Source organism: Amia ocellicauda, chromosome 20, assembly GCF_036373705.1.
Source record: "Amia ocellicauda isolate fAmiCal2 chromosome 20, fAmiCal2.hap1, whole genome shotgun sequence".
NCBI classification, from domain to species: Eukaryota; Metazoa; Chordata; class Actinopteri; order Amiiformes; family Amiidae; genus Amia; species Amia ocellicauda.
Window position 1 is genome coordinate 13,983,931 of NC_089869.1, and position 103,530 is coordinate 14,087,460.

At 39.4% G+C, this 103,530-nt stretch overlaps 4 protein-coding genes across 6 annotated transcripts in view; 1 reads left to right on the top strand and 3 right to left on the bottom strand.

The window, feature by feature from the left end:
- The window catches only part of ankrd2 (ankyrin repeat domain 2 (stretch responsive muscle)), a 6,749-nt gene extending 5,481 nt beyond the window's left edge, over positions 1–1,268 (bottom strand). The window contains exon 1 of the mRNA XM_066692928.1: positions 1–1,268. This exon is cut by the window's left edge and continues 844 nt beyond it. The gene's annotated coding sequence lies outside the window, so the exon portion shown is untranslated.
- A 34-nt stretch (positions 1,269–1,302) lies between these two features.
- Positions 1,303–5,696, top strand: st3gal7 (ST3 beta-galactoside alpha-2,3-sialyltransferase 7). Its single transcript, XM_066692926.1, has 6 exons — positions 1,303–1,532; positions 1,865–1,991; positions 2,628–2,956; positions 3,289–3,475; positions 3,755–3,910; positions 3,986–5,696. The coding sequence occupies exons 1-6, from the start codon at positions 1,465–1,467 to the stop codon at positions 4,220–4,222; spliced, it is 1,104 nt and encodes a 367-aa protein (XP_066549023.1). The 5' UTR covers positions 1,303–1,464; the 3' UTR covers positions 4,223–5,696.
- Positions 5,697–6,006: 310 nt separating this feature from the next.
- hps1 (HPS1 biogenesis of lysosomal organelles complex 3 subunit 1) lies at positions 6,007–12,867 on the bottom strand. 2 transcript variants are annotated; one of them, XM_066692924.1, is made up of 19 exons: positions 12,739–12,867; positions 12,365–12,546; positions 11,737–11,853; positions 11,387–11,521; positions 11,121–11,263; positions 10,789–10,897; positions 10,374–10,534; positions 10,142–10,244; positions 9,975–10,044; positions 9,704–9,765; positions 9,378–9,545; positions 8,983–9,162; positions 8,799–8,875; positions 8,510–8,641; positions 8,192–8,260; positions 7,630–7,771; positions 7,401–7,514; positions 7,202–7,284; positions 6,007–7,041 (listed from the first exon to the last, which is right to left on the bottom strand). In XM_066692924.1, the coding sequence occupies exons 3-19, from the start codon at positions 11,851–11,853 to the stop codon at positions 6,879–6,881; spliced, it is 2,028 nt and encodes a 675-aa protein (XP_066549021.1). In that variant the 5' UTR covers positions 12,365–12,546; positions 12,739–12,867; the 3' UTR covers positions 6,007–6,878. The 2 variants fall into 2 exon arrangements, with proteins under 2 accessions (XP_066549021.1, XP_066549022.1); XM_066692925.1 differs by lacking the exon at positions 12,365–12,546.
- Positions 12,868–16,290: 3,423 nt separating this feature from the next.
- hpse2 (heparanase 2) lies at positions 16,291–93,068 on the bottom strand. Of its 2 annotated transcripts, none has more exons than XM_066693238.1 (12): positions 92,677–93,068; positions 88,324–88,481; positions 86,897–87,058; positions 51,839–52,012; positions 50,596–50,767; positions 45,343–45,390; positions 41,729–41,813; positions 40,193–40,299; positions 39,629–39,743; positions 30,850–30,995; positions 28,746–28,892; positions 16,291–19,041 (listed from the first exon to the last, which is right to left on the bottom strand). In XM_066693238.1, exons 1-12 carry the CDS (start codon positions 92,943–92,945, stop codon positions 18,879–18,881), a joined length of 1,746 nt encoding a protein of 581 aa, XP_066549335.1. In that variant the 5' UTR covers positions 92,946–93,068; the 3' UTR covers positions 16,291–18,878. The 2 variants fall into 2 exon arrangements, with proteins under 2 accessions (XP_066549335.1, XP_066549334.1); XM_066693237.1 differs by having other exon boundaries at positions 41,720–41,813.
- Between the last annotated feature and the right edge of the window lie 10,462 nt (positions 93,069–103,530).

Genomic DNA, 103,530 nt, shown 5'->3' on the forward strand with positions numbered 1-103,530 from the left:
GAATGAACATGGAATTTCCTATTCTAAAATTGCACCAACATGCGCAGACACATCTTCTTGGAAGCAGGATAAACAAGTGTCATAATTTACAATATTTTGGGACATTTTAGGTGTCCTCAGCACTTCACAGAATAATATTGATTTGTCACATGCTGTCGACAGAAGTAAACACTTACAGTCCATCAAAATTGAAAGATTACTTTGTATTGGCCTTCTGATGGATGTCAAAAACATTACAATCACTGCCAGGGATTTGAATTTGAAAGAACGCATGCCAGTTCTACTCACTATTCTTATTTTTGGAAGAATAAACTACCAACTTACATCGCATTCATCTGTCAGCTGGTCCTCACTCATCTTTGACTCCTTGCAAAACACTGGCTTCGATATTGTATGTAGATTGTTAAATATACGATTTAGCCATCCAAATGACAATGAAACTAACATCCAAGACTTGTCGTGTATGTGTGCCGTGTTTTGTGCGCTGTGGTTCAGCTGTTTCGGCGCAGTGTGACAATGGCTCCGAGGCGGCAGCGCTGTTTTATGCGCCCGGCCCGCACGGCTGGCATGGTGACCCTCCGGGGGACAGGTGTGGGCAGCAGCCTGTGTCATGAGCTCACTCAGCTGCCACGGCCGGCCAGCAGTAACCCTTCACCCGCTGCTTTACGACACCCCTGCGCAGAGCCGGCGGATATTTTTAAACGTTGCTTTGACATGTAATAAATTCACAATCATTTATGAATTGAAAACAAATTGGATTCTTGTCAATATCCAATTATAGCACAGACATTTTAAAATATACAAATAGTAATGGGAGTATTAAGGCAGATTAATTATTTCCAGTATTTATTATGATGATGATGATGATGCACATTACAACAAGGTCTGCAGTAAACTGAACTTGCAGTGTCACACACACTAAGCTAGCTGCCATTATATTACTGCTTCACTATCACACACTGTCAGGGATGCTTACTACCTCTAACCTACAAACTATTACTGCTTCGACCACGCCACTAACCATCACTGATATAGCCATAAACATTACAATATTTCATTTATGCCATAGGTCACATGCAGACCAGGTGTCTTCAGATACTTCAAATTCTAGTTATGATAATATTATATGACCATATATGATGATTATTTAAATTACCCACTCTGTCTACCAACACTGTAATGACCATGATCAATGACAGTCATTTGTTTTCCTTTGCAAAGGTCAAAGTCCTGTTTCAGCTTCACACAATAAATCATTAACTACCAGGCTGCCATGGTTCAAAAAGGCATTCAAAATTATCAGGACAGCTCTCACAACGGCCATTCGGAGTAAAACAATAGTAAGTATGTGAGGATGAAGACTTTATATATTTGTTTGAGATTTGTTTTCCTCAGAGTGGGTAGGAAGAAGTCAGCTTCTTTGGGAGGAGTCGGTGGAGTACAAAACTGCATGTCCTGTTAGAGATGGACGACCCGGAGAGAGTGTGTGGAAAACTCAGAACTGCAGAGCCCAAAGAATTCTTCCTGAGCAGGTGAGTGAATTGAGTGAAAGTATTTTTGAGATTTCAAACCAATGTACAGGGTTGATTACAACTCCATCATGACTAATAATACAATAACCACTATTACTATTAGTTATTAGTAATGTAATACAAATATTTCATGATTAAGTCACTTAATTTTTACAATAACCAGCAGAAAATGAATTATGGGTAGATATTGATATTGATGGGTCTCTAAAACATAAACCTGTGGATTATAGCATGAACATTATATATGTATTTATTTGTTGATTGATTGATTGATGTCTGTGAGGATCAGCCATTATAGGGTTAACAACAAGTGATTTGTGTGCATGTGTTAGGGAGAAGAACCTCTCTCTGAGTCTGCTGCTCTTGCTTGGTTGTTATGCTGCGATTCTCTATCCGGCCTATTTCCCGAAGCAACAAAACATCTGGAGAGATGACCAGCTGGAGGCGAGACGAGAAAAGGTACAAAGCAAGAGCAGGCATTACAAAAACACAATAAAACACACAGCTGGAGTTTAGTCCACTGTTTTTCACTGTGCACTGGTGCATTTAACTGAAAAAGCCTACCCAGCAAAAGAGTAACTTTAAAGACTAATTCATTAATGGCAGACAATATTTTGAATTGTGGAGACTAGCTCACTATATTATACTCAAGAGGGCACTTGAGACCAGAAGAATATTAACAGTGGGATTATTAGAATCTAAGACAGTTTTACACTGCAAAGACAATCTAAGAGACAACTATATTCATGCTCTCTTGTGTTAGCCTCAATTCATTTTAAACCTCTGATATAAATTCCTAATTTTGTTAATCTTTAGGCATATTTGCAGGTTTTTCACTTCCCCTCTTCCCTTAACATTTGCTCCTTTATCATACAATGGCAATATTACTAAACTGGAAAACATATCAGTGACCTAATCAGATGACTGAAATGTATCTTAAAATATTTACTACGTCAAAGAAAACTATATTGAACCCTTTTCTAATATGAATTGAAAAGGGAACAGATGATGCTTATAAAGTGTGCCGTCTGGATCAGGGAAGAAACTTGTGTCACAACACATTCTGATTCATGTGTTTTGCTCCTGGGTCAGTAGTTACTGAATCACTCCGCCAGTCTGCTGTCTCGGACCTGCCGCCCGGGCTGGAGCGCAGCGAGGCTGAGAGTGGTGCACCCAGAGCAGCTGCCCACGGGGGTCCCGGTCTTTCTACAGCACTGGCAGGGTGAGTGGCGGCTGCGCCCTCCTCTGGGCCTGCTGGGCAGTGAAGAGAAGGTAGCTGAAACCCTGAGGAGCCTGCCCCAGAGAGGCCTGCCCCCCGAGCTAAGGGCTGGGGGCTGCACGCGCTGTGTGGTGGTGGGGAGCGGGGGGGTCCTGCGAGGGAGCCACATCGGGACTCGTATTGATCAGCACGACGTTATCATCAGGTCAGTATAGCCCTTCCCCAGGGATCATCTTTCAAAACAAATGCATGCGAATGAAGGAGAAAAAACAATGTTGATTATTGAAATATTGATTATGGTGCTGCTGCTTTTATATTACTGTTAAAATGCTTAAAACTTTGTTAGGAATAAAAATGTTACATGTATTTCCATGGTACAGGATATGACATTACTTTATCACAGCTGCAGCTGCTACACTTATAGAGTGCATTAACTTGACTGACTATAGGAATCATTCCCTTTGTTCTTTTCGGCCTGTTGAAGCAGCCTGCAATATGTTTGGAATGACTGTTCTAGTTGTGCTTCACTGCTGGCAGGATGAACAATGCCCCAGTGTCTGGTTTCGAGAGGGATGCTGGCTCCAGAACCACCATCCGTCTGACTTACCCTGAGGGGGCCCCACACTCCCCTGGCGAGTACCGCAACACCTCGCTGGTGGCCTTGGTTGTATTCAAGAGCTACGACCTGGACTGGCTGGCTGGGGTGGTGGCCAAGGAGCCACTGGTGAGTCCAACTGCATACGTCTCAAATCTTTCCCAGGAAGGAGCAAATCTTGGCAAAACGGTGGCAGCACACTTGTATACCATGTCATGATAGAAACATGAAATCAGTCTAAGTATATTTTAAGTAAGAGAATAACTTAAACTAAAACCTGAAAAGTGCATTGAATATTTAGAATTACATTTCAAAGTGTTTCACAGAATCAACCATTTTATCCCTTTTTAAAAGATGAGAGATCATTTTCCACAGGGTGTGCTGGACTCACTTTCAGTGTCTATGTAGGGCTGGTGGACCAAGCTGTGGTTTTGGAAGGAAGTGGTGGAGTCCATCCCACTGCAGCCCACGAGCTTCAGGATCTTGAACCCCGAGATAGTACACGAGACAGGCCAGGCACTGCAGGGCTACTCCAACCAGCCAATCGGAATGAGCATCCCCAAGGTCAGCCGGTTCCATCCATCTTGTCAACTTTTCCTAGACCTATGACTTTCTATAACCCGTCTTTGCTCTTGGTAGGTACCCACTCTTGGCACGTGTGCGGTTGTCATGGCACTACGGCTATGTGACGAGGTGAACCTGGCAGGGTTTGGATATGACCTTCAGCACCCCGATGCCCCTCTGCACTACTATGAATCTATACACATGGGCACCATGAAGCTACAGATTGTGCACGATGTGAGCTCGGAGAACGTGTTCCTGAGGGAGCTGGTGAGAGCCAACATAGTGCATGACCTCACAGGAGGGCTGAGCTGAGCCCTCCGTCCTGTCAGACTTATTGCTGCCCTCAATTCCTGTCTGCTAGGAATTGGGGGAAAAAAAAAAGACATGTTACACAATTCTGGTATGCATACCTACAAACAAGTTTAGATGGATTCAATAGATCAAGATATACACAGAGTTCCTTACAACCCCTAAACCATAGCTTTGCTCTGATCCCACTATCTTGGAGTGATACATTTGCAAACCACAATTCCTAGAGCTGTGGCGTCTAATTGCTGCTACGTGTGGATTAGCTCTTGCTCTATTCTGAAGGAATATCACAAGGCCACGGTGCATGGGGTTTAGTGGTTAAAACATAAATAGAAGCTCCACAACCACAGACATGGAATGCACAGTGCCTGACCGTACGTCCCATCCATAACTTCGTCTCCGTGAAATTTATAGGTGAACTACAGGCTTTGCAGTCAGAAACCTCGAGCCGCCACTCCAGATTTAAACCAAAAATAAATATTATTATATATCATCTAATAATGACAGAAAGCCGTTGCCATTATCCGGTTGGTTTATGTAGAAGTAAAGCAATCATTCAAGTAAAGAAAACAATCTTACCACACTAACCAATCAGAAAGCAGTGTGTCAAGATTACAGGAATCTGGAAGGAAGCTGCACCAGCTGCTTGATGACCTTGAAATTCCCTTTGTCCCCGTCATGTATATAAAGGGGAAGGGAGAAGCAGTAACTCAAGGATTCCAAGGTATTAAATTAAGCCTAGTACATATTTTTTGTACATAAAGGGTTGTTAATCTTGATAATGAAATGGCACTGTGACTAGGAAACAATTGTCTCATTAAAACACGGTGAAGTCAAAGTGAGACAGCAGACTAAGGGAAATGTCCAAGTGCTCCGCTATCCCCAGCTGGACCGTGTTTCCAGTGACCTTGTACAGAGTCTGAACTTGGAACCAGAGTCTTCAAAATCATTCCAATTTAATCTCGGAAATGTATTATCTTTGTAATGTTTTTTTCTATTGTAGTTCTTTTAAATGTAAAGTTAGCACCAAAATTAGCAATATTTTAGAATGCTCTACATAAAAGAACATTGAGTTGTCCATGGCTAGTGCTAATTTGCCCATAAGGTTATTGGTACGTTAAAATAAGGGCTGTACTGAAAAGAGTTACTTTACAATGAGACTGTGAGGAATTCAATAGCTGGTCTGAAAATAGTCATCTGACTGCACTGCAATCAAGGGCAGTATTTAGATAACTGATATTGAAACAGTGACGCTCAGATACCTATCAATTTAATAAACTCGAACCATGTATCAATCACCAGCTAGAGTGTAGTACAGGACTATACAATTTTGACCATATTCTGAACCTTGCTTATAACTAAGACATTCAAAACTTAAACAGCAAAAGAAAAAGCTTTTGAAAATGTACAGCATTAACTAATTGTATACTGTCTGTTTTTTTGTATTGTTTATTATATTAAATAATTCAAATTTGCAGTCAGTGTGCCAAAGTCTCATTTTTAAGTTGCTGAAGCTTCTACTTACTGTATATTATACACAATTGTATATTTTGGCAAATGTTATTTTCCCCTAAGAGTGTATAGGATACTCATAATCAGATTAAAGATGTAAATAAGGGATTATGGAATTATGGATTATGGAAATCTGGTCTGTTAAGAAAAGTAGGCACTGAATTTAAATAATGTAACTGATCAATAACTCTATGGCAGCTGATCATGTGTTTAGCACAGTCGCACTCCTGTATTGACCCTTCTACCGAGTCCCAATTCATTAACAAAATCATTAAAACACTTAAAAATATGATTTTAATATCGCAATAATGAAAGAATAATTACAATAAAAAATATAAAACAGTTCACATTATTCAAAAATGGCAACTTCTGAAATGATAAAGTACAGCATTGTAATCCTGCAGTATAGTTATACATGGAATAACCTAATAATATATACTTCAAAATTTTCATCTGCTATAGCTACTTCATATAAAATATATATCTTTGAGTGGAAAAGTACAGTGATTTTAGTGAACAGCAAGTAGAGGGTCTCTCAGTGTACATTGTAAGAGAAGGCAGTTCTGAATTTGACAAGTAAAATCATCGGTAATAAGACATTTTCAAGAGTCGGTGCAAAAGGAGCCGTTGAACTAAAGAGAGTAAAGAATGTCCTTCATGAAAAATCAGCACACTGTAGTATCGGCTTTTAAAATTAATAAAGATGTCAGCAAAAGAAAATGATAGTTAACCTCCAAGTTAAAACCATCAATAATAAAAGAGGACGAATAGTGAATATTAAAAAAATGTTGTTTGCAGTGGATATGAGGCATCTGATGTATGGGTATGAACTCCAGTGTCAGACTAGGGAAATCTTATGATATTTGAGCACTTCTGCATGTTCAACACATTAGGCAGCACTAACTCTGCCCATTCACAGCCTTAGAGGTGTAGCAAAAATCAATATTAAAGCGTACCTGCAGGCCACTGAATTCCCATAAGGCACAAACAGTGAGACAACACTGTGGAAAGGGAGAAAGCGATGCAGGTACACTAAGCGGTGCAGTGAGCGGTGGATATGCCGTCAGGGGTTACAGCAGGCAGAGCTGACATCAACAGAGAGGCAGGGACCCGTATGGTAAGCGAGGCGTGCTGCTGCCCCCGGCGTCTAAAGCAGGGGGATGCGGGAGGGCTCCCACAGTTTCCTGGCCAGCTGGCAGCAGTGCTGTAGGATATACTCAGTAGGGATAACTCCTAGGTGGATGGTCAGTAACTCATAGCACTTCACAACCTCCGCATGGTGATTCTTGCTGTAGTACCTCAAGAGCTTCCTGTAGGGGGAGCCCACACAAATACAATCAGCTCTTTGGGGCAAAACAGACCATTTGCTTTTGTTTTAAATGCTAGATTTTAGATTTAGTCCATGTCATGTGTGTTTTGTGTTTTTTCTGCTCAGCACAACACAAATAGTGCACATAGGAGTTTCTCTACCTGTAATAGTCCCCAGCCAGCATGCCAATAGGAGCAGAGTCGTCAGGGAGGGTTGGCAGCTCTATCACTTCCAGCTTGTACCCCTGGGGAAAGGAGGAGCCAGAGACTTTATGAGAGGATATTATAGCATGAGATGACGTTTACTCAATGTGGACTAATGCATCGTTAAGGTCAAAAATAAAGATGAAAGGTATAGTACCGTCTCATTCTCAAACCATAGAAAGTAACAGAAGTAGTAGTCTCCGTCACGCAGGGTCACGGTGGTGTAGCCTTTCTGAAGGTAGCGCCTTGCTGTTCCCACCAGACTCCACACCTGCGCAGGGGAACGCAGACAGACAGTGAATCCCTGAATCTGTTTTCCTGCACGGACAGCCGGGCAAGAAGAGAAGACAGACCCTCTGAACACAGTCCTCCACAGCTGGCCTCACCTTGCTCTTGACAAAGTGTGGGAGAGGCCCCTTCCCCAGCTCCGAGGTCGAGCGGTCCGTTACATTGAGGGACGGGGCGATCATCTGGCCTGCGGTTCGATCCACGTAGATGAAGTGAACGAGCCCAGGGAAGTCCTCCAGGTATGTGATAAGAGAGTTAAGGAATGCTTCAAAGGGATACAGACATTGGTGGCACATTGCTTAGTATGTAAAAACAAAAACAAACAAAGCTAAATAATGTAAGAGTTTACAGGAATTTGTTAAATGCAAAGTCAAGCTCACAGGTGGCAAATTATTGACAAAATAGTTTGTGATGATGAGGGTAAAATTTATTTCATACTCATCGATTCTTAAATTGTACATTGTATAAAGATGAATTCGGTATTACTGCACTTTTGTAATGCTTGTGTAAACTGTAATTCTCAGTGGATAAGGGCATCTGACAATAAATAAATAATAACAATATTATAAATATTAAAGCATTGAGAAGTGAGTTACTGTTCCTCCTCCTGCCAAATCGCAGTGAACAGGCGACTCCACACAGACTGCTGCCCTGAAAGGATATGACACCATGGTGATGTTCCTCCTGCTTTTCACCAGCAGGAAGTCCTTCCAATCCATTAGCTTGTCTCTGTAACACAATTAGAAAAGGATGTTTAAACTAAATCGTAATCATTTTGAGTGAAGGGGTTATTTCTGCTCAGCGCAGGAAATAAAAAAATAACATTATCCAAAAGCAAAATCCAAAACCCCCAGCACCAAAATATTGATTTAGTTGTTTTGGTCTGTCACAGTGGCAGCACTTCATCAGTGGTTGAAAATGCAGTTTGTGTGTTAGAAAAATAGTATTAAAGGAAGACAGAAAGTAACGAGTACATACTGCACCATGGCCAGGGCCCTCTCCTGCAGACTGGGGGCCAGGCGCTGGGGGCTCCCTGCACTCTCTATCAGGAAGTACTGCCTGAAGATGGCACACAGCTGGGTCTTCATGGCACGGCACGACGGCAGGAGACTGGGTGGACAAAGGACACTGGACTTCACACACTGAGGAGCCCCGAATCAATACAGTTCAGAAAATGAAAAAAAATGTACATTTCCCTAAATGCTTTACTTTTAGGAAATTAAATGCAACAAGTTTAAGCGCACGAAACAGCTGGCATGATACTCACTCCCTACTGTTCCCCGTGCTGCCTCTTGCAAATGCTTTGTTCTTAAAGGCTGCCCAGGTGTCCTGTAGCTGGGCAAACTGTAGAAACACAGAGGAGTTCATAAAAGTTTGAAACGCAAGATTTAAAATCAAGTCCCTTTTGTTTCAAACCCACTTCTCTCCCCCCAACAGCACAGCCTCCTGACCTGGACATCGCTGTTGCTCAGAGCCCGGATGAACTTGTCCATCTTGCTGCGGAGGTCAGGGAGAGGGGATGGAGAGCGGGGGGGTGCACTTCCCTCCTGCACATCACTTAGTTTTTTCTCCAGCACCGTGAAGGCATCCAGGTACGTGTATAGAGACACAGCCACCTGGGTATGGGGGATCTGTGCAAGAAATCGAAATCAAACATATCCTATAAGCTTACAACCACACAGCTTTTATGATGTTGCGCTGGGCACTGCTGCCACCATGTGGTACTGAATCAAACTGATCATTCTCAGCAATGCTCTCCTTGCCTCATTGAGGGTTATATGTATTTCAGACATACGTGAATTGCTATACAGATATGTTTATAGAACTAGAAGGCATGTCTGCTAACCTTTGTCAGTAGCACCAGAGTGATACCAGGCCAGAGCTGTAGACAGTACATGGAGTGAGGCATCATGGGACAGTGGCCCTCCTTGACAATGGCATCTAGGAAGACCCTGAGGGGCGTTGCAGGGTCAGGGGGTGGGGCTTCTAGGGTCTTCAGGCTGTCCTCTGCCATCTGAAATAAATGTGAACAGTGAGGACACGCCCTCACACACACACCTTCCAACACGAGGTATAACACGTTTTCTTTGTGTCACTTTTTTGGTCAGCATTCCAAATTTTGAATTCCTGAAACAACACTGAAGATTGAAACATAGTATTAGTGAAAATTACCTGGATATCTGGGTCAACAAACTGGAACACGGGAGTGCTCTCCCTTTCCATCCCCACGGAGTCTGCCAGGAGAGAAATGCACAAGATGAATAGCGATGCATCCACAGGGCTCCTGCGGGACTCACAGCCCCCAGTACCGCCACAGCTCAGAGCCTCATGCAGCACTGCGGGGCCGCTCTCAAGAGGCTATACTTAGAAAGAGCTCAGATATGCCAGGATCACTTGAACTCAGATATTGGAACTGTATTCAATCCTTTCCATAAGAACAAACCTGAATCCCTGCTAGAGGGGGAGTTTTCTGGGGTGTAGAAGACATCGGGTGCTGAACTGCCATCCAACTCCTAAACAGCGACACGGCCAAATATCAGAATACAGACCATTCTTTTGATCTCAAGATTCAAAACTTTAAGTTTACACAAGACACACTGCCACGCCTACCTCTGGGGCCGAGTCCTCCTGATCACTGCTGCTGGGATACAGGTTCTGCACAATCAGGATCAAGGCCAGCAGGTCCGAAGGTCTGACTGTACTGGCATTTCGGCTGCAGAAGAAAATTCGTGAGTGAGAAACTTGTCCTCCTAATGGAGGAGTGAGTCATCTCTAATAACCCCATGAATTCTGTACCTACAGCAGGATCAAAGCCATTTTTCTCAGACAGGGATGAGTGTACCTGGAGTAGAAGGCCAGCAGCTTGCTGTGCACCAGTATGAAGGCGTGCAGCACCTCCTCCCCTCCCCGCTCCACGCTGCTGTTGATCTGCTGGACCAGCCGGCGCTCCAGGAACTCAATGCACTGCTCACACAGTGCCGGCTGGATCAACCTCTCTACGGCCTGTAGGAGTGACACAGAGAGGGCAAGAGGGATCCGGAGTGTGAGAGACGGAGAGATGAACATAGCGGAAGAAAGAGAGAGAGTGAGAAACCAGCCAGAAAGACAAGGTGATGAAGGCATGACAAATGAGAAGACTGTGAATGTATGTTATCACACAGTAGATTCATTAACTCTTTCTTGATGATATGGATATTCAGCTGGAACGCTATAGGAAGCTAAAAACTCAACAACAACAACAAAATGCTCTGGATTACCTCGACCAGAAAGCTCTGGTCCTGATCTCTCAGACGGCTATAAGTGCTAAGTAGGCTTTGCAACATCTTCCAGAGGCGGTGTCGCTGCTCCGTGTCCTGGGGGCGAAGTCTGGACAAGAAAAACAGAGAATGCTTTGGCATTTATATTGAAGTAAAGGACAGAACACAAAGAGCTCAGAACCCTCACACCGTCACGCAAGATTTCCAAAAGATCTGCTCTTGCAGGTGGCAACTCATTATCAAGCTCTTCCAATTTCTTGTCACAATTTATAGTTTCAAATATTTACACAGGAGTAATTTGTGTGTGTGTTTAAATAAGAAATAGTTCATACTCTTTCCTCAAGAGGGTGCCATTGAGAGTCACCATCCCAAAGTGCACCTCTATCAGCTTCTTCAACACGTAGATCTTCCTCCTCAAGTCATCCTCACTCTCCTCCCCATCTCCATTCACGGCAATGTATATGCACTCCCCAAACTGCAACACACACAAAGCATCCCATAAATAAATAGATATTGCAAGATAATATTCAATATTTACCATCCTCAGTACAGGACCGATCTGAGGCCACCTGTCAATAGTCTTAGGCCTGAGAATTACCTGATGGAGGATGTAGGTGTGTCCATTCTCAGTGCTGAAGCAGGTGTAGGTGTCATTGATCTTCTCAATCATGGTGCTGCAGGAGATGATGAGGGGCGCGAAGAGTGTGTTGATGCTGTCTTCAAAAGCTGGGGGCTGAGAAAGAGGAAGGGAGCCATTCAGTCACGTGTACAATCTTCTACTGAGATGGCACCTACTCATCTAGTAACCAATCTACTATCAACACTTACATTATATAAAATACACCAAAATGGACACCATTGGAAGGTGTGCTTGTAAACTTGAACACTATTAGTTGCCTATTAAGTTGAAAAACACTCTTCCCTATTGTGGTCTGGGCTCTGTCTCACCCGTTCCCCTCCCTGCTGTGCGGCTCCATACTGGTCCTGGATGTTGCTCTCGAAGGCCGGGTCGGTCCAGTAGAACAGGACCTCCGCATTATCGCTGGCTACCAATAGACACTTCATCTGAAGACACACAGACACAGCAAGGGTTAAAGGAATCGGTCGTGCAGGAGTGACCATCCAAACCAACTCTGTCCCCTGTCCACCATCCTCACACATAAACCCTGACGCTGCATCTGTCCTCAGGCCAGTATTTGGACGGCTGGGTTCAATTTAGTTTGAGGTTTATACGACTAATCTGAAGGCTGTGGCAATGTGGGGGATGGAGGTAAATGTAGGCCTTATTGTGATATTTTGGGTGCAAGTCAAATCACTATTCAACAGTCATTCAGATCACCTAAATCAGGCACATATAGGATATCTGGGGAACTGTTACATGCTTGTACACAGGCAAATTGTAATATAAATACTATATCTGCTGGTATTCATCAATCTAATCTAGATTATTTGGGAATCTTCTGCATTCATACGGGCAATTCTAGCCGATGTGTATGAACTCTTAAAGGCCAAAATGGTCCAGCAGTCCCCCCTGCCTCTCGTCAGCACTTCAGAGAGGATAAACCAAGTCACTAACCTCGATCAATCCCCCGGTTTTATTTCACAATGAGCTTTCATCAGATCCGTCCAGGGTATCTGCAGATCACTTCCCTTCCCATCGCTTCTCGGAAAACACAGGGACCCAGTGACCCTTTTGACTAGACTAGAGCAGTGCAGCCCAGTGGCGCACTTTGCAGGACTGATTCAAGTGGGTTTGAACTGCGATCATAAGATGAAACCCGTGAGAGAGAGAGAGAGAAGCACAGAAACGTCACTGCATGTCAATAATACACCTCTCCCTGTGCTAACCCTCACATCCATGAAATACATTTCGTTTCAACGCGCTTCTGGGTGTCGGATTGTCGTTAGTACATCTTTCAGGTATTTTAACTGGCGTGCAGCGGACCTCACCTCAGCCCGTAGGTTGCATGCTGCACAGAGTTGTCCTTTTTTCTGGTCCCGATAGCTCTGTGGATTTGCTTGGCAGTTTCTGTACCAGTGCCCGTCCCAGTCCTGCACTTCCGAAACAAGCGGCTGCTCCTGTCATGTGACCAGCGACGTGTGCGCGTATCTGCGGCATCTGTCTTAAAGGGACAGTCCGATCCGCCGCCTGATAGCTGACAATTGTGCTTAACAATATTGCATCACATTGTCCACTTTGTAATTTGTGCATAACGAATACTATGTCTTAGTAATTGTATTGAATGTATACTTTCTTTCTTTTTTTAATACTTCTTATATATTATTTTTTAGGTCATGCATTTTTCATCCGCTGGGTGGCATAAAAGTGTGGGGTTTGGGTGCATTTCACTATCAAGAGACGGTGGATTTATATTTTATACAATGCGTTTTTGCAAACACTTTAGCAGTAGATTATATCTTGTGGAGAGCTTAAGTAATTTACAACAATTGTGCCTCATGATATCAACCAAGTTCAGTTCACATAACTGTTTGGTCTTGGTTTTTCAATTGCATTGGACATATAATACTGGTAAATTCAGGCATATCCTCAGAGAATACAATGCGAATTAATGCTGTGTGTTTAGTGATTCTTTGGTGGAGGGAATTCACGAAATCCTTACTTGAAACTTTTTGTTTAATTCTGTGCCTTTTCCCCTGTGCTTTATGCTGTCAAAGTTAATCCCTGCACAATGTAGACTGGAATCAGCCATCACAAGTAAAACTAAAAGTTCAAAACATGTAATATTGTATTGTCTGCAATTATTTTCCTTACCAGAACTTCATCTCTGCCGGTCTTAAGATAAAAGGACACTGTAGATTCAGGCTTACAAATACACATTTTGTTTTATGTCAAACAATGTTCAGCACAACTCTCAATAAATGCTTTTTTTTTTCTGAAGTCAGAATAGCTTATATTAGATGAATATATATAATTAAAAAACATACACAGTTTTCTTTCACTGCCTCAGCTGTCTCTTAGCTCTCATGTCTATAAAAACAAACAGATAGAGTAGAAATATGTGACTAATATCTATCAGAAGACCAGTTATGCATGATGTTCGATGTTTCAAAGCTGGCAGATAATGACATTAGTGTTAGGTATGTCTAAGAGATGTACAGATTGAACATGCTTGGAGTCTGACTTCTTTGCTATCCCTTTCTCATCTCGGAGTAAATATTTATCTCGATTGAATCCTGCTTTAGTCAGGATGATGGTGCTGCCAGCAGGTTACCAGAACCGCAATGCATACAGTTATCTGTGGTTCAATCAGTTTGGAGGGGGAGATTTGGATATAAGAAACCTCATTGAAACAGACTACTGTATACACTGTATAAACATCATGAATACCTCCATCTTGGCCACGGGGTAAAGGCCTGCATGCTCTGAATGGTCTCCCAATATAAACAGCTTCACGCTAGGTTTGGTTACAGTTAGCATGTTTAAGGAGGGATTGTCACGCAAAGGTAGCTTGACTCTGTACAGAGCACTGGGCTGGAGTCCATCATGCTTAATTGTATGAAGAAAAAGAAAGCAATCATGGAAAAAAAGGGGGGGAAGAAATATAGAGCTTTATTCAGCTCCTGGATCTTGAGACAGGTTGTGGTTCTTAATGACCGGAGACAGTTAGCGAGTCTGTTTAGAGGTAGCCTGATGTATGTAAGTTCGGGACTGAATCCCTGCGTTGTGTAAACATGGGTATAGTTGGCCGCATTAAGGCCTCACTCACGCAAAGACATTACAGAAGAGATTATTACATTAGGGATTTGAAAAGGGCATAACATTTGATTGGAATTAGGCCTTGCATCCTTGCCTGTGTGGTTAATGAGTGCTCATGGGTGTTGGAAAAGGGCAAGCAGAAGGGATGGCACAGAGAAGGCAGTTTGGGAAGGATATCTCCACTGACTGCAACACATTTATGAGTCTCTTGATCTGGATTAGACGGTTCTTGCCGTGTGTTTCACAATACTCAGAGGTCACAGGATGGTAACCATAAGTAGGTGGCTATTCCTTCAGCCAAACCCCGTCATGGTTGTGGGGTTTTAAAGGAAGGTGCTTGGTGTACCAAGTGATTATGCAAATTGGTGCACAATAAGAAGTTTCTTTGACTATCTACCCCCATAATATCCATGAACGCATTTCTAAACTATGCATAGACAGACTGTACTGCCTCATTGTATCATTGTTATTCCAAATCTCTTTGTGGGATTGACAGGAACCAAGCTTATTTGGGGAAGAAATACTTAACTGTCTCATTCAGTTCAAAGTTTAACACAAATGTTAAATATTTATGTATGTGCAACCCCAAAGCAGGAGGCCTAGTAACCTGTACCCTCCAGTTGATACACTGCACATGTCACAGCACTGCTGAGTTTGGAGAATACAGAGTACTTTTAATTTGTTGAATCCCCCTCCCCGCTCTCTCTCTCCCTCTCACACACTCTTTTCCTCTTCCCCTTTACACCAGTTCCCTCCATCCAAAAGCACAGCAATGAGCCTGGTGTGGATTACCCTGCCCTTGCTAATGCCAGACCTTGAGAATGCTGTATATAGCTGCGGGCTCACTAGGCGCGAATGTTTCCCATCAAGAGCTACTACACGACATTGCCCTGACAAGACAATCCCGCTGCTGCCCACAACAAAGCCTGCGCCCAGCTGTGGGGAACATCTGCTGGGCCCCGCTCAGCCCCTGTTGGCTGGATGGGCTCTCCCCCCTGCATGATCTCCCCAGCGCTGGCCCGGCAGACATGCGGCACTTTGAAGACAAGTCAGCTGATCCACTCTCCCAACCTGGAGGGACATAAAGCCAGGGCTTGAATTTCCTGACTGTCACAATTTATTTCTCTGTTCTCCTCTTGCTGCAGTGCAAATATAAATCACACATACGCCAGGTTCTTTCATCCCTTTACCTCGTATTTTTAAGTGTACACGCCAGCGTTGTGTACAACTTCCTGCTTACGGCTTTTGCTGCCGATCGCTCCGGTGAATGTTCTATTTTTTCAAACACACGAGTCAGTGACTTCCAGTTTTTTATTCGCACCATCTGCACCCAGCTACATTCAAAGGCCCTCTTCTTCAATGCCGCAGAATCTTTTCACAAAACAAGCATTCTTCTCTATATCTGGGAATCTTTGAATATAACTTCCTGTTGTGTTGTATAAAAGAACTCAATAAGGCATCTTTATATTTTATTTCAGGGTTATGATTTCTTCAAGTACAAAAATAATTTGTTTTTGCAGGACGGCAGATGTCGGTTTTCAGAATTAAATACTCTCCAAAGACTACAAGGCCGATTAAGTCTGTAAATCTTAAGAAAAGACCAAGACTGGGTCCTGCTGAGGTTGCTTACTTACACTGTATGGATAGTTAACCTCCAGATTGTGACTGATAAAGTATCTTGATTTTTCCAGAGGGTAGATTTGTATCTTCTGTGGCTCTGCCGTGGACATTGCTGGTTGACCTAGATATCATTTAAAAATCCGTAATAAAGACAGAAGGCAAAATGTTTCATATTTATATTTTATTACTGCATAGATTTTTAACAAAAAATAGTGTTTAGTCTTATAAATTTCCCAAAATAAAATAATGTTCTTTAAAAAGAAAATATGAACAACTCCACATAAACAATCCGAACACATTCAAAAGGAAAGGACGAAATTCAGTAAAAGAGCTTAAACACCAACACAGCTCAGGTATTGGGTTAACAGCCCCTTTTCCACCAACGCAGTCCAGCTCAGAGCTCCCGTCACCGTCATCGGATCTCACACGCTTTGGAGCTTTTATTCTATTAGTAGGCCTACATATCAACCATAGAAAGACGTTTCAAGATTCTCAGGTTTAGACAGCATTTATTGTAGAATAATTGTAATTGTACCGAGAATCTAAAATTAAAAAACAGTGCTTTTACAGAAATGCTATTTTCCAGCTTTTACCGATGGGAAATCAAGATAATGTTGTCTATTAGTTGCATTAAGGGACTTTTTGATTTTCTCCCTGCTTCTCGATTGTGATCACTCTTTTGTATTGTCCAGCATGCTAGAATGTAAGAAGCAATTAGGGCGTTGGAAAATGCAAAACAAAACAAACAAACAAACAAAAAAGTAAAACAAAGTACCTATTTGCATAATTATTACCCCCTCACATAAAAAACACATACTGATGAAATATATGTAATTAAATACTTCATATACACTATAACACAAATGTTCCATATATCACACATGCTTATATACAGTACATACGTTTGACAGGTCGTACAAGTATAAACTATCTACAAATGTATTCTATTAGGGATGAAACAATTTCATATTTTGCCTACCACAAATTAGTCCTGTAGCAGCCATTGCAGAGCTGCATAAGTCTATTCCCAAGAAAAATCCAGCTATCCCAAGAAATTACAGTATGACGATCATCTGGATGAAAGCCTGAGCAACAGCCACTAAAGCTGTGATGAAGTGTCCTTATTTCAGAACCCCTGGACCACTCAGACAAATGGGTTCCCAATCACCTGAGTTCTGCTGGTAGCCACGTGCTGTTATGGTTATATATTTCGAAATCTGTAAAGCTTGTCTTGAAAATATAATTTAGCAAACAAAACGAAACACACACAAAAAACATTTACAACATTAGCAAAGAAAGAGAATAAATCCACCTAGTTTTAAAAAAACATAGATGTTAAGGGCAGAGAGAGCAGGCCATAGCAGAGAAAAGCCATCACCCAGACTCTGCAAACTCAACTGAGCTACAACTTGAGCTTAATTTCTTCCCAGTACCTCCGCATGACACACTGAGATACTCAGTACCCCAGTCTCTCGGCTCTATCAGACTCTCTCTGTACACAGCTGCATTGCTTCTTAATTCTCCTGCACTGTGAAATTTGGCTAAACTGCCCTCCAAGTGTCTCAGACTTTACCCACAACACACTGCTTCCCTGTGCATTTTCAAAGCTCTGTATTTCACTCTACATCACCCATTCCCTCAGCACGAATTAATAATGCAAGTTTCCCGTTAAGGAAACTAAAAAAATAAGACCAAAAACAAAACTTGCATAGTATGAGTTATGCTGCCTTTTCTTTATATGGACTGTAAAAAGATTATATTTATGGCAAACAGCATTGACCCATTTCCCTTTTTTCTTCCTTGGACGGTGGCCTGTTTGTTTCAGTCCTCACCAAATCTGTTCTTGCAGGCTGAGTGAGTAAGAATTACAGGGAAAACATCACTATATATCATCCTACAGTGTATGCAGAGCAATGGAGTTAATCAGATAAATTCAGATTGAAAAAAACTGGAAGGGTATTTTTAGCCAATGCCCTTGCTAGTGTAAACAGATGTTAAAATTAAATAGCCATGTAAATTAAACGAGACAGCTAGTTAGCAACGAAAAGCTGAGATTTATAACACTGAGATAAAAGCAGCACCACAGCTGAGCTTTTTTCGCTGTCTTTTTTGGCCGACTCTTCGCTGCCATTGTCTTTTCCCTCCTTTTCATCTGGAGAGGTCCTGTGAAGGACACTGTGAAGCAGAAGAGGTGGGGAATCTCACTGTGAGACACAACAGTATCCAGTTTAAACAATTCACAGTCTTTCATAGCATTGCTGTTACCATCGACACAGACATTCAACTATGTGCGTAGGCAGGGGGATGTGGGTGTGTGTTTGTGGGGTACACAGAGTAAACCAGGGTACATGGTAGTTATATTTGTTACAGTGAGAGCAAAAAACAATATACTGGGAGATATTTAATCACTTCCGCCAAAAATCAGTGGAGTAGTTTGATAGGAGACCAACTATTCACTACGATTAGGGCAGCGTTCCTTCTTCAGATCAGCAGAGCCCTGTGCAAAAACTGGCATACTGATCCAGCACATATACAACTCATGACAGTGTGAAAACTTGATAAACAAATCTAGATGGGTTACAAAAACAAATACAAATAAAAAACGTTTCAAAAGGCAATCAGTGCAACCCCTTTTCTTGGGAGACCAGCTTGTTCCTGCTGTGCTGCAGTAATATTCCCTCGATTGTGCTGGATGTGTACCGATGATCGGTGTGTCTCAGCTCAGGGCGCGGCTGGGGCTCGGGGGCGTTGGTTATCTGCGGCAGGCGTACGCATTCACGTTCTTGATGACATAGAAGCCGATGGCCGTGGGGGGCATGGCTATCGTTCGGCCAGCGCGCAGTGTCCGTGGCTTGAGCTCTGGGAACGTCTCGTCGTCCACCATAACCAGAGGCTCCCCGTTCAACAGCACGGACCTGCGGGGAGGAGAAACAGTGGGTTGGACGGCACGCTCCCCGACTGAAGAGAGTTCACTGCTGGATGTTTGACAGAGAGCTCCATCGGGACATCCTAATGAAGTCCGTAATTAATATCCAGACCCACAGCTAATCAGATACACAGTATAGGGGGCAATCTGTACATTGACTTGAAGTGTTATAAAATATTGAAACACTGAGGTATGTACTAGGGATGTTGAGTGAAACAAATATATACATATATGGTGATAAACATGATATGATCAACCTAAATGAGTCAGAAGCCAGATAATATGAAATCATTTCCACCTACACAAATGTTTAATGCATTTCGTTTGCAGTTCCAGTTTCCTTGGCTTTTGTCTCTTAAGTCTGAATTAATTCATGCTAAATAAATATATAAACACTTGGAAGAACGTCTTTCATTAAATCTATTGATTTTAACATGATTTCTTAAAAACTAGAGGAACACATATAATGTTCCTAAGGGAAAAACACCTGTTTATTCACTAGAGGGCAGCCCAGTCACATCATTAGTACAACCTATTGTCTATTCTATTTTCACCAAGTTACTGATCACTGTTTAATTTACAGCAAACCCAACAGGAAAATAACAACGTATTTTACAGTCCTGTCCCTTCTGATCTCTTCTCATGAAGACGCCTCTTGAATTGCACAGTGTTGATGGCAAGGTTTATTCTAATTAGTTCCGGCCTGCAAGATCCAAAGATGACCATCAAAAATTAAACCTGACAAACATAACATAACATGACAATCACCTAACACTTCAGCTGAAATATAATTGACTGTGGTACAGCTAAAACACCCTTCAGTGAGAAGAGACGATCTACCTAAAACACTGTGGAGCCAAGCTCTTCGGATGGCCACTTCCCCTCCTTTCTCTAAGGGTTACATTGCTGTAAATTACAGGCTGCCACAACCCACACCTCTATACTTTCCTTCCACTGACTCCTGGTTAAGAAAATTGACAGTGCTGACAAACTCACATCTGGATAATGACGGATCTGTGCCACAGCAACCTGTACAGGGTTAATAGCTCTTTGCTGGCGTGTCCGATTTGAGATTTTTGTCTTTTTATTTTTGATGTAATCTAAAGGTTTCAAAGCCTTTTGCCTGCACACCAGCACACAGAATAACTACAACCATACTGCATGTCTTTATGAGAAATAAACATGTGAAATACACACCACATGTACACGATGGAAGTTTGAGATAAGCAAAACATGTTGTATATCTTTGGTCTGAGTAAATGTTAAATGTATTTGGCTTTACATCTTGCACGTTTTCACATTATTGTAGCCCAAGGGGTTTTCTGCAAATCCTGTTATATTGGATGAATTTCAGTTTTGTAGAAATGACCTGTATCTGTCAGATACAGGTGATTCATAAATCTTTTTCCAACTGTCAAGCTGGAGGCAGCACAAAGGACAGAAAAAAAGACAAATTAATTACATATATGTATAGATATATGCACACACACACACAAATATATTTAAACCTGTGTGGCACACGACAATTTTGTACCTAGATCCTAGATACATATCTGACCTTCTGCTCTGACAGGAACTGTCTTCAGGCCATTTCCAAGTCCTGTCTCTGATCTGGACGGATGCTCTTCTCAATATCACTTGTTATTGTAACGTACCACGGGCACGGGAACAGGGGAACCCAGTTGGGGTGCTGGTGAGATTGTCAAGACAGGCGGGGGTCGGATACCGGCAGGACAGTATAATCAAGGCAAGGCAAATACGTAGTCGTGGTCACGGGTAAGGGTCGACGATCAGGCAAACAGGCAATCAGGGGAAGAGCAAAGTTGTGGTCGGGAAGTCAAGCAGGAGGTCAAAGATAAACGATAGAATCAAGGCTAAACAAGGCACGGGGAGGCAGCTCAGAAATGTAGTTCACACTAACAAAACATTGCTAGTGAAGGGTTTATATGGGGACCAGAGGGAAGCAAGGAACCAGGTTTGGGAGGTGCATGGCGAATGGGGGCAGAGGGAGACTGAACAAGTGCACATGGTGTTTAGGAATGTTGATTGATTGATTAAATGAATGAAGGGAGCCGGGAGAAGTGACTGGTAAGGAAGGTTGATGGTGACATCAAGTGGGGAAAAGTGGAAGTGCTTGGACTGGGAGAAGAGTACTGATCTGTGGCCATGACATTACTCCCCCCTCCATGATCGGCTGTAGCCGAACCGGACCAGACACGGCAGGGACAGCCACGGGCCGAGGAGCAGGTGCATAGGGATGGGCAGAATGGAAGTCCGTGATAAGAGATGGGTTGAGCAGGAGCTCTCCTCTGGACCGTAACCCTCCCAGTCCACCAAGTATTACAGACGGCCACGGAGGCGATGGGACCGGAGCAGGGAGCACACCGCACACCGCGTATGCAGGACCATCCTCCAGATCCAGGAGAGGGGGAGAAGCAGCAGTGACAGACAGAGCAGAAGTTGGAGAAGGCGAGGGATCCGACACCACAGGCTTCAACTGGGACACATGGAAAGTGGGGGCGATGCGGTAGTAAGGGGGCAACTGCAGGCGGTAGGTGTCAGGATTGACCTGTCACAGAATCCGGAATGGACCAATGTAGCAGGGACTGAGCTTTTCAGAGGGGAGCTTCATCTTTATGTCCCGGGTGGACAGCCAAACCTCCTGTCCCAGCAGATAGTGTGGCGCTGGATGGCGGTGACGGTCTGCTGTGGTCCTCTGGCGGCAGACCACACATTGCAGCTGGGTGTGTGCTGCTTGCCAGACTGCAGTACAGTGGTGAAACCAGTCATCAAGCGCAGGGACATCAGTGGATTCCTCATCCCAGGGGAACAGGGCAGGCTGGTATCCGAGGGTGCACTGGAATGGAGTGAGTTCTGTGCATACTTGGCCCAGGGCAAGAAGCGACTCTCGTCGGTCTGGGATGTGCTGCAATAGGAGCGCAGAAACCTACCGATCTCCTGGTTCAGGCGCTCTCCGGACATGAGGCTGACTGTCACATGTAGTGCCTTGAAAAAGGAGGTGAACTGGGGACCTTGGTCAGATACAATGTCCTCTGGCAGCCCGTAGACGCAGAAGATGTGATTGAAAAGCATCTCCGCAGTCTCAAGTGCAGGGCAGTAGGTGAGTGTGAAGTGGAATCATGTGAAGAGCGCCCAGCGTGCCTGACACGTGTTAAGATGTTTAGCCGACTGGATGTATTTCAGGTTCCGGTGGTCAGTCAGGAAGGGATGTGTGGTGCCCGCCAGCCAGTGTCTCCACTTCTCGAAAGCCAGCTTGACTGCGAGGAGCTCACGGTTGCCGATGTCATAGTTCCACTCTGCTTTCGGGAGAAGAAAGTGCAGGGGTACAGCTTAGGCGGCTGTCTGTGTCGCTGGGAGAGCACAGCCCCGACTCCGGATTCATGAACGATGAACGGGAGAGAGGAGTCTGGGTGTCTGAGGATGGGGCCTGTCGTGAACAGTGTCTTCAGATGGGCAAATGCGGCAGTGGCGGAGTCTGTCCAAGTGAAAATCCAGGGGCATCCCTTTAACAGAGACGTTAGCGGAGAGGAAAAAGTGCTGTAATTACGCAGAAACGCAGATAAACCGCAGAAAAAATTGGCAAAGTCCAGGAAGCGCTGCAGCTCCTTCACAGTGCGGGGCTGCGTCCAGTCAGTGACAGCGCTCACCTTCTCCAGGTGCATGTGCACACCACTGGCATCAAGGATGTAGCCCAGGAAGCCCACGCGCTGGCAGTGGAGCTCGCATTTCTCCACCTTGATGTACAGTCCCTTGTGCAGCAGATACTGGAGCACCTGGCACACCTGGGAGACGTGCTCAGAGAGGGAGGAGGAGTAGATCAAGATGTCGTCAATGTAGACACTGACAAACCGATGCAGGAATGATCTCAGAGCCTCGTTCATGAATGCCTGGAAGACAGATGGGCATTGGAGAGACTGAACGGCATGACCAGGTATTCGTAATGGCCGGTGTATCTTCGATTCATCCCCCTCTCGAATCCAGATGAGCTTGTATGCGCTGTACAGGTCCAGTTTGGTGAAGTAGCGGGCTCCTCTTAGTTGCTCCAGGGCGGCAGGCACCAAGGGCAGCGGGTACCGGTACTTCACTGTCACTGCATTGAACCCCTGTAATCAATGCAGGGCCAAAGACCGCCGTCCTTCTTGGAAACGATAAAGAAGCTGGCGGTGGCAGGTGACGTGGATGGATGGATGATTCCCAGGTCCAGAGCCTCCCTGATGTACTCCTTCATGGCCTGTGATTCTGGGAGAGAGAGAGGGTAAATGTGCCCTCTGGGAGGAGAAGTGCCGGAAAGAGGTCAATGGCACAGTCCCCAAGTCGGTGCAGTGGCAAACGGGAAGCCTGGGTCCTGCTGAACACCGCCGCCAGGTCTGCGTATTCAGGGGGGATTTGTGTCAGAGCAAGGCTCTCTATGTGTGTCACCCCGGCAGGGGTGAGACAGGCACCGGGAGAAACAGCTCTGCCCCCAGGATATTATGTCCCCATTAGTCCAGGAGATGATTGGGTTGTGATGAGCCAGCCACGGGAGGCCGAGAATGGTGTCTGCTCCAGAAGAGTCGATCACCAGAAAGGGCAGTGCTTCTGAGTGATGCATACCAATGGGCATTGTAATGGGGCTCGTCTTTTGAGCCGGAGTGACGAGCAGGCACAGTGTGACACTCACAGGGTCGGCAGGGGAAGTGACGGGGGAACAAGGACGAGTCGGACACGCAACCTGGAAATGCCCCGACTGACCACAATAAAGACAGATGCACTGCTGAACTCTCCTCGGTTTCTCATCGGGGCACAGGCGTGTTCTGCCCAGGAGCATGGGCTCTGTCTCACACACGGGGTTGGGTACATGGCTGAGGCTTGCAGGCGGACAAGACACAGCAGGAGTGGACTGGGTTCCCCTGGTGTTCATTAGGTTGTCCAGCCTGACCACCAGGTGGATGAGTTGCTCCAGGGTGAGCGCCTCGTCCCAGCACATGAGCTCGGCTTGCAGGTCCTGGTCCAGTTCCCGACCTAACACAGCGAGCAGAGCCTGATCTCCCCATCTGACGAGGAGCTGTGAGGAGCCTGGTGCAGCGTGAGGAGCTGTTCTCCGGTGTTTCTCCCTTCCGCTGGGTGGTGAAAGACCTCCAGGAAGTGAGTGAAGAAGGCAGTCAGGGACCTTGTCACCTCACCCTGTTGCTCCCAGACAGCGGAAGCCCATCTGAGCGCTTTCCTGGTCAGGAGGGTGACAATGAAGGCGATCTGAGCCGCCTCGGTGGGGAAGGATGTGGGCAGATGGGCAAAGTACAGCTGGCACTGCAGTATGAACCCTTGCAGTGGTCAGAGGAGCCGTTTCCCCAGAACAACCAGTCGGACCAGCTGGACGGGAGCTGCAGGGGCGACAGCAGGAGCCAGAGCAGCCATCAGAGAGGGAGCAGGTGGTGGTTCGTGTAGGTGCTTGAGAAGCTGGTGCAGCACAGTCTCAATCTTCCGGAGTGTCCGCTCATGCTCCCTGAGCGTGGCCCTCAGAGTGGCGAGGGTGGTTAGCACCCCCGAGTACATTAGGAAGACGAAGTTTTCTGTAACGTACCGCAGGCACGGGAACAGGGGAACCCAGTTGGGGTGCTGGTGGGATCGTCAAGACAGGCAGGGGTCGGATACCGGCAGGACAGTACAATCAAGGAAAGGCAAATACGTAGTCGTGGTCACGGGCAAGGGTCAGACGAAAAGGCAAACAGGCATAAGGGGAAGAGCAAAGTCGTGGTCGGGAAGTCAAGCGGGAGGTCAAAGATACACGGTAGAATCAAGGCTAAACTAGGCACAGGGAGACAGCTCGGAAATGTAGTTTACACGAACAAAACTTTGCGACTAGTGACAGACAGTAAGGGGTTTATATGGGGACCAGAGGGAAGCAAGGAACCAGGTTTGGGAGGTGCATGGCGAATGGGGGCAGAGGGAGACTGAACAAGTGCAAATGGTGTTAAGGAATGTTGATTGATAGATTGAATGAAGGGAGCTGGGAGAAGTGACTGGTAAGGAAGGTTGATGGTGACATCAAGTGGGGAAAAGTGGACACTTATTCTCTACACTGTCTCAAGAGATACAAGAGATGCGAACATGCTGCAGCTCAGATTAAACAGAAATATGTATTTGTGACTCTGATAGACACTTCATTCTCCATTGGCCTAGTAGTCTCTAGCTTTATCCTTTGGGGAGCACATGGTGTTGTCTTGGGATGGTATGACACCACATATTTCAGAGCACAGACCAAAGCCTTTTGTTGATCTTTCCAATCAGTTTTCTGCAAGGATTTATGATTGGAGAGTTCAAAGCTAAGGAAGAAGCATGTAAGCATACTGCGCATAGTGCCACGCATAAAGTAGAGTTCGCATTTCCTTTAAATATGATGTAAATTAAATTAAACTTTCCTAATGGTTCCATATGCTTGTATTTGAACACTCCTGGTTGCAGATGTGGGTATGTGTGTGAACATGTACGACCTGACAAGACTGGGATCTTCTGTCTGCAATGGAATGGACAAAGAGAACACTTTATATCGGAGCACTGCAACGTTGTTTTCTTCAAGCTTGCATTCAATGCTTATAATTTATTCTTGGCAAAACCATTTAATATATTTGTACAACTTACAACTCACATGTTGACAACACAAGATGGCAATGGATGTCATCGTCCAGCCCAATCCTGTGCTCACTGCACTATGAAATCACTAGATACTGTCAGTTGCCTATATTTGATATCTTCCCAATCCAAATAACACACTGAAGCTACACATGGACAGTGAGAAAATCCAGATTGAAAAAGACTTCTATAAAAGGCATATCCCCTCAGCTCTTTAGCTCTTCACTGGAGTTTGAAGATATGCATCTTAAGGACTTTAAATCACTCACTTTATATTTGCTCTTAACACAGGAGAAACCACCGAACTGAATCACAAGAAACAAGAAACAAACAGACAAAAAATGACCAAGAAGACAGGATCCTGGAAGAGGGTAGGTGGAATCAAGAATTTTATCAAAGCAAAATGGATGTGTGTGTGTGTGGGTGGGTGTGCAAACTGAATACAAGAACAGCTGGGAATGAGAAGCTGCATTGGCAGGAATCTTCAGCAAATATTTGGAAACTGCATATATTCACAAACATTTGGGTACAGATATTTACAGACATAATATTTGCAGACAGTTGATATTTAAATATTATTAAAACCTTTGCTCAGCTCAAACAAGCTTGCTGAAATACTGCTGACTTAAATTAGCCATGATGAAACTGTACTGCATTCGCCAACCTTCAGAGATTGAGCATTACCTATCGGGTACACTGGTTTATTTTTGTAGAATAATTTCATGAAAACAAAGGTGATATTAAAATGCTGCCATGCTAGACATGCTGCTTACAGAGCAGAATATTCACACACACATGCACACACGCAGACATACAAACACAGAAGAATACACGCACACGCACTCTCTATAAACACACTGAATTTAATTCATTTTGTCATGATTATATAGCCTGGGGTGCCAAGTTCATTCATATTTATTAACATCTGGTACGAGTAAATTCTTAATAAAAGTTGCCCTCACTTTCTCCTCTATGAATGAAAGCTTTTATAGACTACAACAGCAACAGCACTCCTCTCCAAAGGTTATAGTTTCATTAATTATCCTATAATCCCCCCTCAGCACCACAAAGGCCCAACACATCATTACAATGTTATTTCAGGATTAGTGTTTAAGCTCAATAACAGGCCTGGAGCTCGGGTCGGGGGAATGCTTTGAGTTCCAGAGGTTTGAAAAGGACCGATTACAAAGATACTAGTCTGGCTGTGTAGGTGTGAGAGAGGAATGTGTATGGCACCATGACACTGTTACCCGGGCACAAAGAGTATTTCTAACTGAGTAGATAAGGGCATTGCTGCATCACAATAAAAACACTGTAATATAAATGAGATTGACAGTCATTCTGTTCGAATCACCACTCAGGTACAATGGATGCATATATTTATCAATAAATATTCAATATGAATTACAGATTATATATATATATATATATATATATATATATATATATATATATATATATATACATATATATATATATATATATATATATATATATATATATATATATATATATTCTTGTAAAATGCTGGTCAAATTTACTCTAGTCTATTAAGATGAACCGCTACATTCTAGCAGATGGCTGTGATTTATACTGCAGAAGAAACTGCACATGTTTAAAAATGGTTTTTTTTGGGGTTTTTTTAAGTGCGATATCACTTGGGAGCAGAAACAAGATATATAGATTTTCAATGCTACTTCCCAAGCCTCACTTTTATAATTTTTTTAGTGGCAGCATTTCACATGCAATAGTTGTTTGTAGCTCTGCCGTCTCTACCCCAGCCTTCTGTTAAACTTAACAACTATTTTTAAAACAGTATGGTGCAAGTCTTGAGCCAACAGGACCTACTTCCATTAATCTCTTCTCTAAATCATTCCAGCTTTTCAAAAAGAAACTCTGGCCTTCCATCCATTGCAGGGAATATCTTTCTGACAGAAAGTAAAGCAAACCCACCTTCATTAGTCCCTGTATCCATCCCCACGGCCCTAGAGATTAGCCAAACAAGTACATGGCATATTCATCAGGTTTACATGACCTCTGGGAAAGTTAATTATTTAAAGGATTTTGACCTGTTTGTTTTAGCACCAATGTACCCCCTATAATCCGGCAATCCCCAAATCCCCCTCTGTTTACATTCACAGGGAAAAATTGTCCTCGCGCCTTCTCCTAACTCATTACAGAAGAAAAACAGCACATCTGCCAAGTTATGGTAACCTGGGTCCTTCTCCACTGTGCTTTTGTTTCAATATTTCGCTTGTAAGTTCAATGCTCAGGAAACATGATATTCCATTAATGGTTCACAGAGTTAAGTTTAATATTTTTCTTCCCAAAGCCAGCACAGACCTCACAGATCTAACTCTGATAGTGAAGCCTTTCCAAACTCACCTCCCACACAGAGATCATGTGTGCGATTAGGAAGAAACTCATGAGACTTCTGTCTTGTTTGGAGAAGGACTGCTTTAATGAGATCTTATCAATGAAGCCTGGTTGTAACTCCTACAACGCAAAGCTATACTTGGACACTTCTTCAGCCCCGACTAAAACCTCACCAAGGGACTCTGTGCCAGATTTTGTCGGAGAGGCCCCTATCCTCAGCTTTTCAAATCTAAACGGCAGACACATCTGTTCTCGCTGGCTTTCGCTTATTTAGTTATAAGCATTAGTGTTGTTCCCCCAACTGCTTCTGATTTCTGTACAGATTTCCCTACTTATAAGTTATCCTGAGGCTTTTTCTTAATCTCAAATCTATTTTTTATTTTTACTTGTTGGTACGTTGCTCACTATGAAACAGACATCTGTAAAATAAAAATATTAAAAGATCCCTAATTAATGAGCTGATATTCAAGACTTTAACTCACTGTTTTGTACTTTTTTTTAACTTGGTATGAAAGATAGCAGACATCTTTCGAGAGCAAATGGGTTGTCGTAAAACATTTCCAAAGAGAAACAATAAATAATAATGGAGTTATCAAGGGTTTTTAACTTGGCTTTAACAGACAATGTCGGCCCACAGTCGTTTTTTGAAGTGGACCCTCCCTCCATCCCTCGTCCCTTCATACTCACTTGGCTTGCAGACCCTCCCCCCCCGCCGGCTGTAGCAGGTACTGATGTACCGTTTTGTTCCGCAAAGTTCCGGCCAGTTTGATTTTCTTCCGTGACCGGTGCAGATTTATGATGTAGATGGTTATGGATCCTCGCACATAATTATGACTATAAAGAAAAAAAAAAAAAGTGTATATATATATATATATATACATTCTCACACATAGAAACACAGCCAAAGCCACACATTGTAACAAGGAAATATTATCAATACACCTGGAACGGACAAAAAGCATTGGAGTGTTGCAGTGTGGCTCTCCGGCTCCATCACAACCATAACAGCGAACCATGGCCAGTACAGATGGTGCAAAGAGTACTGCAACCCGAAGCACATTTTACAATAGCTGTGTGAAGCTGAAAGGTTTATTGTCAAGATTCATTTACAGTCATAAAAAGCCTACAGACTTGAAAATAAAAACCGTGTGCACACTGTCTTTAACAATTTATTGAGGAATATCTGAATATCTAATGCAAGTTTTTTGATTATTCTGCACACCAAGACCATCTTGTCTTTTAATCTTTTCCATGAGAGCAAAAAAGAAGAATGGGGTTTAAAAAAAAACAATAAAATAGTTACAACTAATACAGATCACTGGTCGCTGTGATGGCCGTGAAGGAGACCAGTAAACACATGGACAGTAAACATGGGGATAAACTCCACTTCTCCATTACTGTTTACTCTTTCACTGGGAATGCAGTCTCACTACACAAAGTCTTTGATGACTCACTTGACTTTGATAGAAGAAAAGGAATAACATCTTAACTCAGTAATTAAATTGAATCCTATACTTTAAAAATTTTCAAACTTGGCAGCCTACAAACATTTGTCCAATTATGTCCAATAACATTATATATTTTATAAGCAGACAACCTGCTTTTTGATTTGATTTTACAACAGCGCTGAATGTTTTAATGATGTGTGGGTGGCCTGCACAGACTTTAAAGCCTATTTATATTATCTACCACTGCTATGGTCTTTAAAGGAACTAAAGCACTAATGGTTTCTGTTCCTTTACATGGTATAAGCTTAGAAGACACTTTACTGGATTATGGGTGTACTACTGTGGTTTCTGATATGCAGACATGATATTAAGACATACATGTACAGAATGCATTAAGTACTCAGGGAAGTAAGTATGCAGCTTTAATCACAGGGATTTCAAATGGTTTATTATTAAGTGTTTTGTCTAAATATATGAGGGAAGTGAGGCGGGCTGCTCCCCTGAAATGGAGACAGCACTCGAGGCGAGGAGCGGACAGTAAGTCAATTCTGGTGCTGACAACCTCGGGGTCTAGTGAAAATCACCCTGGTTAAATGATAACTGCCTTCAAAGGAGATGATGGCACTTTTTATCTTGTCTCAGAACAGAGCTGCCTATTGTTTGCCCTACGGCCCAAACGTATCCGAGACGGGATGAAGGCCTCAGCCACCTTTCAGCAGCTCTTTGACATTAGAAAGGGCCCCCGCACGCTTGATAATTGATACTCATTAACTTTTATGGCTGCGCACTCTGAAAGATTGGGTGTCTGCACTCGGTTATTTATGTATCTTTATTATGAACAGATAAGAATTTATACATTAAACCCTTTCCTCGCTGGATTCTATTCTCAGATATCTGGAGAGCCTCTGGGGAGAAAAGGTTATTGTAGATGCAGGGTATAGCCTTCAAAGGAGGCCCACATTGCCTTTTAATGGCTGTATCAAAATGACTAATGTCTAGCTAGTCATTTTGATAATTGTACCAAAGGGACTTTCCTGAAGCAGTGTTACAAAAAAAATGGCTTCAACAAATGTGCAGTGAATAGAGACTGGATTTACACACGATTGTTTGAAAGGTAGTAATATCACTGAAGGAGTATGGGATGGTCAACTGAGAATACATATTTTGTAGTATTGGTTTCCTCTAGTGTCATTTACACGTTGACACCAGGCAGCATTCCATTGAACAATTCTCAGCTTTCATGTCACCTCTGCTTGTGAAACTCTTATTGAAAAAGTTTCCAAAGCTTGCCCCTGTGGGTCTAGTCTGCGAAAGGCCTTTTTCTGGTCAAGGGAAGGACTCACTTCTGGAAGCTGGTGCAGTGTGCGTAGATGCGCAGCTTGTCTCGGATCACCCTGCCCGGACGGGGTTTCCTCTGCAGTCCAGCCACATGCACTGCCAGGACTCGAGGACCCACCAACCGCTTGAAGAGCAAAGACAGCCAGTAATCCTGCAAAACATTAACAGAGATTAACCTAAAGAGCAAGCACCAGTGAAGGATTAGGAGTTAGAGGACCTCCAGTCCATGCATGTCTTACTGAAAGGTCCCTGTTCAGTCTTTAGCTCCTGGCTGTTGACAGTTTGCCCAACTGCGGGGTTGTTGTCCTCGTGGAGAAAATCTGTTGTCCTAGACTATATTATTCTGAGGATATTTTCAGCAGAATGAGGGGGAATAACATTTTCACATAATTATTTCAATTTCATAGGCTTCTTAAATTCATTTTTTATGGATAAATTGTGCATTTACTTAATGTCACGAAGGCCTTAACTCCAAGCTATCTGTGTGAGACTTCTACCAAACTTTACACGTTACGCATATCTTGAGAGAAACAAAGCATATACTTAACATATCAGATTTTTAACTTAATGAGACATTCTAAAAACATGTTAGTTTGTATGCAGGGAATACTGTCAATGCTTATTGTAAAAACTGCCAATTAAATAGTATTTGCGTTGGTGGCTTTGCACTTTGTCTGATAAATGTACTGCTTGTTTCCTTGGTAACCAGTTGGGTGCTCCGATAATTGACTCTTTGATTTCTTATTCAAATAAAGAATTATCAATGCCTAGCAACTGTGATAAAATACATCCCTCCTGGAGACAGGGGTTCAGATTGGACTCAATTTACACAAAAGGCATGAACACAGTGTTCTCAGTTTAGCATCCCTTGTGGCCAGTGAGTAAAGACTAGCTTCACAAGCACTCGATCTCCTTCCCTGTGCTACAAATTCACAATACATTAGTGTCTGCATTTTAAAAGTACAGGAAAAAAAAAGAGACCTATATTTGACCTGTCTGCTACCAATACTTTAGCACTGAAGAATGGGGGGAGGGGCTTTTTTTTCACCCCAAACAATTCAAGCTCTGCTCCAGTCTTTTATTGGAAGTGGCACTTTCTTGGCATTGGTGGGGAGGAAATGTTAGAATAGATTTTATTTGGAAGACCATCACGCATTGTATAAAAGTGCAGAGACGCAGGGAGATTATCCCCTAACAGTAAGTGATTGGTGTTAAGAAGAAACAAAAAAGCCTTCACAAGGACATCATAACTGTGAGAAGGTTAAAACAATATAACATAAAAGAGTTTAAATTAAAATATAATAAAATAAGATAAAATCCCACCAAAACAGAATTGTTGAATTTGTGAAGGCAACTTACTTGCTGACGGTAAGGAATAACATAAAAACAAAAGAAAACAAATTAATAATTTCTTGTCTGGGATGTATCACAGAAGCAGAATATTTGAGGTAATCGTTTTTGGGGGGCAGCGATCGTTGTAGTATGAAGAATGTTTCCATTAGGAGTTGGAATTCAACAGTTTGTTTGAATAGCTGGTTGCTGTTGTGTCCATTTAAGATCAAAACATCTCTGGCTCACATCATGACACTTCAGCCTGCTTGCCACATGCTTTTAAGCACAAAGTATAATGGCAATATTGACCAACATCCAGAGTTATGCATTAACAATACATATTCATCTTTCACCTTTGCATGGTCCTGGTGTATCACACAACTGCTATAATAATTTCTATACAGCAGCTAATTCAGCATCAATAGAAGATGTTTACACTGAAATAAAAGCCGACACACCGATACTGTGGTATGTAGTAGGATGTATTTTCTGTACTACAGCGATAGAAATCCTTCTGTACTCACAGACAGACCTAATTATTCATACTGTGACTGGATGAAGCAATGGAATAAACACATTATTTCAAATAATTAAATCAAACTTCTGAAACATCTTCAGACATAAATGGCACAGACAGGAACTGCAGCACATAAACTTGAAATACTTTCGCTATCAGTGAAAAATAATGTATACTGCAATAAAATAAAATCACTTACAATAAACAATAATGAACAACTATAAACGTGCAGATTTTAACTGACAGCTGGAAATAATGGAAAAAAGGCCAATACAATAAATACATAGCCAATACTACATTATTTCATAATAAAGTTACACAAATATGTCTTTCGTGTGCTGCTCTTTAATGAAATACATTTTTCCTTACAGAGAAAAATAAATGGATTTAGACTGTAATCCATCCAATAAATAAGGACGTTTCACAAAAATATATATCTTTTAGAGGAGAATAATATAAATGAAGCCACCGCAGCCGATCCTTCTCACTGGACCAGATGATTCCCAGGGGTTCAGAATGGGCTGCAGAGGGATCAGAGCCAGGGGAAATATTTTAGAATGGGTGCTCAACTGGGAGGGGCCCAGGTACTGTAAATTATGTATTTATCTTCTGACCTGTTCTTTCCAATCTAGTGTTTTGAATACTTTTCACACTGTGGCCATAAAGTGCTTTGTATCCAATGGAGTGACCATGGAGTTGACTTAATTGACTGTGAAGTAATACCTCTGCTCTACAAAAATAGATATCTATGTAACAACTGATCAATTTTTTTTTTCCGCATTAAAACAAACATTTGGCCGGGTCGTTGCTTTAACCTGGCTGTGGTTCCTGTGTGATTTCTCCACAGCCCTTCCCTCCTCTCCCCATTTATTTTGCTTTCCAGATTCAACACCTAATTGGGCAGCTCAGAATAACACGTATCCACCAGGACATTCCCATGCAATCCTGCATATGGCAGCATTTAAGGACTTCTCTGTGACAATATAATTTTAGCTTAATTTAAATCTTAATAACGTCTAAATATTCTGGAATACAATAAAGCTACAAGATGGGCAGACGATAGAGCTGGCCACTGAATGCTTTGGTTTGTTAGTAGGGCTGCTGGGCTTCCAAATAACAATCACAAACTGGAGCACTGTGGCAGCAGGCCACTGTGTTTTACTGGAAAATATCTTCTGATATATAACTCTTCTCTTAAAGAAACAAACAAACAATAAATAAATACCAATATCATGGTATACTCATGAAAAAAAGAGTCATAATTTAAGAATGTATAAGAAATATGGCAAATCCGTTTTACCAATCTCCTTCCAACCTGCGTCAACACAGCAAAGTGGACTTACATTAAGTCTGCTTCGTTCCAAGAATCTCAAGGAGCTTATGCCTCTAAAAGAGAAAAGGTTTAAATCTCCCCAGGAAAGAATGTGGCCTTGTCTTCACTCAGGCCAAATATGGCTGATTCTCTGGCCTCTTTGTCCATATAGATCACGATGCAATACACATCTCAAAACCAGGTATCACTACTGGATGCTTTCTTACATAAACTTTCTTCTAAACCACCTTGCCAGGGTTTAAGAGTAATTTTCCTAATGGACCAGCATACCATATTAGGAAAATGCTGCAACTTACACCAGGCTACACTTTAAAGCTGACAATCTGATACTGTGAAGTGTACATGCTCCCTACGTAAATAAGATGTATAACAATTATTAATGCACAAGCATGCTAATGAGTCGAGTTGTCTTCATTGCAAACCACCTTGGATTAATGGTTTAAAGTGGATCCTGCACAAGGGGGCCCCAGTTTTCCCGATAATGAAACTATACTTCTCTTGGAAAAACTTCTTAGGGACCATGTTTATAAAACACTACATAAACAGTACATAAGTGCACTCTCAGAGGTTAAATATGGAAAGTATTACAGCAACAGTCCTTCCTATTAAAAGAAAACCGATGAACACTGCTGTGAAGATATGAGAAAGGATTAAAAACCCAAAACAAAAACAAGTCAGCTTGTCTTGAGAACATGAGGAAATATTGTTCCAATTAAGGATATTGCAACATATGCTGGAAAATATTTCAATGTATATATTCATAACTTACAATAAGAATATGGATTACAACTTGCTGTTTCTAATGCAGATGAGAGAGTTTCCCCAGTAAAAAGGAAACAACAGAACGAGGGCCCGGGAAATTCAGCGTCCGTCCGTGATAGATGGTACAGATTTATGTAAATAATTGCTAGTGATTTTAAGGGAGTTGCCAGTTGTTCTTTTCACAACAGCAGTAGATGAGAGGCTGGAATACTTTTAGCAGCAATGAATGAGTAATAAATACCTATTAAAAAATAATGATAACTCGGAGGCTTGCAACATCTGTCTTTGATGGCATCTGGAGAGCACGGGGCTCCAGATGTGTCTTGTGCAGTGCCAGGCGGCAGAGGACTTCAATCAAACATAAACACTCCTGGAAGCTAGAGAGGCAGGTGCACAGGGCAGGGGGTTGGCACTGCCAGTCTCAGCCCCTGCGCTCCCCCACAATCCACATCGATTCCCTGACTCCATTAAAAGAAAATAAACAGCTGATCTTACAGCTCCATCAACATTACAGTGCACCCTATGCCAAGCCTTCAGTGCTAATGCTAGTATTTAAACCAAATTCTGCAAGTGCTTTGACCAAAAGAAACAAACTAAAAATGACTGAGTAAATAAACCCGCTGTATCCTATAATAAGGCTAAAGTACTGCATGTATTATGCTGTTCAGTTCTCAGCTCTGCCAGCGATTGCATACATTCTCTCTCAGTCTCGGTAATTATATTTTAAACAGTAAACTAGCGTCCCACTGCGTGTGCTTAGTTTATAGTGCCATGTGAAACAGGTTCAGACCTTTGTGAAAAGGCTCACAAACAGAACTGCTTGTCACCAGTAGGAGGCAGCAGTACCCACACACAGCACAGCACTTTTCCTCATCCTTCAGATATAGAAGTTTTACAAATCGTGGAGAAGCAGGTGATGACTGCACGGTAGTCAAACACTTTTGGTTTTCTACTTGGTGTCTGAGCTCTTCTGGAGACCTCTAGCACTCGCCTGGCAGAGATTAGACAGAAGAGCAGTGTTAAAGACTGGGAAGGAACCGGCCCTTTGTTCTCCGGCTCCATGGCGTGATATTCGCAGAAGGAGACCTCTAGTGATTTGCAGATCAAAATAAAAACTGAGAAGTTAGCCCTTATTAAATAGTTTTACAATGTGCAGACCTCTGTGACTGGGGGCATGTATGAAAGCAATGTGAAAATATGCTGCAAATACTTGAACAGGGGCCTATAAATGTTGCTGCTAGGAAAAGGTTAGTACTCAAGATCTTACTGCAACAGCCCCCAGGAAAAAGGCCAGTTAAATGGCAACATGCTCTCTAGACCAGCCCAATGCACTTGAAGAATTCATGTCAGCTTGGAAGTGTTCAGTTTTAAATACAGACTTGGGACACAACGTCAAGCCATTGATTTGGCTTAATTAAGGACAAAAAAAATAGTTATGACTGTAATGTCTTATTTAAATCTTGGAAGAAAGGCAACACAAAAAGCAAGATTAGGAAAATGAATGGATGCAACTCCAGAAGTTTCCACTGCAGCTGTAGAGAGAGAGAGAGAGAGAGAGAGAGAGAGAGAGAGAGAGAGAGCGAGAGAGAGAGGGAGAGGGAGAGGGAGAGGGAGAAACATTTTTGTACTCTACTGAAGGAATGAAACATATCAGAAATTGTTTACTAGATCTTGTGGTATTTGTCCTTTTTTGATTTTCAACTAAAAAAAAATTGTGTTTTTTCTAAACAAATGAAAGAAAGGAACCTTTAAAAAAGCTCTGTTTATTGCTTCAGCTAGATTTTAGAGTCCATTTTTCCTGCAAGCAGGCAAGCCTTATTTAAACAACATGGGATGGGTTGTCAAGGCTTGGACAAGGCTATTTAGTTCATTCCAATGTTTTATGTGAAGTTATATTTATATATTCACTTTGTTGAAAAGTATCCCAAAAATAAATCGCCTTCTTTATATATATATATATATATATATATATATATATATATAAAACTTTTGAAGAAAAACCTTTAATTTATTTCTAATGACCATAAGTATTTGTAATGGAACATTTGAAAAAGTGTTCAGGACACTAGTATTCCATATAAAACAGTGGTCTCTGGCAAATAAACAGTTCATTTTGACAAGTTTCGTTCTAAAACTGTGAAGCTTCAAGTTTAATCCACATGCAGAATGTTTATTTCCAGTAACTCTCATAAACCTGTGATTGTTTAACTTCAGTCAGAACAATTTCTGCTAGCACATTTGGAAAGCTAATTCCTATAGCACTGCAGACAACAGTCACCAATCACAATGCCAGAAAAACACAACAAAAAATATTAACAAATTAACAAAATAAATTAAAAAAAACAACCAGCTCCCTAAAATTTCCCTGAATGTTTCACGGAATGAAAATGCCTTTTTCAATACATATACGGACATCATGGATTCTTATGTTCTTATGGATTTTTGTTCCCAAGCTGTTACTGATTGAATGCAATTGTAACCTATTTTATGATTAATTATCAGAGAGAACCTAAGGAGCATCAACTGGCCTAAATTCAGGCTTTTTAATGTCTTTGGGATTCACAGATGTTTTATCTACAGTTTAATTGTACATAATAAATGGAGAAACAAATCAACAGAAATATAACCATGGATTTCCAGCTGACGGCCTCACTGGAAATAACTGTTGCTTGCGTTGACACTTGAGGGACACCTTGTTCTCTGGCGTGTGGAAATAAACATGTGAAACAGGAGGCAGATGCAGAGTGGGGGAGAAACGAGGAGGGGAAATTAGAAAAACAGAGAATGGAAAGTGAGAAACAGACAGTAAGAAGAGAGAAAGTGAGAGAAGGAGCGAGAGTTTGGACTAGGGGATGGCCACGTGGGGAAGTGCGGACTCGGTCCAATTACTGTCCTGCATGAAGGATTAAAGGGAAAGGGGCCGGGATATAAATTTCTCAGCGGGCTGACAGGTTGGGCCTGTTGCGAATTCTCGCAGTGGGAAGCCTGGCGGTTCACACAGATGCCCAGCCATGTTAAAAGCATTGTGATCCCAGTAGGGGGCGATTGCTCACTGAAATCCAGCGAAGGACAGGATGAAAATAAATTCTTCTGGTTTCAAAATACTTTGATTTAAGCACATTTTGTTTTTAAACACGGCAACACATAAACAAAGTCTCAAGCAGGACGCATTGGCTAAGACTTCAGGACACAAACACACTGACAGTCTGCAGTGATCCTGCCTGGATCGGGAGCCGTTACCCTCAGTGTATTTCCACTGTGTCTGGCTGCGGCTGCTATACATTAAAAGCTCATTTTAAAAGTCGTCCCCAGAAGTTATCCATGGCAAATTTGTTCTGTAATTTTTCTTTCACCGTTCCGTGGTTTTTCACCATTTGTGAAGGTATTTACGATACTGCACCACACTCTTGTAATCTTTCCCAGACCTGTCCTGGCTTCAGTGCATTTTGTCCTGCAGATAATTTTGTCTAGCAACTTAAATTCTCATGGAACTGCTCACACTAAGACTGCAAAAATAGGAAACTCGTTTTTACATTGTGATGTTGTGAAACTGAAAATCTTTTATAAATCAATTTTATGAAACTGTATGAATTATTGTAACATCACTGGACTTTTTGTGAGACGACCTGCTGGAAAATGTCTAAGCAAAATCCTTTAGCTCGCAAGTACACCTGCAGCTAGGACTGTCATCATAGCCTGAATTATGGGGGTTTAAATATGTAAGAAATATACAATTGAAAATCTGTAACTAAAGTCTGACTTATTATCTTGTTTTTTTGTTGTAGAGGTTTACAGTTTACGCTATAGGGCACTAAATCTTAACATAAACAACAGAAGGTTAAAACCTCAATGGGTGTGAATTGTACAAGACTTCTTGAGAATGTACAGCTTGATCTGAGGCAGGGGACGCCGTAGGACGCTGAAGGAGGCAGGGGAGACAGCGTGTCTGGGGAGTGAGGGCTCTGACCTGCTGCGGGGCAGCTCTGGGGCCAGACAGGGCCACTGCAGTGTGTATGGGGAGCAGGGAGAAACTGCCCGCTGGGCGCTGGGAGCTCATGTTGCACATCTCTCAGCAGTTTGCTGTTCCACACAGAGGGCACACATGCAGAGGGGGGACTGGCCTGGGCAGCCAACAAAGAGCTAATGTTTCAGTACAGCTCTCCCGAGTGCCCCTGCATTCAACACCATTTAACGGCTTTCATCTCGGTTAATAGCTCCCACGGGAAAATCGCAAGGTGCCAGAGCAGCAGACAGGCCAGGTCTGCCCGGACCAGCTTGTTTCCAGTTCTGGCTCTCTTGCACTTGCTAATTGTATGGATGCTAAGAGGTATTTTGCTACCAGTCCCTTTCTGCAGGACACCTTATACATCTAACACAAACTGACGCTTCTGAGACCATTGAGACACAGGTGCCTAGCTTAGAGACTGAAATAGGAGTGGGTAGACCAGCATGGATCTTGCATTCTTTTAGAATTTCTCACAAACAGGACAGGAGGATTGGGCAGATAATGTAACCGCATAAGCCTCATATTGCTGTTCAACCAAATGTCAAGGCCTACTATCGTGCAACCTTTACTTTGGTAAAACCATTGGATTAGGCTACCAAGCATGTAAATACAGTTTTGTTTTTGAACAATACATAAATACATTTCCACATTAACATAAATGAATGGTACTGTAGATTTATGCCTTATGCTATTTTTCCTACACAAGTGATGGCTTGCTCTGGAGGATATGCAATTAAATTCTTCAGCTCCGACCCCAGGCACTGAATTAACCAAGTGCTGCAGGGCTCAGATGTTAACATATCATTAACATATCAAATACTCAGTGATGCTCACAGGTAAGGGGTTGAAGTTTTGGTCCACAAGATGGTTGTATCCGTAGTCAAAGAATGAGTGACGTATGACAACGTCAATCCCCTGCATTGCAGACATACCAAGAGTGTTCAGCCACCTGGAGAGGGAAGAGAGGATTCTGGATGAAACAATGTTAGACTATAGATTCGCTCTCTCTGTCTCAGTCTGTCCACACACTTACACACACACACACACACACACACACACATATATATATATATATATATATATATATATATATATACATACACATAAATAAACACAGTCTGTACAGTAACTTTAGATCAAGATTTCTACATGTTTAGTTAAACAAATAAATCTGTACAGCATAGCAAAACATCAGCATCCATTTCCATCACATGACACTGCTAATTGCACATGGTAACCTATACCCTTTTCCATAATCATGGCACTTGATTGTACTTGATTAGGGACATTGTGAGCTAAGCCCTAGGAAATTGACAGAGTAAGAGGCACATGGCATAGAGACAAGACTGTCAGGGGCGATGAGAAAGAAGAAGAAGGGGGATGGTTAGCCATACTCACAAAAAGCCAGCTGCGTATGTATCTGAGAGGTTGTTGGTCCCCCCTGCCCAGGCGGGTCCCACTCCGCCAAGCCAGACCTTCTTACCAGGAGCATGCGTCTTCACAACCTGTGAGATGCACAGAGACGAGAGTCACGGAGCATCACTGAACACACATTTATAAAGTGATTATCTTCACGTGTCCTCGTGAGGAGCACTGCAGCAGGTCTTTGGCACCACATCACACAAGCGCCTGCAAGGGGAACAGACAGGGGAGAGGTACGACTCTGACCTGAGGACTGATGGGAGGGAAACAAAAAGGTATTTGAATACAGTTTGTAAATAGACCCATTGTATTTGGCATGAGAATAGCCTTCAGCAAAGTCTACAAAAATTGACGTTCTGACTTTTGTAAAGTGCGCCAAGGATGCTGTACAGCAAATTTATTTTCAAGCCTTTAATAGGATTGTAGAAAACTGTGGTCAATGTCAAAGAGTAAATCTGTTTTTTTATCCCAGGTCCCAGGGGTGTTAATTCATCTTGGAATATGTGCCAGTTAATCCCATTCCAGGCATACTCTTACCTTTTGGCATGGCTGCAAACGATTAACACTGGGAAGGAGGGCTCATGTGCCTTTCGTCCCTAGTACATGCACAGAGCAGGGAAATCGCAAAAAACAAAACAAAAAAAAGGTTTTTAATGCTAGCCAGTCAAACACTGCCGATCTCCCAAGGGACTTTTCATCTCTGGTGGTGGGGTGGGGGTGGGGCCATGTGCTAGAAAGAGGCACAAGAAGGCTGAGTGTTCAACATCCAAACCTCCTTCCATCAGACCACTCTCTAATTATAATTGTCCTGAAAAACCCTCTTGACTAAAGAGTGGTAACTGAGCACCAAACGTGCTCCCCAGCTCCTCACATCCTGTTTCATGACAGCACAGGATTTGAGTCACTGTTAATGTAACATAACAAGCACTGACCTGAATTTCATTTGTGATTGGCTTGGATTGAACTTTTTTTTTAATCATGTAAATAATAATTTATGTGCCTGTACATGTAGAACAATATATATTTACAGGAAGTTATGTTTCTTCATATATAGAGTGTTTGCACAAGTGCTGGCCAATATGTCAGGTCTTTGACTAGCAGCAGTAACCTGTGCAAAAGCTGGGTTGTAAACTGTGCCACTGTGCCCTTTAAGCGCACACTGCCCATGGCACACAGCAGGCACAGCATGTAGGAAAGCCTAGCTGGGAGCTTCCCGACAGCCCATTAAAGCATTATTTATTGGGCTAGGAGCAGTAATGAGGGCACTGGGGAGTTTATTACCTACACACCTGGGCCATACTATTGTAATTATGGGCAATGGGCACTTTTTACGTTACAGGCCAACACCAACAAAGTCTGACTGGTACTCTTCTAGCTCTGCAAGGCCAATTCAGTAACTCTGAGCTTCACTACACACAGCATGAAAGCCCTGTTCAAAGACCCTGCTGTCCTGCCCTGTGCTGCCAGTGGAGATGGCCTGTGAGGGGCCGGTCTCCAGCTCACCTTCAGCACCTTGGTGATCTGCTCCGTCAGAGTGTCCAGTAGTCGCGTCTTCATGAAGTCGGACACTTTCGCCACACGCCCGTCAATGTAATAACTGAGGGGGACAGAACACAACTACTTATAACCATTAGCAGCTACTATCTGGTTTTGTCAGAAAATACAGCATTGCCAATGAAATACCTCTCACCAAATCTGAAGGAGCAAATACAAATTAAACAAAGGCTAAAATGGATACGTCATTTAAATACATATTAGCCATTTTAGTATTCCCAAATCCCTGTATTCCTGTACTGTGCCATATATGGCGAAGGTAGAATAAGCTGCCATATGGTTTGACTTTGTGTTTCTTTTTGTGTGACACCCCCCCTTTAATTGCAGACGACCTTTGCATTAATTTGTTTAATGAGTCTGTAGCCCAGGATTTCAAAGGCAGATGCAGGGGAAAGGAAGGGCTCCTGTAGCTATCCTAGAGCTGAGAATCACGGGGGGCCTGCACAGTGTAAAGACAAATCCAGTATGATTTCTTCTAATATTTTCTTCTTGGCTCAGGTTGGACTGAAAACTCATTTTATGTGGTAAAGAACTCTACATGAAGTTCAGAAATAGCCAAAAGGTCACGAACAACCTCATTTGTCTTGACAACATCTGCATAGAAACAACAGAGCCATGCTGTCCTGAAAATCAGCCTCAATAACACACCTACGATGACCTACAAGCTCCAGCAGGACTGATGCACAGCTGATACACAGAGACATGTCCGGTCGATGAAAGAGGATTTGAAAATAGCTCAGGAGCACAGGTAAGGGCTTCAAGATAATCAGATAATAGTTACTTCTGCAGATCATTAATACTGGCTGCTTCCCAGGAATGTAATTGCAGGTAAATCTTTCACTTCACTTCACTTTTGTTCTCAAGCATAAGGTGGGGTCAACTGGATCTTAAGTACCACATACACTTTTTCCCCTCTGAAAAGCGAAATAATTGTGTTAACAGTGGTTTGTGTGACACTGCTGCATTGAATTCCACAGATAGGAAGGACTTTGAAAGAGATACACAAATTAAACAATGTTTCAGTACAAAATTGTAGGGTAAATCCAGGATGTTGGTTATAGTTCTCAATAGGCAGTGCACAGGGTTCCCTGGATAAATCTAGATAAATTATACACCAATGTCTATTTTACAAAAGTAATAATTTCTCATGAGCGATTTCAATTAGACCTGACTGGTTGCTAAATGAGGCTGCACTGGGCCATTTCTCTGAGTTAGATTATAGGGTGGGATTGTATGAAGAGAGTGGAGGTGAATTGTATAAAGTCAGACCCACCAATGTGAACCGTGTCTCTGGCATGCCTCCAAGAACCAGAGCCACGGAGTTCAAACAAGCTACAAGCCCACAATATCAGGATCCTTAGAAAAGCTCTGGAGAACCCAAAGTGTAGCATCACCGTCTCAGACTCGTATAGTCGCTCGGCTCAGTCACAGATAGTGAGAGAGTGAGAGTAAGGCAGGAGCAGGTTACTGTACAGCTTTAGCAGGGACTTGTGTGGTATTAATGGAAGTCACTCAACCTACAAGAGAGAATATAGCCCTGGCAGCTCCAGGACTGAATGGAGTGTGCGCGCAAGTGGGCCCCTCTGCCTTCTCCATAAAAATAATAAGGAGTGTAATAAATTAACCTGGATTTGGCCTTGCCTGGGGCCTACTTTCTTAGGGCTGGAGAAGTGCCTCCTCTTCCCATGCATGGCACACATGCCTTAATATTATATAACTTCTCTTTAGCTGCAGCAAGCAGCTGCTTCATAAATCCAAACCATGTATCATAAACCACAAAAGCTCACAGTTTGTGTTATTGACTGGCAAATGTTTAACAAAACAGAACTGAAAGAGGGGCATATTTAGAGGCAATCTTACACGTCTGGTAGAGAGAGTATTTAGAAGCAGACCGAAGCTATTTCCTCAAACAGCTGTTTTTTGCTATGGTTTTTAGTTCTTGGCACATTTTAATCCAGGGAAAAGGAATGCATATTTTACTGCATTTCAAATAAATTGAACTTGTATGAGATTAAAAGAAAAGCCCCCGATTAGAGGCCTTAACAAGTTTGCAGAGTGATCAGACCTGATTACAGATACCCAAGAGGATCATCTAGATGTCATCTCTGTAGACAGGTGCTACCAATTTTAAGTTTACTGAAAATAAAGAATGAATATTGTAAATTTATAGGCTGTGCATATACCATAGAGCCAAAATATGTCAAATCTGCAGGTTCAGTGATATTTTTTGGAGGTCAATCTTTTTAAGAACTCTTATCTGAATACAAACGCAGGAACAAATATGTTTATACATGGCTCATTTACAGACACATAGAGTTAAGAGGGTCAATCCATTCTAACATTTGCTCCCATCCTTCCCCCTTAAAGACAAAGGTAATCAGTTTTCTGAGGGTCATGGTGGCCATACAGATTCCGTGCCCATCAGCAGATATGTTTTGTGAAGGCTTTGCCAAACTCCTTCTGTTCAGACAAGCTTCAGAAGATGAGCCCGTTTCACAGCAGGGACTCGCCCGTGTTTAGTAGCCGTAAAGAGCTAATGATAAATCTGGAATTCACAATACATTGCTCAAAATTCTTCAGACTACAGGAGGTATTTACCATGGAAATGTGTGATGGGTGACTAATTACTGTGATCTGCCATTAAAATCAGCACAGACGATTCAGAACAGGCCGAATAGTTGGTGAGGAAGGATGTCTTTGTAGGCCGCAATCATTAACGCTGTGTACTGTAGTAAACAACAGCTCTTATATGACATCCAGTGTTAATACCATCACATGAGAACATCCTGTAGTTTGAAATAACAAGGAAGATTTTAAAATATTTTTAAAACATTCTTCAATATGGGTGCAGATCTTGTATTTTATAGGCATGTTGCTTTTTCACTTGGGTGAAGGTTGTTTTTTCTGTCAGGGAATCAAGAAGTAAAAACATTCTCCCTGTGATCACATTAAATATCAATGTAAATTACTCCTGCCAACTGTTCCCTCTAGCCCCGAAGCACTGTGTAAAAGGTGTCTATGATGCTTACACACAGGACTGGCCACCAAAAATGAACTGGAAAGCCAAAGAAAAAGAAAAACTGCAATTTTTGATACATTTCTTTTTTAATATATATTCTAATATATAATATATAATATATTCTAATAATATATATTAATTTTGAATACCAGAGCAAACTGTACCATATACCTTTAGGCTGCTTAATGAATTAATGAATGCAATGCTCAAAAGAGTAAGGTTTGCCAAAGCAGAATCAAGTACGGATACATTAAACTTACATTTTAATTCAAAGTAACTGTGGATTGTCAGGATATCTTGGAAAATTTCAATGTGCATTGTAGATCACTGAGGCCGTTGGTAAGACTAAGCTGAACTCTCCATTCCTCTGAGAGATCTACTCTCAAAGCCTGCCTTCTAAATTTCACATGTATATTGGACAGGTTAAATACATTTAAGTGGGAAGGGAAATTATATGAAATTAAAAAAAAAAAAAAGGTTTTTCATTACATACATTGGATTTTGTTTACATTTTTGTACAAAAGGAGTAAAGAAAAAAAGTCAGAATACCTACTGTTGCCACGTAACTGCATCTACAGCAGATCCTGCGTTCTTCATGAACCTGCAGATACAATACAGATAGTATTACACGCTATACATTGAACCTAAAGTGTTGCCAGAAAAACAAAAGTGAGATTTCAAAATCTGATAAAGCTTGTCAAGAGAAAGATAACAACCTGATGTATTAGTTATTTTTCAGGACATTAATATTGCATGACAGGTTTAAATATTTTTTTTGCACACGGTGTAAAATGAAGCTATGCTAATTTCAGTGTTTATTGATGTAGTTATGTAATAGTGTTAAACCGTCAAGGAATCCAAAAGGAATTCTATTTTGTCTGATAGACTAACTAGGGCAAGGATACAAACCCACAGGCTCCTGAGGTGCCTAATGTGAAGGCCAAATCAGATGTAAAACAAACCTTCTCACAGTCTGTGTGTGTTTATAATTTGCCATCAGCCGAGGAGACAGTTAACTATCCGTCCTGCTGTGTAAACTCTGGTAAGTGTGTGAGTGGGAGATGGGCAGAGATCTCCGTGCCTGGAGCACTGGAACCAAGATCAAAGCAGAAAGATCCTTATTTGGGAAGAAATTCTGTTTCCAAAAAGCTCTGTAAGGAACTGCACGTTTCTGGACGCAGGGTTTACCTAAACACCCCAGGACATCTGATTAAACACTTCTCCACTACACAGAAGATAAAGCCATATTGTAGACCACTGCTTCCCTTATTGGCACTCATGTGCTGGTGCCAGAGTTGAGAGCCCAAATCGTTAGCTATTAATCATTACCATCTGAGCAGAGACTGGTAGCAGCAAGGGGTGGCGTCAGAATGCAAAGAAGATCCATGTCTAAACATGTGTTGTCATCAGTCAAGATATGTTCCCAACAGCCAGGATCACAGCCCCCATGAACGGGGAGGGGAAAGGAGGGCGAGGGCAGGAGGTTTTATAAGTGTGCGGGGCAGTGGACAGTGAATGACCTATGGCAGATGTCTGGCATCTCCTCCAGAGACTCTGGCACTGTCTGGATCTGCGATCAGAAGTTCCCCAGGCTTGTAGTAAATAACATTCATTGTGGCATTCTAGATGATTTTGTGATCCTAGAGTGTAAAAAGATTCTGGCTGCCTTGCGTATCCATCTTTGACTGTAACTATAAGATCATTAGGTAAAGATATTCCTTTTTCTCCACTCCTGGTCCTGACCTGTCTGTCTATCCAGACATTCTGTGGTATTCTTATCAAGTGCGCAGATTTGATCCACTTGCTGTGCCCAGACACGTCTAAGTGAGGAAGTGTGGATCAGGATCTGACAAATTTGCAGAGCATCCATTCATCACTGTAGGAGCACCAGTTAATACCTGATGACTACCTTGAACCAGCCTCATAAATTGACAGTCAAGGGTCATAGGCAATTGCTAGACAAAACTAATCATCTGGAAAATACTTCCATGTCAATTTAAATCCACAGAAACAGGTGTCCCTTGGTGAACCAAGAAAAATAACCTTATCTTGTGGAAAAGAGCAGGTTGAACATTGAAGGAATATTCTAAAATAGTAAAAAAACTAAAACAAAAAAAACCTAATATTTTGCTTCAACTGGAATGTAATCGAAGACTGGTATACTATGTGATAAACTACCAGATATTTATCTCAATCTCGGTAAATGTAATTTCAGTCTTAAGGCAAATTCTGGAGGCAGCAGTAGTTGGTGATTACTAATTACAGAATGCACATGTGATTAATGAGGAGGTTAACGGGGCCTGGACTCAGGAGGCTTGTAGACGGTCTGAGCCTTAGAGAGTCAGGTCAGAGTTTCACACCTGCCTGCCGCACTGAGCCAGAGAGAAATGCAGCTGAGCTCACAGAGACGTTTCTCTTCAGCTGATGGACACACAAACAGAGGGCTCCACCATCTCTACCCGTGAGCAAAGAGAGGGGTACAGGTGCTGACACAGGATTGTAAATCGACCGGTTCAGCAAGTTCTTACAGTTACAGAAAAGGTCCCTTGTTCGATGATCATTCACTGCATACCAAGCACCGGTGGTAAGTTGCACCTGGGACACATCGCATTCAGGTTTAAAACCAATAATGTTCTGAATGTCAGTGCATTTAATATTTGTGGTTATTAGTTCACATGACCCTGTGGACAGGCTTAAATCCACCCCTGGGGTACGTGCTCAAAGCTGGGCAGCTATTCTTCTTCAAGCAGCCCCTGTAATTAAGGGAGAGACCCATTTAAGGGCTTGTCTGCATTTACTTGGCACTAATGCGGAAGTGAAAAGCTGACTTTCCCATTCTCTACGCTAATTCGCCCTACAGGAAGCCCCAGATTACATAGCTGTCTAGCACAAAGTACAGGGGAGGGAGAGGGGTGTAGGAGTAAGATATTTCAAAACTCTGTGGAAATGCAAAGTCATCTGCTTTCTCTTAGGAATGAGTGTGACTGATTAAATTGAGGCCATATCTTTGAAAATCTACTGACAGATCAGAATTTTCTATACAATTTTGGACTATGGATACCCAGAAAACAGACAGCCATATTCCCTTTTCACATTACAAGGATCCTGCGGGAATTGTCTCAGTGATCGGTAGACATATTAAGGTCTTTAGTTCAATGACACGAAATGAACAGATAAACTTTCCATAATTTTTAAGGCAAATAATACACTGATGAGAGAAGGGGTGGTAGGAGGAATGTTCATGATTTAGAGATTGGGGAACCAACCGGAATAAAATATAAAATATACATTGAAAAAGCACAAAGTGCATATTTCCCTCACTGGTATTTTGAATTTGCCTTCGAACACAATCAACCATGGTTTAGAAACACTCAGAAATGTCTTTGAATGTTTCTCAGAAAGATTATGATTCCCCATTTCAATCCATATGGGGAATCCAAGGCATTTAAATTGTGCACTCAGGAACAATGAATAAACTACACACTACAAAAAAAAAATGTGTTGTTCTTTGCATTTTTTTCACCATAATTTTAGTAATGTCACTATATATTATAGCAATGGAAATCCACAGGTGTTAGGGTGTTTTATGAAACACATTTTTGTAACAGTTTTTATTGGAGATCTTTGACATCTGTTAATCTATTCACCCTTTCCTGTAACACTGATCCGAGCTCTTTTCACCCGCCTTTGCAACCATCTATCAATGTGTCTAACTGTCCGCCCTTTTGACAATTAATACTGCAGTTCTGTTCATTGGGACACCAGGTTTTATGTGCTCGGTTGCCTGGACATGCCTCTGTGAAGAAGCAGTAATCAGGAAATGACAGGTTTATATGGCATTCCTTTGTCACTGCAGGGGCATCAGTAAGCACTTTTTTAACTGTTTTCTCTCTCATCCCACTACTCTAACCATAACCTGAGATTTTGTTGTTGGCTAGGGTTGGAGTTCAGGGTGTTGTCTAAATTAAGGTACAATGGGCAGCAATACAATTATGGACTGCGTAAAGTCTCCACAATGCAGTATCACAGTTAAAAATAAAAATGCTGATTATTATTTTGGTTAATACATTTTCAGCCCAGTATGAAGTTAAGATTTCGATGTTTAATGTAGGTACATAAGCTATTGATTGTAAAGGCACTACTTATTTATTTTGTGGTACACTAATCTGTTTAATTCCGTCATATTTCATTTAAATGAATGAGACGTGTTTCCGTATTCATTTGTTTATTAGTTTGTCATGTGTGACTTGTCAACAATTCCATTCCTAAAGTGGCTAAAATGTAAATCAAAGAATAGGAGGAAATTAGCATAAATACTAGCATAAAACAAGGTCAAATGGAAACTTGCACATATTTTATTATTTTTTGCAGGTGACCACGTCTCCTAAAGCTTACAAAGAACACCCCTCAGTTTTAGTTGTTAAAGCCAAGTCTCAATAAAAATCTGTTGTGCAAGAGTCGAGTTACATGAGTAAAAATGGTCAGTACACATAAAGCCATATTGTATAATGTGGTAAAGTTCAGTGAGCTCATTAAACCCACAAGCATGTCCCGCAGTAATTGTATAATTTTACTCACTAAAACCAAAGCCCCTACACATTCCCTGTAGCACCATTAATATATATAACATTCCAAAGTGCTTGTATAAATGGACACCAATGTACAATCTCAAATTCCCACACCTGGGAGGTAGGTCTTTACTGTTTCATTTTACCCTGGTCATGGATCGCCACTATAAAAGTGCAAGGTGGCGGGGGGGCCTCTCCTCTCGGCTTCGTCTATTTTTCCAGTCACATTCTTATCCAATGACTATCAGCGCTATACATTCCACGGACAGCACGGACCACTCGCTTATTTTATCACACAAGTACAGGACTTATCTTATCTCGCCCCCCACCGCCAGTGTCCCCTAGATTAGCTAGCAAAGTCAGACCCTAATCGGAATCATTCCCTACAGCAGTAAACTGACTTTCGGCCCTCAACCTCAAGGGTAAGAGGGATAGAGATGGGTTAGCTACAGCGTACACAGGTGGAATATTGCTCCACCACGTTATAAATCAAGTGATACTTTATTTAGCCGACAGAGAGTTTAAACGGTGCGGCGTTCCCAGGATTAACAGCCCGCTCAATGTGAGATAAACATCTCGTCTGGCGAGGAGCTGTGAGTAAGAGCTACTTCATACGGCATCCCTTGAAGGGGTCTCTCCACACACAGCTTGTGCACTGACCTTGACAGCTGCCTGATTGCCAAAGACAAGTTTAGAAAAAGATACAGGACTCATTACCATAAAAACTACAGTGTGCATTAGTGAGATTTAAATGTTGTTTTAAGCTTTTTTGTGACTGAAAGCTGAGATGGATTGAGTGGATCATGCTAAATGATCCCCAAACATGCCTCTGCCCTGAGATTGTGATGGGAAAATGCAATGGATACCAATCATAAATGCTGTATAATGTTTTACAATTGTAATTAAAAACTAAAATCCCAGTATTGGACAGGACAATACCATATTACTACATCCATTGGAATCCTTTAACTGTTTTTATTGTTATCTGATTATGTGGAGCAAATGAAGGGCCAAACACAAGACTTCAAACAAGTCAGGAAGAGACAGGTCAAGTAAAGTGTGAAGGTGAGTGAGGGGGAGGAAAAGTTTCAAAGGAATGGCTTGTAAGACATAAACAACTTGAAAATAAATACAAAATTGCTGAAAAAGTTGAAACTGCAGCTTTACCTGATAATCCCCCTGTTCCCCCCCCCACTCAAAAACACATGTACACCATATTCCTCTCACCCCAAACTCACCCATCCAACAGCAGGATGGCATTTTTGCGCGGCCGTCCGATGTTGGGCCCATAGAGGTTGGCACGGCTGTAGTAACGCACAGACTGCAGCAGAGTCCTGAGCTGGGTATAGTCCTGTGCCAGCTGGCTGCTGTTGAGAGCGCGTGACACCATGGCACGATAACTGTTGGGTTCTGTGGGGAAAGAACAACATCCTAAACTCTGTACCAGGAAGACAGAAAAAAATAAAAATAAAATCAAAGAGTCTTGCAGGGAGAGAGAAACATGCCCTACACAACACAAACATGACGACATAAAATAATTGAGCAATGTTTACATGGGATGTGAAGTGATCGAACCCCTTCCAGCTGCTAGGAATTATCTGGAGGCCCCTCTTTGACGAGTGCACTAATCTTTCAATTAGCTTTTTGGTGGGGATTTTTTTTTTCTTTACCTGACTTTTCAGAACAACCTCCAGTTCCTGAAAATGAGTCTTGAACTGGTATTAAGAGTGACAGTTAAAACTTGCCGAAGCTGTTTTGAATGTTGATAACAGATTTGTGTAACTTTGTTAGAAGGCAACTACTGTTTTTCTTTTCTTCTCAAACAATGTCCAATTTCAGTTAAATACATTTAGGTGCGTTAATTACAGCTTGTGCAGAAATGCCATTATGATAATAAGGAGAAAATGACTTAATGAGCACAAAAGTGTGTGTCACTGTAAAAGATAAAAACCCTGCAGATGAAGAAGGAACTGGACCAGTTTTGAGGTACTTTACTATCCAATACTCATTGCTCTGTTTTTGTTTCCCAGTATCAGATTGACGTCTCTATTTGTCCATTTTACTTTTAAAATACAGCTTTGGGTTAATCTTTGTGCACTCTCAGAGGGATTTGGCATGCATGAAGCATTACTGGCACATGCAGTGCATTTTAAATTTCCTCATGTACCATAAAATGATTCAAGACTTGTACTAAATCCATGCAACAAATAGTTTGTAAAGAAACTGTAGATATGTGGCTACAAATCAGTTGCAGCACAATGATTTGTAGCGGCAACAACTTCAGTGTATTGCATTACCTTACATAACTTGTGAAATAAGACTTAATTCAAGACGGCAGGTTCATTCAACAGACGTCATGGTTCACTGCTATTTTTCTGAGGGGGGATTATTAAATGAAATTGTTCATATCTGGCTAAGAAATGAGTTTGGTTTTCTTTGTACCATGCGAGACACCATAGTTTCTCAAATGCCAAGACTCACCATTGCCCAGCTCCCAGGAGAGGTTGTACTTCTTGCCGGCGCTGTACTTGAGCAGACCGAGTGCTCTGGATCCGTTCCAGGAGTTGTCAGGGTTCCGATGGAAGGCGTTGAGCCCAAAAATCAGGTGCAGCCCGGCACAGTCGGCAAAGTTGTAGAGTTTGTCTAAAGACCTGGCTGGGAGAAAGCGAGTTGCAGTTGTAACTTTATTTGAACTCTTTCAGTGTCACCATTTAAAGTCATTCAAAATGTGTGTCCAGGTGTCCTTTACCCAGCCCCTGTTATCCTCCATAGCTGCCTCTCACATCATTCAGGTCAGGTAACCCATTAGCACAATTCATTATTCCAGGCATACACCATTGTACTGTTGCTCCTCTGCGATCGAGAAATGCCTTCAATGAAATTCATATGTGCAGCCTATGAGGTAATGTCCAAAGCCACCCAATACACATTTTACCTGTTTTACATGATAGGTTACAGGTGAACAGTACAAACTTTGGCTCTTAGCTGAAAAAGCAAAGCTACAGCATTCAGAAACAATGATCCATTCTTGTAGAGACATTCAATACTGGGGGGAAATATGACTCATTTCAATAAGTTAACACATGGCACAGTTGTAGGAATGTGCTGTGTATTTGCAATTTTCAACAGGGCCTCCTGTTGCGATTTTTACTGGCCTGAGAATCCATCTAGTTGTCCGATTTCTGCATCACAGTACTCTTGTGGTATTTCCTAAGTAATGGAGTCTTCAAAGCTGGATTTTTATGACCAACGGTTGTCTTTAACAGATTCCAGAAGAAAATATGATCCGGTCAAGTCTGATTTACTGTATTCAAGAAGCATTTGTGTCTGTATTAGTGTTTCCACCTGCCCACATTTGGCTTGCATACAAATGGAATTTAAGATGAATCCCAGTGCCAGGAGGGGTGGCTGAGTGTCCCAGCACTGCGTGACAAGACCCCTGTGCCATATTACTGCTTATGGGAAATTAATGTGTGCATATGTATACAGTAAGCTACATTGTTTTACCATGAGTACAGGGTCAAGCCTTCAATTACAGGTGTAGCTACATTTCTCATGGTATAATGGAATTTTGGGAAGAGCACCATTCTATTAGAATATATTGTGTTATCCTGAACAACAGTCGACTGCCAACATTGATGGAATATCTAGCAACATGATACATACCATATCGCAAACAGCAACACCGTGCTTACAGTTGAACAGTAAAGAAAACATTTCATGGCTATGTCATGCCTGACAACTATTTCTGCATTGCATGAAAAACACCAGCATCAGAAGACAGCTTTGGAATAGTTGTATATATACATTTCACATCTAATGGTCTCTTAGAAATCTGGAAATACTTAAAGAATAATTACATTTCCATAACTCGCATAGCTCAGCTGTTTATTTAATAACTTCAATGGATGTGTGTGCTCAAGTGGAAAAAATGATACTAATTACAATTATTGAACAAAAGCGATAGAGAATGTTCCTGGATCAAGTAATGTCAAGAAATGCATTAAAACATTTAAATTACATTTCTTTAATTATTTAAAAACAAAAGTATCAATATCTGTAGTGTTTTTATGAACATATCAAAGATCTGTCTTATTAGTCTCAGGATTACTTTTGCACCACATCATACCACATGACAAACTGTCAAATAAAATGTGTCTGATACACATTTATTTAAATATCACCACATGCAAGATTCCAATAACCCTCCAACAATTGTTGCACTCCACTGGCACCATAAGGAATAGAACAAAATAGTAAGGATAAATTTGGGCCAGGGGTGTCTAAAACTGTTCCACAATAAGCACAGCTCTGGCAGTCCCAGCTCGGGAGATCTCATCATGTGTTCCCTCTTGCAGAAGTGTGGCAAGGGTACTGTGTATCCCCGCATCTCCAGCTCTGTGCTGCTCTTAGCACTTGTTTTGAAACCCTATATTTTAAGAGCAGAGCTGGGAATATAAACATTGCACTGCACTTTGACCCCATTTCCTGTTTTAAGAAAAGGAACACAGAAAGTGTCTTGGCTAGGCATCCCTCTCAGTAAAGGGGCCTGGAAACTTTATGGGATTATAAAGATGAAGAATGCCCATCAAATCCTCCCCTATAATCCTGTTTTTTATTTTATGAGCCAACATGTAAAGTGAAAACAATCATGATCTTACCACAATGTCTATAACAGGCCTGCCATTCACACTACTTGTGGCTTGAATTCAAATGTTTTGCTTTCATAGAAATACCAGTCAATTATTTTCTGACTGATTCAATTTCTTTTCTGTTGACACAGCCTAAGTTATTGTTTGTGGAAAAAATACACATTTTAAAAGTAAGAAATTATGGGATTATCCTTTTATTAATGGCAATGACATTATGCCATTATATTATGGAGTTGTTAATAAATTATTCATAGTTTATAAAACAGTTATGAACCATTAATACTTCCATTTATAAATTATTAATAAACCTTTAAAATATATGATTTATCAGAATTAAAACAAAATAGTGTTTTGGGAGCTGCCAAATGACTATTTTCTTTTACATATTTATTATAAATGATAGATAATGTCTTATAAAGGTTTATTGATAATTTATAAATGGAATGTATACAAGTAATGTATTAATGACACCATAATATAAAGTGTTACCACTATAATTAGTCTGTTTAATCAGTAAGGCGTTATCAATAATAATCTTCAATAATTTAGTGCTGAAATTTCAGTAATGTAACAAAGTTCTTAGAAGTATTAAAATAAGTTGTAATGAAAGTCTGTACTGGGTTTTCTGGTTTCACAATGATTAGGAGAATGTGTGTTGCACTAGTTCCCCGGTAGACTAGACTAGTCTAGCGGAAACCAAAGTAGTTGGTGTAAATGGGGAGTTCCATGCCTGGTGGGGTCTAGGCAAGATAAAAGTGCATGACACCTGCAGGTTCAAGGGATCACATGATGCAAGAGAGCTGTTGCATGGTTGCTGTGAGTAATGTTTGATGAAAGACCAACTGTAACATGATGGTCATTGGCTATAAAAATGCTGTGTCATAGTGATTTATTGTAATAGTTTACAGTGTGGGCAGCAATACCATTTACCTGATAGACAAATGCCTTGTATTGTTCCCAGAGTATTACAGTTCAGAATGCCAGTAAAAGCCATGTTTTAAAGATTTTAAGATTACATTTATTTATCTTGGTTTTAAAAACTGTTGGTTCAGTCCTCAAGATGATAAAATAATGCATAAAAAAGTCAAACTGTTTTATACTTCAAACTCTCAGTTGCACCTTTAATTAAAAAACATCATGGTAGGTCTGAGTTGCCCAATTCTAGTTTTGTGAACATTCTCCAAGATTCGCTTACTATTTTTAAAGCCTTGTCAGAAACTAGCCAGACTAAATTCCTTATACAATGATATACACCCAAGAGCACAAACTTTCCAAAGCTATTCCATTGGAGAACAACAGAAAATCCACTTTGTGTGTTCATGATTTAGGATCATCAGGTGTGTCATTTGGGAATTCAATTTGAATTTATAAGTGGAATAAATCTACATCTGTCTGAAGACTCAAAAAGGAAAAGAAAAAAGATGCAAGGTGGTCTTTCTAATTAGAAGGGTACAAATGATTTAAAAATGACTCTCTGCATAGTTTTCTGTACATTTTGTTCTGCTGTTCAACACTACAAGGCTTAAGCTTTCAAGACACTGTCATTCGTTTCCTCCAGATGTCATCAGCCCTTGATGTATGCCTGTGAAGGACAGAAGGCCAGCAATGTTTTCGATTAGAAAGTCCACACTACCTCTCAGCTCCCATCACAATGGGCTGTAAATACACTCAGAGACCTATGTATAGTACAGCGGTGACTGTGTGCACTTCCCCTGTATATTAAACATTCACACAAACAGAAAAGTATCAAAGGCTGCTGTGATGGAAAGCAGAGTCCCGTTGTCAAGGATATAGAGAGAACAGAACCAGGTGTGGTGGAGAGCTGAGGGATTCCAGGCCCCAAACACACCTGAGCAAGCATCCCCCGAGCCTCTGCATGCATGACCCTCTGGTCGGCACCGCCAGAGAGCACACCTGTGAGCCAGATCCTACAGCAACCCTTAAAGGGACGAGAGATCATCCGTCTTTCCGTTGACTGACACGAAAAACAAACCTCTGGAGGATACGCAGAGAGGTTTAGTTTATTTGAGATGACAGATCACATTGGAGAATGTGTTGCAGGCATGGTAATGAGCAGAAATCGGTCATGTGTAAAGTGTACCCGCAAAAAGGCATTAGACACAAAAACATTTGGGTTTGGAATTTGGTAGGTTTTTGTCAGGCAATTAAATTATTTTTAAAATACTTGAACATGTAAATTTGAATGCATTCCAGTTTAGAATATTGCAAAACTGGTTATAATTAAAAATGTGTCTACAACGATGTAACATTTATTGAATTGAACAAAGCCAACACTAAACACATATCCTCCAAGTCTATGCAAGCATTTATCAGAAAGCTTCTGAACTGTCACAAGGATGCCATTTTGTATCCTTGACTCTTTATTAAAGGTGGTGATAAAACTGCCAATGTGTGGCAGCCAGGGAGAGGTGCAGTCGGCCTCTCTGAACCAAACCAAAACTAGCAGTGTCAGATAATATTCAGCAGCTGGGGAGTGAATAAAACGCAACAGCAGACTGGCCTACTGTCACACTGCTGGCTCACACAACTGTCCCCATTACAAAACAATCCACTGTCTTGCGGTCCCACATGCTTAAACCAATAATATACAGACCACAGAAACACAGACCTTAATTAAGACTCCTAACCAGTATGAGTCATGGATTTTGCTGTTGGTCACTACTGTAAAAACATTTCGGGAGTTTAGTAATGTAGTAGTGATCAAAACCGGATCTTCTGGTGGCCAGGCAGATATGTTCTCTGCATAATGAAGCAAGTCAAACTGCCCGTACCTGCTGCTTACTGGTACATTACCAGGCAGCTGATTATACACAAATCAATTCTAACGACTTGGAAACCCACTCTTCAGCTGTGACCACTGCACATTCTGGTCTGGCTCAAGGCCTGTATGATAAACGAGATCTGCTATATAAATGTAGAAAGAAAGCTAGAGTGTGAGAAATTTCCTTCAACCTGTGTTTTACACATTCCTTCAGTCTCATGAAATGCAAGGGTCTGGAGAATGTCACAGTGGCTATCTGCTAAATACTGCCACTCGCGAACCACTGGGCCTACTCCTGAAGGCTACGGCTCATTGCTGCAACAGCGATTTTGGATTTGGCAGTCATGTTAATTGCGTCCAGCACTGAGGGTTAGCTGAAAATTCAGAATTTCCCAGTACAGTGTTTTCAATCAAAGCAACATTTAATTACTCCACTTGTCAGGCTTTTTGTGAAGTTACAGGGAACCTTTTATTAATTTACATGTTGTTTAGAGTGTTTTTTTGTTTTGTTTTTTGCCAGTATCTGCATATGCATAGATTCCCTTCAAGGCGGAGAGATTTCCGGCATGTTCTGGTTATGCGGGCAGAGTGGGAGTGAGGGAACAAACAAGGGAAAAACAAAAAACACAGGACAAACGAAGCAACCGCAGTCACGCAACAGACCAGTTGAGGAAAGGTGGGGGCAGGAGGTGAGGGGTTACCAATCTGCCTGAATTTGTTTGAAATACGTTTCATGAGACTTGTTTGGTAACCAACACAAAGGAAACCAAATGGTCATTCCAAGCATTACTTTTATTGGTGTTTTTTGTCTTACAATTAAAGTGGCTTCATAACTATGTCCTTATAATAGTTTCCTTGCCAGGGAGCTGACTTCATTCCTGATCCAAACCTGGAGTGTCCTAGTTTTTGTTTTAGTTGAGATCCAATTTACTAGCCTCAACCTTGAATTTAACTATTTACTAATTAGTCCATTATGATTATTTAAAACTATTGGTGAAACTCATGTGCTGGCATTTTCAGTGATCTAATATTTTAAAGTCAATTGGTTAGGTATAAAAATATATATATTTAAATATTGTAAAATGGTCCTCTAAATGTCTGGGCTTTGAAGCAATATATTTTACAGCTAAATGAAAAAGCTGTGAAATACTCTCATATGAAGAGGAGAGAATGGCTGAATTGCATTATTGTCACACACACCCTATCTAAAACAAACTGGCAGGGACTTCAAAAGTCTAACATCTGTTTATGATGTCACATTAACAGACTTGCTCATAATGCTGAAGATTCATATCTTATTCTGCAGATCTGGCATGCATATTTTCTGTGTGTGTTCTGTGAAGACACAAAAGATTACCCAAACTGTGTACAGATACCCAGCAAAGCAACGGAGACTCATTTGTATAGCTGATCAACTATAAATAATATTGTTTCACAACACAGAGAAGTTCAGGAGGGTTTTGAATGATATCAACAAGAAACAAAATTACATGTTGGTATACTTTTGTAAATGTAGCAAGCTGACTTTCCAGGGTTCAAATAAGTATGTGGAGAGCTCAGCTGAAACATAAACCAGTTCCCAAGGACAATGACTGGGAATCCCCACTGTACCGAGACAACAAACACCATACCTGATATTCTGTCAGAATAAACCCCCACGTCCATGTTCTATCAATACACCAGTTGAGAGGAAAACTAACACACTTAATACTGACAGCGTTAAAGGTATCATGGAATTCAGAAAGGCCTAATTAGATGAATGAAAGGGATGACATCCAGTATGAATAGGCTACACAGCAGAATGAGTTCAGTCCAATCCTTTGTTTGAAAGCTGGCATCTATAAAACCATATTACATTCTGGTTTATGTTACAGCCGAGCTCTGAATGACACGGCAAACAATGATGTGATTAATTATCACATGTTTACAAGTCTTCTGAGTCTCCACAGTTCGACCATTTACACGTCCCATAAACCCTGCAGAACTATTCTCTACGGATTTGGGCTGGAATCCCTTCCATTAGGACATGACAGCTTCACAGGCGTTGTTTCAGAATGTGTTTATTCACTTCACAGTAACCTAATGCCTTATAATTCTGCACTTTGCCTTAGATCACTTAGGAATGACATTTTTGTCAGATGTAGGAAAAGGGTTCACAGTGAACAAAGCGGATCAAGGCGGTTCTGCTAATTTCCATGTTCTGTTGTTCATCTTTTGGGCAGCACAGAACGGAAGGGGTTAAATAGACTTGGAGAGGACAGCGGGAGAAAGACATGTTAAACATTAAGAAGTTATTTCTCCACGAGAACCCTGTACTTCCTGGTACCTCTCTTAGCAACAATTACGAGCAATGGAGGGGTCTGGTTTTTCTCAAAAAGAGGGAAACAGAGAGAAAAAAAAAAAAGTCAGGGTCTGGCCTGCTCCCGAACTCCACAAAGTGAAACCGTTTACCCCCATATCCCCCCGCCTCAGACTAGAGCAGTGGGAAGTGCAAGCAGAGCCTGGCCCAGTCAGCACACAGACTGGGTACTGCTGGAGTCTGCGAGGTATTACAGAAAGAACTAAACCTTTCTCTGCAGAAAGCTTTCACTCAGGCTTGTGCGATGTGTTTCTATCTTAGGAAAATGGTTTGGTTTCAAAACGGTGATTAGTTAAATTGTTAAGGGTATTACAGGATATTTCAGATATCTTCACTTTTAATGGTTGTGCACCCCCTCTTCTCCTTATAAACACACACACACCAATACACAGAGAAAGTGTAAGTCATAAACATAGATTCATTTAAATGATCTCCACATTGCCTTGCTCAGCTTCCCCCCACAATTTAATTGCAGGGGCCGGGGGCCTCCAAAAGTGTTAGACCTTGCGATTCCCCCCCTTCACACACATTGTTCTTCCCCCTGTCTTGTCAGGGACGTATCACTTTCATGGGAGAAATAAACTTTAATGTCATGAATCCAGTTCATAGACAGGCTAAGATGATATATTTAGTGACTATCACTTTTCCCCCCATTCTTTCTTTATTCAATGTCAAACTAAACATCTAATAAATCTGTCAAAAATATATGACTTGGTAGCTTAGCGGTCCAGGATTTCTCTTTCTTTTTTCACCCTTGGGGTTTATCGTTTCCACCCTCTGAGAAAGCTTGTTCTCTCCATCTGAAAGCTCATTTAACCTGCCTTCTGATTTAGGCCCATTTATATGAAACAGATCGCAGATCTCAACACCATACTTCTCTCACATCTAGAGTATGTCTTTCTATGTTGGTGAGGCAGAAGTCTGGCAGAAACAGACAACCTAGAAGACAACTGTATCCCAAGTGAAATTATTTATTCAGAAAAACAAAACATTTACTTAAATCTTTAAATACGCTGACATTTTTGTTGGTCAAAAAAATAGGACACAGTAGCAGACAGGAGCAGGGTTGCCAAGCCACAGTCTAATGCTTTACCTCTGCTAGCAAGTTGGAGAGCATTTTAAATCAGTCCTGCTAGCTTTAATAGTCCCAGTACTAGTTGGTTATTTCACATTCTGACTCCTTTCTTCCAAGCTAAGGAGTCATAATGTGAGATATGGGGAGACTGCTCTCCAATCAACATGTGCTGAAAATGACACCACCGATCCTAATTTGCACTGAATCTGTAATCTGTCATGAACTAAGCAAACTACTGCTTTTTTGGGCAACTTCTCTCATGTAAATTGTTTTCCAAATAACACAATTTTACTTTGCATTTTATAACCTTGTAAAAACTAAATAATGTAATAGTATAATAAATTAATTATAAAGCCAATTGTTCAAACGAAATCCCTGGCCATTATGTCATCTTGTCGGAGAGAACAGCTACCTGAAACGTACGGGAGCACAGTGGCCAGCTGACAGGAGGGGCCCTGGGCCAGGGTTTAGGGCACAATGACAGTTTAACAGCCCACAATTAGAACAGGTATGCTATGAAAACAGACACTCGGCACTGACAGCCTTTTTTCTTTTTTGCTTGCCTGAACACTTGTTATTAAGGGAAACAAGGACATTGGTGAGATAGAATTGAGGTTTAAATATTTGGTCTAAACATTAATATTTATTATTTACAAGAAATTATGTTTGTCAAAGAGTTTGGTTTCATAGTGCCCTCTCTTATAACATACTTAATGAAGGTATGTATAGGGGTATTTCTAATTTATTTGGTATTATTGTCTTCATTTCAACAATTAGTCAATTATAGTTTTACATATTTTCAATGTTTAATATAAAATGTTTAAATATGTTTAAAATTAAGTTTGCACAAACGTAATCTATTGTAATTTTTGTACAATAGGCATTAGGAATACAATAGGAAATGAAAGGCAACTATGCCAAGTGTTATCCTGGAAAGGTGTTAAACCGGCTTGATCATAGAGTATAGGATAAGCTATTACTTTAACTTATTTCAACACATCTAAATTTCATCATACTTTGATTGATACCATCCACAATAGAAAGCATTACACACAAATTTGTTAAACATTTCAGTTTTTAACACTGTTCCGCTGTGGACTGAAAGACTGTTCAAAATCTTATGGCATTAATTACAAACAAGGAATCAAACGGTCATCAATGGAAAGAATGGCTACCTCTTGTTTGGAAGTCTCTCTCATGTTTCTTATTTCACTCAGGGAGGTCACGGTATTCCCCACCCAGCACCACAGAGATGGCAGGCTGCTCTGGTTCAGACCCTCCAGAGCAAAGAGCTCTTACAGTGTGTGTTCTGGTTCATTTTAAACGGAGATCAAAAACTACCCTCCGGGGACAGTGGTAGACAGGACATAGGACTGTTTAGAGAAATTAATTGAAAACTCTTTTTCGGTCGTTTTATGAAACCAAGATGAGTTTCCACAGCCCATGTTAAGTGCGTTTTTCAGCCAAATAGATTCCAAAACACTTGCCTTTGTGTTCCTTGCATATAAAGACGTTAGTTAGTTACAGCTGAGCTAGAAAATCATAGGCGCTCTACAACTCGCCTACAGTACGGTTTGTATACATGTATACACAGCTTGATACAATATCCTTGCTCATTATGACAATGGAATTTGTTCAAGTGATCTCTGAAGCTTGAAGTCTCAAACATATACAAAATATATATGCCATTACAAATCTACATTCAAAGGCACACCTCTTAGTATCAGATCTTTACCCAAAACAATGACAAACCCACTGCAACCAAAGGCCTGCTCTTGTACACTCTGAATTCGTAAACTCTTAAGAACATAGAGGGGGTACACCCAGAGGATATGCCATGTCCCATGTCCCATGGTCAGGGTCTAGCTCTTATGGTGCAATAACTTAATGCTATATATCTTGGTTCATGCTTTACGTATTTTACTTTTACTTATTCCCACAGAGATTCTTCTGACTACAGTCCTGGACGCTCCATGATTCCAAATTATAGCTCACCTGATCTCACTGGGAACTCTCAAACAACTGAGAAGAAGCCTGGGCTGCAATTATACGATTACATCATTCTAGAAGCCAACAAGAGTTCCAAATCCAGTCAGACTACTTCATCCAAAGTGTCTGACTTTTAAATGTTGTGAAAAAAAGAGCACACTTTTGCCAACTTTACTTGCCAACATGCTTTCCAACAATTTGAGTAATTGTTTCATCATATGAGAGACACTGTTGCCTGTAAACTTATTAAAAAGTGTTTAGTGCTTATTGGATGATCCCCTAATCTCCATAGCTGTCCCGCTGCATGACTCTGCCACCTGCTGGGAGAGGTATGATTTACATGGCTGTTGTAGTCCTCACAGCAGGCAGCACCTGTTGTCTGGGTCTGAGCACTTACTGATCAAATTCTCACCCAACCCCCTCAGACCAACAAGCATGAGTAATCACATGTCATCAGATATAAAATCAATACTGTGCCATGTAGGCCCCATGAGTAGCAATACAGAACTCTGTTACATTCACGTTGGCATTAAAACACCTGTAACGAAAATACTCTCTCATTACAAACTTTATTTAGTTGTCTTACAGTTCGCAAGTCCTCGGCTTACAATTTGAAAATCAGAACATCCGTTTCCATGATTAAGTTTGCCATTTCCAAATTTGTATTATTTGCATAATCACAAGCAAATACAGTTCAGCCGAAGTCTAAGAATTCTGGTGGTTCAACAAAATGCTTTATTTACCATGCCGTGTGTCTAAACCAGCACTGGTGCTACAAAATGACTATAGCAGCTTTCATGGCTGTGTTGAGGTCCATGCTCTGAACGAGCCTCAAACTTTACATTAATCATTTTCAGCTTAATTTCCTCAAAAACCTGTGTGAACCACAGGAAATTACCCATGTCTATTTCCTGTCCCGAGATGAACTTCTGCCAAAAATGTGGACCTGATATAAATTCAATGAGTCCACTCCACTTGCATAACTAATTATTTACTGCAATAAGGAAATACCCTGCATTACTGGATGTGAGGATATGTCACAAATGACATAAATTGCAACTCAATGAACATCTTTTCTCATGACAATACATAGAGAAGGATATAGCTACAAAGAATGACTATTTAAAGTGAATCAAAGAAAATGATGCAGAAGTATAAATTAAAGTAAAGTTGCTCACTTGCAGATGAGAAGACTTGTGAACTGTACTAGTACTAGTACCTCTATCGAACGCAATGGTTCAGAGAGACTGTGACCTTATTCATATTGTCTGAACCATTAAAACTATTTTTGTGTTTCTGCATTTGACCTGGGTTTGTGTCTAGTGTCCATAACCATTTGAACAAAGACACTGAAGTGCTTGGAGCTCTCTGACAATAAAATCCTGGGACCAAACTGTTTAACTCACGGATTGGGTTTAACTAGGTTTAACTTTTGCTTGTGTTGCCCAATGACATTTTTCCATTATCACAGTGCATGACAATAAAAGTACTTTTCAGTGTCCAGTGTGTAAACAAACTTAGGTCTTATAACAAAAAAAGTTTTTTGTTTAAAAAAAAAAAAGGGATTTGTTCAGAGTGACTCACTCCATCATAGTTTATACCTAACTAGAAAGCAAATATGGTTTTAATAGACTCTCAGAGCCTCTGGTGATCTACACATGCAGCCAACTACATACTGTACACAGCGTGTCATACAACTTAAATATACGTATGTTTACAAACAATGCATTACATATGTACTTTCCTTTGGGATGGTAGATTTTATTCTGGGAATTGGTCAGGTCCAATCCGTTCTTGCATTTTAAAAAAATGTGAAAAATGTGGGCACCTGTTTTTCATTTCATTGGAAGTGCGGTGTAGTGTTTGCATTGTGTGTGATGTGATGTGACGTGTGTGGCGTTCTGTTAGTGCTGTGCTGCCAGGCGGGAGGAAATACGACTGAATGATATGTTAACATCTCAGTGCACACCCCTGTGTATATATATACACACACATTTCTATACACAAATCAGTCTTCCCCAGAGAGCCAGCCTGCTGCTGATACAAAATCCGAGAGTAACAGAGCGCAGACAACCTTTAGTTCTCTGGTAGTATCAACAGTCCTTGTGGGGAATGATTAGGATTGTATTTTACATAGTCAGAGACAAATTAACTTCCCATTCTGCATTAACCAATCTTAGTTTCAAACTAAAAATAAAAATAAAACAGCAATTTCATTTCAAGATTTATTAAGACTTGACATACAAATCATGGAATTACACTCTAATTAATGAGCTTGAATATACCAATTAATATATATTTTTTGCAAGATGTAGAGCAAGTCTAGCACTGTGAGATTTATGAGACATGTTTTGCAATAAATAGAGTAGCTGAGTTTTCCCTTCCTGCAGCATAAGATGCTTAAAGTTTAAATTATATTTACCATCAAAAATGATAGTACAGGGTTGATAATATTTTGAACAAGTCGGGTTGGCTTGGTTCCTGTAGTTTATAAGTCATATATGTAGCAATATTTTGATTCTGATAGGTTTCAATGGTTACACTTCATAAGGGCTTTCCAGAACTAAGCAAATCCACCATAATTGACACCAATGCGTGTTTATTGTTAAAAAAATAAAAAAAAGATTGGCTTAATTTCAGTCTAACTGATGGAGCAAAGCCAATATTATGACAACACTGACAGCTTTGTAAAATACAATTGAAGAATCAGAGCGATTTGACAGTAGAAGTACATTATGATCCCAGTGACTGCACTTAGTCTATAAAATTATAGACTGACAAATGGCACATTTTTTCCACCCCAAGCCAGAAAAGGCTGTTTTGAACTGATGGAAATCCTTTCAAATCAAATAAGAACTATCCGAGAAAATTACAGTATAGTCTGCTTAAAACAGCTATGTTGTTGTTGTTTCTGATTCATTAAATGTTTGTTTATGGAAAATAGTCCTTTTTACCAATGCATGTTATAGGAGTGTAATTATGTCAATCATTTCAATATATTTGGTACATTTCAGAAAGGGATCGTATTGTACAAGAGCGCTACTGCTGCACAAGATGTCAATGATTAAAGAGTCTCTCCTCAATAACAAATCCTAAGAGTTAAAACTATTTGTGCTAATGTAATGAAGGGGGTTGTCCCCAGGCACTCACATCTTGCCCGTCACCGATCTGTCACGCTGTCATGTTCAAACAGCCTGCCTCTAGACCCATGAATACCAGAGAGCATTGGGATCTGGTCTTCATTCCCCCGCTCTAATGCTATAATTGCACCGAGATTGCTCTGTCATTTAAAAAAAGTTGTAATTAAGCGGAACGGCAGTCGAGATGGTGACTTGGGGATCACCCTGGGCTCTTGTCGTTTGGCATCGAGGGCTTCCTAGGAAAACAGATCTTTCATCTAATAAATGGACATTCCTCATTTCTAACAGATGTCATGGAAGGGTTTTCTGGTCCCCGTTTCTGACACTGCTAGATTTTGTGGTAAAAGATCCAGATCTTCTCTTAAGCTTTATTTTTTCTTCAATTTGATATAATCTTCCATCATTGACGAAGTTCACATTATTTTAGGTTTCCCCCTTCCCTATCTCATCTAAAATTCCTATTTCTCCAGTCTTCACACTGATCCCTGCTTTGATACATATTTGAGGCACAGTGAAGTTAGAACCAATCCCTCATCAGAATATAGGAACTAAAGTACTGATTTTCTTATAGCAGAGGTGTGCAACCATAGTCCCGAAGAGCAACATTACATAACTATAGTTTTAGGTGGTTACGTAGAAACAGGTTTACCTGAATTTCATTCACAGATTAGCTTCAAAAACTAGAAGACCACAAGACTCTCCGAGCTCAGGGTTGCAGACCCCTGACATGGCAAAGCTATAGGACAACACACTTAGATTTTTCTGAAGTCTCTGGTAAAAACTATTAGACTTCTTTGAAAATACAAACAACTTGGACATCAAACTAAAACAAAACACAAATCACTTCAAAACAAATCCAAGTCGAATGAGACCCTCTTGAACTTGGACAAAAGAAAGCAGTTATTGAAACGATTAATAAACATTTGGAGATTAACTTCCTGAAGTGCTGTTGTGCAACTCATAGATTTCAATTTCTCATTATAGATCAAATTAACTAAAACTACTTTGAAGGGGAAGGTTTATATATTCCCTCACATTCCCCCAATGTTTAGAAATTGTTTAATGACATGCAATTCATATTCAGTGATCTGGACTGTACTACAAGTGCACACTCTGCATCTGCGGGGCACTTTGTTTCTGGAGCACCGGGGGCGGGCTGTAGCCATAGCGAACGAGAGTGGGGGTCAGAGCAATAGCAAAGTTCTTTAGCTTGTGTGTTATAAAACAGTTTTTTTTCCTGGCGTTCATGCATTTGTTTTTTGATTCAATTTGATTTTGGCCTGAATACAGCTGCAGGAAACCCTGAAGTACCATCATTGCCCTCATTAGGACACAGTCATGCACAGAAGCCATGCCCTCATGGTGTCCCGACTCATCCCAGTGTAAGCTACAGCAATCAGGGTGTGGCAATGCACTGCCCAAGAGTCTCGATGTGCGCTGCCATTCAGCCATGCCCACCACAATGACCTGTGTAATGAGGAGGTCTCTGTAATAACGGGCTCTGACAGATCTGGGTTACGTGTTGCCTGCAGCACCATAAAGCATGTTTTCCCCAGATGTTTTCTAATTACAGCACATTTCCTAAACCTTCACCTTAAAAATACCTTCCAAAGATGCCAGTCATCAAAACATGCGTCTTTGTATGGAAATGGAGCTTGGATAAATCCACACTGTTTCTAGACAGTATCTTCAATGAAACCAGTATCAGTCATCTGAGGATAAACGGTGTTCAAGGTGGAAGAGGCAGCTGCTATGAGAAAATGTCTGCATTTTCTACCACAGTATACTCATTTATTGGCTGTTTAGCATATAAGGGTCGATACAAAGGGAACACAATGCCTTGAAAACCTTTTTGTCACCACAGATTCACATGCAAGTTTCTAATGACTGAAGCGAGTCAGTGACAATGTCATTTGAAAAGAATAAGCAGCAACAGAAACTTTGCAGGAAATCACAATGCAAAGACATGCACAGTTTCTTTAGGGAAGAACACCCTGAAATGGAAATAATGGACACCTCACAACTTATTTGCATGTTACAGAACAGCCACCTTAAAACCTTTTTAATATCTTTGTTCAGTACTCATTTATATAATGTCACAGGATATAGCAATATGATTTTATATTTAAATTTTTACATTACATTCACCAAGTGAAGGGAAGCATTTACAAAATGCAAAGAAAGTCTAAATTTTTGGTTGATTTTCACAAGGACCATTCACATTGAACACCTGACAACCACTGTAGTTAAAGCATAGTGCAAAGTAATTTCATCATATACATTGGATATATGAATTGAATGCAGCTTACCATGTCATTGTCTTACATGTGAAATGTTTAACTTACTATTAGAAATACTATTGGATTTGCGTTTGACTTGACTGATTAAGCGACTTATACAGCAGTTATCAAAAGCTTTTTAATTGTAGGAACTTACTTTACACATGCATGCTTGTATGTATGCATGTTAAAATATGGGTGTGGGGAAGCATTTAACATCACACTAAGTAAATAAATAAAAAATAGGAGACTAACAGATGAATATTTATTAACACACGTGAGCTAAGATTTATGAAAAGCAAAGACTTATGAATGCCATGGAGCCGCTTGATTAATCCTAACCATCATGGTAGTGTTTTTGTTCACACTCATTTGTCTCATGTGGGATTTGCACAATCTTGGCACTATTTCCCTTGTGCATACATTGAGATTGTTCTTGCCTGTTCAAGAGGGGGTACATCAGGAAATATGGATAATTAAGGTGGTAATGAGCAGAGATCTCACAAGGTTGCTGCACTTTCAGAAGGGCAGACAGGCTGCAGCAGGCGGTTTAAACCTCTGGCTTTCTGATGTACCACGTTAGAGCTGGAAGCAGTGCGGACATCTGGTCCTGCTTAGAGGTGTCAGGTCCTGTCAGTCAAGTTCAAGATTAAAAAGGACCAGGAAAAAGGTTTCTTTTGGCTTCCTTCTCCCAGAAGCATTCAGAATAACCCCACCCCCACCCCCTCAGCCCCCTCTTGCATGAAGCATCAGTCCATGTAACATACCACAGAAAATTCAATTTTACTTTTCCTGTTCCATGCTTCCTAGACCAGAACAAATTTAATTATGCACTTACAGACTTATTAAAAAATGTCAGGGAAAAAGACATTCTGTTTTTTCCATGCCTGCAAAATTTAACATTCATAATACGTGGAATCCAGGTGGCATATTGAACCTCATTATTCTGCAGTGTGGTTCATTTCTCTGAACAGAGAGCTCTCTGATTGATAACCCTCCCCTCATTCCTGGATGAAGAGATGCACCAAGTCAAAAGCCTGGCAGTGCAGCTTATAAATATGAACTTTTAAACAAAGAGCCACTCCTCCAAAATCAATTCGGCCTCCATGGATATCCCTCTGGTTTGATCAACAATCAGTATCCACCAATTTAATCTTTAAACTATTGCATAAATCTGGATTCTATTTGATGACACACTATTGTTTGGTAAAATACACACTGATTAATTATCATTTTGATTGGAGTGGATTAATTTTCCATCATGGCATTATGCACAAACTTATGTTTATATATGAAAACATCAGTCATTTCTGTACACTCAAAATTGTCCTTCTTACATTGTTTTCCTCATATGCTTTCTTATTAAAAGTAACTATTCTTGAATCTTTAATTCTGTACTGGTATTTTCGTAAATCAAATTTTTGAGTTGGACTTATTTTATTCTTTCCGTGTGTTTTGAATTATATGAAATATGAAGAACCACTTCACTGCTCCTCAACAGCTCCTGCTAAAGTGAACAACTCTGATAAGTATTGTATAATCCCAGCTTCCCTGTAACATCAGGGTAATAAGGCTACTAAAACTACTTGCACCTGGAACAAAATTACCTTGCAAATACAATGTAAACTGACAATAACACTCCAATAACGATTTATGTATTTTTAAATGTAATGTAATGTAATAGTTTACTTCACATACGATGTATTATCCATGCTGAATAGAAGCCCTTCAGCATTGGCACAAAAATATAATTAAATTTTACCCCCGCAGTAACAGTCAATTTCAGTTTCCACACGCAAAATGTTATGGATTTATAAAAACCCAAACAAAATGGTATGGTTTTGCTGAAAAGGATGCAAAGTAATTCCTGCTTTTCAGTCAATCACTCTGAAAACATAATGCATTAAGGATATGTATTCATATGATTGGCATAATCTTTCAAATACATCTACAGGGTGGTTTATAATACTATTTTTCCAGAAAGACCTCCAAAACTCACAGAAAGAAAAAGATATGCGTGTTTATTTAATTCTGCTAACCTTAATTAACCAACTGTTACAAAACTTTTTTCCACAAGGGAATGATCGGCCTCTTGCCCATTCCTTCAAGCCTATGTTTAACTGACCTTTAACCTAGACCCACTTTAAACTTGCAATGCCTGCTTTAGCCCAATTTCAACCTGCTTATAAAGCAAGGCAATACGGCTTGATGTCCTTCAATCAAGAAATCCTTTTTGTACCAGTAGATGTTAAAATAAAATAAAAAATGAAAGCTGAATTCAAATTAAATCCATAGTCACAAGAATTTAGGAGAGAAGAAATGTATATCTCAAAGGAAAACAGCCAAAGAAATACTAGCAGAACTGGACCAAGATAATAAATATGATAATGTGGTGCCCAAGGCTGTAAAACAGTCTCAGTAAAGATACCCCTTGATTTTCAATGTCCTGTCTGGGAACAGTGCTATACCAGAGGAGTGATAACTCCTGTTTTTAATAAGAAACATCTCCAGTAAATAATAAGAGTCTCTTAATTCAATTTAGAATCTTTTTATTAACTCCAGCCTTTCCAGAAACCATACCTTTTGTTTTTAATTCACTGGTTGTGCTTGAAAAATGGAAAATAAGATCACTTGATACAATATTATTCTTATACTGGCAGGCCTGCATGTAAATACAGTGTTATGTGACACTTCCCCATTAAAGACATGGCCCTTGAATAACTAATCTTTTCAACATCTGGATCTGTGCTTCAGTTTTCAAAGAATAACTTAATGTAATAATTTACAAGTTATGGTATTCAGCATAGTACTGAATACCTCCATGTTACCACTTACCAGAAAGCACCTGTTTTCCCCAATTTTAATTTAATTTATGATGGGTAATCAATAACTTTAAACTGTCCGAAACATTTCCCATTTCCCATATATAATTCACATCCAATTGAGCTGCACATTCATTTTACTACATTTTAGCAGACACTGCTAGACACTAGTCATTGCAGTCACATCTATGGGTTAACAGTTAAATAAAACTCAGCTTAGGAACTACAATGCAATAGAATATTCAAGTGCCCATGATCAAATATGAAATCTCTATTTCAGCTGCCTGGGCTCTAACAGTGTAGTAAATCATACATTCAGATGACATATTTTTGTATAACAGGTGTTAATTTTCATCTATAATGTGCCCATCCTAATCATGTTAAAGAAACAGGTTGGCATCTGATTACATTAAGGTATGAGAATTCAAAAGTATTTAATGAAAAAGACAGGGTAGACAACATGTCTTGTTCAACAATATTTATATGTTATGTTCTGCAAAAGTCTTTATTATTATTTGATTTCTTAGCAGACACCTTTATCCAGGGTGACTTACAATTGTAGGTAAAGGACATTGCCAAAAGGGTTCAACAGAAGTGCCCCCATCAGGGATTGAACTCACAAGCCTCCACTCCAGCCTGCAGAGCCCTGACCACTACTCCACACTACTGTCCATACGCCACACTCCTTTAGTGCCATATTCCATACTTAGTGCCACATCTATAGATGTGCAGCCATGGAACAACCTCAGTGGGAATCTGCAAGATGAAAAATGACCCATGACAAGTCTTAAAACATCAAAACAACCACTAAATATAAATAAATAATAAATAATATGTAGCTAACAGGTGGTAATATGGAAAAAGAGCCAAATTCATATATAACTCAAAGTTTTTTGGACAGATTTCATATATTTTACTTTTCCAGGAGAAGACCCACTGAGTAAAATGTCTCCTTTCGTTTAATTAGATGTCCACTGTCAGGACCAAAGCAACAGCAGCTGCATAACATAAAAACACCAAAAGACAGAAACTTAATACCCTTTGGAGCGAGAAACTCTTCTAGTGAGATGTGCAGGAGCCACAAATCTCCCCACTGTTTGTGAACACCAAAGACCAGCTGAAGAGAATATGGCAGGAGGAGTGAAAATCACTCTCAGCAGCTACACACAGCTAAAGAGACTGGGTGACAGTCAGATCCTGCTTCCTTCAGCATCTCCTAATATGATCTGCACAGATCTGCTCAGAACTATTCAAATCTAGACTGTCCTGGAAGGATCATGACTGAAAAAAAAAATATATATATATATATACACTCACCTAAAGGATTATTAGGAACACCTGTTCAATTTCTCATTAATGCAATTATCTAACCAACCAATCACATGGCAGTTGCTTCAATGCATTTAGGGGTGTGGTCCTGGTCAAGACAATCTCCTGAACTCCAAACTGAATGTCTGAATGGGAAAGAAAGGTGATTTAAGCAATTTTGAGCATGGCATGGTTGTTGGTGCCAGACGGGCCGGTCTGAGTATTTCACAATCTGCTCAGTTACTGGTATTTTCACGCACAACCATTTCTAGGGTTTACAAAGAATTGTGTGAAAAGGGAAAAACATCCAGTATGCGGCAGTCCTGTGGGCGAAAATGCCTTGTTGATGCTAGAGGTCAGAGGAGAATGGGCCGACTGATTCAAGCTGATAGAAAAGCAACTTTGACTGAAATAACCACTCGTTACAACCGAGGTATGCAGCAAAGCATTTGTGAAGCCACAACACGTACAACCTTGAAGCGGATGGGCTACAACAGCAGAAGACCCCACCGGGTACCACTCATCTCCACTACAAATAGGAAAAAGAGGCCACAATTTGCACAAGCTCACCAAAATTGGACAGTTGAAGACTGGAAAAATGTTGCCTGGTCTGATGAGTCTCGATTTCTGTTGAGACATTCAGATGGTAGAGTCAGAATTTGGCGTAAACAGAATGAGAACATGGATCCATCATGCCTTGTTACCACTGTGCAGGCTGGTGGTGGTGGTATAATGGTGTGGGGGATGTTTTCTTGGCACACTTTAGGCCCCTTAGTGCCAATTGGGCATCGTTTAAATGCCATGGCCTACCTGAGCATTGTTTCTGACCATGTCCATCCCTTTATGACCACCATGTACCCATCCTCTGATGGCTACTTCCAGCAGGATAATGCACCATGTCACAAAGGTCGAATCATTTCAAATTGGTTTCTTGAACATGACAATGAGTTCACTGTACTAAACTGGCCCCCACAGTCACCAGATCTCAACCCAATAGAGCATCTTTGGGATGTGGTGGAACGGGACCTTCGTGCCCTGGATGTGCATCCCACAAATCTCCATCAACTGCAAGATGCTATCCTATCAATATGGGCCAACATTTCTAAAGAATGCTTTTAGCACCTTGTTGAATCAATGCCACGTAGAATTAAGGCAGTTCTGAAGGCGAAAGGGGGTCAAACACAATATTAGTATGGTGTTCCTAATAATCCTTTAGGTGAGTGTATATATATATATATATATATATATATATTACACATACACAAACAATATTTGGACTGTTCAAAAACTGTTTATGACTGAGTTTCGTAGACCCACAATTATTCTGTCCACTTTTAATTAGCCAACATGAAAATGATGTACAGCAATATGATGTGGCTGCACTAGTTAAACTGTCAGATCAGGAAGCAACATCTTTCTAATCCCACATTAAAAATTATAATCTTCTAATCTGATTTTTTTAATAAGTATAACAATGTGCCTGATGTTGTTGATGTTGACTGTTTATCACTGAAGCTCCTGACATGCTGTTGTATTGAGCTGAAATATCCAGTGTCTCTGTGGGGGTGTAAACAGCATTTCCACCTACACAGTTAAATCAATATGAATTTAAGCAGATTTTGTATAAAAGGTAAATCTACATTAAAACCAAAAAAAAATAAAAAGAAACCTTTTTAAATGCAAATATGTTGATTTCTGAATCTCCAAGAAACACACCGTACAAAGGTATCAAAGGTATCCATGCCAGAATTTTTTTATGTAGTTAGGGAGTTTGCTCATTGGCAGATGAAAATGAATATTCATTTATTTTAGAGAAATCTGAAAAAATATTAATTTTGTAATATTTAAATAACCTTCCTAGTAATATTTTTCATGTCACCAATGAGGGAACAGATATAATTTTACAAACTGCTGTTTACTAAATTAATTTACTTATTATAATATAATAAATTATATAATAATAAAATGTATTTAATATTTAATTTAGATTTTTTTTCCACAGTTTTCTTAACAAATGTGTCCAGTTCAGGATAACTGGAAGAAACATTATATTCTAAATGCTTTTTTTAACCAGTGTGTATTATTTAAGTGGTAAAAGAACAAAACATATATTATAACATTTATTTTGATTATTACGACTACATTGAAACTAAATCAGAAATTCTTAAACATGTATTCTCCTTTGTATTTTATATGCTTTCTGTTGGGAACATTTGTTACTACACAACTTGTATTTAAACAGTTAATATTTATTTAGAATCAATTATTAGATTAGATTCAATTATTAGAATCAAGTATGTTGACCTCAAAAGCAGCTGTACAGAGTTAATACTTAATTTAATGTCATGCATCCATGAAACACACTTACATCTGGGCAGAATTGAAACAAAATTGAAATGAAAGTATTGATGGTTATTTGACCAAACAAACCGACAATTATTACATTTTTTCACAATATATTAAGAATATCAGTGACCATGTTGTAAATGAAACAGTATATTAAATGTCAAACATGTATAAAAAGTAGGCTCTTAAGATGATATCTATAGTATATATCCATGCTTTTTATGTATTACCATCTAACCTATCTACTAGGCTTTGATGAGCTGAACTGAATCTGTGAACAAGAGATCTTTCATCTTCAGAAGCTAATGGGATCTGTGTCAGCTACCTAGCTGTCTGAGCTGAAGAATTATTAAACAAATAACTTAAGTAAATAGTCACTTTGGAAAAACCTTAAAGAGGCCAATTTAACACTAATAGAGGCTCTTACTATTAAACCACTAAAGCGCAAGTTCAAAGGACAGGGGGACCTGTGGACCCTCTGGAGCACAGAGCACTGGGCCAGGGTGGGATCTGTCCCACAAAAGGCTGGTAATACTCAACCTGCCAGGTAATATCTCCAGCACAATAAATCTAACCCACAGAGCAACCTCACTGCCTCGGAAGGCACCAGCTCCAGGACTCCCCAGAGCTCTTATTAATAATAAACATAATTGTTACAATTCCTTAAAAAAGAGGAATAAATATTCAGGTTCCCAGAACGTGCTCATAAATAACAACTGACAGCCTGAGAGTCAAATTAGGGAAATAAAAATTGTCTGTCTGTAATGAAGGAGGTATGTTTTGCCTTGGGACCTGGAAATCTTACTTAACTGAACAAATAGAGTGACACACATTACTTTTTTTCCCAGACATATTATTTAGAACAGGGAAGTTACAGAGTCCTTATCTGATGGAAGAGGACTTGGAGCTCTCAAGCAAAACAGTCCATATTGGCTCATTTGAGGCCCGCACTGCCAGTTATTCAGATTTCAAAATAAGTACACGCGTTTCTTAATTTAAATGACATATTTAGCAAATTCAAGAAGAGAGAACTTATATTTATACTGTGGAGGTTCGGGTATTAAATCAACATTCCTTTGAGTTTTGGCAAACATTATGGAAGCATATTGTGAGCATATGCAATGACAAATTCAGTTTTGTTCTCATCTGTTGCCCCAATAGTTTTTATTTTATTTTAAATATTTGTAGAAAGTCATAGGGATTGCACACCATACCAATCAAATGTCATGTGGCCCTGTTCAGCAATAAAAATATTGGGCAAAGATTGGCCATGATCACAGATTCTACAGATGCAAACTGAATTTGGTTTTTAGACTAGCCAGATTAAAAAATAAATAAATAAATAAAAAGTGATTTAAAAGTGCTTTAACAAATTTGAACAGCCAACTGGGCATTTTATATATAAGAATATTTTTCTTTTTAAAGAATATGAGAAAAGTGGAAAATGCGGATAAGGATCCCTTCTGTATTTCAATGAAATCCTACAGGGGGGAAACATGTATTTACTTAATACCAATGGAAATGGCATAATGAAAAAGTGTGTCTCTATATTAGTCGTTTCAAAAGATTTCCCCCCAAAATAACAATTTCTGCCCCACATTCTGCCTGGAAGACAAAGCCAATTTCATGTTTGCTGTGGTCTTCATTCCAGTAGTTCATGTCTCTTCCTGCAATGTAGACAATGCTCTGTTTCTGCTGCAATAATTATGAAAACAAAATAGTCTTCTGTAATGTTTCATTCAAGTCGTACTTAAATTGCTCTCATTTGGGCCAGATTATATTAATGAGTTTTTTGTTTGCTCATTGCTATTTTGCACTTCCTTTTCCATGATAATTGGGACAATTAGTAGGGTTCTTAGAGGTATTTCATTGAAACAAATAACCTTTCAACTTTATCTCAAACAAAGGAAAATTGCCCTTGCACTCCAAAAGTAATATTATAAAACAATAATGACAGAATGACCCTCCTGATGTTTGAACACACCAGGTTAACAGAAAATAGTTTACAATTACATAGAAGCATTCAATATCATATACAGTTAGGTCCATAAATATTTGGACAGTGACACAATTGTCATCATTTTGGCTCTGTACGCCACCACAATGGAAATGAAAAGAATGTGCTTGAAGTGTACACTTCCATCATGAATTTGAGGGTAGCTACATGCATATTGGGTGAACGATGTAGGAATTACACCCATTTTTATATGTGGTCCCCACAATTTTAGGAGCTCAAAAGTATTTGCACAAACTAACATAATCATTAATTAAAATGTGAGTTTCAATACTTGGTTGCAAATCCTTTGCAGTCAATGACTGTCTGAAGTCTGGAACCCATAGACATCAGCAGATGCTGGGTTTCTTCCCTGGTGATGCTCTGCCAGGACTGCACTGCAGCTGTCTTTAGTTCCTGCTTGTTCTTGGGCCGTTTTGCCTTCAGTTATGGACCTAACTGCTTTATGGACCTAACTGTATTTGTTGAGCAGAGGAAAAGCTTATGTATCTTCCGTGAGTATTTTCTGGACTGGTTAACCACAGTGTTTAATCAGTCAGTATTTTGATTAATCTCATCCACTGTGGCCATAAACCCCCCTGGTCGACAATCTACCATGCCTATGCTAATTTCTGGGGGAAACCATGAATGCCTATGTTACCATAGTCTTGTTTCCCAACTTTCTACATTCTGCATTCTGTAGCATGACTCATCTTCAAACCAAATCAAAATCCAACACTACCAAGCCAACTTTGAGCCAATCCTAACGATTACTCTCCTGTCCAAGGCAGTCCATGCCCTCATCACCACCCTTGTAGAGCAATGACGAGAAATCATCCAGCACCAAACACACATTTCCTGGTCAGTTCCTGTTAAAAGGCTAGAATTTGTAGAATTCATTAAAATAAGCTACAAACTCTAACACACCTTAACCTTGGAGATATTTTCCTTTACACTATTATATTTAAACCTCAAGCAATCCTTCTCATCTGTCTATCTCTTTGTACTTTTTTAATTGATTAAACAGAGGTAAAATCCTTAGTGCCAGTGGGCTTGAATGTCCTGAGAGGCTCCAGACTGGCTGTTCCTGTGGAGGCTGTATCATTTTAACTGAGTGCACCTGTTGTTTGCTGCCCTCCAGACAGGTGGACAGTCGTCCTCCTCACTGCCTGGAGCAGCTGGGGCTGAGACACATTATGGGAAATGCCTTATTCAGACCTAAAGCCAGCTTTAACCACTGACCTCATGGAAAACGCCTGGATTCACTTAGGTAGTCTAGTCCAATGTCTCAAGATCAAACGTTGGACGGCTTCTAATCTCGTTCTCTGTGGATGCAATGTGTATGGGAATCGGCACGCCCATTCGCAACGTTTTAAGTTTCCAACAAGAAATTTCGAGTTAGGTTTGGAAAAACTGATTACAGAATATCAAAAGGCATCACCTTCAAAGACTGTATAAGGAACAAAGCTATTTCTGCATGATTTCTGTCCGCATAATCTATTATTTTAATGTTTCATGGTCGGATAATTTCCCATTTGCTTTCATTCTCAATTACCTGATGGGAATTGTGACAACCTTTCATTGGCAGATACAGAGCTTATCGGCAAAAACACTACAAATGTGATACCCAGCACTACTTCAACGATTAAACGAATCCCTTGTATGATTGCTTTGTGTTTGAAGAATGAAGAGATATTATGTTATTGGACTTGACCATACATCAGAGCTGAAGAAAAAATATCTTCCATGGAGCCACGAATCCAAGAGTCAATAGAGCATAGTTTGCATTGGATATAAAGGCACCTCTTTCATCATGATCATATAAAATACTAATCCTATTCAATGGTCATCTTCTTCAACTGTACACCATTTAATAGGAGATATTTCTCTCCGCTGAAGATATTTCCTCTTGGAATAGTTCTAACAGATATATTGCCAAGATAACTACAACACTGACCCCATCAAAAGCAATCAGCTTTATAAGATCATATCATTCCAAAAATGAAATACAGGTCTATTGTGAACTTGGAAATACCAGAGTGTTTTCTCTCTGAAGTTGACATGGGTACAGCAGCTACACTCTTACAAAATCTAACATATTTTTAGTAAATTACATCATCCCCTGACTCTCTAAAACAAAAAAGAAAAAGTCTTCTTTACAGTTGATTACATTAATTATTAAAGTGTTTAGGAATAAGCAAGACAGTAAAAGTTGTTTCACAATTAAAAACTTTTATAATTAATACTAAATTACTTTAAAAAAAAAAATATATATATATATATATATATATATCATATAATAAGTGCTTATAATTATGTCTTATCCTAACTTCTGAATAGCATCTCAATTTGATCAACTTCATACAACAAAAGTAAAAAAAACACCTCAATTTTTCAATATTTTATTGAAATTTACACAGTTTAAGGTCTCAATGTACTCTGAAATTAAAGCAAAGAACAAATAAAAAATTGGAGATAATAAATCATGGAATAATTTTGTTTAACAACATTTAACGCCTTAAACTGGTCCCAAATCCGTGTGCTTCTCTTTAATCCCATATGTACTCTTCCCTGTTGTGTTGTTTTCCAAGTGTTTGGTATCCCATGCAAGCTGAGACTCTCAGCTTTCTAATGATGGGAAGCATTCTCTGATGTGAAAAATTTGGTTTTTATACCCCCCCGCATTTACGACCTCCCCCCCTCCGCATTCTGAAATGATGGGGTGGGGGGATACTTGCTCTGAGTAGGAATATAAAATCTCAGAGAATATTGACAATTATGACATATTCTGGAACCACAGTCTACTGATCAAAACAAGACCATCCATGTTTCGGTAGAAGCATATAATTCTTTTTCAGTTTTTGGTAACCTAAACTTTTTTTTTAACCTTGGGCAGCTTAGCTTTTCAGGTTATTCGCTGGACTTGAACTGCTTTAATTTAAATAAAAACTGGAAAAATGGGGGTGTTCTAAAACTTTTAGTGTACATCAACCATGTACCAGAATACATAAAAATAAACCATTTTATTTTCAAAAAGCCTTCTAGCTCCTTAAAGTCCGCTCTGCCCTTTATATAAATTCACTTTCCTCCCGATTTTAAACACATCTGCCGCGAATTCAACATTTTAGTTACAGTGATTTGTTTTGCTTTGTAGTCTCTGAGGTAATATTATCTATGCAGATCCTGTGATGACATTATTTATGCAACTGAGCATACCTCGCTCTGGACACTTTTGATTGGTGATAGAATTGTAATGTTACAAGTACTTTGAACTGAATTTCACCTCTCTGAGATCTCTTTTCCAGTTAACAAAGCAGTATTTTTCCATTCAATAAATAATAGTAAATTATTTTGATTACTTAATCTTTGATCATGTTCCTGCCCATTCTTTGGATTTTAACCATGTCCACTATGAACATACTCCGACAGAGTAGTGTTAAAAATACTACATTAATAGTGCATCACCTAATTTGGGTTTAATACCAATATTCCACTACTTGGCCGAATCCAGTATAGATACACAAACACACATACCTCTCATATGCAGATATTCATTGCAGTTTTTCAAAAGGATTGCAATGGATGAGAAATTGGCATCACATCAACAGCAGCCATTGTTCACAATGATATCTACAGAGTTCGCTGTTAGTTTAAAGTATCAATGTCTCATATCTTAACAATTGTTCTGACCATATCCCCACACAAGTCTGAAGTTGTAAATATACATGTCACTAGAGCCAACTCAAGGTCTGTATGTAGACAGAGAACCACAGATGTTTGTGAGTGTCTGCACATACGTGTGTGTGTGTGTGTGTGTGTGTGTGCGTGTGTGTGCGTGTGTGTGTGTGCACACATGTGCATGCTTGTGCTAGAGAGTATGTATCTGGAGCAAACAGCTGAAAAAAATGATCACATGGCTGCATTAAACACAACAGGAAAGGAATCTTCATCTGCTTAATGTCTTAAAAATCCTCTCAAATAAGCCTTCTCATGTTTCTCTTAACAGGAAACGACATCTGTTTGAAACACACATCTATCGAGTGTGTAGTATCATGCGGCACTGAGTCTGTTTGTTTTGTGTCACGTGTGTGTTTGCACATGCTTTCACAACACACGCAGTTGATACAATTCTTGCATGAAGGTTATTACCAGGATGTGTTTTTAGAACCTATGAAAAATGGGCTCACAAAATGTATCCTGTCAGAAACGCAGAAATACAGAAATTGAAGAAAGGAAGATTGAACTGAAACAATACAGCTTTAACTTAATTTAGGCCTTTCTTCAGCCATCAGTTTAAGATATTTTGCTCATAAAACTAAGGCATTATGTATAACACGTAAGAAAAATATTGGTGATATTTGTGACAAAAGGTAGTATTTGGAAAACCTAACATTAATCATCCTCTCCTTTCAAAGTTATAGAACAGACAACCCAACACTTATTTCTTAGCTCTATGGTACAGTAAGTCCTTTTCTTGTGTTTCATACCTACAGAGAAAATAATAAAATTTTAATTGTTTTTGGATCATACAACTCAGCTTTACAAAACTGAAACTGTTCTCCCTATTTAGATTTTACTTATATTTAGTAAAATCCAAATGATCTCTAGAAATATACACTGTGTCGGATATTTAACAACAGAATCCAATAGGACCATGTCGAAATCTTTTTTTGCATCTGCAAGTTCCTCAAAGCTGCTAAGATTTAACATGACAGGAAGTTTATAGAAACTGGACAGCCTGATCTCCACCTGAGTAAACACATTGCAATGTTTCTAAAACACAGTAAATATATTCTTCAAAACATCTTTAAGTTATGAAAGCTTGAAAAATGATGCAACATTTGAAAATAAATTGACATGTACTGCTGCTAATGTGAAAGAATGGTGAAGAGTACCTACAATAAAACAAAACAGTCCTTACTGCACAATTTCCTGTCATTTAACCTCTGACCTTTAATTGACAGGAAATAGCTTTGAACACTGTTAACATCCCTACACTGTATATAGTTTTCCTGCAATATGTAGGTTAACATTCTCAGATCCATACAAGGCAAGTCCCTGACGGACACATAAGTAGCTTTCGAGACATAAGAGAAGTGAAATGGCTTCTGGTTTGAGAATGGTGGCGTGTTCTTGCTTGGGTTGTTGTTCATGATCATGAGCCAATCCCCAGAGAGATGGGCACAGTCCTGACTGCACTGGTATAAGACCCTAAAGTGCTGAGGCACATTACAGAATAAGTGTCTTGGCTTTTATGTACGTTTGCTTTTTCATCACAAGGCATCTGTTCCATGTCATAAACAAATCACCTTTTTTTCTCAAATACTACAAATAGATCAACAACACTCAAAAACTCAAAATTAAATGTGCATGCCTGAGCCTTACAGACCCATAGTTAGATCAAAACAGTAAGCTTTAAACATTCACTTGCTAAGAAGCACTTGCATAAATATACTATGTATGATAACCAAGGTTTGTTTCTTGTTGTTGACTTCATTCACATTAAAACAAGTAAATTGTTCTAGGGATAGTACAGCATTGAAAAAAAAATGTATAAAAGGAACAAAACTGTGTTAAACTCCTATACAATATCAAACACAGGTGCAAGTAATTATATTCTGAAGCATGACAGTAGTAAAAACAATCCAGAAAAATAACGAGACGGTACCTTGACCAATTAAGCACGCAAAGAAGAGAGAGGTGCTAAAAATGCACTAAACACAAAAAAGATCAGGCCTCATTATAACAGCTACCCTGCTGGGGGAGGCGTCTCCTTGTGGCGAGGTGGAGAACGGGCCAAGTCGTGGATTCCAGCACACAGAACCGAGCCTCTTGGCAACCTCGGAAAACCGAGGCTACAGACAACTAGATTTATATAAATTTCTGGCTGAAAACAGCCCATTACTGTCGCTTATAATGAGCTGCGGCCACAGAGAGCTGAGAGTGCTGAGTGGAAAAGGAAGGAGTTGTAGTTTTATAGCCTTTTCCCACCTGCTTCTGCTCTCTGCAGTGTTAAGATTGTTAACAGGTTTTGGCCATCTTTACTCATGCCCCACATGCCATTGTCATTTGACAGCATCCCAAAACCCAAGAGTTGCGGACTGAATTTATATCCACTAAACTTAAGTACAGAAAAACATAATGAATTGGAAACAAAAATGTTGGCACAGTGTTTTTATCATTGTGTTGTCTCTCATGTACTGCCAAGGCATGTTAATGTGTTAAATCATTAAAGTATGCACAGGTCTTGAATACATTAGTTAAAGTTCAATAGAACAATTAAATATAATTAAGTTTATAGAACATACTTTGCATGTTCCAGTATATACATATATAAAGTTGCCTTCAAATTTATTTATAGCCTTAATAAAGAACACAAATGCAGTACTCTTATCTATAAAACAGTGATGTATAAAAAAATGTTGAAACATATTCACACCCCAGCAATCACTTTTCATTGAGCATCCTGTGGCTCTGATAACATGACGGTACTTCCTGTAGCCATTTCACAGGTTCGGGCAATATCGCATGGAGGGATTTTTCATTCCTCAATGCAGAATCTCTCCAGTTCCTCCAGTTTGTTTTCATGAGACTGATAGCTTTAGGTCATACCACTGAAGTCGAAGTCGAGTTTGTGCTGGCTTGCAGTGTAGTTGTAGACTCCTAGAGAATTTATTTGCAACCATCCATGAGCTTCTGGTCAGAGGACAGCAGTTGCTTCCTTGCTAAACTATCTTGGTTATGGTTAACTTTGGAATGTATCTATCCTTAGTTCTAACAGATGTTTCACTGAAGGGGTGACTTTCTTCTCATTATGAGCTTCACCTTTATTGGGCCAAAGACACGACTGATGATCCAAATCATGTTGGGAAGTTAATTAGTCCTTTTTTATGTTGTCACTTCAGGGGAGCTTTCTGTAAAAAAAATATGTTTATAGGAAGGAAGCATCTTGCCATCTAGTATGTAGCCTATAAAAAGTTTTTTTCCCATTTTCCTTAAAAGAAAACCATGGTGTGTAACTCGCGTGAGAACTCCATTTCGCAAAGCCGTCTGCGGAAAACTGAAATTCTATGAAGGCTTTCCACGGTAAATCAGCTTTAAACAAATAAACCCTGCTGGTTCGCTGCACCAGACCAAATGCTTTGAACTCCACAAACTGTTTAGAGTGCAGGAATAAAACAATGGCACCTGCTCAAAAACAGCACTTTTCCATTATAAAACTGTTGTGGTGTTTGCTGTCTCTGTCTTAGTGAGGTCAAGACAGTTATTTCCTGGTACTGCAGCAACTACACAGCAGAATATTAAATACCTTGCATATTTAGGAGACCACTGCATACCCAAAACAAGCAAGTTAAAGAACTCTTAATCTCAAACTGCCCGTCTAGCAGCAACCGGAGATCCGTGACCAATCCACTTCCGTTTCCTTGCAAAATCCCTTCAATCCAGTGCTTTATTTAACTCTCAGTCAGAGCTGCTTTTCCAAAACGAGATTTCACACAGCTGGTAAAATACGGCTCTTTCTGATAACCTTCTATTTCCTCATCCACCCACTTACACTCGGTGATACACAAAAACACTCCCACCCACTAGTTTACATCAAAAAGAATAGGAATTTAAGCACGAGTCTGACATATACTTTAGAACATTTGGGTAATGGCAAAACATTTTTAAAAAATAAAAAGTTTATTGGCCGTTTCTAATTTAGACTAGCTGTGCAGAATAAGCAGCCAGCTGGCCTTAATAGTTTCATGTGCAAGTCATTGATACATAACAGATGGCATATTCAATTGACATGTTTGTATTTCTGATGGATCACAATACATTACATCATCTGCAACCAATCAGATTACTTACAGGTGTTTTATGTATCTTATATTATTCCTCCTGTATTGTAGGTTGTGTTAGATGTCCTGGTAAGTAGGGCAAGTTGGCTCTTCAACCAAACATTATTTACAATAGTCATAATAACAATATTGTGAATTGCCATAATTCAATTGTTTCTTTCCTTAATCTGGTATTCTTGTGTTACAGCACTTCATGCTCCCTATCATCAAACTTTATCACATCTCCAGTGCCAAGAAAAACCTGTATATCTAGCAGTGCAAAATGATCATTCCTTGATGTGTCCCACACTGCACTTCACAGCATTAGGAAAACTTCAAACCTCGAAGCAGCAACAGCTGGAATGCTTCTAGTGAAATCCTAACTATTCTGGAGAGGGGGTTTCAAGGAAAACCAAGACCTGCTCCCACATAGTGAACACTTGAACCTGGTGCTGACATGTTGGGATCCTTTATGAACAGATTATTTTGCATCTCAGCTAACACTGACTATCTAAACAGCCACTCCGTTTTCATACATTTTACATGGCTAAGATTCATAAAGACTCCCTCTCTGTACAATCTCCATCCTTAGGTGCATGTGGATAACCACATCTTACACAGACAACCTGAAGCGGCCATGTCCCCGTGAGGAACTTGTTGCAAGAATCCTAGCTGAACTCCTTCCCAAGGGCTTAACACTGTTATCACAGCACTTGAGCGGTAACCCCCCGCTTGTTTTCAATGCTTAATTAGAAACAACTGTCCAGGTTCGGAAACCCTCGCAGAGTCAGGAGACCCTAGTCACACAAACAAATTAGGATTTTGCACTGTTTGAAGTTTATTTTAACTAATCTAATAGCTGCTACAACACAACAACTTACACAAAAGTGACCTCCCTACAGGGACAGGACTTGTCTGTGTGGGTGTGGATGTGAGTAGGACCTATTTGTCCCTATGGATCTAGCACTTTTCATACATCAGTCCTGGTGGGCTGATATAAAACTGAATGTCACAGCTTAAGAAAACGCAACAGGACATGTTGGGCTGTCAGTGCTGCGAGTCAGCACAAGACCCGGGGGCTGACCAGGTGTATTCCAGCAGACCTCCGTCAACGAGCAACACATTTAGGCCTCCTCCACAATGTGGGGGTGGACTGTTTTCGGTTCACATTTTGAAAACAAAATTGATAAACTGAAATCAGTCTGTCAGAAATGCTTTAAATTCTCTCATGTTCGGCTTTGTCAAAATTGGTGTCAGCCAATGACTAAAAACTATTTAAAAAGATTTTAAGTCTTTAAAAGTTTTTATACAGGAAATACATAATATTACTAAGATCTCAATTTTACATTCATTTTTGTTTTTGAACATGAACATTAATCTCATTACACATGAAAATGTATTTTATTGGTCAATATATACATTTAAATGAATAAATAGGTTTAATTTTCCCATTATAGCAATGTTATGCATTACGTTTTGGAAGAGGTGAAATTACTAATAGCTAATTTACCCATAATGTAATTATTCTAATTTAGTTTTCTTTTAGCATTATACCACCAGACATGACTGGCTAATTGTTTTGTTGAAAATTGTCCCGTGTTTATTTTATTTTATTTTATCTTGTTGCATTACAGAAAATGTGGCCAATATTATAAAGTAAGAATGGCATCTGGAGCCCATCGATGATTCAACTACAGTCAGTTCCAAAAGCCAGAGAATTGGACTCAAACGTAATGTGCACATAAGTTTAAAAACCATGCAGCTCATACCCTTGTAAAAATGACTGACTGACTCCACTACTAATTCAGTCTCTTAATTGGATTAAAATAAAATTCCAGTGTTGTTTCTTTTCCCCCTTCATCCTAAACCAAATTAGTCATTGCGAAAGTTGATCCTTGTACTTAAACAACCAGTCCAACACTATTGCACAACTAAACAGGCAAACCTCCACAGGCGATACCGAACCAGTCAGGCTTATGAAAGTGATACTAATGGCGACATACAGTTTAGGCTAGTTGCACATCGTGGAACAGCTTATGTTACAATCAAGCACCAAAGCAGGACAAAGTGCACACTGATCTGGGTTTTCTATGGAATACAGTTGACAGTTTAAAGGCTCAAAACTATGGCTAAATAAATAGTTTGCTACCAAACCATAAAAGCCATAAAAAAACGCCATTTTGCCATAAGCAAAAATAATGATTTAAGAAGTAGGGCTGGGTAGTTTTGATGGAATGGGTGTCTGTGTGCTGGAGAAGAATGTGAGGATGAAAGTCAAAAGCTTAAATTGAAGATTTAATATTGAAAATAAAAATCACATGGAATGGTTTAGCAGGTAAACCTGTAACAGATGAAACACTCGAGTCCATAAATCCCATGTGTCAATTACAAACATTTCAGCATGAAGTCTCAGAAGACAGACATTTTAATTGGCTGTAACTTTTACACCTTTTGCTTTAAGTAATGTCTTGGAGAAAAAATTCAAGGTGAGCAAAAACTGATATTGTTTAATGGATTTATTTTAAATAAATGTCTATTATGTATTTTGGTTAGTTGTATTTTATCGCAATACATTTAATAATTTTGCTGAATGTTTTACTTTCGGAATATCCCAACAAGTTGAGAGAACAAGCTGGAAGCTGACTATTATTCACTTTTCAACTTCAGTAGTTTCATCTTTTGGGGCTTCACACACACACAACAAAAACACATGAACACAATAGAACATGCTTACAAATATTTAACCTTTTAAATTGTCACCACAAAGTAGATTTTTATGAAACAGTAATTGCCTCTCAGCGTATTTTATTAATATCATTACAAGAGCAATCTCCATAAGAACACTTTAAGCTTCACTGTTACATTTGTATAGAGTTCACAAAATGACACTGCTTTAACAAGAGAAGAGGTGAAAATCTGACACACAATTCTGACAGGTGTGCTGACGAGAGCTGTGTGTGTAGTCTCCTACCTGTTATTGTGATGTTGCTGTAGATGTTGGATAATTGCTCCTTTAGGAGTACCAGCTGCATCTGAGCAGCCTTCTCCCTCTGCAGCTCCAGCATGATGTCAGGGTGGTTGGCCAGCTTACAGCCCTTCTGCTTGTCCAGGGCAATGTCACTCCGCACAATATCTGTGCACAAAATGAATGAGAGAAACCTCAATGTTATTCCTTAATGGATCTAAGGATCTCACAGACACCATCATACCATCAACCATACGTTGACATGCATCCACTTCTAAATACACTTATATGCAGTCTATTACATTTCAGGTCAGGCTCTATGAAAACACTTTAGTTATCCAGAGCTTTTTATTTTTTTCCTTTTGTTTTGTTCTTGGTTCTGTTTTTGCTTTTCACAATGGAATTGTCCAGTACAACCATGGAAAATAAATTAAATATGATACATGTATTTATTTATTTTCTAAGTTTTCTTGCGAGGAGATGCCAAAAATTGTTTGTTTGTTTTTATTGATTACAAAACAGAATTCTTGTTTGGGGAGTAGTTGTTTTTAAATCATTTCAAATATGCTTTGTCAGACAGGGATATAACTATTCCAAGAGAACCTTGTATTTTTACTTATTATTTAAAAAGGAAGGTTTCCTTCCATCTCAGTCCTTAAACTAGGGGGGAAAAAAAACATCTCAAACCTGTTTAACCTGATATAAATGTTCTAAAAATGTGTGGGTCTAAAACCCATGAACTCACATCATATTGTGGGGCAATGCACAAATAAACTCCAGCTGAACTGTAACTAGATGCCTACTGCTTCTTCCAGTCAATGGCCAGGTCCCAACCTCATAATTATCTAGATAAGGTTACAGTTTTGTGGGAAAGCTGTGGTGAACACTAGCTGCCTCATAGGCTGACCCCAATACACGGACTTATCTACACAAGGCAGTGTTGTATGCTAAATCAGCTCTCCAAAGAGCTCTGGATGCACACAGGACACTGGGAGAAAGTGGGGGTGCCCCTGGCATAACATACCTATAACCACACAAAATTCAAAATAACTGTGAACACAATGGCTGCCCCCATTTACTACCCTACCATATCACATCACACTCTGAACTCCTGTGGACAGTGAAGAACTCTCTCTTGTGTTTATTTCCACAAAACGCCTCAGTCAATGCACATTAGTACATTTATTTGAAGATGTGTTCGTTGTGACTCACAAAATATGTGTATGATTTTAAATCCATATAAAACAACATGCATTCCAAATTTTCCTTCACAAAACTGCCTCCACAGTGTTATAATATATTTAGACACTCAGAGGGTCCTTTCACAATCGATAGTGCTTCTCCAGGGTTATGTGCATTTACAGATTCCCTGATTTCATACACATGAACTATCCTGCTATGGACCGGAAGGAGGAAAGGGAGGAAGCCCTCACCATCTTCATAGTTCTTCAGGTAGTAGTCTGGCCCTGGGCCCCCTCTGCTTTTGGCCAGATTCTTCAGATTGTGAAACTGAAGAAAGTCTGTCCTCTTGCCTCCGAACCTCAGATAGGCTGGAGAAAGTCCCCTCGCAAGTGTCACCAGCCGCTTGGAGCTGCAGAGATGCACAGACAGAGATATGGGGAGGGACACACATTACAAAGCTGCCCAGCTGCCGAGGTTCGGTGAACCACAAGACAGAATAATGCTGTCTAGCATGGTAATAGAAAAGCACAACATTATTCTAACTGCAAAGGACTTGGGGTTGCAGGTTGAATTTGATTCTGCCATTGCCTAATATAAGGAATCCGGGGCCACACTAACCAAAGAGATGGGACCATGTGTGCATGCATGCATGCATGCATGCAAAAATCTTATTGATGTAAACTACTTCCAGATCAAGAATTCTTAATTTCAAATTACTTCAACAACAAGAACATTTATTGTTAAGAAGAAATATATCTCCAAAAGCCATAGACAACACTGAATATATTTTTGTTTTGCTAATGATATTTAGATTTGCTGCTTACATTTACTTTAAATGTAACTCAGTTGATGCTGAATAGAGCAAATGGGACAGCAGAATCATCTAACCCATAATTTAGTAAGTGCTCAATGTCTACTATAAGGGTCCCTATCATGTTACATGGGTTTTGGGCAGTATACTGGCATTCCTGCTGACACGAAACTGGCAAGTTAACCAACTATGAGGAACTTGGCCGATTTCTTGATGCATAAAATTGTAGTTTTCAGTAATTATATGGTTATTACAGTAACACTAACATTTCTTACACCAATATCAAGTGGATCCTAAATTTCTATTGCTGACATTCCACTCAATAACAAAACACCACAAACATATTTTATAACCACATATTAATGAAAGCAATTGATATTAAATCAGTCTGAAACGCACATTACATATTAATATATATATATATATATATATATATACACACACACACACACACACACACACACAGAAGCCAACACCGTAACCTGTAACCGTTACCTGTTTACATCGTTTCAGATCATGCGAAGGCATTTTCGTCTTAAAAATACTTAATCACAGAATACAAATGCGTAAGTACGTACAATGGTAAAACGCAGGTATTATAACATTTCCAATAATTGTGTTTCACGAGTGGGAAGAAGGTATTTTTTTAATATACTAAATATCTAAAATAAACGTAATACATCAGTAACCTCTTTGACAGTTCGTGTGCGTTTCTTTGATAAACCTATTTGATTCATAGTACTGCTCGATGTTCGAAATGTGAAAATGAAAAGGCTTTACAAAAAGAAACACAAGAATGAAGAAAACGCTTTGTAACCAAATGATTTCGATATGGCTGCGACCTGAATACAAAGCCAGGCGTTTAGAAATAGCGGGCTCCGTCCACTGGGCCTGGGTGTGCCGGACGCCACTGGACAGCCGACAGACACACGAAGCCACACAGCAGCCACAGCTTAAACACATAGCAGCATGTATCCTCACACATGAACACTGGAGACGTGTTTAAATGCATGCTGCGGGCTACAGTATTATAAGAGAAGGATATGAGCACAAGCCAAATAACTAGGGGCTGGACAGGGTGAAACGATAGTTAGCGTTCATAGGCCAACAGTTAACATTTTGCGAGAATTGCTTCAGTTGTTGCTTGGTGGTCCACGTTGCCAAGACTTGAAATATGTACTTTCATGAAGAAGAAACACACAAATAGGCATTTATTCAAGGTAAAGAAGATCTTAATTTTTTTTTTTTAATTAGAAAAGTCAGGAATTCAACAACAACAAATATTCGGCAAACCTCCTCAATGTAGCCGGCATTGATAATAGGATTGAACTTGATGGATCTCATGAGTAAAGATGGAATTTGATTCGTAATTCTGCGCTTGTGGACGGGTCTAAAGAAAACGAAACTGATCATTTATATATATATATATATATATATATATATATATATGTTTGTGTGTGTGTGTGTGTGTTCGATGTGGTTCTGGGGCACTGCATTAAAGCAAATACATTAATTTTGTTTAAAGGTAATTTCTTATAACCATTATGTAAAAATATTTTGCTAAAACTTTAGAAAGAACCGTTTCTTCAGAGTAACTGAAAACTGATGTAGTAAAAAACAAAACAAATGTGTTTTTATTAAATTATTAAATGTCTCGTCAAAGCACAAATCTTGCATCCTCCTATTTCCAACTGGGTTATTTTGTTACTTGATATTTGTAGTAAGCTGAACAAATAAGCAGCAATGTTTCAAACACACACAATATACAAGTATAATAATAATAATAATAATAACAATAATATGAAAATCTAGAGAATGTAGTTTAGGGTCGTGCATACTGTTGTCGTATAGAGGAATGCATGGTGCCGTGTTTGTACATATACACGCACACAGACATGCAATCAATATCTAAGCAGTGTGTGTACAGCCAGGCAGGCCATCAGAAAATAGATTTCGATACAGAGTAATTTGAGCTCATGTAGGTGATGCCGTCCATCCAAATAAACATCTCTTGAGCTACAGTCCGGGCCATATAGCTCAACAAGCATCTCTCCATTTATAGGCCTTATACACCAGTCCGTTATGTATGTTATAACGTGGCTATGTGCAGATGACTGATACATACAAAACAAAGCGGGTCTGAGACATTGAAATAATTAACCATTTTAAGTTCATTAAAGGTACTGTACTGCAATGAGAACAGGAAACACTTTGCATTTGCATAATAATCCTGGTAAGTTTATAATAATGATTATCTGATTTATTGTTGTCGTTGGTAAAGTTTTGTTAAAATAAAAGGCAACTATTAACTCACCACGTTTACCAGGACTTATTGTATACGTGTCCTCGTTGTTTAAGGGCTTTTTGAGGGGAAAAAATAATAATACTCCATTTCGGACGGTTTACACTTATGGTCCAGTCCTTGCCTTGCTGGTTTGAGTTTGCTCCTCGCTGAAGACTGACAGCAGCCTGGGAATTGTTCACTTCCAGGTCATGATTTATAGATTTTGCTTTATCATTTTTATATGGATTTTATTCTTTACTCGGAACTATGCCAGGCTCGTTTGTCTAGTGAATAAATACATAAATAAATACAACTGACCCAAAAACCAACCGAGCTCATAAAGGAAAATTGGAGTTCAAAGGTCAAGTTCCCCCACCCCTCCAGACTAATTCATATAATCACAGTAAGCTGCGTTTGACTTAAATTCTCCGCCGACCTTAAATGCGGCTTAAAGAAAAAATAAAGATCACCCACTCAATCGTTCAATTACGATTTTAGTTTCACATCCAGTTAAAACTCCTAGTAACAAATAGAACAGCGACAGCATGGATAAAATGGGGATCAAGAATCTAAAAACGTTACAATTAATCCGATAAAATGCTATTTTCGATTACAAAGTAACAAACACCACACCATGCAGAAGCTAATCGCATATTTCAATAGCGTTTAAAGATCTACCTATGTATACATGCATATATATGTATGTTTTTGTGTGATTTGTGTGTGGGGTGGAGTAAAAAAAAAATAGACTCAGTATGTTCCATTTTCTTTAACTACCAACCGAAACATAAAAACGTTTAGTAGGATTTTACGAAACATGTGTTCAACAGTAATCACGCCATTTAATTAGCTTTAAGGTGTCTGTAACCCTAATTGGTATAAATTACAGGTCTGCCAGATCTCGTACACAGTAGGTATGTTGAGTGATAAATGTCACATTTCACATTTCCATCTCAATGACTTATATAACTTAGATTTCAACATGCCACGCAGGTATTGGGAAATACATTTATCACTGCGAGCGTTTATAGGCATTCAACCAAACATTTTTGTAACGGAATTTGATATTATTAGGATACCCTTAAAATTATAACCCGAGTACATACAGTATCGGGCCTATGCATAATTGTAATTATTGTTTTATTACGCTTGTATTACAGTAAAGAATAATCGAGTGGAGTATTTAGCCATTTTGGGGGATTTTTAATAAATGATTAATAAACCGTTCAGCAATTGTGCTGCAACATCACACAAGCCACTGCCAAAGCGGTAACGCGGCGCACTTAACGAAGAACACATTGCATTTGCACATGAATGATGAAACGTTTTATTTTATGTGACTGTTAAAAGAAACCTTTAAAATTACCTCTGGGGCAAGAGGTAATGATGTTAGTGGCGGTGGAGGATAGAGAAGGAGAGAGAGAGAGAGAGAGAGAGAGAGAGAGAGAGAGAGAGAGAGAGAGAGAGAGAGAGAGAAGGGATCATAATAAAAAAAAAAAAGCATATTACCTTAGGAAGTCGAGCCATCCGTCTTTAATGATCGAAGGGTCCAATTGCAAGGAAAGGAAATTTTCATTTAACGTCTTCAGTGGGCTCCGTGTGTTCACGTCCAGGAGAATCAGAGTCCTGTCCATGAAGCCCTGTCCTGTCCCCCCCGACACGGGTCTCTTGTAGGTAGCTGCTGAGGAGGACATCAAGGGCTGCACCATCAAAGCAATGGATGCCAACCACAGAGAAGAGCCGAAGACGGGGGAGAGGCAGTGCTGTGGCATCACCATCCTTTGATCAGCGGGCGGAGCACCTCGACCGAGACCCTGCTGCGGCTCTTCGAAAACAGAGGAAGAAGGTCCTGTCTTAAGTCCAAATGTCCTTCTCCGTGAGCGTAGATATCTGTTTCTATCTTTTTGTCTGTTTTCCCCCCCCACTCAACCCCCCCATCCCTAATGTTTTGAAGTTGGCGAGGGGAATTCACGCCCCGGGCCAGCCTCCTCGCTCGCCGGTGCCAAGAGCAGCGATTACCAGCACCGCCCCTCCGCCAGACGCACAACTGGCGAGCTCTTAAAGGTAAGGTGGCTAGAATTTAACCCCTTAGGAAATCCCGAGACAAACCCCCCCTGCAAGTGTTCTCGTCATGTAGGACACGTATGTGAGTATGTCAGCTGCAGGGAATGGGGATCGAGCAGGAAGCCCAACTCATGCATTGTAATGAGTCGTTTTTAATACTTTGTTTTACAGCTTTTGTTAACCAGTGCATCCCCATATAGGAATACTAAAACGACCAACATTCTCCATTTAACTTAAGTTCAACATCGAGGAATGCACATGTCTTCTGGCTTGTTTACATTTAATTACTAAAATATAAAGTGTTGTGTTTCAATTGAGAAAATAAGATCATGTATACTATTGAGACAAGTAGCCTAACTATAAATTAAAGCATACATACATACATACATACATAAAATGTTTAATGAGTTATTCATCAAGGTATGTATAACGTGTTCATACTGTAAATATGTTTCCCCTTAATATGTTACTCGTAGTAATAATAGCCACCCACATCCAAACGAGGTTCCGTTTGTATCACATAAAACAAAATTATGGAATGTGTTCAGGCCGCAAAAACAAAAAATATTGGGATTGATTGATTGGTTTTACTTTTGTAGATACATTCACCAGCACCTTATTTTCAGTCTTCTCGACCTGAAGAGCATGCATTTACAAATCAACCCATTAGAAACTGTTATTAAATGATAGTTCAGATTATATTGTCATTTACAATACTTTTTGAACCCAGTTAAATATTATTCATTGTTTCTTCCCTATAGCTCTCTAACCTGAAGGCATTCAAAAGACAGACAGCTACATTTACCTCACATTTTAAATTAATCACATATTAAACTGTGTTAGACAAATTGTCAATTTAGACGTTAGATGTCAACAATACTGCAAATTAACTAAAGGCGCAACCAACAAGTGGTGCGAACTACTAGGTAACCACACTGGAGTGTAGCGGTCAACTATTAGAAAACAAATGATATAAATAAAATGCTGATACCTAGCCAATAAAAAGATAAAAACAATTGCCCGATGTTCTTTGAATGAGTTACAAACTCTTGTTCCACCAATGCATTTTTTTATTATTATTGTTTTAACCGTAAAAATAGCAAAATTAGAATATATTCTTATATGCATATATTATTATAATACTATTAGAAGTATGTTCTATAATCATCATCATCATCATCATCATCATCATCACCAGTATTATTAAAAAGTATCTCCCCTTTCTTGGATAGTTAATAACACAATTAGCCTATTACACAGACATGTAATAATCATGTGCACAAATTAAATTGTTTTCAGTCAACCCCCCACCAGTTTCTATAATCATTATCATCATCGCATTCATAAAAAATAAAATCACAGTAATAGTTGTAAGATGTAACTAATAGGCTATTTGCTATTTCTTTAACGTCTAAAATAAAGTAAAATCATCGCCGACTATTAGTTTACTATTCAAAGCAGTGTTGGTTGGTTCTTTACCATGCAAAAATGTATTCACAATTTATATGTAGGCCTATGATTTGGAGAAGTAAATTTATTTAAATATTCATACAAAAAATCTGACTCATCAAAACTAATGGAAGTTATTTTGCCAATGGCATCATCGATAAAATTAGGGATCGGACGTTGAATGTTAAATGTTAAATTTCCATATACAACAAAATAATTTAAAATGTGTATGGGTTATTTTAACTTCTCTTAGAATAACAGGATATTGTTGTATAATTTAGTGGTAAACAATTTAAATTAATTTAAATCAGCCAATAATAGCCTACTTTATAGTGTTAATAGATTAGTGTTTAATAACGTCACCCAGACGTCTCAGACCCCACAGTAAATGTCACGCACACATTTTAGAAATTAATTGGCCGTTCAATCAGGACCCGCCGATAAAATACGCAACCAGCTGGTGTGGCACTGTGACGGACTGAGGCGTGCTTTCATTTTATTTCATATTTTTCTCAGATAAGAAAAAAATACAACTATTCTATATGACCAAAATAAACTGAGTTTTCATATGTTGTACCTATACTGTGTACAGCACACGGACGTGCTTATGTCCCGCTGTTAAGACATGCTATACAATCGCCACGATACCTGCAAAGTTAAATACGAATATTATTGAAAACATTAGATCAATTTAGAGAATCCATAACAAGTGGAGATTATGAAAAGACAACCTTATAGCAATGACATGTTGATCACAGGTCTGAATTGTGCTGTTTTCAAAGGGTTAAAACGGCATAATTCTTCAGTAAGTTCAAAGGTTATCGGAAATACGAGTGAAACTAAAAATCGGTGTAAAAACAGGAATACGCCGTTAAAGTTAATTCAAGATAATTCAGTTTAATTCCAGTGAATATTTAATTAGTCTCTATAAAATTATGTTTTTTTTAAACAGCATATGTGTGGCGCTTTTTAAAAAATGTGTTTGATGCAGTGGTAATGAATGGGGAAACGGGGATTGCAGTTTACTTGAATCGGCTATAGCTATAAAAACAAATTGCAGCATTATGGAAAACAGGATAAAGGGCAATGTATTTGATCTACACCACGTCAAAATAGTTTTGATGCCAACCCTCAATTTTCTTGTGTATGGCTAATAAGATACATTTGTAAAGCAGTATAGCTTTGAAGGGTGCAGGGTTTTGGCAACATTACTTCAAACACATGGCTACAATAAATACATAAATAATAATAAATACAGAAATAATAACAAAATAGCTCTTAATAATAATATTATTATTATTATTATTATTATTATTAATAATAATAATAATAATAATAATAATAATAATAATAATAATAATATCATTATCATTATGTTTTCAAAAAAGTCAGGCCCACTAATGACAAATATGTCATATGTCATATGACCGCGGGAAAATATTTCCTTATAATTTTGAAATAATATGAAATAATTCAATACAGATATTACGAAATAATCGTCTTCTACTATTAGCCTACGTTGCAGAAGAAGAAGAAGACTATTAAGTTGTAGATTAACCCTTAAAAAGTTAGTTGGATGGGAAATAGTGGACATGCTGGGCTATTTTTATTTCAATCGCCAAGAAAATTGTTTGTTAATTGTCACGTAAGTTTTAAGCGCAAATTATATATAAAATGCCCCAGTCAGGTAACGATAAAGTTATGGGATGAAAACATTTAAAATAACTGTTACAACAATAGGCAAAGCTGATCCCGACCGGGTTCACCATGCAATAAGGAAAGCAATTACATCTTCTTAAAAATAACTGTTAGGGGCAGACGTAGATATGAGACATATATAGATATATAGGTCTGTACATGCATGTAGACGTTTCCTGACTAATTTGTCCGATATTCCATTACAATTAACTTTTCCAAACAACAATAGTAGCAAACTTCATTGGGCGGTAAATAAAGCTGAACATATTGTTCTAGCTCCCAATAATTAAAACACACGCTAGTTATATACAAATAAACTCAAAAGATTCATTTTAAAGTTGCTGCCATTACTTTTACTGTAGCCTGTAACCATTCCGACGTTATTAAATGTGATTTTTATAGGAAAGGCGATTTTGTTGTGGTGCTTTGTTTACTTGCGTGTTGTTTGTGTGTTTATTTGAAATTAGTTTGTTTAAGAAATGTAATAAGCAGTTTGTTTTTTCGAGTTGTGACGTCATGGAACCTTCTCCAGCAACATGGACAATTCTTTATTTCTTACATTGTTTTGTTGTTGTTGATGCTTGTTTGGATATAATCATTTTAAATCAAATACACGAATATGACTGAAAACCGGTTGCAAGAAGATATTATAGGTTTTTATAATTTCAAACACAGAATGGTGGAGAAATTCGGTTTTATCAGTTTGTGCAGCAATATGGGCTTTCTCCTGACAATAAAAACGTGATAATTAACACTATATGTCTACGTCTAACAATCTATCTATGTGGTGTATGCGTGCTAATACACACATACAGAGACAGAGAAAGAGAGATATTAAGTGATACGTTGTCCTAATCAAACTGAACGTCCACAACTTGGCCGCATTCGTTATTATTTTAACAATAATGCAACGATCATCAAGATATATTTGAATTGTCACTAGGCTATTGCTATTTCGTTATTAAATTGTATACTGTTGAATTTGGCACACTACGTACAATAAAATGTAAATATATATTGAAAACAAGACGCTGGTAAGAACACGTCTTTTTTAAGTTACATAAAACCTAAAAGAAAATCTTATGAATAGGCCGAGCCATTAAAATATAATTAGATGTAAGTATACATTATATATCAATACTAAAGTCAATTTAAATAAAACTTTATAAGTGCATTATTTTTCGATTTCACGGCTACAAGCAAAAAATGGTTCTTAAGAAAAACATAACAGCGATAAAAGGTAATCAGTTACGACGTAAAAAACGCACTAGATTCGTAAGGGCGTTTTAAAAATCGGTAAAATGCCACATATTAAGCAGACATACCGAAAATATCATATTGTAATTAATATCATGCATATATGTATTAATTATTATTAATATAATGATAATTCATAATAATAATCTATGCGTGTAATGGTATTATTTATAACAACAACAACAATAATAATAATAATAATAATAATAATAATAATAATAATAATAATAATAATAATAATAGGCTATACATGTATTACATTAGACCTATGTTTACGCGTAGTTATAATAATTATATCAAAACGGTATTCGCAGCAACCACGTTTTTATTTTAACAATTAAAAGGGGGGGTTGGCTGCTTTGATATATTTTATTTCCTAAAGTTATAATATTTTTGTGATGGCAAACATTTTTTTAAATTATGTAAATAAAGTACAAAATTGTAATAATTATATATAAAACAACGTACAGTTCTTCACCAAGACTGAAACAAGCTTGTAGAAATGTGGTCGAAAATGGCTAATTGTGATTTTGGTTGCGAATATAACCCACACACATGTCAAGGCTCTGTGGAAGGAAATTTCTTTTGCGACCTCGCCCCGTTGGAAGACTTTGGAGGAAATCTCCGTAAAATCTAAAGTTTCTAAAGGCAACAACTTTTCTCTGTCATAAGAAGTCTAATATGACCTGACTCGTGAAGCCATGAGCATTTTGTTAACGTGAGGTTTAAATGGTTTTATTTTATTTTCCACTTGAGCTACAGCAAACAAACTGACAATAATTACACAGACATCACCACTGTCTAGTCATAATACAGAAACAGGAGAGAACCAAATTCAGTAGCACCGTTTTCTTCCCACTTGTCCACGTATGTGTTTCTGTCTGACAGCATGAAGGTGAACATCAAGGGATCAGACACTGTTCCCAGACTCCTTGAGTGACAGGTTACATCCCACAGTAATATAAATATATATGTATTTTAAAACTCTCCAGTAAGTCCCAGCAGGTCGTGTTTCCACTCTTGACCCTGTGTGTGCATGGCTTTTTCGGGTCTCTGAAAAATAATGTTTGACTTTTATGCGGTTATCCCAGTTTCATATTGTATCTTGAAGTTCCTGACAGCGAGTTTTCATGAGTTCTGCTTTGATATCTGCTGCGTTTCAGGCAGGGTTTCAGCAACAGATGACAGCTGCTAAAATGTTAAAATAAACCTTGACCGAGCGCCGCAGAGTTTTATAGACCACTAAAAAGCAGACATTTGAAAGGGAATTTGGTATCTTTCCAAACACTATATTTTCATGCACAATTGTAATCGTAAAGTTTCTATGCATTATAATAGACATTGTGTTGGTTACATTTTGATTTACAGTTGTTACATATATCATCTCTATCTTGCATCATTTTTAGGTCAGACATATTATCCCAAACCTTTCCAAATCAATTAGAATATGCAATCTCAAATGGGGTATCAATGCAAATAGTCCGAAACAAAATGTAATCAGACGACAATAAAAAATAAACATTTTCAACTCCCACCGACATTGCATTACATTGAGTTTCAAAACACACCAAAAAGTTCCCACACACCAGGTAGGCTACTCGATTGGTGTCAACTCTCCTGTAGAACTGCTCCGGGTCAACTTAAGTGTAAAGCATCTTTCCCAAGGGACGTGCTTCAATATTTGTAATAACTAATCTTGAGTTTCTATCACAGTTATTTTAAAACCCTCCAAAGTAATAAAATGAGATATGGAGCCGAGAGTGGCAATGAAACACCTTGACACTTGGAAAAATACAAGGGATGATTTGATAGTGAGATTGGGGCCACAAATGGATATGGATTTTGACCAATAGGAATGTTTTATATATTACAGTAGATTAGTACCTGGTGGTTAAAAAGTTATTGTCTCTATGATGCGAAGCTGGCCAGTGCATTGACTGGTTTAAAAAATACAAAATATTGAACCACTTAATTGCTTTACGTGATATGTTAAGCCTTCTTTATTTACAAGCCTTGAATAAAGGTCATTTCAGGCAACAAAGCGCAAATTTGTTTTCATCTGGCTGAACTGCTCTGCTCCTCTCAGGTTTTTATTTGAACACTCAATCTTTTACAAAGCCTGGGTTGATAAAGAGGTTTTAATTTCTTGGCCATCTACCAAACAGTGCTCTCTCGTTTAAGTACTGCTCTTCTGAGCATTTTGTAAGTCACTCTGCACTTCTTTTGATTTGAGCTTTCGGGTATTTTTGATGGCAAAACACGTTTCCTGACTGATTTGCCTTTTTATTTTTGTTCTTGTAGTAAAATGATTTGTGTATCAAACTTTATATTATTTTTCTGACGATTCTCAGAAATTAGAACTGTTTCGTTCATTTCATAACTTTTGCTTGTATCCACTTTTCTTTCTTTTTTCCGACTTTCTTTTTTTCTGACTACCTTTTCCCATGCATATACTAATTTTATGAATACAGTAGAAGTATTTGATTTAATCCAGTGCAATTAACAATTGCATTTAATGTATGTATTTACTTGCTATGAATTTAACATTCGGAATGTAAATAAATAAATAATAATAATAATAATTAAAATACCCTTAAATATCCTCAGTGTAGCAAATGCAGTTAAAAACCCTACGTTCTGCATTTTTTTTACACAGAACTATGCAGCTGGACAGATAAATGTGTATTTTCCTGAAAGCAGACAAAGAGCAACTGTTAAAATATAAAAACTGTCCCCCACTCTCCTCGGATGATTGTCCTTCTTGTCCAATGATTCTTTCTTTGTCTCTACTTGTCAATGTCATTTCTAGAACAATTACTAAAGCTTTTGTTTAGTAAGACCGTTATATTTGTTTAATGTAGTCGTAGCTTTCGGACAATTCTACAAATAGTTTTAAGTTTAATTTATCTCTTTAGTTAAAGTTACATTTAATATTATGTATATATCATATTAATATGAAATACCTGCAGGTATAATTTACATCGTGAGAAAATTCAAATAGAAAAAGACCAACCATTTTCATATTACGTTTTAAATGGTCTATCGACAAAGTATCGCAACAACATTGTTATTATTATTATTATTATTATTATTATTATTATTATTATTAATAATATTAATAATAATAATAATAATAATAATAATAATAATAATAATAATAATAATGTGGCTGAATGAGCCTATGTTTACCATGACCTTATTTAACTAAGTTGTTTTGTATGAGTTTTCTAAGCAATCTACGCTCGTTATGAAAGAATGTTTGAATTTTAATTAAATGTTTTTCATAATGTATTCAGTCACTCTATATGTGGCCTTAGTGAAACAATTACAAAACTTAGACATTCACCTGGGATGTGTAATCATTTAAGTCTCAGTTAAGACGAATTAATGAAAATAATTAAGCATTAAATAAATACACTCCCTTTCCAAAGACTATATGCGGGACAAATATGTGGGTTTTCAGATGTTACTCCATTCAATAGTGATAGTTATTATAATTATATAGTTATTAATAGAGATATATATTAATACATATATAATTAAAATAACTATCACTATTACTACTACTACAATTAATAACTATTATTACTATGAGTTTGTTTTGTTTTGATCTAGCACCAATAAATAAAGAGCAACGCACCTTTCACTCAGATATAAGGGTAGTCACTGGGCTCATCCTTGTTAACACTTCTCAGCATCCAGTCTCCCATCAGGTAAAAAGACGTATAGCACGTAAAGTCCAGAACAGAGTGTTTGTGTCTGAACAGCACTGCGTTTCAGGTCAGATACAGAAATGCAACCAAGCGGGAAAGCACACAAGCATTTGGGAAAGCGGGTGACTTTCTGACGGTGTGATTATAGGCTCTTGCTATATTTTTGCATGTTTTGAGTTAGGACATGTTTCAGAAAACATACGCGACTAATAATTTCAATAAGTACTAAACCCACATGTGTGTGTTGGACGTTATAGGCATAGAAGGTCAGTGCCAATGCCCAGTGCTGGCATTAGACCGTTAAAGGGATTTGCAAAATACATTAAACTTAAGTTGTAATGATGACTACGACATGAGGAAGTATTTATCAAGTTAAAGGAACACATTCTCGTCTTATATACAATTCACATATTCCAGCTACCTATCTGTCTCTCTGTGACTGCCTGGCTGGATTTCCTTAATCATGGGCTATACAGATCAGTGGGTTGCATCTGGATTAAGCTTTAATTATTGCAGCTCTAAACAACAAAACTTAAACATTACACGAAACAAATAATCGCGAATAAGATATAAACTCAATAATTTACACTTTTGGTATACAGCTCATCAGGATAATGTGTTTGCATAAGACTAGTATTTTTAAAATAAACTTTTAATTTCTAATGCAATGATCATGAGTGGCAAATGTGTGACTATGAAGACCTCTGAGCAGAATCAAACGCGTAGGTAGCCCAGATTTTGTCTATCCATTACATTATTTTCTGATCACCTAGATTAATGTATTTAAGACGATTTAATACGTGTTTAAAGCAAGCTGTCATCCAGTGTGTTTTTTCTAATATTCCAAAATGATCATAAAATGTATTGTCCTTAACCAAACTCAATTTATAAAAAACAAAGAAAAAAACACGTTATGAGTTGTTTTTAAGATATTTCTGTTTAAATTAGTAACAGATCTTCACTCATTAGATGTATCAATATGGATGTCTCATTATCAATATATTACTACTGTAATAGCCTTTTTTTGTATTATAGGACATATGCTATTATGATTACAGTCTATTGTAAGAAGAAAAAAAAGTATGTATATCTGCCCTCAATGGTAGGCCAATACTATTTGCACACAATTATAGGATGTATTTTAGACCTATCATTTGGAGTCTGATTGACAGTAGTATTGAAGCATTGAGTAAGACTTTGTTTTTGAGACCAGATTCTGGAAATGTTAATCCATAAATGGTTAGCAGATTTTGTTTCCAACTTTGTTTTCAATGTGCAGTGGAATGTTTCCAGTATTTCAAAAGAACTCGGTTTATCCCCATAGTGATGATGTGTGAAAACTGGAACACAATCACAGATAGAAGGGGGGAAAGAGTTCTGGATTTACGGTGTGGTGTCAGTGAGAAAATGCAGACATGAATAGTCACCATACTGTGCCAACATGGCAAAATTCAGACAACTGTATAAAACTAAAGGCACCGCAGTTAACAAGACCAATTACCACATTCGTAGAAAATAAACCAAACGAAGAGAAATGTTAGTGTCCTACACTTAAAGATTAAATGTAATTCTCATTATAAATACAAGTAAACTAATAGTAAGATCACATGCATATTTAAAAGGAGGGAGAACACTGTCCTTTATTAATCCGAGACAGAGTATTTAATTGTTTGAATGCTGGAAATCATTATGTTATGAGAAAAGCATCAAGAGTGGAGGTCAAGCCAAAACGAGTGGTATAACCGCAACAGAAAACAAAATCTGTTTCTCCGTCCATAAATTCCTCAACGTCCAAAATAACGTCGCACTGCTCAAGGCTAAATAAGTGTAAAGGGTGCCACCTTGTGGAATATTATATATATATATATCTACATATATGTTTATGAAATACCTACATTTCATGCTTTGGTTTATCAACAGCGCTTCAGTGGTCAAATTATGAAAACGAACGAGGCAATTAAGCTTCACCACCATGAAATCTTATAAATCTATAAGAGCAACAACAACACTGTCTCATAAATTACAATCATAATCCCTCCCTCCCCACAACCCTAGTCTTATCATCATGTGCAGGCTGTGAAGTGTGGGTGCCAGCTCCGCCAGCTACAGCTAACATAACCGAAACCACGTGGCGAGAGAAGTCCATGTGTTCCAGTCTGTGGTTTCATGGCCCAAGACAAGT

Excerpts from the sequence above, each read along its gene's own strand:
- hpse2 (XM_066693237.1), bottom strand. The coding sequence starts at position 92,945 with ATGGTGATGCCACAGCACTGCCTCTCCCCCGTCTTCGGCTCTTCTCTG. Across the intron at positions 52,013-86,896 it reads CAGCAACATCACAATAACAG|CCAGGTCTTTAGACAAACTC; the intron begins GTAGGAGACTAC and ends GCTTTCTCCCAG. Across the intron at positions 40,300-41,719 it reads AGATCACCAAGGTGCTGAAG|GTTGTGAAGACGCATGCTCC; the intron begins GTGAGCTGGAGA and ends TGCATCTCACAG.
- st3gal7 (XM_066692926.1), top strand. The coding sequence starts at position 1,465 with ATGGACGACCCGGAGAGAGTGTGTGGAAAACTCAGAACTGCAGAGCCC. Across the intron at positions 1,533-1,864 it reads AAAGAATTCTTCCTGAGCAG|GGAGAAGAACCTCTCTCTGA; the intron begins GTGAGTGAATTG and ends TGCATGTGTTAG. Across the intron at positions 2,957-3,288 it reads CAGCACGACGTTATCATCAG|GATGAACAATGCCCCAGTGT; the intron begins GTCAGTATAGCC and ends CACTGCTGGCAG.
- hps1 (XM_066692925.1), bottom strand. The coding sequence starts at position 11,853 with ATGAAGTGTCTATTGGTAGCCAGCGATAATGCGGAGGTCCTGTTCTAC. Across the intron at positions 11,522-11,736 it reads CACAGCAGGGAGGGGAACGG|CCCCCAGCTTTTGAAGACAG; the intron begins GTGAGACAGAGC and ends CCTCTTTCTCAG. Across the intron at positions 9,163-9,377 it reads CTCTGGTGCTACTGACAAAG|ATCCCCCATACCCAGGTGGC; the intron begins GTTAGCAGACAT and ends TTTCTTGCACAG.